The following is a 129,320-nucleotide window of genomic DNA, read 5'->3' as shown; positions in this document are numbered from 1 at the left end:
GGACGTGTAGTTCTGCAACAGCTGGAGGGCCGTAGTTTGGGGATCCCTGCTCCATGCTATGACCACATACCAATTGGCTGATTAGCTGCGGCCACTTTTTGTGCGGCCAGACCTCTGCAAAAAGCTGAACCTGGATGCAAACTGCCTGCGTCCAGTGTGGGCCGGAGACTCTGTTTGCATGTAACCACTCAGTTGAGCTGGTACGTGCGAACACCAGCAGTGCCAGACATTGATTTGTAGAGTACAGTCTTGACAGTCACTGAGAACAGCTTTTTCTGGTTGCACACAGTGTACAAGCAACGTTAACAACCACTTGCAAGCATCTAATGATTCCGGCTGGTGGCCATCCCTGGCCACTACTATTCAGCTGGGTGAATGTAGCCTAGGAGTTTCCTCAAATATGCAGATTTATGCCTGTTCAAGACTAGAGAACACATGCCAATGTGTGCATGGAATTACAGACTCCTAAAAGCACCAATTAATGACAAAACCTCCAAAAATAGAAAAGTTAATGAAATGAAATAACAAAAGACAACCATCCTTGAATATATTAGGTCACAGTTATGGTCATTAGGGTTAAACCGCACTGCACTGCATGTCACAATTGTAAAAACCCAAATTGAAATTGACTTTTCATCACATCAAAAGATAGGATATGACCCTCAGTCATGGTATGATGCAGATTCTTGATGCCATGCCTAGCCCACACATGCGGATCCGACACAGATCCAAGATGAGGTAATGTGGGCTTGCCCCATAATGGAGTAGGGGGAGAGATAGTATGGGCCTCACTCAGTGCCATAGTCACCTGTCTCCAGACGAATATGGTGGTCCTCATGGGGAGAGTGTCATTAGGATTAAATCAAGGACCCATAAGGCAAGATTGCCGAGCTCCAAATAGGAACCTAACAACGCCGCCTCTAGGTTGATCGCCAGATTAAATTCAACTTGCTCAAACCACCAATGTACAGTTACCAGAACCGTAGCCCAGTAATACCTCCTAAAACAAGGCAGGGCGAAGCCTCCCTCAGTCAAAGGACGTTGTAGAGTAGTTTTAGCTATCCCAGGGACATTACCCTCCCAGAGAAAAGAGGGGATGGCTTGCTCGAAATTTCAGGAAAAATGCACCAGGCACCATTACAGGGGTATGCCTGAAGATGTAAAAACATTTAGGAAGATAGGACATCTTGACCAGATATATCCTTCCTACCAAAGTAAGAGGCAAAGACTTCCAAATTACGCATTTTTGTGTACATTGATGCAAAGCGGGGTAAAAATTATTCACTAAATAGTTAGATAGGTCTCTTTGAATCTGCATACCCAGATACTTAACCTGGGATACCCACTCCAGGATTTAGAGGAAATAATACAGATTTATCACAGTTAATTCTAATGCTCAAGAAGAAAACCAAAAAAATGTTAAATCTCTAAGCCTGCGGCCAGAGATTGTTGAGCATCATTAAAAATATAGAAGCGTGTAGTCGGCAAAGAGGGACACTTTTTCCATCAGAGGTCCAACCTGTATACCCTGAATACTGGGAGATGCTCTCATAAGTATTGCAAGGGGCTCAATAGCTATGGTGAAGAGGCCCATTCCTTGGTGGAGTGGGATACTCAGACAGGGTATTATCACTAGTACAGTATTTAAACTGTGGCCTTAGAAATATAAGGGTTCCTCCACTCACAGCCTCAGCCTCTGATTGGCTGTCCACAGCCTTTTATTATTGATTGAATCTTAGATATTTCTTTGACTACAGTAGTCAGATTCAACCACTGATAAAAGGCTGCGGGCTGAGGGCAGCCAATCAGAGGCTCAAGGCTCAGGCTGTGAATAATATCAGTATCCCCCACCCCCCTAACATCAGTGACAGACAGGGGGAGGGTAGGGGGAGAGGGTGGGATGGAGGAGGTTGCGTTCCTTTAGGTACTACAGAGGTCTGTACTTGCTCTATACCTGGGATTATGATGTGTCTGATTTTTGTACATAGGTCTAGTCTGCACTACAGGAAGTTTACAGTAAGGGCTCGTTCACACTAATTGTTGGGGGGGGGGGGTGGTAAAACTATTACTCTTTTTAGCTAAAGAGGCAGCAATTGGAGGTGTACACACGCTGCAGAACTTTGCAGCAGGAATTAAACCCCCTGTGACTTTCAGTAGCGAATGGGGCCACTCTGCACAACCACATTCAAGGGGTTAAAGCAGGCAGTGAGGAGGTGATACAGCTCTTCCTCATCCCTTGTCAAATGCTCTTTGAAGAGCTAGGATTTAGCTGAGCCTGTCAGTGGTCAGAGGGGTACCTGTTCAATATTATGCGTTGCCAAGGAAGTGAGCAAGGAGTGAGCCCAGCACTGCACTAATACAGGAAGGTGACAGGCTGCAGAGACAAGACTACGCTCCTCGAAATGTTGCGCCTGCTTGGTTTTAAAGTACTCACATATGTTAAAAACAAGCAGTGCATATAAGAATCCAGCCAGTCACAGGAATGAAGAGGGCCGCTTCTGGATTCCGATTGCGTGATGACGCCATGAACATTGGCTTAGCCCATCAAGAAAAGGGCACCCCAAAAGTCCATAGAAGACCCAGAATTGGAACCAGTGCCTTTCTTTTTTTTTTTTCAGAAAATAAATCATTTTTATTAAGAAGAAAAAAAAGTTGAACATTGTACAGGCAGTAGAAATTGTGAGCATACGAAAAATCAAACAATACTACACAAGAGATAAGGCAGTACAATGCACAAGTAACATTCCATAAAGCAAACATACAAGCAACCCGCTGTCCAATCTGAAGTCAATGTTATCGGCCGGCCGAGAACACTCCACCGACCACCACATAACAAGCATTCTGAAAGGTAACCCCCCAGGAAACAAAAACAGAGAGAACCAATAAACATCAGCTGTAGGAGGTACCTAGGGACTCTAACCGGACAGGAGTACCCAATGAAGGATTGACGCTAAATGGAAGAACCAGTGCATTTCTTCTTGAACACTCAGAGGGCTGTAGAGAGGTTAAAAGCCATGGCCACAAATGGGAAATGTTGGTCCGCCGCTGCAGGAACCCCTGGAGAAGGGGAAAGACCGGGACATGTAGGTAGGCATCCTTTATGTCCACTAGCACTAGAAAATCCCCTGATTGAAGAGAGGCCACCACTGTATGCACCAATTCCATTCAAAATCTTCAAACTCCGAGAAGCCTCTTGAAATTTTTTGTAATCTAATATGGGATCGCTGTAAAGTTTCAGAATGGTAAAGAGGTTTGAATAGAAACCGTGGAACCCATTGTCCTCTGGGACCAAAATGAACATTCCCGGAGAAAGAAGATGATTAAGAGCTTTCAAAGGCAACAATCTTTTTTTGAAAATCTATAGAAACATTTGAAAGCATAAAGCGTGGAGTGGAGAAGCTTAGAAATACCAGCTTGTAGCCATGAACAAATGTACAGGGGACCCACTCATCTGCCATTTCCCCCTGCCAAATTTCTGCAAAGACCTGCAAACATCCACCCACCTGGATGACTGGTGGAGCTCCTTCATAGTGAAGGGGTCTTAGAATCAGATTTTGCTGGCTTAAATGCCCAGGACTTATCCAGAAGGTAAAATTGCTCCAATATACAGTATGTATTTCACCTGTTTACAAGCACTTCAGCTGCAAAGTGGACCTTGTATCTTCTTCATGAAATTCTCACTAAATACAGAATATTCAATAGCATCTTAGACCTCGCCAATAAACATTTTGTGCTCACAATCTGCTGTATTTGGCCTCTGTCCCTCAGCTCTACAATCTGCCAGCAGACCCATTTTGAAACTGCAGCGATATCTTATGCATAGTTTTTAGCTTTAAGTTGGCCCTATATGGATCGAAATTCGGCCAGTTCAGCAGGGACCTGCCACATTTCAATCCATGTATAGGCAAGGTGGTTGTACAGAAGTCAATCTACCAATTACCTTCTGTACAACCACCCTGTTGGATTTTGTGGGGAAATATCCCCACTTTTAGATAGAAAGGACTCAGAGGGGTTGAATAAAAAAATAAAAATAACAAATATTGATGTATAGGCTTTTTAAATCTGTACTTCGCAGTGCCCCAAAGATTACTTGGTGAGTTCGGGACATGCACCTGCACCCCCATCTAAGTCAAATTGGGTGTAGTGGTTGTGTCCATGTAGCCATATCCCAATTGATATAAATGGGAATGCCTGCACCCAGAAGCATGTAATGCCTCTGCATCCCATACAGGCTCACTAGAAGGGACACAGAGCCTGTCAGCAGGTGCGGGGGATATCTTCCTCTCCCTCCCCTCCTCACACTGTACAGTGAGCGAGCGGTGATTACAGGGACACGACCGCCTGTTCTGCTCCCTCCCCTGCTTTCTCATTGGCAGGAGGTGAGATCCTCTCATTGGGCAGAGTTGCAGCAGCGAAGGGTCTTGGGATTTGTAGTCCCCAACAGAGACAACCCCATTGTAATCCCTGGGGAAAAACTACACACCCCAACATGCCCACAGGGTGGAGGAGGAAGTGGACACTACAAGGCTGCCTGGGGGCAGGGCAGAGACCATGAGGTGAGGAGAAGACCGGACACAGGGAAAGAGGTGCTGCCATGCTGCATCCAGGGTCAGTGTGCTTATTTCCTGCCACAGTTCCATGGTCGGCCATGGACACCCCACCAGAGAGGGACCCAGGATGCATTTCCAGGCTCATTCCTGAAGGCAGGGGGCATTCCAGTTGTAGAGGAGCCAGTCGGGCAACCTGAAGAGCCTGCCTGCCAGGACATCTCCTTTGGGTCTTGGTAGCAGGATTGGGGAGAATGCACTTGCCCATCATACAGATACAGAGAGACAATGCATGCAGACAAATTTGCCTATCTTTGCCTACATCAGTGGAATACCTAAGTGTGTAGGGGGTCAGCCCCTTGAATGACTAAACTCCATTACACTGTACTTCTATGGAGAAAGTCCCACAGACTGTCATGCATCTTTCAGCCACAAGATGTTGTTGCTTTAAGAGAGGGGATCTTTCTGGAAAGGAAGAGGAGCAGGAAGTTCCTGTGTGGGTGTGGTGTGGCTCTCTCTATGGCTGTGCTGAGCCGAGAAAAGGGACTGTATGCTGTGGCCTTTAGAGGACATATATAGACTGTATAATCCAGGGACAGAGCAACAGGATCTTGCCAGAGGAGACAGAGCTGAACTGTGTACTATGGACTGCAGCTGAGAACAAGAGAAAGAGAGGAGAGAACATCCCAGAACACCTCAAGCAACTTACAGAGCAAGGGGCCAGACTGCAGTGACCTCCAAGCGACAGAACAAGATAAATAACCTGCAAAGAAACCCGGACAAGTGCATAAGAGACTGCAGTTACAGACAGCAAGGGACAGATCCAGAGACCTGACTGCATCCACCATCACAGAGACTGAGATAAAGCAGCTGTACCTACAGAACTGTGAGTGTGCACCGGTGCTAACCTGTGGCAAGGCATAGAGCAGGTTTCTGTAGTCAGAGTGTTGCAGCAACGTGTCCCGGTTAGCGGGAATCAGATAGGATCATATAGCAGAGTAGCCTGTATTTCTGTGTGTGCGTTGGCGGGAGCGCCATTTTATGTATCATGTTGCAGTTAACTGTACTGTGAACCTATGTAATCTGTTATTACTGTTAACATCATTCTCCGGCCATTATACTCTGTTGGTTAATAAAGCCGGTTTTTGCTTCAGCCTCATTGTCTGCTGTACCGTACTTGAATTCTGCATTGCGGTCCCCTACTCCTCTGACCGCTACAAGTGGCGCTGCGAGCAGGATACGGTTACAGAGATGGAGGCGGCTGAAGGAAGTGTACATGATGCTAATGTGAGTACCTCAGGCAATGGTGGAACCCCTGCAAGGGCCCTCCCTATGGGCATGCTGTTTAACTTGCTGCCAAAATTTGATGGCAAGAACATGTCACTGTCAGACTGGGTGACAAGATTACAGAGCGCTGCAAGAATTTACAATGTCAGCCCAGAGTTGCAGGTAGAAATTGCTTTGGCTGCCCTGGAGGGTGAGGCCCGAAAGAATGTGTTTCTACAATCAGAAGCCACACACAGCACCTTGCAAGAGATTGTGCGATTTCTAGAAGAAATATACGGTGAAACAGCTAGTGCGGGCAACCTCCGGGCGAAATTCTTCTACCGGGTTCAGCAAGAAAATGAAGGAGTCTCACAATATGCGATGGCTCTACAAGAAGTATTGGCTGAGGTACAGAAAAAGGAGGCAGATGGAGTATCTGGCATGGGATCTGCCGACCGAATATTGCGGGAACAGTTTATTCTGGGACTCTTCAGCTCTCCCCTGAGACAGGTTCTGCGGGAGCGAGTCAGGGTGGACCCTACTCTGAACTTTCGGCAAATTTTGCCGGAGGCTGTGGCACGCAGTAAAGAAGAAAGTTATGCCTCCGGAGTGATACGGACCCAGACAGCCACACCCTTTGGGGTTGTGAGGAAGGAAGAGGTCCTAGTTAAAGTGGTACAAGACCTGCAAAGCTCCCTGAGAGCTATCTGCTATGCATGAAAAATTGACACAAATGGAAAGGCGAATGGAGTCGAGCTATTCCCCTGGGGCTGCCTATCCGGCCCAACAACCGCCCTATCAGATTGCCCCACTGGTTCCTACACCACAGCATCCTTATCCGAGTTCACCGTCACACCAAGTTCCTCAATATCTTCCAACAAGGCCAGCCAGGGCACCTCCCGCACGCAGGCGGAGAGACTATCGTCCAGGGACACAGTGCTGGCGGTGCGGAGAAGAAGGACACTTCGCCAGAGAGTGTCAGAGTGATCTATCTAGACGCTCAGAGCCGGCGTTAAACTACTGACCCCCGCAGTAGTGGGGCGTACTGCGGGGGAGGTGGAGAGTCGAGACACCCAGCACAGCTCTGAACACCTGGTCGCAGGGTGCCCCATCATACAAGCTGAATTTGAAGGAATCCCAGTCAACTGCTTAGTAGATACCGGATCACAGGTGACGACCATGCCTGAGTCATACTTCAATCGTTACTTCCAAGCACTGGCTAAGCCAGAACGAGAGACATTGGTCTGAGTTACAGCTGCGAACCATCAGCAAATTCCGGTCACGGGAGTCGTGTGGATGAACGTACAGCTGTGTGGACAGGAGGTGGGAAGAAAAGGCATTCTGCTGGTCCCCGAGACGTTCAAGGAGGATGTACCGGTGATAATGGGCATGAATATTCTACGAGAGTTGGATCAGATCATGTTCACTAAACGGGGACCAGGCTATTGGAAGCAAGCCACCCCACACAAACCCACGCAAAAAGCTTTCCAACGGTTGATCCGGTTCTGTGGGACACAGAAGAGTGTCCCAGTACACCAGTCCGTGGGAACTATCCGAGTGCCGGGAAAGGCTACCCTCAGTCTTCCTCCTGGTCGGGAGACTATACTGACACTGCCTGTGGGAACCTTCCGCAACCTTGAAGGTATGGAGGTGATCATCGAACCAGGGGGTCTAGGAGAACTAGGTCAGGATGCCCTAGTGGCCCGGACACTGGCAGTGGTTCAGAATGGACGAGTACCCATACGAGCTGTGAATGTGGGACATTTGGAAGTCGCTTTGGCGCCTGGAGTAGAACTGGCCCGTGTGTACTTACATCGGGGAGAAGTGCTAAGTCGGGAAGAAGTGACTCTAGCTCCGATAGGCAATGCTGCATGGACACTGGCAGTTACTGCCAGACCCGAAGAGGCTCCGACCCCAGAATGGAATGGGAGAACCATTGTGGACCAAATGGAGATAGATGTGAAGAAGCTCGGTCCAGACCGTTTGCGGACAGTTGAAGCCATGCTGTGGGAGAATCAGCCTGCGTTTTGCCCGCCATGCCGATGACTTTGGCTGCACAGATGCTATCACACATGAGATACCGACCGGGGACGCTGCCCCAATCTGGGAGAGGTATCGACAGATTCCGCCCAAGTTGTACCAGGAAGTGAAGACATTGTTGAAACAGATGATAGATTCAGGAGTGGTACGAGGTAGTCAAAGTCCTTGGGCAGCCCCAGTGGTGCTTGCCAAGAAGAAGGACGGCACTATTCGATTTTGTGTGGATTATCGGCGGTTGAATGCATGCGCCACACGAGACTCATACCCTCTGCCACGCATTGAGGAGTCCCTGACAGCCCTAGGGCGGGCTAAATACTTCTCCACCCTGGATCTAGCAAGCGGGTACTGGCAAGTACCGGTGGCCGAGAAGGACCGGGCCAAGACTGCATTCATACTCCCCATGGGACTATTCGAAATTTAACAGAATGCCATTCGGGCTATCCAATGCCCCGAGCACCTTCCAGCGGCTGATGGAGAAGTGTCTGGGAGACCTGAATTTTGAAGCAACCTTGATATAGTTGGATGATATCATTGTATACTCCGCTACTTTTCAAGAACACCTAGACCGACTAGGACAGGTACTCAAGCGGTTGCGATCCCATGCACTGAAGATAAAGCCAAAGAAGTGTCATCTCTTCAAGAGGAAGATAGAGTACCTAGGCCATACGGTGTCCCAAGATGGGGTGCTGCCATCTCAAGACAAAGTGGCTGCAATACAACAATGGCCAGCGCCCAGAAAACTGCGGGAGTTGAAGGCTTTCCTCGGTCTGACCGGATATTACCGGCGATTCATCAAAGACTACGCAAAGATAGCGGGCCCTCTGAATGAGCTGCAGAGAGGAACAGCTGGGAGGCCCAAGGGTCAAAGTGTCCCCTGGGGACAGAAGCAGGAAGAGGCCTTCCAGGCCCTGAAAGAAACCCTGACATTGGCCCCCATTTTGGCTTATGCTGACTTTGACAAACCATTCCTCTTATCGACTGATGGCAGCCTCTATGGACTTGGTGCGGTACTGTCACAGGTACAAGAAGGACGTGAAAGAGTTATCGCTTATGCCAGTCGGTCGTTGCGGGATACAGAGCGAAACCCTCATAACTATAGTTCCTTCCGGCTGGAGCTCCTTGCCCTGGTGTGGGCCATGACAGAAAAATTTACGGGCTACCTGACAGGGGCTAAGATCTTTGTACAGACCGATAACAACCCCCTGGCCCATCTGGATACTGCCAAGCTGGGAGCCCTGGAGCAGCGTTGGGTAGCTCGCCTTGCCAAGTATGACTTCTCGATCCGCTACCGCTCTGCTACAGAGAACACTAATGCCGATGGTCTGTCGAGGGTTACTTTTGAGACTCCAGTAGGGGATCTGTATGAACAAAAAGAAGAGGATGAAACTCCAGACTTCCGCAGGTTCACACCTCCAGCAGTTGCAGCACAGACAAGTGGGGAGGCCCGAATGCTACCCAAGGCATTAGGAAGAACCAATGAAGAATGGGGCCGAATACAGGATGAAGATGACGGACTGCGGCAGATGAAAGGTTGGGTGTCCCAGCAAAGAAAACCTGACAGAGAAGAAAGGACTGAGCTTGATGCCGAGATGAAGTCCATTCTACACCAATGGATAGACTGGAAGTTCATGGAGCTGTTTTGTACCGCAAGTGGCAGCAGCCTGCTGATATAGAGGCAAGGTGGCAGGTAGTAATACCCAGAAGCATGGCACGAGAGGTAGCCAAGGAGGCTCATGAATTTGGAGCTCACTTCGGGCCAGTTAAGACCTTCCAGTGGCTGCATCGCTATGTATATTGTCCACGACTGGAGGCCACGGTTGAGGAAGTCTGCCGGCAGTGTCGAATGTGTGAACTCACCAAAAGCACCGAACAGAGGGCACCCATGCAGCCCATACAGACCAAAGAACCGCTGGAAGTATTGATGATAGATTATCTTCTCGTGGGACAATCCGCCAGAGGTCCACAATACTGCCTGGTCATGATTAACCACTTCTCTAAATTTGCAGTGGTCACCCCAACTCGAGACCAGGCGGCTGAGTCTGCAGCTCGGGCCATCTGTCAAGATTTCATCCGAGTCTACGGGTGTCCGAAGCGGATCCATTCAGATCAAGGAGCGTGCTTTCAAGGGAAAGTGATGGAGGAGCTACATCGACTGTATGGCATTGAAAAATCCAGGACAACTCCATATCATCCCCAAGGGAATGGGGCCTGCGAGTGCTTCAACCGGACCCTGCTTCAGATGTTGAGGACATTAGAGGAAGACAAAAGGATGCACTGGCCAGACTACCTCCATGAATTAGTCTGGGCTTACAATAATCGGGTTCACAACACAACCGGGTATACTCCGTACATGCTATTGTTCGGCAGAGCTGGCCGGGAAATTGTTGAACTGAATTTAGAACAACCAGAGGACTTAATAGAACGATCGACCACCTCATGGGTGAAAGAACACCGTCAGCGGCTCCAGACCATCCGCCGGTTAGCAGGCCAGCGTATGCAAGAGAGAATTCATACCGACCGTCCTCCCCTCCAGGAGGTTCCGCTGCAACCTGGAGACCGGGTACTGGTGCGGGAGAAACGTCCCAGAGGCAAGTTGAGTGAGCGTTGGGAGGTACAACCTTACAAAGCGATCAGGAGGGTGTACCCCAATGGGCCGGTCTACGAAGTACGGGTGGAAAATGAGGAGTTTGCCTCAAGGATCCTACATAGGAATATGTTACGGCCATGTCGGTCTGAAGATCCCAAACCTGCTGAAGTGACAACACTTGTCCTGTCCTCAGAACTCATTATCTCCAATGAAAACAATGATGAAGACTGGTGGATTGTTCCTGACACTACGGGAGGTCCCCAGGACACAGGGGATGAAGCTTATGCTACAGAACCAACACCGGCTCACAATGAGGAGGAACCCAGGTTGGCAGCTCCCAATGAGGAAAGTCAGTCCCTTAGAGATAGTCAAGACCTCCGGAGATCCAATAGGTCTACTGCAGGGGTTCCACCAAACAGGTACAATGCTGATCAGTTAGTTTGGTCCACCTGTATGTGCTGTGGACAATGTTGTGCTGCTGTTAGAGATTGTAATAATCACTTTCTTCCCCATGGACTATATAGGATGGCCGAGGACGACCATCGTTAAGTGGGGAGGCATGTAGGGGGTCAGCCCCTTGAATGACTAAACTCCATTACACTGTACTTCTATGGAGAAAGTCCCACAGACTGTCATGCATCTTTCAGCCACAAGATGTCACTGTTGTTGCTTTAAGAGAGGGGATCTTTCTGGAAAGGAAGAGGAGCAGGAAGTTCCTGTGTGGGTGTGGTGTGGCTCTCTCTATGGCTGTGCTGAGCCGAGAAAAGGGACTGTATGCTGTGGCCTTTAGAGGACATATATAGACTGGATAATCCAGGGACAGAGCAACAGGATCTTGCCAGAGGAGACAGAGCTGAACTGTGTACTATGGACTGCAGCTGAGAACCATAGAAAGAGAGGAGAGAACATCCCAGAACACCTCAAGCCACTTACAGAGCAAGGGGCCAGACTGCAGTGACCTCCAAGCGACAGAACAAGATAAATAACCTGCAAAGAAACCCGGACAAGTGCATAAGAGACTGCAGTTACAGACAGCAAGGGACAGATCCAGAGACCTGACTGCATCCACCATCACAGAGACTGAGATAAAGCAGCTGTACCTACAGAACTGTGAGTGTGCACCGGTGCTAACCTGTGGCAAGGCATAGAGCAGGTTTCTGTAGTCAGAGCGTTGCAGCAACGTGTCCCGGTTAGCGGGAATCAGATAGGATCATATAGCAGAGTAGCCTGTATTTCTGTGTGTGCGTTGGCGGGAGCGCCATTTTATGTATCACGTTGCAGTTAACTGTACTGTGAACCTATGTAATCTGTTATTACTGTTAACATCATTCTCCGGCCATTATACTCTGTTGGTTAATAAAGCCGGTTTTTGCTTCAGCCTCATTGTCTGCTGTACCGTACTTGAATTCTGCATTGCGGTCCCCTACTCCTCTGACCGCTACAAGTGCACCAACCAAGAGCTAGCTGAAGACTCAATATTTCCTTCCTTCAAAGGGACTACACCTTACTCTCCCTTCACAAAGGGGTTAACACTCAGGGTGTCATAAGGGCCCTATTTACACCCAGGACTCTAGTCACTATATGAACGAGTTTAAGACTTAAAGGTTGTCAGTTGCATTGAACTAAATACTGTGTTTGAACAGTTCTTTGAGATTGTGGTGTTGAGGTACAGAAGGGGGAGATCTGACATCAAACTGTCATTTCTCTGCCCTCCTTCTGCCTGGACTCATAGAGCCCAACTTAAGTAGAGTCGGTGGCTAATCTGTTCAAGTGTTCTTATAATACTGTAATTTATCTTGCTTTCAGGGTTATTTGCTTTAAGGAGACCACTGGAAGCACACTATATTACCAAAAGTATTGGGACACCTGCCTTTACATGCACATGAACTTTAATGGCATCCCAGTCCTAGGCTAGCCATACACTATACAATTTTCCTTTATATTTACCAAAATTATATAATATGAGGTCAAACCTAAACACTTTCAATTTGTATAGAATCAGGCCAGCCCTTGCACTACATGGTTGAAGGTAAATCTAAAGGCAATTGAACAAAAAAATTGTAGTGTATGGCCAGCCTTATGCTTCTTTCACACGGTCCGCCTCCGCAGGCGGATCCGTGTTGCTCAGCGGGGATCGATCCGCGATCCCCGCTGAGCCGGGCGGATGACAGCTCCGTCTCTACTTGCAGAGCGGAGAGGGAGGTGTCTCAGCACCCGCTGCCCTCTATGGGGGATCGGAGGAGAGCGGACCGCTTGTCCGCTCTCATCAGATCCGCTCCGCTCCGATTACTGAACGGATGGAAAAATAGGGTTTCCATCCGTCCAGATTTCAGCACAGGATCGGATGCAGATGGCAGCGGGTGTCAGCGGAGGTGACCTCCGCTGACACCCGCTGCCCCATAGAGCTGCATGGAGGATCCGATCAGATCCGCCTAAAAAACTGACAGGCGGATCTGATCGGACCGCCCGTGTGAAAGAGCCCTTAGTCTGTAGGGTTCAAAATTTAGTTGGCCCACCCTTTGCAGCTATAACAGCTTCAACTCTTCTGGGAAGGCTGTCCACAGGGTTTAGGAGTGTGTCTATGGGAATGTTTGACAATTCTTCCAGAAGCACATTTGTGAGGTTAGGCACTGATGTTGGATGAGAAAGCCTGGTTCGCAGTCTCCGCTGAAATGTATTCCAAAGGTGTTCTGTCGTGTTGAGGTCAGGGCTCTGTGCAGGCCAGTCAAGTTTCTCCACCCCAAACTTTCTCAGCCATGTCTTTATGGACCTTGCTTTGTGCACTGGCCCAAATCTTTTGGTAGAGGGAGGATTATTATGTTGGGTTCTTTTTCAGGGGTTGGGCTTGGCCCCTTAGTTCCAGTGAAGGGAACTCTTAAGGCGTCAGCATACCAAGACATTTTGAACAATTTCATGCTCTCAGCTTTGTGGGAACAGTTTGGGGATGGCCCTTCCTGTTCTAAACATGACTGTGCACCAGTGCACAAAGCGAGGTCCATAAAGACATGGATGAGTGAGTTTGGAGTAGGGGAACTTGACTGGCCCACCAGTGGCGGCCGGTGTATTGAGGGTGCAGGGGCGCCGCCCCCCCATCCATTCGTCCGGCCCCCTAATCTGCATGCAGGGCGCCCGACTCATGGAGCTTAATGGATTTTTTTTTAATCACCTGATTAGAGGCTCTAATAGGGTGATGCAAAGGGTGGAGCCGGGGCGCAGAGCAGTGCGCCCCAAGCCCACCCATTGTGTGACAATAGCGAATGAAAATTCGCTATTGTCACACCGATCCTCCTCCTCCTGGCCAATCAGGAAGCGCGTACGATACACGCTTCCTGATTGGCCGCAAGGCAAACCCCATGCTGAGGAGGAGGCGGGAGGACTGGAGGAGATGCGCCGTCGGGGGACACAGTGAGGAGAAGCCGCCGCCGGGACTGAAGAGAAGCCGCCGCCGCGGCTGCTCCAGGGCTCCAGGTAAGTGCACTGGTCTGGGGGGGGGGGGGGGCCCACAATGCATTGAAGGGGGCACGCATGCACGCTGGTCTCTTCATTGAAGGGGGCATGTACACTGGTCACTGCATTGATGGGGGCACGGCACGCTGGTCATTGCATTGATGGGGGCACGGCAAGCTGGTCACTGCATTGAAGGGGGCACGGCACGCTGGTCACTGCATTGATGAGGGCACGGCAAGCTGGTCACTGCATTGAAGGGGGCAGGGCACGCTGGTCACTGCATTGATGGGGGCACGGCACGCTGGTCACTGCATTGAAGGGGGCACGGCACGCTGGTCACTGCATTGAGGGGGCACGGCAAGCTGGTCACTGCATTAAAGGGGGCACGGCACGCTGGTCACTGCATTGATGGGGGCACGGCACACTGGTCACTGCATTGATGGGGGCACGGCACGCTGGTCACTGCATTGATGGGGGGCATGCTGGTCACTGCATTGAATGGGGTCATGCTGTGGTAACTCTGCATTGAATGGGGGCATGCTGTGGTAACTCTGCATTGAATGGGGGCATGCTGTGCTAACTCTGCATTGAATAGGGGCACGCTGTAGTAACTCTGTATTGAATGGAGGCACGATGTAGTAGCTCTGCATTGAATGGGGGCATGCTGTAGTAACTCTGCATTGATGGGGACACACTATACCTTGATTACTGAAGGCCCCTTTCACACTTTTGTGACCTCAAAGTCATGCAATTTTTTGACGCATTTCTTGACGCAAAGCAATGCCTATTCCATTTTTTCTGTTTGCGCCCCCCCCCCCCCCCCCAAAAAAATTTTTGAGCACCAGCCACCACTGTGGCCCGCACAGAGTCCTGACCATTCTTCCAGAAGCGCATTTGTGAGGTCAGGAACTGATTTTGGACGAGAAGGCCCGGCTTGCAGTCTCTGTTCTAAATCATCCCAAAAGTGTTCTGTCAGGTTGAACATCTGGCCAGATCCTGGTTTATTAACAGAACAAGCTTTCTTGCGGATGTACCAGTTAGAGGAATGAGACAAACCATTTACCACTAACAGGGTGGCTTACAATGGTCAGATTTAATTTATCCTTGTTAAACCTTTATCTAAAGAAAAACAGCTGTTGCTGTAATTATTTGTGTAACTGCAATTTGAGCTGGAGTTTGGTTCAATTTGTTAGTGTATCTAAATCTGCTGGTACATCTAACACTCCCCTCCTCCCAGAATGACAATGCTGCTGTCCAAAGGTGCCCTTGTGCTCCTTCATTCAGAGTGGGGGCACATTAATACAGGAGGTGTGTTACTGGCCATATCAACAGGTTTAAACAGAGGGCAAAAAGCCTAATAAAAGAAGACCAATGCAGCCACAAGATCTAAGGATTGGTAAAGTCCAATACATTACTTTTTTGGTTTTGAGTTTAATACCACTTTAATTAACATTATGGTAACCAAAATTGTTCTTCGATCTGGGAGGTAGATTATAAAGTATCCATAGTGTGAATTTTATTTTGCAATTTTTCATTTTTATATAGACACTAATATGATGTTTTTAATATAAAATAAATGCAGTGCTACAAAAACAAAGGGCTTGTTTACATTTGTGTTAGCCGTCTGTAGTGCAATCCACTGTAGACCACTTTTCAGAGGGTGTTTGACACGGGGTGAGGAGGTGTTATGTCACAACCACACTGCCTGTTTTAGCCTTCAAAAGATCAAACCACTATGCCGCAACTACATGCATTTTACAAGGTTGTGGCATGGCCCTATTCACTTGGGTGGGTGGTACTGCCTGCCAAATGCAACGATGTGGCTAATTTTTGCTGCGATGTATGTGCATAACCCCATGTTGCTGCCTTTGCAGCAAACGGGGAGCAGTTGGTGTAAGTTAAAAAACCTTGCAACTGCGCATGTCCCCCCCTTCCCCCCAAGTATAGACTACAAACACTAATTTTATTAGTTTGATATAAATTATAAAATATTAATTTCTAAGTTTAACCTAAATTACAAATATAAACATCAGCACAAGGGACATAAATTAGATTTGGTATAATGTGTCCCTTGTGCTGCTTCTTTTTGGTTTAGGCCACCTGCGATAATATTCAGATGCAGCGGGGGTTAATACAACTGAATGGCTGTCAGGAGCTCTCAAGAGAGCTTGACTAAGCCCACCCTTTCTGCCCTGCCTTGTCATTCATAGAGGCTGTACAATAGCTTCTACGGATGACACAGGATCTCTGAATGGGGGGAAAGGCATGTAATTGAGATCTCTGCCCCTTCCAATAAAAGATACTTTGTCATCCATAGGAGTTGAAGTTCGGCATCTATGAATGGCAGAAGGAAAGGGGGGCATAATCAAGCCCTTTTGATGAGAGTTCCTGACAGGCCCTCAGTTGTATTAACCCCTGCTGGCTGCCGCACAGAAATATTACAGCAGCGGTGGTGGGTAGGAAAGTGGAACATTTCTCCTAAATCAAGAAGAATCAGCACATGGGACACATTATACTAAATACAGGTTATGTCCATTGTTCTGCAGTTTATATTTGTAATTTAGGCTAAAAATAGGCTATAAAACAATCAAAAAAGAAAGCTTAGGTTATAAATCTATAAGGATATGACTAAAACACCTTCACTGTTAATTGATGGCAAATAAAATTTGTGAATGATGGCTGCAGCTGTGCCCCCTGACCACAGTGTCCAGCCCTGGTGTGCATTTAACAATTATTGGCACCCAAGTCTCTATTCTTTTACAATAATAAAGAAAACATATTTTATTGGTTATGATCTTTATTGCATTTCTTTATAAAATGCTGGCAAATAGTTAAATCAATATTTTCATGAAAATGATCGCACTTGTCTTTAGATGGGTTGCAGTAGTTGTATTCCAATCTAATAGACGATTATCTTTCAGTTTTTTTGTGTGACTCTTTTGGATTTGGCTTCACTTTTTTCACCTCAGTCTCATAGTTTGTCATTGTCTGACTGATCCAGTCGAGGTAATAATGAACTTTAGTGTAGACTCCAAAATTATCCAGCCGTCCACAACCCTCTCCCCAACTCACCAGTCCAACAAGGAACCAGGTATCACCAAATCTAGTCACCATGGGCCCCCCACTGTCCCCAGAGCATGCATCCTGATCATCTCCTAGAATTCCTGCACATAGCATATTATCTGTTATTCTGCCACGCATAACTTCCGAACAGTTGTTTTGGGAGACTATAGGGACCTGTATGTAGCTAAGGATTATCGTGCGGTTGCGAAAGGATTGATCCTGGTACCCCCAGCCAGTTACAATTGTCTCTGTGCCTTCTGCTGTCAGGTTTGTTTCAGCAAGTCCATAGCTTGGTAAACAGATGGGCAGCACATATTTGTCATACACAGCTGGCTGGTTAAGACGCATAAGAGCAATGTCATTATTGACTGTCGCAGGGTCAAATTTGGGATGAAGGATGATCTTGGTGACTGCAATTTGCTGTTCTGTGTCTTCCAGAATCCGGCGGTCATATTCACCTGTAATATAATGTGTTTCAAGAGTAAGAGAGGGAAAGTTTTAGAAATTACTTTTTAAGCTAGTATACAGTGGTGATATATGATACAGTAATAATGACTACAACAAATCAAATACAGAAATAGATATTTTTCTTTCCAGTCTTTAAAACAGGAGCGGGGAACCTGCGGCCCATAAAATCATTTGGTCTGGCCCCCGTGCCGCTGAGTCTGTGCCTGACTCAGCTGAGCTGTCAGAACGGAGCCGTTGTTTCCTGTATAGTTCCAGCTCCATCCTGACAGTCTGAGTGAGTCACAGGCGGAGTGATATCAAATGCACTCTGCCTATGAGGAGACTGACCAATACAGGAAGCATCGCCTCTATCTTTGTCCAGCGCTGCACCGCTCCTGAGTCTCTAGCCAGCATTTCCCACCAGCAGTACCCACAGCAGTAAAAGCCAGCACTACCAGCTTGAGCCAGCAGTTCCACCCATCAGTACCAGCCTGAGCCAGCAGTACCCACAGCAGTACCAGCCAGCAGTGCTACCCTGAGCCAGCAGTACTCACAGCAGTACCAGCCTGAGTCAGCAGTACCCACAGCAGTACCAGCCAGCACTACCAGCCTGAGCCAGCAGTACCAGCCAGCAGTACCAACCTGAGCCAGCAGTACCCACAGCAGTACCAGCCTGATCCAGCAGTACTCACAGCAGTACCAGCCAGCACTACCAGCCTAAACCAGCAGTTCCCACAGCAGTACCAGCAAGCACTACCAGCCTGGGCCAGCAGTACCCACAGCAGTACCAGCCTGAGCCAGCAGCACCAGTCAGCAGTACCAGCCAGCGGTGTACCAGCCTGAGCCAGCAGTACCCACAGCAGTACCAGCCTGAGCCAGCAGTATCCACAGCAGTACCAGCCAGCAGTACCCACAACATTACCAGCCAGCAGTACCCACAACAGTACCAGCCTGAGCCAGCAGTAACCACAGCAGTACCAGCCAGCAGTACCCACAGCACAGTACCAGCCTGAGCCAGCAGTACCCACAGCAGCACCAGCCAGCAGTAATGCAAAAAAAAAGGGGAGAAATAAATGGACTTTAAGGGCACCGTAATAAAAAACATAACACTTTATTTGGGATAAGTATTAAAACCACAGAAGTGTGTATCGACCGATCAACATGGACAATTTCATTGATCAGAGGATGCAAGTGATAGGTGAGTGAGGGGAACCTCACCACCTGGGACATACAGTGCAACAAACAATACAAGATTGCATTTGAATAATATACAAAAGAGAAATAGGGCGCTATACGCTGCACACAGACCGCACCACGGTGCAGGCAACGCAGAGCGTCCTGTACAATATGATGACAACTTCCCAAAGGAAATAAAACAATATATCCAATTGCTCTACATGTTTCGTCTGGTGTTCAGACTTCATCCGGAGCGGTTTGGAATATAGATTCCATAGGAAGATGTTGTTGGAGCCAACCAATAGGCACCAAAATTATAGACCAATCTTGTAATACGTAATCACGAGGGGTGACCTGTTGAGGTAGCCGGAGGAGCACGCGCTGCTTAAGGTCAGATAAAAAGGTAATCAGGTAGTCACAATATAGGGTATGCCTGTCCCATACATAACCGGACATGAGGCATATAGTAAAATAGCAGGCAGTTCCTCCAGAGCGAGAAAAGCATGACCTATGGCGGTCATTCCCCATCCGGGGGTCACTGATCTGGGTTCCTGAGGAGCATTTGGAGGACGCGCTGCATGCTTTTCTCGCTCTGGAGGAACTGCCTGCTATTTTACTATATGCCTCATGTCCGGTTATGTATGGGACAGGCATACCCTATATTGTGACTACCTGATTACCTTTTTATCTGACCTTAAGCAGCGCGTGCTCCTCCAGCTACCTCAACAGGTCACCCCTCGTGATTACGTATTACAAGATTGGTCTATAATTTTGGTGCCTATTGGTTGGCTCCAACAACATCTTCCTATGGAATCTATATTCCAAACCGCTCCGGATGAAGTCTGAACACCAGACGAAACATGTAGAGCAATTGGATATATTGTTTTATTTCCTTTGGGAAGTTGTCATCATATTGTACAGGACGCTCTGCGTTGCCTGCACCGTGGTGCGGTCTGTGTGCAGCGTATAGCGCCCTATTTCTCTTTTGTATATTATTCAAATGCAATCTTGTATTGTTTGTTGCACTGTATGTCCCAGGTGGTGAGGTTCCCCTCACTCACCTATCACTTGCATCCTCTGATCAATGAAATTGTCCATGTTGATCGGTCGATACACACTTCTGTGGTTTTAATACTTATCCCAAATAAAGTGTTATGTTTTTCATTACGGTGCCCTTAAAGTCCATTTATTTCTCCCCTTTTTTTTTGCATTTCTGACATTCAGGACGTGGCACATGTCTTTTTATTTTATTTCGCCCCTGTTTTTTGCTGCACCAGGGATAGGCGTAGATATCCTATTTAGTTAACCAGCCAGCAGTACCCACAGCAGCACCAGCCAGCAGTACTAGCCAGTGGTACCAGCCTGAGCCAGCAGTACCAGCCAGTAGTATCCACAACAGTACCAGCTAGCAGTACCAGCCTGAGCCAGCAGTACCAGACAACAGTCCCCACAGCAGTACCAGCCTGAGCCAGCGGTACCCACAGCAGTACCAGCCAGCAGTACCAACCTAAGCCAGCAGTACCCACAGCAGTAGTAAAGCAAATCTTCTGCGCTCAAGTAGAATATGACAGAGGGAAGAGAGATGAACTTCAGACTCAGGTGTAAAAAAGCCAATGGTCTTGCTGCCCCCTCAGGATCAAGGGTATCCAGAACCAACTGAGAGAAAAGACAAAAGAAAAAGGGGCACACCGACCTAGTGCATCACCACTAAAACCATTTATTAAAATATTAAAAAGTATACAATATACTCACAAGGCAGGTGTGATAATACACACATCAACATTGCATATACAATCTCCAAGGTAGCCAAGGTCCCATAGGTAGCTGAATGGCATGCAGAGTGCCGTATGGGGATGCTGTGGCTGGGCTGACGCGTTTCAGGGGCGAACCCCCTTGCAGCAACTTTTCTGGCTCTGAGGAAGGGGGTTCGCCTCTGAAACGCGTCAGACCAGCCACAGCAGCCCCATGCGGCACTCTGCATGCCATTCGGCTTCGTATGGGACCTTGGCTGCCTTGGAGATTGTATATGCAATGTTGATGTGTGTATTATCACACCTGCCTTGTGAGTATATTGTATACTTTTTAATATTTTAATAAATGGTTTTAGTGGTGATGCACTAGGTCGGTGCGCCCCTTTTTCTTTTGTCTGTACCCACAGCAGTACCAGCCAGCAATACCCACAGCAGTACCAGCCAGCAGTAACAGCCTGAGCCAGCAGTACCCACTGCAGTACCAGCCAACAATACCCACAGCAGTACCAGACAGCATTTCCCATCAGCAGTACCAGCCAGCAGTAGCCACCAGTAGTACCAGACAGCTGTAGCAGTCAGCAGTACCAGCCAGCAGTCCCACCGCCAGTACCCACCAGCAGTACTTTTCAAAACTTACCACCGCAAAGGCAACTGTGCTCCAGGACTGATCAACGCAAACCTGGAAAACCAGTTGCGAGTAGCAACATCGCCAACACCACCTAACATCACACACCTCCCCAAAGAGAAGCAGTTCCAGCCATCACATAACGGGTGAGTTAATTAAATGTTTGACCAAATATAACAGGCTAATTTTTAAGTTGATAATTTTGTACGGCCCCCGAATAATGTTAAAAATATCCAAATGGCCCTTGGCAGAAAAAAGTTTTCCCACCCCTAATTTAAAGGAAGGCCACAGTTTTATTAAAAAGTGCCCACAAATAAATTATGTAAATCCTTCCAAGATTTAAATTATTTTAGCTGATACGTTTGGAATGGGGAGTGCACATTTGAATGGAGAGTCCACTAGCAAAAAACTGAAGTATAACAGTTTTAACAACATCTCTGGGTCATTTTCTATTCAATATGCACTAAATTTGTAAAAAATTAGGGAGGTGGTTTAACGACAATTTTTTCTGGGGTGCTGCACTGGTGCGAAGTCACATTGGAACAGGAAGGGGTCATCCCCAAACTGTTCCCACAAAGCTGGGAGCATGAAATTGTCCAAAATGTCTTGGTATGTTCACGCCTTAAGCGTTCCCTTCACTGAACCTAAGAGGCAAAGCCCAACCCCTGAAAAAGAATCCCACCCCATAATCCCCCTCTACCAAAAGATTTGGACCAGTGCACAAAGCTAGGTCTATAAAGACATGGCTGAGCAAGTTTAGAGTGGAGAAACTTGACTGGCCTGCACAGAGCCCTGACCTCAACACAACAGAACACCTTTTCAGCAGAGACCGGGAGCCAGGGCTTCTCGTCCAACATCAGTGCCTGACCTCACAAATGCGCTTCTGGAAGAATGGTCAAACATTCCCATAGATACACTTCTAAACCTTGTGGACAGCCTTTCCAGAAGAGTTGAAGCGGTTATAGCTGCAAAGGGTGGGCCAACTTAGTATTGAAACCTATGGACTAAGGCTGGCCATACACCATACAATTTTCTTGTTCAATTTTCCTTCAGATTTACCAAAACCATATAATATAAAGTTAAACCTAAACACTTTCAATTTGTATCCAATCAGGCAGGTCCTAGCACTACATTCAGTCAGATATGATTAACCACTTGCCGACTGCCTAACGCAGATCTACGTCGGCAGTCAGCCCCTCACAGGCAAAGTGACGTAGGGCTACGTCACTAGCTTGTGAGGGTCTAGGGAGCGAGCGCGCGCCCCCGGAGGCGCGCTCCCGCTCCCGCGTGGTCACGGACCCCCCCGCGTGTGACCAGCGGACCCGATGTCCGCCGGTCACTCGGCGATCGGCAGGGGAGAGGGAGAATGTCAGGCAGCTTGTGTAAACGCTAGTATGTAGATCCGTTGATCAGTGTCCTTACAGCTCAAGCCACAGCCAATCACAGTAGAAAGCACGCCCCTAGGGACACACACAGCCCCTCCCTCCCAAATAAAGTTAACCCCTTCACTACCAGTGTATTTTTACAGTAACAGTGCATATGTATAGCACTGATTACTGTAGAAATGTCACTGGTAACCCCAAAAGTGTCACAAATGTCAGTCAAGGGTCCGATCTGTCCGCCCCAATGTCGCAGTACCGCAAAAAAAAATCGCAGATCGCCGCCATTACGCGTTAAAAAAAAAAACAACAAAAATGACAAAAATCTTTCCCTTTGTTAGTAAAATAACTTTTGCGCAAACCAATCAAAATACGCTTTTTGCGATTTTTTTTTACCAAACATAGGTAGCATAAAACAAATTGGCCGAAAATGTTAAAAAATTTTGATTTTTACATTTTTTTGGGGGGGAATTTCATATAAAAACATGTGAAAAATATTGCTATTTTTGCAAAATTGACGCTCTTTTTTTGTTTATAGCGCGTGATCAAAAAATCGCACAGGTGATCAAATACCACCAAAAGAAAGCTCTGTTTGTGGGAAAAAAAGGACGCCAAATTTGTTTAGGTACAGCGTCGCACGACCGCGCAATTGTCCGTTAAAGTCACGCAGTGCCGAATCGCAAAATACCCCCTGGTCGGAATGGGGGTAAAATCTTCCGGGGCTTAAGTGGTTAAGTGCCAGTGAAGGGTGTGAAACGCGTTAGCTGTTTGCTGTTAGTGTCTCCTATGCTTTTATGCTGTATGGACTTAACACGTCGATAAAGGTGTTTGCATTAGAATGCAGGCCATTTAGAACTTTTATTTTCCCTAGCACTACATAGTTGAAGGTAAATCTAAAGGAAATTGAATAAGAAAATTGTGCAGTGTATGGCCAGCCTAAGACTGGTATGAATTAAAGTTCATGTGAGTGTAAAGGCAAGCATCCCAATACTTTTGAGTCTGTCTGTCTTTCCTGGAGCGGTCCTATTTCCACCCTGCATTATATAAAATAAGTTACATTTCTTTTGTATTGAGTTTCTGAGATCTATAAAAATTTGCAAATTGACTAAACTCTCCAGCAGTACCAAAACAAATAGCTTTGGATGGAGTGTTGCTTTAACCACTTCTGGACCGGAAGGTTTTACCCCCTTTAATGACTAGGTCATTTTTTGCGATACGGCACTGCGTTACTTTAACTGACGATTGAGCAGTCGTGTTTTTTCCCACAAATAGAGCTTTCTTTTGGTAGTATTTGACCACCTCTGCCATTTTTATTTTTTTGCGCTTTAAACAAAAAAAAAAGAGAGACAATTCTGAAAGAAAAAAAAACAGTATTTTTTACTTTCTGTTATAAAACATAATAGGAAAAAATGGTGTTAACCAAAAAATGAACTGCGCAAATGGGTGCTTGTGCACAAATTATAGTGCATTAATCGTGAATACAAAAATTGAATAAATATATAAATATAAAACTGTGAAAATATAAATATGAATATCTTCCACACTGCGAGCAGCAACCAAACAACGTGTTAACATGATAAATGTGAAATTTTGAAAGTATATATTGCGCTCAACAAAAAAAGTGCATAAGTGCATATAAATAAATGAATAAATAAAAGAAGTTATCCAAAGTGCTTAATGTCATTGGTTGATAAACCACAAACTCTGCATAAAGAATTATACTGTGTACAAAAAGTCCTTATAGTGCTTAAAATAAGATGATGATAAGGTAATCCGCAGCAGTATTAAAGCACAGACTTGATAGAAGTGGTGTTAAACCTTCACCTCCACACCTTCACCCAGTGCTCTAAATAGATACTCCGTACCAGAAGGATATGACCCCTTGATTATAGGGGGTCACAACAAGCATTGATATCCACACCGAATCCGGATCATCCACATAACCTTTCCTCTCAACATCAAAGATGTGTGGCCAGATAGTAGTGGAACTCCAAATTAAAGGACCGGTATATGCCCATTGTCCATGAGAGGCTGCCTGTGCAGCAGATAGGGTCAGCAAGGAGAGGATCAGTCTGTACATCAGTGAGAAATTAAGTAACAGGACAGGAGCTCTGATTCACCTCTGTTCCTCGAGGAACAGAGGCATATACCGGTCCTTTAATTTGGAGTTCCACTACTATCTGGCCACACATCTTTGATGTTGAGAGGAAAGGTTATGTGGATGATCCGGATTCGGTGTGGATATCAATGCTTGTTGTGACCCCCTATAATCAAGGGGTCATATCCTTCTGGTACGGAGTATCTATTTAGAGCACTGGGTGAAGGTGTGGAGGTGAAGGTTTAACACCACTTCTATCAAGTCTGTGCTTTAATACTGCTGCGGATTACCTTATCATCATCCTATTTTAAGCACTATAAGGACTTTTTGTACACAGTATAATTCTTTATGCTGTGAATAGCGGTCTGCCGTGTTTACAACGGCAGACCACCATTCTGTCTCCACGGGCCCCCACTAGCTGTCCCGCGAAACGATGTACAGGTACGCCCTTTCGCAGGACACAGCCCACCTTCCACAGTATAAGTACTGCGGCTGGTCGGCAAGTGGTTAAAAAACAAGCAGCAATACACAAAATGCATTGACCCACAACAATCAGAGCAGAACATATTCACTTTCAAAATAAATTTTCCCTTACCTCAGTGATTGAGGTGAAGACAAAAAAATATTATTTCACAAACAATAACCAATCATGTTTAAGGGAAATGAGAAAAAACAAAACCGGATTTTTGCTTTCTTATGATTGGATGCTTGAAAACATAACAGCTTTACTTAATTCACAAGTTAAGAGAATCTTTTCTACTCTGAAAAATGAATTTATACTTAGCATAGCGATTGAGGTAAAGATCTGCTTATTTCAGTCATCTAAGTCTCTTAACAAAAATCCTATATTTTCCTAGAACATGACTGGATATTCTTTTTAAAGTTAGTTTTTAATTAGCTTAGTGAATGAGGTGAATGTAAGTAAGTTCACTTTGCAAATAAAAATTGACAAGCGAGTATGTGCTATTCTTTTAGTAAATTAACTTCAATGCACTCTAAAGCAATTACAGGGAAAAATTGGATTTTTGGAGTAGGACTAGGCAGAACAAAAACACCTGGCCATGCCCATAGGCCCTCCTCAGCTGGAATATAACTCCCTCTCTGCTCTAGGTGATCAGTTTTGTTGCAAGCAGTATTAGAATTATGCAAACTCCATAAAGGGGTGGGTGCTGTGTCTGTCGATGAACTCAGAGAAATGGATTTTACGATAAGTCCGAAAATCACATTTTCTCTTTCGTTGATCGACAGACACATCGCTCCATAAATCATAACTAGTGGGACATCTAAAAGCAGTGCCAAAAGGAAAATGAGGGGTGGGGAAAATAAGGCTAAACATAAGAGCCTTTAACCAGGATATAGGAGCCTTAACTGGGTCACAGGAGCCCCGTCTGAAAAATAAAGTTTTAAAGAAAAAACACCCCTCAAGAGGGAACAGCCCCTCTTAATTAGCAGCCTGCAAATCTTTGCGACCAAAAGAAGCATCCGCAGATGCCAAAGTATCTACCTTACAGAGTTTTGTAAAGGTATGCATGGACGACCAAGTACCTGCCTTGCAAACTTGCGATATTGATGCCTGATGACGGAAGGCCCAGGAAGCACTCACCGCCCGAGTAGAATGCACCGTGACAGGGAAAGGTGGAACCCAATCTTTAATGGATTAGGCCTGAGTCACCATGTGTTTGATCCATCTGGAAATGGTAGCCGAAGAAGCGGCCAGCCCTTTTCTTGGTCCGTCCGTAACCACAAAAAGCAAGTCGGACTTCCGAAGGACTAGCTGCCCAATACAGCCGAATCGCACGAACCACATCCAAGGTATGCAAGGCAAATTCCTTGGGATGAGCTGGCTTGGGACACAAGGAAGGCAACATAATGTCCTCATTCAAATAGAAGTCAGAGACAACTTTGGGCAGGAATGATGGACAGGGATGAAGAACCACTTTATCCCTATGGACCACTAAATGGGGACTGAGACAGGATAATAACGCCAATTCCAATAACCTGCGGGCCGAGGTAATAGCCACCAAGAATGTCACCTTCTGGGATAAAGTAGGCAAGGGAATCTCCCGAATATTCTCAAATGGAGGTTTCCGGAAAACCGAAAGTACTAAATTTAAATCCCATGGCGGCAAAAGAGACGGTGCAGGTGAAGCCACATGTCAAACCCCCTGAATGAAGGCACGAACTAAAGAGGGTGTGCCTAGAGGTCGCTGAAATAAGATTGCCAGGGCAGACACCTGGCCCTTGATGGTACTGAAGGCCAACTTCTGGTCAACGCCCTGTTGAAGAAAGGTTAAGATATGAGCCACAGAAAAGGATTGAGGATGAGCGTCAATCGACTCACACCAAAAAATGTACACTTTTCACGTATGATGGTACATCTTGCTGGAAGACGACTTTCTCGCCTTAACCATAGTAGGGATCACTAATCCAGATATACCTCTATCCCTCTGTACCTGGCTTTCAATAGCTAAGCCATTAAAACCAGTGACTTTATAGCAGGATAGATCAGCCCTTGGGACAACTGTTCTTCTCTGAGAGGAAGCCCCCAGGGGACGTTTACTGCCACCAGGATGACTGGAAGATCCTCGCTCTTGATTCCTCGCAGTAACTGCGTAAGAAGCCTTAGCTGAGCATGATACTGGCCTTACCGTGGCCCTTGGACGCCTGTGGTGTCTGTCAGAGGACCACGTGACCTCATCACAAACTTAGCCTTACCCGACCAAGGTTGCTTGGAACCTCCCGGGGAAGATTTAAAAGATCTATTTCCCTTATTCTTCGTCCCAGAAGCACAAAATAATTTTCTATGGGCTGAGAAGGAGGGCCACCATCTCCAGCACAGCTCCTTCCCTTTCCCTGTGGAGCCGAACCTGCTAAAGGGGCTGCATATAAGACTGTGCAAACAGAACTGTCTTGAAGATGGAGCCTGTATGCAAAATGGTAGAGAGAACTATCTGTGTGACAGCAGCCGGGGAATCACGGCCTGTGGTCCCTAAAGTTTGTGCAGAGGAAGGGCCACCCTGGTCAGAAATAGAATCAGACCTAGGTAAATCAATTCTCTGGACAGGGATAGGGGTGACCTTAGGTAGTCCGCACAAGGAGACTCGGGACCTAAAAAACCTGAAAAGGACAAGCTTTGTCCCCCTTTCTGGGTACACCCAAAAGAAACATTTTGTGGATCTCCTTGATGCTCACCAAAGAAGTCCCCGGGGCCGGAAACCAGCGAAGATGTCCCTCCACTTCAATAATGGGTGAGGGCAGACCTTCATGCTGAAGGAGTCTTGTCTGCTGGTCCGGGGAAGCTAGCTTTAGGCTTACCCAACCAAGGTTGCTTGGAACCTTCCAAGGAAGATTGAAAAGATCTATTTCCCTTATTCTCTGTCCCAGAAGCACAAAATAATTTTCTATGGGCTGAGAAGGAGGGCCCCACGACTGCAGCAACACTCCTTCCCTTTCCTTGACTGTGGCAGGAAAGTACTCTTCCCCCACGTGATACCCTTAATGATGTCATCCAGGGTAGCCCCAAACAAACGATTGCCTTGAAAGGGCAGATCAATGAGAGCTTTCTTAGAGGCTTGGTCTGCAGACCAATTCTTAAGCCACAGCATGCGCCTAATCACCACAGCTGAAACAGAGAGTTTGGACAGCACAGGAGCTATATCCAAAGCTGCATCACAAATAAACTGAAGCCCATAGATCAACTGGTCTGCTAAATTAACATAAGCAGCGGGGACCTGCTCACGCCCCCAGGCCCTGGCGCAAAAGTTTGGCCCGGTCAGTTAGGGTCTGATACACCAGGGCTGAGGCAAAGACTGGCTGCAATGCCGAACCAGCCATAGTAAACATGCTGCGTGCCACAGCCTCTGCTTTCTTGTCAGCCGGGTCCTTAAAGGACGGGGATTCCTTTACTGGGATCATGGTTGCTTTATTCAACCTGGAAACAGGAGGGTCCACCACTGGTGGACTAGCCCACTTTTTTAAAAGTGACCACTCACGGGCTAATGTACAGCAAAACATTTGGGCCCACATAGGGTAATTTTGGTTGTTCCCATTACAGGAAATAAGGCACATAAGGAAACACCTTTGGAGTATGATTCGACTTGTCCGTACCAAACTACACAGCCACGTCCGTGGCTACATCACCCCTATCCTCCATTTTTAAAGTCTCACGCACTGCAGTGATAAATGTGTCTACCAGCGCTTTTTCATTCGCTGCTGCAACCATGGAGGAATCATTCTCACTATCGAATGGATCAGGGGGTTTGATATTAAATCCCCCTGGATGGGCCCCATCCACAGCGGCATCAAACTCAGAATCAGATGAGACAGTCTGAGCAGGGGAAGGCGGGGGATGCTTCCTTCCTCCTTGGCCTTTGCCCACACACCACTTCCACCCGGGACACTAAGGACTGCAGGACCACCATCAGTGCAACCATGGGAAGTTGGGGTTCCGGGGGACCTGCCACCTCCATGAGAGGGTCAGTGGGGGAGATGTGATCCTGAGGCTCCATAAGGAAAGGAAGACCTTGCAGTACAACAACGATCTTTTGGCACCACTAAAGGATCCCCTCTAGACTCAGGGCACCTATCAGCAGAGAGAGAGATAACAGGGACCCCCCAAGACCCACCCTACCAACCGGAGGAGAGCCGAGAATTCGAACCCAGCATCATCATGGATGCTATCCCTGTTCATATGTCCCGGGCCCAGGAAGAGGAACCTGAGGAAGAAGAAGAGTTTTGGCATCCCCACGAGGCTTCAGCTGTTTCCAGCATCAAACAGGCTCAGGGAAAATGGCCCCCGGGACATCATCTGGCTACACAAACATGGCCGCCACCTGGAGACCAGCCAGACTAAGGAAAAATGGCCCCCGTGACATCATCTGACCACACAAACATGGCTGACCAGCCAGGCTAAGAGAAATTGGCCATCATCAGCTACAAACACTGAAGCATGCTGCCAAGATCTTTCCTGCGCTCTTTGCAACGCTGCACCCTCTGTAAGAGGACCCCCCCTGAAGGTAGGACACACGTTTAGGGGACATTCTGCTGTGCACTCTGCACTGGTCTCTGCACTGGGACCCCCCACTGGGGAGTCTCTGCACTGAGATGGGAGTGGGGGAAGCCCAGCTCAGTAAGGGATTTAAGGATGGGAGGAGGGAACCTGCAGGCAGGTCCAACCATTCCCAGAGGTTACCCCGTGTCCACCCCAAAGAAAACCACCAAAAGGGGAGAGGGGGGACTGTATTTATCCTTCCATGGTGCGAGTAACGCTCGAGACAGAACTCCTCGCCACCAAAGTAGGGGAGCTGTTGGCCAAGGGACCGCTGCGACTCAGACCCAAGCCCGGTTGTATGCGACCCTGTGAGACATTTAACTCGCAGGCCTGCCTCTGTCTGTGAGGCTATGTCGTGGCCGACCTAGCGCATAGCTGTGGTCTGCACATGCTCGCTGGTTGGGCTGGGGGGACCAATGGATCTAGATTATCCAGCCCATCACCCAACCGGGCTGTTGATTGTAGATTTCCCAAGAGAAAACAAAAAAGATGTAATGAAGGAGAAAATTGCTAGGACCAGAGATCCCAGCCAGGAGCCTAGGTCCTTACTGCTGACTAGACAAAATAAATCTGATTACCCAGAGCAGAGAGGGGGTTATATACCAGCTAAGGACAGTCCGTGGGCGTAGCCAGGTGTTTTTTGTTCTGCCTAGTCCTACACCTGGAGGAGGCAATATAACCCATTACTGTAGTTATGATTTATGGAGCGATGTGTCCGTCGATGAACGAAAGGGAAAACTTTTTTTTTTCTCTTTTTATTATTTAAAGAAAGGCATAGTTTGACAAACCCAACCTTGAATCAAGACACCTCAAAAGCAGCTGAGTGAAATATTTGTAAATAAACACAAACAACTGTTAGGCCGGCCATACATGGTTCCAATCTTAGTTCAGCAGAAACCAGCCGAGATTCGAATTGTTAATGGGCAGGCTGAATGTACCATGTTTATCGATCAACCAATCAATTTGGGTTCAACAAACCTCTTGTGATTTTTGCTAGCCGCTAGTGATAATTACTGTCTTCTCCTGGCGGGGTTTGCTTCCCCCACTGGCCCTCACCACCTCCCCCGCCGGGAGAAGACAATTGTTGATTCCCCTGTCAGCACTGCCCTTGTTGATGGGGGAATCGTGTGACTTTCTTTCCTGCAACCCGTGGTGTATGGCCTCCATTACAATAGTATTGTGAAGGCCAGCGTCCTCTCGTTTGATATACAGAACACAATGCAAGGGAATTGAACAAAAGTAAAGAATAAGACTCGCAGCCAAATATGTGTAAAAGACCTCTAAGGCCTGCTGCCAACCAGAGTCTGTTTCCCAATGCCTTCTAATTTTTTGAATGGATTGAATCAAAAGAAGGGGTGAAGACGGAAGAGAAAAAAAGGGGGGGGATGGGGCGAGAGGGGAAATGTGTTGAGGGGAGGGACAAATCAGCAGAGGCCTAACCAAGGCGTGTGGTATTGGTACCATGGCCGCTGATAGGGGGGGACCACCAGCCCTCTTGTAGGGGGCCCGAGCACACAGGGGGGCCCACACAGAGAGGGGGATTAGTGATGGACAACAAATACAGAAATCTTCCTCCAGCACCTGAATCTGATCTGTCCCTCTCACTGCTATCAGCTTTTATCTGTTGAGAAAGAGACAGTTGTCCCTCACTAATCCCCCTCCCTTTTGTGCCCCCCCCCCCCCCCCACCAGCACTTATCTCTGCTCAGGAGTTTATTTGTAAATTGTAACTTTGTTGCTCTCTCTCTCTGTCTCTCTGATCACTGAGCTCCAACTTGCCCAGACTGTATATTTTTTTTAGATTTAGCAGGAATTATGCGAGTTATGTTATATTTGTGTCTGCTAATAGTGATTTTGTTGTAATTTTAGCTAAATATATCTTTAATATTTTCTTGGGGGGGGCCCTGCCAGGTAGTCTGTACGGGGCCCTGCAATTTCTAACAGAAGGAACAATAACACTCCAGTATCTAGCCAGCGAGGTAAAATCTTCTAAAGCATTTCTTCTGTCTGTCAAATTGGTCTAAACAGAGGCTGTTCTAATAAAAATTAGTTTTAGGAGGGTAAGTTAAATTTCTACAGGGTGTCATCAGATCAAAGCTGCCATGTTGCCATAATTCTTAGACAAGTATTAAGCAAAACACAAATAAGTAGTATAAACAGGTACATACCGAGCCGTACATAGTACTTTGCATTATTTTGAGCCTGTTTGAAGCAATGTGCTGCAGTGAGGACCCAGAATGGGTGAATAAGAACTCCGCCACAGAAAAACTTTTTAGCATGGACAAGTAACGCCTGAAATCACAAGAAAAGGCAGACAGTGGTTCTTAGTTGCAAATTTCAACCGTAGTGCTAAATCAATGTAGATGTTAGCACAAACTCCCTGTTAAAGAAAATAAGAAGCATCACTATCAATGTACCAATGCATACATCTAGAGCTGCACAATTAATCATTAAAAAAATTGCAATCTCGATTCAACCCTCCCCTCTCTTATAATAAATGCCGGGGACCACTGTATGTGTTTTCTAAAAAATCCGCCGATAAATACCTTATTTTATAGCAGCGATGGACAGTCACGTGACCGGCTGTCTCTCTCCTCTCCAGGTCTGACAGGAAAGCGGGCGGGGCTGAGAATCCCCAGCTGGCCTCAGCCGGGAGGAGGAGAGAGATGACCAGTCACGTGACCACCGAGCGGCGCAACAAAATAAGGTATTTGTCGGTGGATTTTTTAGAAAACACATACAGTGGGGCACAGCATTTATTATAACAGGGGACTTTAGTAACAACAAGTAGTTATGATACCAGCAGAATTGGGGTGGTGGGGGGGTGGGGCAACTGGTACGAGCTAGGGAGGGAGGGGGGAGCAGGACACAGGAGCAGAGCGGAGAGCAGAGCTACGGATGACGGAGGCACGTACACTGACCACACAGGGCTCAGCGGCCATGATATACTGTGGTCAGTTTACAGACTGTACAATAAAAAAGTTGTGAAGATTGCAGAATGTCAAAGGTCAAAAAATAAAAAATTGTGAAGATTGCAGGATGTACACATGCACATGCACAGCTCCGTTTGTGTGCTGGGATGACTGCACTTCTATCCATGCATGGAAGTGATGTCATCCCCCACTGGCCAATCAAGGTGGCTGAAGACTGGCAGCAGGAAGAATCCAGGGAGAAGATGCTGGTGAAGGGAATGGACTTTGCGTGCTTTGGACCATTGGAACTTATGTAAGCATTTTTACCTTTTGTTCTGCTTTAAATCTGTCTGCATTATTTACACACTTTGTTCTCTTTCACCATGCTTTTGAACCTTTAGCATTAGAGATGAAGCATCTAATGAACTATCAGTCTGACACTGGTAGAGTTGCTATCTTTTCTGGAAAATATGCCAGCCTTACCATATTTTTAAGTATTATTTTCCTAATAATATTGCCAGCAAGTCATATTTTTGTCAGTTTACAGAGGGGAGGGTATAGCTAGGCAGGATCAGCCAGGTATTCCCAGTGTTTCAGGGGACCAAATGACACAGCATAAGCACAGTGCTGTATTTAATGCTTTAACAACTTCTGGATTGGAAGATTTTCCCCCTTAATGAACAGGCCATTTTTTTGCGATTCGGCACTGATTAACGGACAATTGCACGGTCGTGCGACACTGTGCCTAAATAAAAATTATGCCTTTTTTTCCCCCACAAATAGAGCTTTCTTTTGGTGGTATTTGATCACCTGTGTGATTTTTATTTTTTGTGCTATAAACAAAAAAAACGCAAAAATTCTGAAAAAAAAACAATATTTTTCATTTTCTGCTATATAACATTCCCAAAAAAAAAAATCAAAATTTTCCATCCTTTTAGGCCAATTTGTATTCTGCTACATATTTTTGGTAAAAAAAATCCCAATAAGCGTATTTTGATTGGTTTGCGCAAAAGTTATCGCGTCTACAAACTAGGGAAAAGATTTATGTAATTTTTATAAATATATATATGCCAGCAGAGGTGACAGCCACCAGAAAGGCAACTTTTTGGGACAACACAGGCAGAGGTATTTCTCTGATGTTCTCAAAGGGAGGCCGTTGCAAAATTCCTTCCTCGGGGGAGCCAAATGACGCACCGCTTGAATAAGGGTTCAAATCAAGGAATTAGTTGCCAAGGGACGCTGGAAGAAAATGTCTAAGGCCGACAACTGACTTTTTATCATGGCCAACGCCAAGCGCCAATCCACACCTTCCTGCGGGAAGGCCAAAATCCTCACCACCGAGAAGGAGCGTGTATGAAACCCTTGCGATTCACACCATGCAATATACGCCTTCCAGGTACAATAGTAAATCTTCCTGGAGGTGGCTTTCCATGCCGTCAGTAAGGTAAGAATGACAGCATTCGAGATACCCTTGTTTCTCAAAACTTGGCTTTCAACAGCCACGCCGTTAAAGCCAGAGACTCTAAAGCAGGATGGAAGATTGGCCCTTGAGACAGTAGATCGTCTCTCAGCAGAAGCTGCCAGGGAGGCTCGACGACCATCTGCACGATGTCTGTGTACCACGACCGATGCGGCCAGTCGTTCGCGGGTTCTGGCCACAAACCTTCCCACCTATTGGTTGAGACGGGACGCGAACAGATCCCTGTCCGGAGTCCCCCCACAGGGCACACAGGAGGCTAAACACCTCTGGATGCAGGGACCACTCCCCCTGGTCCAGGGACTGGCGACTCAGATAGTCCACCTGCCAGTTTTCCACACCCGGAATGTGAACAGCCGAAATCGCTGGAATGTGCGTCTCGGCCCAAGACAGGATCTCGGCCACTTCCTTGGCCGCCCAGGCACTCTTGGTGCCCCCTTGGTGATTGATGTAAGCCATTGCCGTGGCGTTGTCCGACTGAACACAAACCAGGCAACCCTATAGCCGAGTCATCTGATGGAACAAGCAGAGCTTGATTGCCCAGAGCTCCAAGATGTTTATCGGTAAGGAGGATTCCTCCACCGACCATGTCCCCTGGGCACAAAGTGCATCCAGAACTCCACCCCACACCCCAGCTCGACAGGCTGGCATCCGTGGTCATCACCGTCCACAGTAGAGGCCGAAAAGATTTGCCATGTGTCAGAGCTGGTGACAGGAGCCACCGCGAAATGTTCGTCCTTGTGAGGTGGCTCAGAGATATCCTCCTGTCCAACGACTGAGGTTTTCTGTCCCACCTGGCAAGAATCTCTGCTTGCAGAGTTCTCTTGTGAAACTGAGCGAACGGGATGGCTTCGAAGGCCGAAACCATCAGACCCAGAGACCGCATGCAGGCCCGCAGCAAGGAGAGATTGTTGTCCCTGTGAGACTTGATCTCGCACGGTAAGGCCCGAAGTTTTTCCTTTGGGAGAAAAACCTTCACTTGAGCGGAGTCCAAGACCATCCCCAGGTAATTAAGGTGAACTGACGGGGTCAGAGCCGACTTCTGAAAGTTGATGGTCCACCCGAACTCCTGGAGTGTCTGAACCGTGACTGTCAGAAATACCCCCAAGAATGCACTAAGCCCCCACGCCAACCATCCATAGCAGTGTATACCACAGTGCACCTCCAGTGGGGGCAGGGAGGTAGGGGCCACACAAAATGGCTAGGAGGAGGGATACCACAGAGACCACCTTTTCCTGCCATCCCCCAGGAGTGGGCCCACATAACACCCCACAGACAACTGTCCCAGGGACACGGGGGTAGCATCACTCACCATTCCACGGTTAGTGAGCTCCGCTCCAATACGGAACACCTCCCACCCTGAGTGGGGGTGCCATCAGCCAGGAAGGGATGCTAGCAACACACGGGCGTTCCGAAGTTGAGACATCCCAGGGAAGATGGATCTCCACAGGCTCGTCCCCGTCCTCATGGGCACTGTCATTGCGAGGCCTGGGCGCACCAATGACCTGCGACGCTCATTGGCAGGCTGGGACTCCATAAGGATCTAGATTATCCAGTGCGAGGCCCAGCTCTGCTGTCGCTTGTAGTTCTCCAGGGATCCCCCTGACTAACTAGCGATAGTGAGTGAAAGAGAAATAAAAGACTATTTTCAAAGAAAAAAATTGTTTTTTAAAATAAAAAAACAAAAGAACTGAGACATAAGTCCCAGCTGGTAAGACCTAGACCTACTCCTGACGCTATGCAGCACTAAACTGGAGAACAGTGCTCACTGTGTCAGGATAATGGCTGAGGGAAGGCCCCTAGAGGTGTGTCTCAGTGTGAAGTTTTTTTATTAACCTTTCTCTGCCTAGCTTACTCCTGCAGAGGGCGCCATTACCCACTCGTAAAGGTATACCGAACAGGCTGCGACTGTCAGAGAACGTAGGAGATATATATATATATATATATATATATATATATATACACAGTGCCTTGCGAAAGTATTCGGCCCCCTTGAACTTTGCAACATTTTGCCACATTTCAGGCTTCAAACATAAAGATATAAAACTGTAATTTTTTGTGAAGAATCAACAACAAGTGGGACACAATCATGAAGTGGAACGAAATGTATTGGATATTTCAAACTTTGTTAACAAATAAAAAACTGAAAAATTGGGCGCGCAAAATTATTCAGCCCCTTTACTTTCAGTGCAGCAAACTCTCTCCAGAAGTTCAGTAAGGATCTCTGAATGATCCAATGTTGACCTAAATGACTAATGATGATAAATAGAATCCACCTGTGTATAATCAAGTCTCCGTATAAATGCACCTGCACTGTGATAGTCTCAGAGGTCCGTTTAAAGCGCAGAGAGCATCATGAAGAACAAGGAACACACCAGGCAGGTCCGAGATACTGTTGTGGAGAAGTTTAAAGCCGGATTTCCCAAGCTTTAAACATTCCAAGGAGCACTGTGCAAGCGATAATATTGAAATGGAAGGAGTATCAGACCACTGCAAATCTACGAAGACCTGGCCGTTCCTCTAAACTTTCAGCTCATACAAGGAGAAGACTGATCAGAGATGCAGCCAAGAGGCCCATGATCACTCTGGATGAACTGCAGAGATCTACAGCTGAGTTGGGAGACTCTGTCCATAGGACAACAATCAGTCGTATGCTGCACAAAACTGGCCTTTATGGAAGAGTGGCAAGAAGAAAGCCATTTCTTAAAGATATCCATAAAAAGTGTCGTTTAAAGTTTGCCACAAGCCACCTGGGAGACACACCAAACATGTGGAAGAAGGTGCTCTGGTCAGATGAAACCAAAATCAAACTTTTTGGCAACAATGCAAAACGTTATGTTTGGCGTAAAAGCAACACAGCTCATCACCCTGAACACACCATCCCCAACTGTCAAACATGGTGGTGGCAGCATCATGGTTTGGGCCTGCTTTTCTTCAGCAGGGACAGGGAAGATGGTTAAAATTGATGGGAAGATGGATGGAGGCAAATACAGGACCATTCTGGAAGAAAACCTGATGGAGTCTGCAAAAGACCTGAGACTGGGACGGAGATTTGTCTTCCAACAAGACAATGATCCAAAACATAAAGCAAAATCTACAATGGAATGGTTCACAAATAAACATATCCAGGTGTTAGAATGACCAAGTCAAAGTCCAGACCTGAATCCAATCGAGAATCTGTGGAAAGAACTGAAAACTGCTGTTCACAAATTGTTGATTCTTCACAAAATATTACAGTTTTATATCTTTATGTTTGAAGCCTGAAATGTGGCAAAAGGTCGCAAAGTTCAAGGGGGCCGAATACTTTCGCAAGGCACTGTATATATATATATATATATATATATATATATATATGTATGTATACACACACACACACACAGTATATCATAGAAGTGAGTACACCCCTCACATTTTTGTAAATATTTTATTATATCTTTTCATGTGACAACACTGAGGAAATTACACTTTTGAGGGGACAGCAAATTTACACTGCTATACAAGTAGTGAGTGTAAAGCTTGTATAGCAGTGTAAATTTGCTGTCCCCTCAAAATAATTCAACACACAGCCATTAATGTCTAAGCCGCTGCCAACAAAAGTGAGTACACCCCTAAAAGAAAATTTGGGCCCAAAGTGTCAATATTTTGTGTGGCCACCATTATTTTCCAGCATTGCCTTAACCCTGTTGGGCATGGAGTTTACCAGAGCTTCATAGGTTGTCACTGGAGTCCTCTCTCTGAAGATCTGAAAAAAAGAATTGTTGCTCTACATAAAGATAGCCTAGGCTATAAGAAGATTGCCAAGACCCTGAAACTGAGCTGCAGAATGGTGTCCAAGACTATACAGTGGTTTAACAGGACAGGTTCCACTCAGAACAGGCCTCGCCATGGTCGAAGTTGAGTGCACGTGCTCATGGTCATATCCAGAGGTTGTCGTTGGGAAGTAGACAAATGAGTGCTGCCAGCATTGCTGCAGAGGTTGAAGGGTTGGGGGATCATCCTGTCAGTGCTCAGACCATACGCTGCACACTGCATCAAACTGGTCTGCATGGCTGTCATCCCAGAAGGAAGCCTCTTCTAAAGATGATGCACAAGAAAGCCTGAAAACAGTTTGCTGAAGACAAGCAGACTAAGGGCATGGATTACTGGAACCATGTCCTGAGGTCTGATGAGACCAAGATAACGTATTTGGTTCAGATGGTGTCAAGTGTGTGTGGCGGCAACCAGGTGAGGAATACAAAGACAAGTGTGTCCTACCTACAGTCAAGCATGGTGGTGGCAGTGTCATGGTCTGGGGCTGCATGAGTGCTGACGGCACTGGGGAGCTACAGTTCATTGAGGGAACCATGAATTTGAACATATACTGTGACATACTGAAGCAGAGCATGATCCCCTCCCTTCGGAGACTGGGCAGCAGGGCAGTATTCCAACATGATAACGACCCCAAATACACCTCCAAGATGACCACTGCCTTGCTAAAGAAGCTGAGGGTAAAGGTGATGGACTGGCCAAGCATGTTTCTAGACCTAAACCCTACTTAGCATCTGTGGGTCATCCTCACAGGGAAGGTGGAAGAGCACAAGGTCTCTAACATCCACCAGCTCCGTGATGTCATCATTAAAAAGTAAAGGAGGACTCCAGTGGCAACCTGTGAAGCTTTGGTGAACTCCATGCCCAAGAGGGTTAAGGCAGTGCTGAAAAATAATGGTGGCCACACAATGGGGCCCAAATTGGACATGGATGTACTCACTTTTGTTGCCAGCAGTTTACACATTAATGTGTATTGAGATATTTTGAGGGGACAGCAAATCTACACTGTTATACAAGCTGTACACTCACTACTTTACACTGTAGCAAAGTGTCACTTCTTCAGTGTTGTCACATGAAAAGATATAATAAAAAATGGAAACAAATGTTAGGGGTGTATTTTCTTTTGTAAGACACTGTATATATATATATATATATATATATATATATATATATATATATATAATTATAATTATTTATTTATTTATTTTGAGCAGAGACCCTAGAGAATAAATTGGCGGTCGGGGCAAAATTTTATGTCATTCCGTGTTTGCGCAGCGGTCTTTCAAATGCATTTTTTGGGGAAAAAATACACAGATAGCCCAATTCTTTTGTATAATGTAAAAGATGATGTTACGCCGATAATCGTGATCTTTATTCGAAGCAAAAAAATAGTGATTCTCATTTTATCCAGAATCGTGCAGCTCTACATACATCTCAACTTTCTGAGATTAGAAAGAGGGACACTATTTAATACACAATAACTAGTCAAAGGGGCACACCCCCGTTAAGCTCCCTGGTACTCAAAAATGATTGGGTAAACTTACAAGTGATATTTTCACCATTACCTTCTGTCACTATTGCAACAATCAGTGCATTAATAGGTAGGATGGATGAAAAGTCTAGCATAGTAACATTTTTTAAAAAGGTCTATACATCAGCCCACAAAGAGGGGCAACTGAGGAGTAAAGGGGGGAAGGGGACATTCTTTCCTAATAAGAGACATTTGTGAGCTATGTTAATAAAACAGGGGATATTCCAGCAGAGGTGACATAACTAGTTTTCTAGTGATAGAACAGAGTACAGTGCAGTCAAGCCTATCCATCAAATCTGGAATTCTGATAAAGACACATCAGCCATGGGCATGTGCAGCACATTGGGGGTGTGTCCTAGGCTGACCATCTTTTATTCAGAAATATTACTAGAGATCAAGTAACAAAAAGCCAGCTTTTTCTCTTCTCCCATGTCTTCTCTTGTTCTTTCTTTTGTCTCTCTTTGGTCTTCTATGTTGGCATCCTTCCCTTAAAGCTAAACGAAGGTCAAAAAATAAAAAAATTGTGAAGATTGAAGAATGCACACTGAGCTGCACATGCACAGCTCAGTTTACATTCTGGCACACTGCCTTGGTGCTGGGATGACTGCACTTCTGTCCATGCATGGAAGTGATGTCATCCCCCACTGGCCAATCACGGGGGCCGAAGATTGGCAGCTGGAAGAAGCCTGGGAGAAGATGCTGACCGTTGGAACTTATGTAAGCGTTTTTACCTTTTCTTCTGCTTTAAATCTGTCTACACTCTTCACACACTTTGTTCTCTTTCACCATGCTTTTGAGCCTTTAGTATTAGAGATGAAGCATCAAATTAACTATCAGTCTGACACTGGTAGATTTGCTATCCTTTCTGGAAAATATACCAGCCTTAATATATTTTTAAGTATTATTTTCCTAATAATATTGCCAACAAGTCATGTTTTTACTGTCTAAGGTGGTAAAATACTGGTCAGGCACAAGAGGTTAAATGGGAAATAATGGGAGGAATTAAATGAAAAAGACTCTCAGACAAGATCAATCTTAACTGGTGCCGTTTCCCTTATAAACCAATCAGCTTCTGACTTACATTTTTGCCAGACAGCCTAGAAAATGAAAATTCTGCATGCCGGTTAAAACAAAATATAGACAAATGTGTCACCGTTCTTGCAGTGCGGCTTAACACCCCTAGATAAAAGCAACTGGTTATCAGTCCTCCCAATGGCACTGCTGAGAGGCAAAGGAAACCCAGGCAGTCTGCAGGACATGCAAGGCAGATGCCGAATATACAAAAAATTGTAATATGAAAAGCAATAAAGTGCTAGTACAAAAAAGTGTAATGTTCCTTTAAATCAACTGTGTATAAGTATAACATACTCCTACAATTGATCTGAAAAATCATCTGAAACTATCCTACAAAAAGCAATAAAGTGCTAGTGTAAAAAAATGTGTACTGTTCCTTTAAATCTAAATGTATATGACATACACCTGTAAAAGGTAAAAAAATAACAAAATATCATATGCAAAACCCAATACAGTCACGTGCTAATAGTGCAAAGTGCAATAAATTTAGGAGCACCTGTGGAGTGATTTTGTGTTGTGAAGCACTGGGCACTTTGTGAAATTGGCACCTCTTTAATAGACTTTATATTAATTTAATGATATGTTCATATGTGGATTTTGAATTTCTGCACTCTGCTTGAATCCGGGTTGAAGATTTTTAAGAGGAGTACTGAGGCAGGGTGCTGTTCTGTTTTCTCGAAGCTATGCACCCTATAGGCCCCTCCCACCAGCCATGATCTGGCTGCATTGCACAGAAATAAACAGAGACACAGGTATGGCATCACTGTGTCTAAAATACGGTATGCAATTACTAAGAAAGGTTTTAGTTAAACATTTAATGAGCATGTTGATGAGGGGGCGGTGGGAGAAACCAGGGAAGGCAAAATGCAAGGAGATTAAACTTCAGCTTTAGGGGGGCAGTGCATAATACAATGTTGGGAATGGTAAATGTATGGTAAGTGGATACAACATAATTAAGCTCTGTTGATTGAAGCAAAATGGTTTATTGTTTACTGTTTACCTTGTTGTGACATATCCACAGGGTGCAGAATAAGCCATTTTGTTTTATAGGCAATGCCAATTTTTCTGTAGAATGTAACTATTTTTACTTTTTCCATGTTGTACCAGGTCATTTTAAAATGATTCTATTGTTCACTAGTGAATGGTTTCCATTTGTTATAATAAAAATGAAGATTACAAACCTGCCATGGACTGTCTCCTTTGCGCCCTTTCTTTGCTCCCGTGAGACGGGCTGAATAGTCATAGTCAATGATTTTACTTCTGCCGCAAGGAAAATCCCCTGTAAGATATCAGACATATGTATTCTTTTCATCACAACGTGCACCTAATGTATAACATTTTTTTCCCTTCTTTATAGTTCCATCATATGTATTTCTGCTCTGATTGCTGCAGTTTAAGGAGTTATTGTGTTAGCACTGGGAAATCTGGTCTGGGACCAGGACAGGTCAAAATATCAGATTTTTTGATTCTGGTGCCTGGCAATATGAGTGTATAGCAGAAAAGGTGGTCTTAGGCCTGTTGCAGGTTGCAGTTGATTCATATTCCAAGTGCATTTTGCGTTTTTCAATACACATTTTTGATCCTTTGACGTCTATGAAACCAAAAACACAACCTGCGGGTCCCTGGCCCCTTCCATAAAATGCATAGATGTGAATGTGACCCATAGAAAACCATGTTAAATGGACTGTAGTGTGTTTCTGCAAAACTGAAAATGCACTAAAAATGCATAGGTGTGAACCAGGTCTTAAAGTATAACAAAAAAACAAAACTTTTTTATTTTTGGATAGAGTGGAGGGGGATTAGAACACCTGTCAGTTTTTTTGCTGTCTGTGCCCCCTTTAAAGCAGAGTTCCGGGCACAGAAACATTTTTTCAATTAACATACCCCCGGGACAGTCAGGGCTAGTACATTCCACAATGGCTAGCCTCTGATCTGTCCCGGTTCGCACTTACCTGCAAGAAGAAATACTCACTTATAAAATTTCTTCTACAGCGTTGCCATCTCTGTTGTGGGCAGCTGAAGCCAGCGCGATCCTCTTCTGCATCCTCTTCCGCGTCTTCTTCTCCCAGAATGCGCCTTCACTGGCCCCTCTCGTCACTTCCGGTGCGGCGCCGCATTCCTACACAGCTTCTGGGCATGCCCAGAAGCTGTTTAGCAGGGAATGCGGCGTCGCACCGGAAGTGATGAGCGGGGCCGGTGCCGTCGCATTGATTCCTGGGAGCAATGACGTTCAGCTCCCAGGAATCATTGCAAACCGGAAGTGACGGCGCGGGCCGCGGCCACAGAGGGAGGAAGTGAAAAATAGGTATTTCTTTCTACAATTACAAGGCAAGTAAAAAAAAATAATCCTAACTATCCAATTCCTTTTCAGGTGAAGCAAAGCAAGCGGATGGCCACAAAATCGATTAGGTAGATTTTGTGCCCGGAACTCCGCTTTAAGGAAATGTACCCTCTCTAATTGTCCTGTTTACCATTATCATTGAAAGTGAAAGTAAAAGAAAATCCCTAATTTTGGGTTATCCCCAGAAAAGTAATAGAGGGGAAATCTTTCAATGGGGACACTAGTTATGGTGACCTGGGGGTCCCCAAGAGATTCCCTTAATTTGCAGGAATTTCTACTCACTTCCTGTTTGCCTATGGGACAGGAAGTGAAGGTAAATATCCCCAGTGGGACAAAGACGGCAAAATAAACCTTACAGGAGGTTATAACCCTTCATTACTCTATTAAAAATTAAAAAAAAAAAAACATTTTGCCTATAGTTCTACTTTAAGTTTAAAAGTTAGACTCGGTTTAGGGGCTGTTATTATGCTGGTGGTGAACTGTGGAAGCTGCACCTAAAAAAGGCAAGCAGAGGGCAAAGGAGTAGTCACCAGTTTTGTCTATAGCACTAGTCTCCAAACTGTGGCCCTTTGCTTGCCTTTATTCAGCCCTTGGGTTACTATTGCTTCTACTGATACGTGGCACTGTTCCTCCCAATGACACCAATGATGAAATATAACCCTTTTGAGACTTTAACACCTCCCACCTCACACCTGCTTATTTGTACACATTTTACGGCAAGCACAAACATTCTGTTTTCTCTATCATCCCTTTAGGGACAAAGTTTGATAGCAAGAACTGAAACTAGCATCTGCAGCAGCAGACACATCGACCTTGTAAAAAGTATGTACACGAGACCAAGTTGCAGCTATACAAATCTGTGACACAGAAGCCTGGTAATGAAATCTCAAGAAACTCTCACTACCATAGTGTAGTGTGATATAACTGAAAAGGAGGCATTTAACCGGTTGCCGACCGCCGCACGACTATACACTGCGGCGGTCAGCCCCGGCCAGGCAGAGTGACGTATGGGTACGTCACTCGCCTGTCACTGACTTGAGAGCCAATTGCGCACCCGCCGCGGCTCATTCACTGACAAGTCAGTGTGTGTGACCAGCGGACCCGATGTCCGCCGGTCACACTACGATCGCTCCGGTGAAGGGAGAAAGGCGGAGCGGCTTATGTAAACAAGCCGCCCGTCATTCTCCCTGGTATAAAAATGAAGATCAGACGGTTCTACTATGTCCCTATACAGTTAGAATCACGCCCCTAGGACACACTTAACCCCTCCCTCTCCAATACAGTTAACCCCTTCCCTGCCAGTGTCATTTTTGCAGTAACAGTGCATATGTATAGCACTGATTACTGCAGTAATGTCACTGGTAACCCCAAAAGTGTCAAAAATGTCAGTCAAGGGTCCGATCTGTCCGCTGCAATATCGCAGTACCGAAAAGAAAATCACAGATCGCTGCCATTACGCGTTAAAAAAAAAACACCAAAAATGACAAAAATCTTTCCCTTTGTTAGTAAACGCGATAACTTTTGCGCAAACCAATCAAAATACGCTTTTTGCAATTTTTTTTTTACCAAACATATGTAGCATAAAACAAATTGGCCGAAAATGTTAAAAAATTTTGATTTTTACATTTTTTTGGGGGGGAATTTCATATTAAAAAAATGTGAAAAATATTGTTATTTTTGCAAAATTGACGCTCTTTTTTTGTTTATAGCGCATGATCAAAAAATCGCACAGGTGATCAAATACCACCAAAAGAAAGCTCTGTTTGTGGGAAAAAAAGGACGTCAAATTCGTTTAGGTACAGCGTCGCACGACCGCGCAATTGTCCGTTAAATTCACGCAGTAAAAAATCGCAAAAAAAAACCCTGGTCTTTTAGCAGCCAAATCCTCCGGGGCTTAAGTGGTTAAATCTGCAATTAAGCCTGCACAACAACTTATTGAAGCCATTCAGAAAAAAGTAGATTAGAAGACCAGAGAACCTGTTTTAGAACTTTCTGGAATGAGAAAATGAGAATCAGTCTAAAATAGGGTGACCAGACTAGGGATAGACCGATTATTGGCAAGGCTGATATATCGGGGGCTGATATGCACTTTCCCCGATATATCGGTATCGCCCCCAGAACTGGCCGATATTGCCGATATTTTTATGACGTCATTCTGCCTTATTAGGCCACCTCCCTCGCCTTGGACAGCCTCGTCTGGAGTCGGGACTAGTCTCGCTGAGTGTATCACCCACAGGGCATACACCCACAGCAGCCCAGTGCCAGCCAGCCACCCACATCCACAGGCCCTATACCAGCCAGCCAGCTAGCCACAGACACTGTACCAGTGAGCAAGCCAGTCACCCACAGGCCCTGTACCAGCTAGCCAGCCACCCACAGGCCCTGTACCTGCCAGCCACAGGCACTGTACCAGCCAGCTAGCCACCTACAGCCCTGTGTCAGTCACCCACTCCCACCCACCACAGGGTGCCAGCCAGCCACCCACCCACCACAGGGTGCCAGCCAGCCACCCACCACAGGGTGCCAGCCAGCCAGCCACCACAGGGTGCCAGCCACCCACCCACCCACCACAGGGTGCCAGCAAGCCAGCCATTAAGCATTAAACAAAAATTAACATGTTCAGTACCAGATTTGTGTCATAAATTGTCTTTATTTTTCAAAATTTTAAATGTACAAAAATAGTTTGTCTACCACTAGATGGCTCTGTTCCCAGACAGTATGGTAAAGGAAAGTTGTAATTAGATGTTAACTTCTCTTTTAGAAAAATCCCTCTTTAGTGTTGTCATGGGTATAGTTAGTGCCCAATTCCCAGTGTGGGAAAAACTCAAGTAGATGAGGCATGGGAGCCAGGCACCCCAGAGCTGCTAAGATGTATTCGCCTACACTACAGTATTGATCTAAAGGGCCCTGCTGCAGGTCTAAATCCTAGGCAAGGTATTACAGACCTGGACAGAATCCTATTATGTGATTAGTGGTGCCCAGGAATGAATGTGCCATCTGGGAGCATGCCTGGCTGGGCAGAGCTATAAAAGGGACAAGGAGAGAGACTGGTATACTAGCGGAAGTGCATTGTATTTGTAAGAAAGTCCTTTTTTTCTCAAATAATAGGGTCCCAGGCCAGGGATGCTGTGAGCAGGCCTATAGCCAGGAATATGACACATTATGGTGGAATGTAATCAAGCTACAGGTCGATAGCTGTCCTATCCAATAAGAAGCAGGGAGGGGACTTGTACAGTTTGGCACCAACACCTGCCCGGTCACAATCCCCCCTTACTCTTGTATAAAAGTATGAATCTGGGGGGCGTGGTCTGGTCATGGCCGGCTGGGGTCGTTTTTCTGCGGAGCTCCGTGTCCACTATCACCCAACCCGACTTACCTGCTCAGTGACGGCGAGATATGAGGACATCCAAGAAGCGAAAGACGAAGGGACCATCCGGGGGAGCTGGAGTGACAAGCAAACCGCGATCCTCGGGAGAAATCCAGAGCTTTTTCCCCACGTCGCAGACCTCGTCCCCAGCGGGCAATATGGCGGCGGTGGAGCAGCCGGGGCCTTCTGGCGGGAACTCCCCGGGCATCTTCTACGGACACTGTTATACGTACTCCGGCGGCCTTCCGCCCTGTATCTGCCAGTGTGACCCCCTCAGTGGGGATGGACGAGGAGTTGCGGAGTATCCTGCGGGCTTTACCCAGCACGAGTGACATTGAAGCCATAGTGAGCCGTCTGGAGGCGACCCACCGGCGTGAAGTACAACAGGTGCGTGGGGAAGTACAGCAGGTGGCTGACAGAGTGACTACGGGAGAGGAGACTTTGGCTGCTATGGACGTCCGCCTGGTGGCTCTGGAGCGGGAACAGTCGGCTCAGAGGGATGCGGCCCTGGCAATGCAATTACACATGGAGGACATGGAGGATCGCAGCCGGCGCAATAATGTCCGCATTAAAGGCCTGCCGGAAGCTACGGGCACGGAGGATTTATCCGCGTCTGTGACTGCGATCCTGGGTGACCTGCTGGGGGACTGCATGCCACCCAACATTGAATTTGATCGGATCCACCGGGCTCTGGGTCCCCGCTCCCCGGATCCTTCCCGCCCACGGGATGTGGTGTGCCGCTTCCATCGTTACTCACACCGGGAGCTGGTAATTCGGAAGGCGTGGGAGACCAATACAATTGACTTTGATGGAGCACACCTACGGATCTTGCCGGATCTTTCCCGGGCCACATTATATCGTCGGGCATTGCTGCACCCGATCCTGGACATGGTACGCAGGGAGGGTGTGACCTATCGGTGGGGCTACCCTCTGGCCTTGACTGTTCGGAAACCCAACTCCTCATTTACCCTGCACTCTACAACGGACCTACCGGCCCTCTTCGCCTTCATGGGGGTTCAACCCATACAGGTTCCGGACTGGTTGATGCTTCTTCCCCGCCCAGGGGACCGCAGGAATACCGGCATCGGCAGAAGCGGGGGTGACGCTCCTCTAGCCCCTCGTCCACAACGGGCACGCAGGCGATCCCGATCCGGGGTGCCGGAGGCTGCGAGAGAGGACTAATCGGAGACTATCTGGACCCGTGAGTATTGGGGTGCCCTATCCACAGACCCCCCGAGGTTACTCTTTTCACTGACTGTTCCAGCTGCTAGCCGCGGATGGATGGATGTTGGCGGCCTCCCCCTATCTCAACCCCCCCTGATCGGCAAGTTCCTTGATTTCCCCTGCTCTTCGGGATACCCATGCTGTACGCTACAGACTTTGCTGTGACTGGGGAATCCTGTCTGGGATATAGCAGTGCCCTGATTCGGCGAAGACTCTATACCCTGGGGGTCCCGTGCTCTGATGGAGTGTCCATCGTCCTCTCCCCTGCCCACTTCCCTCAGGTGCAGAGAATCCCTTATGGGAGGCAGCGGGGAGGGCGTCAGGGGAACTCTGGGGGTCCCCATCCCCGTTCCGGAAGCATTGAGACTTTGGTGGGGGAGATGGGGGGATCTCGAGGTGCTGATGCTGGCGATGGACAACTGTGGTCGTTCTGTGACTTTATACAAATGCTGGGAAGTCTGTATCTGACGAGACCGCCATCTATACTCCTCGGGTACAAGTGCCCCTACGGGGGGGAATTGGGGGGTGGGGGGGTTCTAGAACTGCAATGTTTACATGGTACATATGATGGGGGCTGACTAGGACTGTACATGAGGGATGGCTTTTGTTTTTCCTTATTGGGTGTAGGGGGTGGGTCTGTGGATGGGAATGGGCGCTCCATTAGTTTGGGCGAGCTCACATGTTCTGTGGTCCTGCGTAGAGATATGTGCCTTACTGCTGCGGGGGGGGGGGTCCCTTTGGCAAATGAGGGTGCGCGGTGGGGTGGTTTGTAGTCTACTGCGCACTCTGGACATATGGCGGCCGCCTGTTGAGATGTCCGGCGCTCCCCTCTGGGGGCGTCCTTGCCGGTGGGATCTCTCTCCCCCAACGCGGGTCTGGGACTTGGTGGGGACCGGGTCCTATTATGTTAACTGTTTACTGTTTGATGTTTGCAATTGATGTCGGATTGATCGGGTTCTACTGGGGGCATTCCGTTGAATGTGGTTCATTCAGGGATGTTGGGGATTCCTCACATAGGGTTTTTCTATCTCTATCTCCTTCACACTTCTAGTTTTTATATGGTTGGGTTGGGTGGGTGGCCGGGACCTGCGGCTCTAGCTGTGCCTGTTCTGCCCGTGTCCCCATTTAGGCCTGCACTTGCTTACCCTTAGGGGTCTTCGGGTGCCTGGTGGCAGTGCTGCCCCTTAGTTGGTACAGGGCGGATTCCGTGCCTACTTCTATTTCTCCCCCTCCCCCTTTTTTCCTACCTTCTCGTTTTTCCTCTTTCTCCCCCCCCCTTTTTTTTTTTTTCTCTTCTTCTCCTCCCTACCCCCCCAGACATGGATGAGCTTACGGTGGTCTCCCTCAACGCCAAGGGGCTTAATGTCCCAGAGAAGCGCAAGGTTCTTCTCAATGCTTTACACCGCAAAAGGGCGGATGTGGCATTCGTTCAGGAAACACACTTCCGGACGGACCGCTTGCAGAGATTGACAAACAGGTTCTACCCCACTTCCTTCCATTCTACGAATGCTGCTGCCAAGTCTAGGGGAGTCTCCGTCCTTATAGCTGCGCGGGTGCCCTGGTCCTGCAAGGGCTCTCTGATAGACCCCAACGGCCGCTTTGTGTTTGTAAAGGGCGTCATAGGTACGAACTTGGTGACGTTGGCGAGCATATATGCCCCCAATGAAGGGCAGGATGCGTTCCTGATCAGGGTTCTTAGAAAATTGGCGTCCTTCCAGGCGGGCCAATTGATCCTGGGGGGGGATTTTAATGTGCCCCTGTCCCCGACGGTAGACACTTCCTCCGGTGGCTCATCGGTACCCCTTGGCTCACGGAGAAGGATCCTTCAGGCCCTCCACGACGCTCAACTTGTCGATGTTTGGCGGATGCTTCACGACAATGAACGGGACTATACCTTTTTCTCTCCTCCCCATAGAGTATACTCTCGTATCGACTACTTCTTGGTCCCACACAACCAATTACATGCGATCTTAGATGCCTCGATTGACGTGGCGACTTTTTCAGACCATGCACCAATCTCGTTGGTGTATAAACTGTCAGATGGATTACAGGGGAAGACGCGTTTCTGGCGTTTGAGTGATGCCCTTCTTTCCAACGGGGAAGTGCAGGCGGATGTACTGCGGGAACTCACAGAATACTTCAGAGTCAATACCACTGAAGACTGCGATCCAGGGATGATCTGGGAGGCTCATAAAGCCGTCATCCGGGGGGTTTTTTTGAAGCACTGCGCCCGGCTCAAGAAACTGAGGTCCCAGCAATTGGAGAAACTCCTAGAGGACATTCACAAGTTGGAGACCTCCCACAAGCAACGTCTCGATAGACTGGAGGAACAAGAACTTTTTGTCTTGCGCAGACAGGTTCGGGAACTTTTGTTTGCGAGGGCTAAATCGGATCTGCAGTGGGCCCGACATGCCTTCTATATGGAAGGGGACAAGTGTGGGAGGCTGCTGGCGGCCGCGGTTAAAGCCCAACGACTTGCCAATTATGTTCCTCGCGTCACAGCCCCGACAGGGGGACTTGTCTCACTGCCCAAACAGATCTCTGGCGCGTTTCGGGGTTTTTACGAGTCCTTGTACAATATACCAGACTCTGGAATATCGCAATCTGCCATTGACGATTATCTGAATTCAGTGACATTGCCTTCACTGGATGACGCGGTCCGGGAGGAGCTGGAAGCCCCCATTACGTTGTTGGAGATTCAGGCGGCAGTGGGCGCTTTTCAGGCGGGGAAGGCGCCCGGTCCTGACGGCTTTACTCTCCCGTACTACTCGACCTACATGGGGGTGCTTGGCCCTCATTTGGTGGAGTGGTTCAACATGCTGGGAAAGGGGGAATCGTCTTTCCCGCCTGACGCGCTGCGGGCCCACATCTCCGTGATTCCCAAGGAGGGCAAGGACCCATCCAGCTGCGGGAGTTATAGGCCCATCTCCCTGCTTAATATGGACCTCAAGATTTTTACGAAGGTGCTGGCCACCCGCTTGAGCCTGCACATGCCGAGTTTGATACATCTTGATCAAGTGGGATTTATTCCTTCCAGGGAGGCCGGTTATAATACCCTGAATGCCCTTAATATTGTACATGTGGCTCGGGCTACCCGAACGCCTTGCGTGCTGATAAATACGGACGCGGAGAAAGCGTTCGACCGTGTCAATTGGCGCTTTATGCTCTCGACGCTCCGTATGATGGGCTTTGGAGACACTCTACTCTCCTGGATAGGCCAAATTTACTCCCATCCGTCCGCCCAGGTAAAATGTAATGGAGTGCTTTCAGATCCGTTTGGCATCTCTAACGGTACCCGTCAGGGGTGTCCTCTGTCGCCTTTGCTCTACGCTCTCTCCTTAGAGCCGTTCTTGAGCAGAGTGAGGGCTAACCCCGATGTCTTGGGTGTCAAGGTCGGCTCAGTGGAATGTAAGGTCTCGGCATATGCCGATGATATGCTTTTCTCTCTGACCAACCCTATGATCTCAGCCCCGAATTTAATGAAGGAGCTGGAGCGATACGGGCGCTGTTCCAACCTTAAGATTAACTTCCACAAGTCTGAGGCATTGGGGGTGGAGGTTCCTGCCCCCCTTTTGACGCACTTGTCGTCAATACTACCTTTTAAGTGGACTACGCGGGCCTTGACTTACCTGGGCACCCAGATACCAGCGGACCTGAACCGGCTGTATGATCTGAATTTCCCTCCCCTATTAACGAAAGTTCGCCGCCTTCTGGAGTCTTGGCACTCGGGGGTTGCACTCCTGGTTTGGGAGGTGCAACTTGCTTAAAATGTCGATCCTTCCCAAATTCCTGTACCTTTTGCAGACCTTGCCGGTGAAGATTCCGCCTGCCTTCTTTGCCCAAACCCACAGTGTATTTTTGAAGTTTGTTTGGGCTCACGGGAGAGCTAGGATTGCGCGGGCTCATTTAACGTTGCCTAAGCAATATGGCGGACTTGCCCTACCAGATATGGCAAAATATCACCGGGCTGTCCATCTGGGCAGGCTCCTTGATTGGCGGCGGCACGGGGCCGACAAGCTGTGGGTGCTGATGGAGAAGAGTCAAACATCGACCTCGTTGGAGGGCTTGCCGTGGATTACCGGGGGAATCCCCCCCGAGGTTCGGACACATCCCACTATAGGAGAAACGATTGCAGTCGTCCGTCGACTCTTGTCGCACCCCTCCATCTCTTCACTGACGTCCCCCTTGTACCCTATTTTGGGGAACCCGGGCTTTACCCCTGGTGTGGATGATGTGGGATTTCGGGGGCTGGTGGACCGGGGGGTTTCCCAGGCAAGGCACTTTCTCCGTGGGTCTCGTTGGCCATCGATGATGGAACTGATGGCCGATGAAGGCCCTTTTCAGCTGGACTTCTGGCGTACGGCTCGAGTGCACCACTTTCTCCACTCACTGCCAGATCCTTCCTCGTTTGTTCGGGACCTCACCCCTTTTGAGGAGTACTTTGTGGGGAGTGGGAGGCTACCGGGCTCCCTGTCCAAGTCGTACAGCTTACTGGTCACCCCAGCTGAGGATTTTGTACTGCCGGGTCTAGGGAAATGGGAACGGGACCTACGGCTGGACCTCACCCCGGCAAAGCGATTGAAGATTTGCACGTTGGCACTGAAAACGCCAACGTGCACAAAATTGCAGGAACTAAACTACAAGATCCTGACCCGATGGTATCGGGTACCCTCCACGTTACATAAAATTTTCCCAGACACGACGGACGTCTGCTGGAGGTGTCAGGAGGAGGAGGGCACGATGCTTCACGTCTTCTGGTCTTGTCCCCGGCTTCGGACCTTCTGGACCGATGTGCGGGCTCTTTTGGGGGAACTTTCAGACCGGGTTATTCCGGACACTCCGGAATTCTTCCTTCTTCAGATATCTCCTATGCCGATTTCCAAATGCAAGAAATCAATTATTCCTCACGTGCTGTGTGCGGCGAAAGCTTGTATTCCGATGCTATGGAAGTCCACTAGGGCGCCAACGATTAAAGACTGTATGCGCAAGATGGAAGATATAAATCGTATGGAGGATCTCACCCTTACGAAGCAGCATCGCAGGGACCGCTATGAGAGGATTTGGGGATTCTGGAACACCTTTGTGCTTTCTGACAAGGGGAAATCGTTGATGTGTGACTAACCCCGGAACGGACACCACTGGGGGGTTGCTCCATGCGGGGGGACTTTTCCCCTTTCCTCACCCCTTTCCCCCCCCCTTTTTTTTTTTTTGTCATGTATGTCCCTCTCTTTACCCTCTTCTCTATCTTGCACCTATCTGCATCTTCTCTGTGTTCTTCCTATCTCACCTCTGGTTGAAATTGGGGAGTGACGGTCAGGTGGGCTCTCCTCTCCAGTTACGAGTTGTCCTGTATTCCGCAATGAGCTTAGTCGTTGAAGGGTATTGGGACCGAAGGTGGTCCCTCCCCTGGTTGTAGGGGAGGGCGAGCTAGTTCTGCTGAGTACTGCAATGTTAACTGTATGGTTGTGCTGTTTTGTCGCCCAGCTCTCTTGGCTGTAATGTCCCGTGTTGTACATTAAGGACAAATGTATATTGTGGTTGTCTTGCCTACCGTTTCTCCTTCTCTAATAAAATAATATATTTGAAAAAAAAAAAAGTATGAATCTGTGAATGATTAGCATAAGGACATTGAATAAAGAACAGACAAATAAGCTTTTACCATGGTTAAAACTGGTGAATCCAAAACGCCCCCGTCTTTTAAAACCTGGGTTTTAACAACCAGGCTGTAAAAGCTAGTAGCAAGAAACAGGGTGGAAGACTGGTCCATGAGATAATAGTTCTGGCCAATGTAGTAGATGTGCAGTACATTGGCTAACAGGTAATTGATGGTAAGTGTTGATTCCTCCAAGGACCAACAACCCCGAACCCACAGAGGGTTCGGAACTCTGCCCCAACCTAGAAGACTGGCATTCATCATGAAAATCTTTCTTTGTAGAGGAAGAAAAAAATTACCTTTGTCCAGAGACAGAGTGCATCAGTCCAATGCCATGATAAAATGACATGATAATGTTCTGTAACATATCTTTTGAGTGGAATTGAGCCAGGTGAACCATTGTGAAGGTGAATATCAACAATTCTAACATTGACAAGCAGCTTTGGGCTATGTTCACACTGCTGTGATACCATTTTGATTCAACTTTTAGTGCAATTATGTAGTGCTACTTTCATGCAACTTGGAGAAGGTTTGTATATTCTGTGGGGCCAAAATCACACTGGAATCCCACCCAAAGTAGTACAGGAACCTTTTCCAAAATCGCTCTGTGCTTTGATGTGAATGGGCACCATTGAAAAAAAAATGTAATTCTGCTTGTCAAGCGATTCTCTGCCACTCAAGTCGCATCTGAAAATAGCACTAGTGTGAACCAAGCCCTACAGGAAGGACTGACACCAGGATTAAAGTTGCTGAAGCTGACTCTGCATTTTATCATCTTCTGGGGCAAGAAGAGGTTGGGTTGAAGGATATCCAGGAGAAAGCCCAAAGAAAGCTCTATGATGGATTTATAAAGGACTGCTCAATGTTCAGGGTTCATCCAAAGTCCTCCAAGATCTGCAGTGCGAATAACACATTGGAGTTCAAGGCCAAAAAGGTTTGCTCTCAAAGCAACAGATCTTCTAAGAATCCAATAATTGGAAAACTCCTGAGGCAGAGAAGGCCCAGGATTGGAGCTAGAACCTTTGTAAAGGATTTTGAAGTCAAAATAGGACTGTCAAGGCAGCATTAGATGTTTATGTGTTTTTGCACCAATGCACAAAACAAGGATAATCTCAAGCCACATTTGTGCGAAAATGCTATGGATCTACAATAGAGGACATTATTTTATAATTTTTTTATAAAGGGATTGTCAAAAACTGGCTCCTGTCTTTTTTCACTTTTACGCTTTTTTGGTGAATGGTTGAATGGGTACCCCATACTTGGTCACATGGGGGGTGGGATCTGGGATCTGATAAGCCCCCCCCCCCACCCACAGACCCCCACAGCCCAGGGTTGTGGGGAAGAGGTCCTTGTTCCCATCAACATGTGGACAAGGGGCTTTGGGATGGGGGGCCTCTGCCACGAAGCACCCCCACAAGTTGAGGGCATGCAGCCTTGTATGGTTCAGGGGGGCACTCGCTCATCCCAACCCTTTCCTGACCTGCCAGGCTGCATGGTTGGTTAAGGGTCTGATATGGATTTGGGGGGACCCAACACCATTTTTTTTTATTTTGGCGTGGGGCTCCACTCTAAATCCATACCAGACCCTAAGGGCCTGGTATGGATTTGGGGGGGGGGAGACGCCATTTTTTTCTCAAATATTTTAGCAGGCAATTCTTTTTTTTTATACTGTATTTATCTATCAGCAGGAAACCCGCTGACAGCTGATGATTTATCTGTTGTTAAGGACCCAGCGGCCACCCTTCGAGCCCACTGCTTAGAAACCAGCTATATACAGTGTTTGTAAAGGGGGAAAAAAAAAGCAAAACAAATTAAAAAATGCATCAGAAACACAACACTTGCATTTCTGGTGCGACCTCTTTGAAGTCTATTACACGCAAAACAAAATCTGTTGGGGAAAAAAAAGCCCCCGACCCTTTCAAAAAATGCACTGGCTGAAAAAGGCAAACACTAGTATGGAACACTAGTATGCAGAAGACTGTCATTAGATTACAGTGATTAAAAATAGCCTATCTCCCCTAATATCAGATGTCCATATATCAGATTTCCCTATTAGAGTTCCCCTTTAGGAGTTCTTATGAGATTCCCTCTTTACATCTTGAGTACTTGTCAGAGCCCCCTTTATGTCCGTTTCCCATTAGGGTGTCCCCTTACACCAAGGTTTCTATCAGAGTGCCCTCTTACATCATGGTTCCCATCAGACTGTCTCTTTACATCAGCTTTCCTCATCAGAGTGCCTCTTTACATCAGGGTCTTCATCAGAGTGCCCCTTTTTCATCAGGCTCCCCATTAGGGTGCACCCTTACTTCAGATTCCCCATCAGAGTGCCCCCATCAGAGCACCCCCTTACATCAGTGTCCCCTTCAGAGTGCCCTCTCACTTCAGATTTCCCCATCTGGGTGCCTCTTACATCAGTGTCCCCATCAGAAAACCCTTCTTATATGATCAGCTTTCCCCATCAAAGTGCCCCTTTACATCAGGTGTCCTGAACAAAGTGCCCTCTTACATCAGGTGTCCTCATTGGAGTGCCCCCTTACATCAGGTGTCCCCATCAACGTGTTTCCTTACAGCAGGTGTCCCATCAGAGTGCCCCCTTACATGGATTGTCCCCATCAGTGTGCCTCCTTACATCAACTATCTGCATCAGACTGGATCATGGATCAGTGGATGCACTCTCAGAGACTTGGAGGGGGGCACAACTAACAACTAAAATCTGGGGGGTGGCACAGTCTGCCCCAGCACCCCCCTAGATCCGGCCCTGTAGCATAAGAGAAAGAAACATCTGTTCTCCTAAGGACACTAAAGAAATTTGAGCAGATATGATGACTTATAGCCTCTAGGGCATGGCCTTCTGTTTTGAATTGAGTGCCTTGATACTGTGGGCTGCAGAAAAACCATAGGTTTCTTGCTATCAAGCTGCATCATCCATTGTATTTTCCAGTGGACAATAGAGAAAAAGGTTTTTGCTGGACATACACTTTAAGTGTTGGGAAGAGGTGTAGGGTTATGTCTTAGCAGGTTGCTTACAATTTCACAATAAGATAGCATGCTGTTTATACAGACATTGACACAACAACCATATATCCATCCAATAACCATCTCATATATTATATTGTTGATTAGTAGTTTTGTCTGTGGATGTCAATATTATGTTTAATGTATTGTTCTTTTTTGTAGTACTACCAGTGCTTTAAGTGGCCCAAAAGAGGTGACGGTACTCTATTATAGCCTATATATATTTTTTTTTATTACTCCCCTCATCCCCTGAGGTAACATCAACTATATTGAAGGGGTTTTATATACAGCAGTCAACAGACAGACGACCTTATAAAAAATAATAAATCCTTTTATTAGTTTGTGGATTTGCTTGAGCTAGAAAGAGCTACTGGACATAAATAAAATGTGCAAAAGGATTTTGAGAAAATACCCTTAGAAAGAGCTACTGAACATAAAATGTGCAAAAGGGTATTGAATTTTTAACAAAATGTACATAAAATAAATTAAAACATAACATAACCATAAAACAGTATAACATAAACATTGTCTTGAGTGTCGGTTCACACTGCTCCTTCATTACATGCGATCTCCTGTGCGGATGGAAGTTCAGCCATACACTTTGTATGGCTGAATTCTCAGCGCATCCGCAGCAAACTTGCACATGAGGCATTTTTCGAGCCGCCTCAAAATCGGATCGCACAGTGGTTCACACTTCATGTTGATTCTGTGCGAACTTGCAGATCGCACTGCGATATGCGGTCAAACTGGGGGTGTCGTTAACATTTAATTGACACCCCCTGCGTATCGCATATGGCAGTGTGAACTGCCAGATGTGCGGATGCGATGTGGTATCACTCTGCATATTCGCAGCGTTCCCGCATCGCATAAATGTGAACCGAGCCTGAAGTCTTGAAGATGGTTCATTTCTTTACCCCTGAAAAATAAACAAAAGCAGATTCAGCAAAATACAATCACAGTACATCAAATGAAAAATAAGAAGTACTGTACAAATAATTTTACCTTGAAAAGGCTCCAGCACGTTTTGGGTTCCACTTTCCTTGCACTTTGGGCTTCACAGTTTGTGGATGCTGCACTTCTCCTCCCTAGTGCCAGCCATGTCTGCACATATGTTTGTGCATTAAACTGATCCAAGGGTGGTCCATTGCATTTCAGGAAGATCAGATTTGAAAGCCTTTTGATGTCGAGAGAGTTTCTTTTACCTGTCAAAGTATTATTCATTGCGCTGAAAGCGCGCTCGCATTCACTTGTTGATACTGCAATGGTGTGGACAGCTTTAAGAAGAGGCTTCGGGGCTTCTGGTGTCTTGGAAGCTTTTAGGTCTTTATACTCCCTAAATCCTAGGGCACTTTCCCTCTCCCCAACTCTGAATCTCTGACATAAACGTCTGACCGCTGCATCCCCATATTGAATATCTAGAGATGCAGGCCATGTGTCAGATTGGAGGACCTTGATGTCTGAGAGGAGGTGACTATCTGTCTTTTCAGATAAGGTTCTACTGACATGTGAGGAAGTTGTTGGAGTCATTTCAGCCAGGCTACGGAAAAATGGCCCAAGGTTGATTTTTATAACCCTCTCATTTTCATGCAGGCATACATTTCTGAAGATTTTCTTCTTTTCAGCTTCAATGGCAGTTTGTGTGTAGGGACCAGGTGTGGATACCATTGACTCAAACACCCGGATTTGTCTGTCCAGCTGCCTGTCGGCTTGATCCAAAGTCATGTCCCGTCTCTGGAGCATCCTTGAGAGGTCACTGCGTTCTGTGAGAGTGTCATACATGATGCCAAGATCGACCACAAAAGAAACAGTAGTGAGAACATCATTGAGTTTTTTGTATTTTTCTCTCTCTCTTGAATCCCTGCTGGTATCAGCAGCAGCACCTGTAAAGTGTACCTGCAGAGCTTGGTAGTTCTCCCATACTGCTTTCACTTGAAGCAACACAATGCACTGATAAAACACGGCCTATCACAAGGAGACGCTGTTCAACATTGTGAGCACTCTTGGTTAACTCCCTTTGGTTTTTTGGGGATGCGTGGTAGAGGGAGTAAAGCTGATCTAAAAATATTTTAAAGTGGTTGATTCCTCCTACCTCCTTCAAAACATCACAAACTGCCAGTTCCAGTCTGTGATTGGAACAATGCCAGACAAACAGGTAAGGGGATTTGGAGCAAAGCTGCGCAGAAATTCCTGCTTTCCTCCCAAGCATCACTGAGGCTCCATCACAAGCAAATGCCAACAAATATTCCTGTAGGTAGTGAGGGTCAAAGCCATTGTTATGAAGACATCCTAACAGTGCTTCAATGATGTCCTTTGTGGTCCCCTGCAGCTCAATCAGTTCAAAAAATATTGTGTCTGGCTGTTAACTAGAAATAGCTGACCGCAGGCACACGACAAGCACAGACTTTCCACTTATTGTAGTGGATTCATCAATGAGCACATGCAATTTTCTTTCATTCATCACTATGTCATTGACTACTTTCTTTTTTATTTCAGCTGCAATGTGATCCAGTATATTTGCACATGAGTTATTAGAGTGCAAAACTTTGCCCATCTTGACCCCATTTAAGACTTGCAACTGGACATCTATAGGCATGTCTGTAAAGGGACGCCCATTAGGGCTGCGGAATATAATCGAAAGATCGATGCATCGCGATTCGACCCTTCGCGATTCTGCATCGATGCGGGCTGCCGGCATAATCGATTAGGAAATTACGTCATCAGCCGCGGCCACGCCCTATCGCGCAAGGGAGAAAAAATCACAAGATCGGCAGCTGATTGGTGGGTTAGTGGCGGGAGCTTAATAAAAAGTCTCCGCCCCTCCCCTTCCGTCTCTTTGACCCGGGCCGAGGCGCAGCAAGACATCCCCCGCGTGTATCGGCGTCCCACCTGCGGCCTTGCAGCCAAGAAGCCAGCCAGCCAAGCCAGAAGACAGTCCACACTCCACACACAGGAGCGAGGATCCCCAAGTGCGTCCCAATCGCAGCCAGCCAGCACCGCCAGCCTCACCTCACCGTAGCCGACAGGCCCTGGAGGCCCAGCCGCCACGCCACTGCCAGTGATGCCAGCCGCCCGCTACAGAGCCCAGAGAGCAGCACAGCACCTGTCCTCCTCTGCAATGCAGTGCACAACAACCCACACAGTCACACAGCAGGTATGTCCAAACAAATAATTGTGTAATCATTCATGGGGGTCTCGTCTGTATCTCTGGGGGATGTCTGTGATGGGGGGGTGGGCTGGGACAGGGGACGGTCGGTCGGGGCCCGGGGGTACTGTTCTGCTGTGGCAGTCTGGCAGCCAGGGGGCTCTCTCTGAGTGTCAGTGGGGGCCTGGGGGTCTCTGTCAGTGGCTATGGGGGTCTGGGCAAGGGGGGGACTCACTCAGTGTTTGTCAGTGCTGTGGGGGATTGGGGAAGGTGTGGGAAATCCAGGTCTCTGTGAGTGTCAGCTGTGGGGGTCTGGGCAAGGGGGGGGACTCACTCTCAGTGTTTGTCAGTGCTGTGGGGGATTGGGGAAGGTGTGGGACATCCAGGTCTCTGTCAGTGTGTCAGGCTGCAGTGTCAGCTCAGCTGTGGGGGGAGGGGGGTCTCTGTCAGTGTCACTGTCACTGTCACAGGCAGCTGTGGGGTAAGGGGGGGCCCCGGGGGTTTTGGTCAGTGCATGCATAAGGGAGTCTGACAGACAGACAGACAGACAGTCATATTTTATGAAAGATGTTGCTTGGTTGACTTGTTGCGGCTTAGTTTACAAGTTTTTTTTTTTTTTAAACACTGACAGAGTTTGGCAACTTACGTCATCCGTCTCCATCACATACGTGGTAGTATGGTGGTAATGGCAGAAGGAGAAAAAGATCGAGAGATAAAAAATGCACCTAGCGTTTTAAGAGCAAACATCTGGGCACATTTCGGATTTTACGAACACACAGGGAAGCGTGAGTTGGACAAGACACACGCCGTATGTAAAGCCTGTCACACAAAAATTAAATACCTAGGGAATACTACGAACTTGAGAAACCATGTTAGCCGTTTTCACTCTGAGTTAGTAACACCTGTCGCCACCAGCAGTGCCACCACTGCCAAGGAAAGACTGCTAGACCCAGATCAGCAAAGAATTGATGACATACTGTCAACTTATCCACCCAACTCAGAAAAAGGGAAGAAACTAACCAAAGCTGTGGCAGCTTTCATCGCCAAGGACCTACGGCCTTACTCAGTTGTGGACAACGCCGGATTTCGCTACCTTGTGAAGACGCTAAAGCCACGTTATAAGATCCCATCACGCAGGCACTTTACAGAAAACATTATACCTGCACTCTACCAAGACACCAAAGCTCAGGTACTTGCGTCAATGAACCAAGCCAGTCGAGTCGCAATAACGTGTGATTCATGGACTTCAGTCACAACTGAGTCCTATGTTACAATAACAGCACATTACGTTACTAAGGACTGGCAGGTCTTGTCACATGTGTTGCAAACAAGAGCCATTTATGAGTCTCACACAGGTGCTCATCTGGCAGAGCTACTGTCTCATGTCGTGGAAGAATGGCAGCTGTCTGATAAATCTGTAGTGCTTGTGACCGACAACGCGGCGAACATGATAGTTGCAGCTCAAGTTGGTAAATTTCCTCATGTTAAATGTTTTGCCCATACACTCAATCTGGCATGTCAGCGGGCACTGAAAGGGGCCACGCTCTCCAGGCTTCTCGCCAGAGTGCGACGAATATCCACATTCTTCCATCGCAGCACTAGAGCAAGCCACTGTCTAAAAGAGAAACAGAAATGTCTGGGCCTGAAGAATCATAAGCTAATAACTGATGTGCCAACAAGATGGAACAGCGCATATGACATGGTCGAGAGGTTCTTAGAACAACAACCTGCAGTTTGTGCCACCTTGCTGTCTCCAGTAGTCAGAAAAGGAGAGTCTGATCTCTGCACTCTCAATGAAACAGATGTGTCAAATGCAGAGGACGCTGTGAGTGCATTAAAGCCAATGAAGGATGCAACCTTGCTGATGTCAGAAGAGCGCAACCCAACAGTGTCTCTCATTGCCCCTCTAAATGCACAACTGCTCCAGAGCATGACAGACACCATGGGAGACACAGCCATGACCCATGAGATCAAGAATGCCATCAAAACAGATCTCCTGAAGAGATACAGCAGTGAGGCAGAGAAGAAGATCCTCCATACAGCCTCTGCTCTGGATCCTCGCTTTAAAGGACTGCCTTTTATTCTCACAGAGGAGGAGAGATCGGAGATATACAGAGGAGTGACTGAGGAGGCTGCATCTTTGGAGGTAATTAGAATTTCATCATGTTTCCTGCCAGACAGCTAGAAGCTCAGCTACATTGTGTTGTGTAATAACATGCCCTGATTCACTGATGCGGTGTGGGAAGTGGAACTGTATGGTATGGATTACCGTGCAGTTTCCCACACCTCATCAATGAATCACACTCTTAGTCAGTTCAGCTCTTCTTATACTATTATCTTTTGTTCAAACACACAGATTACATCTAATAGAAGGACAAATGTGGATGAAGTGCCTAGGGAAAAGCAACTGTGGAAGAAGAAACAACACCCATTGAGGAGGACAGCCATTCTCCTCCCAAAAAAAAGGCCACAACATCGCTGCTCATGACTTTGCTGGGGCAGTCTTTCACTGATGGTGCAATAGAACCTAAGACCCCCTATGCCAAGGCAGAAGACGAAATGGAAAAATATTGTAAAGCCCCACCTCTGCCTCTCACTGAGGACCCTTTAAAATGGTAGCGTGAGCATGAGGTCATATTCCCCCTCCTCTCTCAGCTGTCAAAGCACTACTTGTGTATCCCAGGTACAAGTGTATCTGCAGAGCGGGTTTTCTCTACTGCAGGAGATGTTATAACAGCGAAAAGAAGCAGTCTTAAACCTGAGCATGTGGATCATCTAGTGTTCTTACAGAAAAACCTACATGTTCCCAAATGCTAAGCACTGAAATAATTACTAATTCATGTTTTTAATGAATTAGTAATTACTAATTCAGTCTCCCGCCAGTCACCAGTCAGTCACATCACCAGTCTTGTTTTATAGCTTTATAGCACTGATGGTTTGTTTTTGAAGATTGTCCTGTCCAATGTGTCCATTTCCAATCCATAATCCGTTCCGTTGCTTCACACTAAAAGTGTCTAGGCAAGTAGGCAGGGGTTCATTTAACCCTCAACCAAATAAATAATATTAAAGTGTATTTTCTTCTAGACAACTGACTGACACCAAGCCAGCCACGGTGCAGCATTATAGGAAGGAAAATCATTGAGAGAAATAACTTGTACATTTCAAGCTTAACCTCGAGTAAATCTTATCTTATTGGATCACAAATAAATACACCAATTGTGGATTCTTGTGTAATATACTATATTTGTGAGTTTGTGAATGGGACCCCCATAGGATTTTCTCAAGGTTAAGCTTCAGTTTACAATTTATTCTCTCAAGGATTTTCCTTCCTCTAATGGTGGCTTGTTGGCTAGCTTGGCTTCAGTTACAGATGTAATCGACATGGTAGAGTGCTGCTCAGTACAGTGCAGGTAAAGTTTTCTTTCTGTAACGTGACTGACTGACTGACTGTCGTGGCTTTTGAGTTGTCACGAGTCACGACACACACACACTGTGTTTAGTTGACTGGCAATGGCAGGGGCAAACACAATCGCAGTGAACCTGGAACATTTTATATTTTTTACAGCTTTTCTGGCACTGGAGAGATGGAGAATGGCTTGTTTTCAAAAATGGTCCATTCACATAAGTGAATTGATAATTATTTAAGCTTATATTTGTATAACTCCCCTCTAGCAGCCATCAACTCACTTCACTTGAGTTGACTGGCAGTTGCAGGGGGAAACAAACATCACGGTGAACATGGAAGTTATGCAGCAGTGCACTATTGCCAGGTTCACCTTTGATATTTGCTACTAGTCAGGAAGTGCTCTGTTTTGTAGAGGACAGGTTATGGCACACACCTGGAATTTATTGCAACGCATGTCTGTCTGCTTGTCTGTTGTACTCTGTAGCAATAGCAAGTGTAGGGGGTTCCCTCAACCAAACAAATACTAAAGGTAAAAGTGTATCTAGACAACTGAAGGCAAGCCAGGCAGCCACGGTACAGGAAAGGACATCCTTGAAAGATTAAATCAATCATACATTGAAGCGTAAAACCTTGATTAAATCTTTACTGGATCACAAATACACACAAACCTGACCTAACCTATATGCCTTGAGTTGTACCAGTGTGGCAATGCCAAACCTTTCTTCAGTTCTCATGATTCTGATGCAGACTGTTGTGTGTTTTTTGGTGATCCCATGAAGATTTACTCAAGGTTTAAGCTTCAGTTGATGATTTACTCTGTCAAGGGTTTTCCTTCCTCTAATGGTGGCTTTGGCTTGGCTTCAGTTGGGTTTAATCGTGGTAGAGACAGAGACTGTCTGCAGGACAGGTAACGTTTTCTGTAAAGTAAGTGACATAAAAGTGACATAAGTGAATTGATAAGCTTAAAGCTTATATTTGTAACTCCCCTCTAGCAGCCAATCCATCAACTCACTTGAGTTGACTGGCAGTTGCAGAGGGAAACAAACATCACGGTGAACATGGAAGTTATGCAGCAGTGCACTATTGCCAGGTTCACCCTTGATGTTTTGCTACTAGTCAGGAAGTGCTCTGTTTTGTAGAGGACAGGTTATGGCACACCTGGAATTTATTGCAATGCATATTAACATAAAAGGATTTATAGATAATGTTTTTTGGGAATTTATGATGACCATTTTCACAAGAATATTAGCTTGGCTGGCTGGCTGGCTTCTTCTATCTTGGCTTGCCTTTAAAGTACAACTATAGGCCAAACTTTATCCAAAATCCAAAAAGTTTTGCCTTTAGTTGTACTTTAAATGGTGGTAGGCCTGGCTTATATTAATATTTTCTTTTATGAAGCAGTAAACTGCACTACTACAGTTTTTTACCAATTTTACTGTTACTTCTAGTAAAATACTAGTGTTGTTGTCTGTCTCTGCTATGCTGTTTGCATTTTCAGACCTTCCTATATGTTTGCAGTGCAAGTGCACTAAAGTATGCAGGGCTTGCAGGCCATGACAGGGTCCAGGAAAGTGTCATTTGAAGCAAATGAAAATAAAAAGGATTCTTTTATTTGTGACTGCTTGATTGTTTGTTTTTTTTTATAAAGTTTTGAAAACCATTGGGCAGTGGGCTGGGCATGGGCATTGGGCAGTAATCGTGATGCATCGTGATGCATCGCGGAATCGAATCGTATCGAATCGCGACCCTAATAATCGTAATCGCATCGAATCGTGAGGTAAGTGAAGATGCACAGCCCTAACACCCATGCTTGCCAATCTTATAAGCTGTTCTAAACACATTGCAAGTTGAAGCGTATTCAGCCTTTCTCATATCTTCAATGTATTTTTGCATGCATTTTGTGTTGTCTTCTCTTTTATTTCAACTGCTTTCTTGTGAAAAATTGAGTCTCTGTGCTCATTTATTTTCTTGCGTAGTGAGTTTTGTTGTGCAGCCTTGTCCCTTCCAAAAGACGAGATTATGCACCCACTCCACTCCTGCGACACTCTCTGCCCTTGCTGCATGTCCACACGAGCACAAACTTGACTACACACACTACAACCCAACTTTTGATTTCTGCTCATCAGCTACTTGTAATTTGTGGAGAAATACTGGACTTGTGCTTGGGACCAACATTCTGGCCACTCATGATCGCTAACGTGGCTGTTGTCGGTAGAAGAAGTGATGTCATTCTCATCCTCGTTCTCGACAGCGGCACAAGTGCTGCTTTCATTAGCTTGCGTCTGACCTGCAGCGATATCATTCTGGCTTGGTGGGGTGTCAGCCAGCGAGTCATCTGATTCTGACCGTTTTCTTTTAGTACTCAGAGTCTGAAGCCAGGAGAGCATATTAAGTGTTGTTCACATTTTATTTGTATTACCGAGCCAAGTGTGCACGTTTCACACACCCTCTCCAATTCTCCGGCCGCGTTGAGTTGTTGACACTAACAGCGGCAAAAGCGATGCATGCGCTTTTCACTTGTAAAACTCAAGGGTGTACTATGGGTAATGTAGTCTCTGCTCTCGGTGGGATTAATTAGGAAGCCTGCATTGTGAAGGACGCTCTGAAAAGCGGCAGATGTCCAAATGAGTGTACCGGTATGCTAAAAGTATGTTCTGGGCGCACGGAGAGATGGCGGTACGCTCAAGGGCTATATTTGGAAGTGGCGGTACTTTGTACCGATGCGTACCGGCCCACTTAAAGCACTGAGTACTACATGGTTATGATGTAATTTCCTGTTTCCGTTGTATCTAATAAAAGCAAAAGGGGCTCCCTCCATGTGACCACCAACATCTAACTAGTATAAAACATATATGCAGCGGCTTCGCTGCAATGTCTCCAGGTCCTGGTGCAGCTTGTTACATTACAGCAAATCAATCAGAAAAAAAAATAATCACTGCACTAATGTTTTTTACAAATTAGATAGTATAAGGGACAGAGAAGGATTGGGCCAGGGGGCAATTGCCCCTGGGCTGCTCTGATGCCCCTTAAAAAGGCTGCACCGCTTCTGCCACAGACATGCCTAATAGATTCCAGGTAAAGAAAAGTTAAAAGTCCCCACTGCTAACTTTCTGAATGCGTGATGAAGACAAGGACAGAGCGCAGGCCTCCCCCCAGCATGGATGGTGTGAACTGTGTCTGAGCAGAGGCCTGTTCCATGCCCCACTGGAGACTCTCCTCCCCTAGCCCCTAGCTAGCCCCGACTGAGCTGTCCCAGCTCCCCAAAACCACCCCCTACTAGCCAGGTCGGGAACCTGGATTCGGCCAGTGAGTAGAGAGTACCTGGAGCAGAGCTTTTAGCCTGGAATGGGGGTCAGGAGGAGGCCGGGAAGAGGGGGTGTGGGAGGGGGGCCAAGTCACTGCACCATGGGCCTCTGGTTTGTACTTGCCTCCTGGGCCAAAAGTTGCCAGTCAGCCCCTGAGAAGGGGTCACCTATAATGCATATAACTCTGAAAAGTACTTTTTCAAAGACAGAAATGCCTGAGGTGAACCCTTGCTGCTAACCAATAAATAAGAAAAGACACTGCAGCCCGCAGTGCAGTGATTCATTTATTTTTCTAAATGAAGTTGCTTTAGGGGTTAGTTAGGTGTAGAGGTAAAGTGTTAAAGGCTTGGCTTTGCGGATGGATATGTGTTACTTGTTCAGAAAAGGAAAAGTTAATTGTTACAAGAGGCTTTATTGTAGGGGATAGAAACTGGCAAGCTACACTATTCACAATTGGTTCTCTGCAATGAAAAATACCAATGCCAGGCTGCAGACATTAAAAACAAGAGTATTTTCAAAACCAGAATGCAAATTTCTGAAGGCAGTCATTTAAGCTTGCATGCACGATCCAACCACCCAAAGGCCAAATGAATAGTGCACTGTAGAGCAACTAAAAATTCAACTTGAAAAATCTGCTGACATTATTGAAAAAAAAGTAGGTTTGGATGGGCTACCTGGGAAGGAGGGGACAGACAGTAACATTCAGGACAGTTTAGAACTTGTCTCAATAACCCTCCCCCCCAAAAAAATTATGGCCATCCTATTGACAAAAGGCAGAAGTCATAGATTCATGCACACATTTTCTAATTCATGGTTACCATATTGCTAAAAAATTGTAAATTGTATTCCAAGAGGCCTGCACTTTATCACAGCCCCAGAACCATCTTACCTTTAGCTCCAGTGTCAAATACTGCCATCTTGCCAAGGGGCAGAAGTTTACAAGTCTTTTAAAAGGAAACTACTGGTGTGCAGATCATTTTTCTATATATGCACTCTGTAAAACGGCTGTAGATTGGGCACCCGAGAGCTCTTTCATCAGTATGTTGTATGGGTAGCAGCACTGTTGCTTCTGTTTGCAAGTTTACAAGCCTACATACCCCCACCACCGTCTGCTACTATATTTCTTATAGTGATTACCTTGTTAAAGAGGTTGTAAACCCTCTTGTATAACTTTTACCTATAGGTAAGCCTATATTAAGGCTTACCTATAGGTGCTATAAATATCTCCCAAACTTGCACCGTTTAGGAGATATTTACAGCGCAAACTGCCGATGACGTCATCGGCGCAGGCGCTCTGAGGGAACGGCCACCCGTGCCGTTCCTTCAGAGCTCAGTGCCGTGAACGGCGGCTCCTGCGCGCACGCGCGGGAGTGATGTAATCGCGCCTCCGGCCAATCAGATGGCCGGAGGACGCGAACCCGGAAGCGGGACGGCAGGACATGTCGCCGTCCTGTCGCTGAGGTGGCGGCACGGCGGGGGCTTCGTTTTAAGGTAAGTACTACATAATGAGCTAGTATGCGATGCATACTAGCTCATTATGCCTTTCTCTTTACAGGGCTTTTTTTTTCTCGGATTTTTTTTTTGGACTTTACTTCCTCTTTAACAGTCCGTGTAAGTTGTATGAGCTGCTTATTGGAGGGGGGGCAGCTGCTGCATCCCCATTACTCACTGAGTGTGCCATCAATCTGAGTCATTGTACTTCAGTTGGTGCACATAACCTCAACTTATGAATCATATGATAAGGGATTACATTCCTTTCATGAAGCAGTCACATTTTTTACTTCATTAGTGAAAATGGAACATGTAAATGTAACATACCAACTTCTGTGTTTGGTGTGATGGAAACTTACCATATGGCTTACAGCTGCGACCATCATCCTGCAGCTGGTACCCAGTGGCACAGCTGCATGTCCTAGATGTGTTGTTCACAATCTCTGTACAGAAGTGTGTGCAGTCTCCATTATTCAATGAGCAGTTGTGATGGGTCACCTCTAAGAATGGGAAGAATAGGTTGTGCTGTTAGTAAATACTGATAATTTAGTTCAATCCCTCTTAATGCTGCTGATATCTGAGACTTTAAACAGCCTTGAACTCTACTGTGCAGGTCAAAAGTTGAGGGCTGTTAATCACTAAATGACTTCAGCCTGAACCTGTGATTAAGTGGAATGCAGTCATTTAAGAATGCTTTCAGAAATATAAATGTTAATGGTTTATTTTTATCAATTAACAAAATGGAAAGTAAATGAACAGAAGAAAAATCCAAATCAAAATTAATATTTGGCGTGAGTGGCGTGACCACCCTTTGCCTTCAAAACACCATCAATTCTTTTTGGTACATTTGCACACAGTTTTTGAAGGAACTCGGCAGGTAGGTTTTCCAAAAATCTTGGAGAACTAACTACAGATATTTTGTGGATGTAGGCTGCCTCAGATCCTTCTGTCTCTTCATGTAATCCTAGACAGATTCGATGATGTTGAGATCAGGGCTTGGTGGAGGTCAGGCCATCACTTCCAGGACTTCTTGTTCTTTATGCTGAAGATGGTTCCTAATGACATTAGATAAATGTTTGAGGTTGTTGTCTTGCTGCAGAATAAATTTGGATCAAACACCTCCCTGATGGTATGGCATGATAGTTAAGTATCTGCCTGTAATTCTCAGCATTGAGGACACCATTGATCAGGAAAAGTTGAGGAGCATAGATGCAGTGGTTGACCAAGGAAACTTAAAGCAGCAGATGAAAGACATATTATGCCTACTTCCGTTCAACAACAGAAGATCTCTCAGCAGTGCCATCAGCATAGAACTGGTGGGACCCAGGTACACCCATCTACTGTCCGGAGAAGTCTGGCCAGAAGTGGTCTTCATGAAAGAATTGCAGCCAAAAACCCATACTTCCTACATGGAAACAAGGCAAAGCAACTCAACTATCCACAAAAACACAGGAAATGGGGCGCAGAAAAATGTCAGCAAGAGGAGTCAAAATTTAAAATATTTGTCTGTAGCAAAAGGCAGTTTTATTGCCGAAGGGCTGGATAGCAGTACAATAATGATTGTCTGCAGGCAACAGTGAAGCATGGAGGAGGTTCCTTGCAAGTTGAGGGCTGAATTTCTGCAAATGGTGTTGGCTATTTGGCCAGGGTCAATGGTGTTCTCAATGCTGAGAAATACAGGCAGATACCGTACTTATCTATCATGCCATACCATCAGGGAGGCGTGTGATTGGTCCCAAATGTATTCTGCAGCAGGACAATGACCCCAAACGTACAACCAATGTCATTAAGAACTATCTTGAGATGAGCATGGAGTCCTGGAAGTGATGGTTTGGCCCCAAAGAGCCATAATCCCAACATCATCGATTCTGTCTGGGATTACATAAAGAGACAGGATGATTTGAGACAGCCTACAGTTCAACCATCTTCAATTCAGCATATTATATGTCAGAGTGGTAGTTTGTTTTTGAGCTAGTATGGAGACACAGTCAACTACAGGGAAATGTCGCTGAAGATTTAAAGTTGAAATGTGGCCTGGGATAATAACTCCTCACCTCAAAGAATATCCCCACCCTCTTTACCTTATCACTGCAGTAATTTAAATAATAAAACCTAATCTAAATGCCCCATTACATGCCTTGTCTAAAATCTCCTCTTTTCTGAACTTGTAGAGTGGGATGGTCCTTCTTTCTACCAGGACCTTTCCATTATCTGTCCATCGGCTGGGTAGTGACATAACTACAATGAGCAGCTAAAAGACTGATGCAGTGGTGGATCCCCAGTCTACACATGTGGAAGAGGTGCTACGATGAGTCACATGATGACGAGTAAAAACCCTACTAGAGGGTTTTTTGTTTTTTTTTATATTTATATTATGAATGGGCAGGAGTGGAGTTGGAAGGAGTGATGGAGGAATGGGGTGGGCAACAGATTTGTCCAGAGATGGGCTTAAACAAATATACTATAAGAATTCAGTAGGCTCACTCAGTGCTTTATACAGTATCAACCTATTGGTGTCATTCATCTTTGGTTGCTTTCTTATGAATGTCGGTTCATCTTCTACACAGTAGTTATTTATCAGCTAAATTAACAGTCATTCAGTAAGTTACTGCAAGCACTCACCATGAGCACAGAATTTTCCTTCCCAGCCCTCATTGCAAGTACAGTCAAATTTTCCTATGCCATCCTTACAGACAGCATTTACACATGGATTGGAGAGGCACTGATCCCCATCTAGAACAACAAGATGTTTAAACCTGTGATTCTTTGTAATTTCCTTTATAACATGCTTTATTTTAGCTAACTTCTTCATGCTGTAACTTACCAAAGTACTTTGACCAAAAGTTAAGCTAGAAATAAAGAGATAATTTTTTAAAGAAATGTTACCAATAAGTACGATGTATTAGCAATAAGTATTACGATAAGACCCAAATAAAAAAATCTCTTACAGTTTCATCCCGGGTCTCAAATATCTCATTAGCTTCTTCTAGGTCACATCTTTCTTCATAGCATTCCCTCTCCAGTGACCCAGGTTTCATCTCCTCAAAGAAGCTATTTGCTCTTTTCCGAACTTTGAGCACACGATTCGCATCCTGACTATTGTAAAAGACTGGAGATTAAAGTGAGTAAGAGTCAGTTAAATTACTCAACACTTCCATTTTAGGTAAAAAAAATATATATATACGTATATCTTTTAGAATCACTTTAATCAGTTAACTCCCCCCCCCCCCCACCCTAACTTAAAGGGTTACTTAATCCAAGAACAAAAATAATATACAGTGCATCCGGAAAGTTTTTACAGAGCTTCACGTTTTCCACATTTTTTTTATGTTACAGCCTTATTCCAAAATTGATTAAAATAATAATTTTTCTCAAAATTCCACAAACAATACCCCATAATGACAACGTGAAAGAAGTTTGTTTGAAATCTTTGCAAATTTATTTAAAATAAAAAACAAAAAAAAAATCACAGGAATATAAGTATTCACAGCCTTTGCTCAATACTTTGTTGAAGCACCTTTGGCACCAAATACAGCCTCAAGTCTTTTTGAGTATAATGCTACAAGCTTGGCACACCTATTATGGGGCAGTTTCCTCCATTCTTCCTTGTAGGACCTCTCAAGCTCCATCAGGTTGCACAGCCATTTTCAGATCTCTCTAGATATGTTCAATCAGGTTCAAGTCTGGGCTCTGGCTGGGCCACTCAAGGACATTCACAGAGTTGTCCCATAGCCACTCCTTTGTTATCTTGCCTGTGTGCTTAGGGTTGTTGTCCTGTTGGAAGATGAACCTTCACCCTAGTGTGAGGTCCAGAGCACTCTAGAGCATGTTTTCATCAAGGATGTCTCTGTACATTGCTGCATTTAGCTTTCCCTCAATCCTGACTAGTCCCCCAGTTATTTCTGCTTAAAAACCTCCCCACAGCATGATTCTGCCACCACCATGCCTCACTGTAGGGATGGTATTGGCCAGGTGATGAGCCGTGCCTGGTTTCCTCCAGACATGATGCTTGCCATTCAGGCCAAAGAGTTCAATCTTTGTTTTATCAGACCAGAGAATTTTGTTTCTCATGGTCTGAGAGTCCTTCAGATGCCTTTTGGCAAACTCCAGGTGGGCTGTCATGTGCCTTTTACTGAGGAGTGGCTTCTGTCTGGCCACTCTATCATACAGGCCTGATTGGTGGAGTGCTGCAGAGATGGTTGTTCTTCTGTAAGGTTCTCTTCTCTCCACAAAGAAATGCTGGAGCTCTGTCAGAGTGACCATCGGGTACTTGGTCACCTCCCTGACTAAGGTCCTTCTCCCCCGATCGCTAAGTTTGGCCGGGCGGCCCGCTCTAGGAAGAGTCCTGGTGGTTCCAAATTTCTTCCATTTTTAGATGGAGGCCACTTTGCTCATTGGGACCTTCAATGCTGCAGAAATGATTCTGTACCCTTCCCCAGATATGTAGTGAGGTAGGTGGCGCTGCCTGTATGTGGATGTAGGTATGGAATAAAAGGGAGGGGGGGTACCCTCACACCCAAATGGTATATAAATATGATTAAAAAATCTTAACGCACATAATCAATAATAAAACAATAACAATGCAATAAAAGTGGTCAGTGTAAGTGATATAGAAAGAATAAATATAAAGTGCCGAAGTGAACAATAAATGTCTGGTTTAAAATGGGAAAGTCCAGAACATGAAATAAATTCTACTAATAAAGATTATATAAATATAAATAAAAGGTGCTACAGTGCATATGTGCATATACAAGGGGCTAAAGTGTGGTATCTTAAAATGATTGATGAGTGATACCGTATATAAAATAAATAAATAATATAAGTGATGAGGTGAAACAGGTATAAATAAATAATCAATTTAATAAAAAATGACAATAAATAAATGATCAAGAGTACATAAAGTGGTGGTATGTAAAAAAAAAATGCTTCAGTAATTCTGATGGGTGGTAATCGGGGTGATCCGATGATGTAAACACTTATGTACATGTGATTTTTTTCATTTTTTATTTTTAATAAATTTGCAAGATTTCAAACAAACTTCTTTCACATTATCATTATGGGGTATTGTTTATAGAATTGTGAAGAAATTGATGAATTTAATTCATTTTGGAATAAGGCTGTAACATAACAAAATGTTGAAAAAGTGAAGTGCTATAAATACTTCTGAATGCACTGTATACCCACTTAAGGACCGCCCGCCGCAGATTTACTCCCCCCCTCCAGCCCCTCCTGCGCGAACTGATGTAGCTGTACGTCGGTCATGTGCTCCCACCCCCACTCGGCAGCGGGGACTCCGATGCACGGTGCCGGCGGCTCCGATTTACGCTGGGCACCTGCAATCATTCCCCGCTGAGAGAGAAGGACGGTCAGCTGTTGTAAACACAGCTGATCGTTCTTCTCTCTGGAATGATCAGTGCGCCTGTGATCCTTCTATGTAGGATCACAGGTCTCTGTTATCATTTCAAAAGCCCAATCCCCATACAGTTAGAAAAACTCCCCTAGGCTTACATTTAACCCCTTGATCACCCACTGTTTTAACCTCTTCCATGCCAGTGTCATTATTACAGTAACACTGCATATTTTTAGCACTGGTTACTGTAGTAATGTCACTGGTCCCCCCTAAAAGTGTCAAAAATGTCAGTTAGGGGTCCGATCTGTCCGCCGCAATGTCACAGTCCCACTAAAAATCGCAGATCACCGTCCATTACTAGTAAAAAAAAAAAAAAAAAAACATTTTTAAATTTTAATTTTTTTGGGGAATGTTATATAGCAGAATGTGAAAAATATTGTTTTGGATTTTTTTTCAGAATTGTCGCTCTTGTTTTGTGTTTTTTGAGGTGATCAAGTACCATCAAAAGAAAGCTCTATTTGTATGGAAAAAAAGGACATCAATTTTATTTAGGTACAGTGTCACACGAACGCGCAGTTATCCATTAAAGTAACGCACTGCCCAATCGCAAAAATAGCCTGGTCATTAAGGGGGCAAATCCTTCCGGTCCAGAACTGGATATTTATGTGGTGGTGGCTGCATTTGTTTTCTTTTTTTCCCAGGCTAAGAACATTTTCAGAAAGTACACAAAATGCCTGTTGATCTTGCTAGAAATGTAGTGTCCTTGTCACTCCCTGTAAGCTGAATTGAAAGCAAAAAACAATGGTATTTTTCTTCTGTAACCTAGGAATCTTTTCTTCTCCCCCATCTAAATGAAACGAATGAAGATAAATTTGTAGTACAGCCCAGTTCTGAATCTTGGCCTAGGCCTACAAGGCCCAGGCCTAGGGCAGCACTTTGCAAGGGGGCAGCAAAAAACAAAACAGCCTTCTCCCAGCTCCCACACGAAAAGGGTCCCCGCCGGCTTGCGCTACACTTTTAGTAAAGTGTCGGTCTTATGGGACGAATTAGGTCAGAGTGCAAATCAGTCTGGCAGCCCCTTAAGGCAGTCACACTGCTACCTGCCAGTACGATAATACCGACCAATGAGGACATTCAGACAGACCACAGGCTGCCGACCACACCTAATATAACTGGCCCGACGGCCACCAATGCTACTAAGTGTGGCACTGCAGCCTAATGCTTCACCTGCCCTCCGCCCCAGGTATGGCAGACATCTTGTCAATAATATTTAACCACTTAAGCCCCGGAAGATTTTACCCCCATTCCGACCAGGGGGTATTTTGCGATTCGGCACTGCGTGACTTTAACGGAGAATTTCGCGGTCGTGCGACGCTGTACCTAAACGAATTTGGCGTCCTTTTTTTCCCACAAACAGAGCTTTCTTTTGGCGGTATTTGATCACCTGTGCGATTTTTTGATCACGCGCTATAAACAAAAAAAGAGCGTCCATTTTGCAAAAATAGCAATATTTTTCCCTTTTTTTTTATATGAAATTCCCCCAAAAAAAAATGTAAAAATCAAAATTTTTTTAAATTTTCGGCCAATTTGTTTTATGCTACCTATGTTTGGTAAAAAAAATCGCAAAAAGCGTATTTTGATTTGTTTGCGCAAAAGTTATTGCGTTTACTAACTAAGGGAAAGATTTTTGTCATTTTTGTTGTTTTTTTTTTTAACGCGTAATGGCGGCGATCTGCGATTTTTTTTGCGGTACTGCGACATTGCGGCGGACAGATCGGACCCTTGACTGACATTTTTGACACTTTTGGGGTTACCAGTGACATTTCTACAGTAATCAGTGCTATACATATGCACTGTTACTGTAAAAATACACTGGTAGTGAAGGGGTTAACTTTATTTGAGAGGGAGGGGCTGTGTGTGTCTCTAGGGGCGTGATTCTAACTGTGATTGGCTGGGGCTTCAGCTGTATGCAGAGTGATCAACGGATCTACATAGTAGATCCAGATGATCAGCTCTCATACAGCGAGGAGAATGACAGGCAGCTTGTTTACACAAGCTGCCTGACTTTCTCCCTCTCCCCCGCCGATCGCAGAGTGGCCGGCGGACATCGGGTCCGCCGGTCACACGCGCGGGGGGGTCCGTGACCACTCGGGAGCGGGAGCGCGCCTCCGGGGGCGCGCGCTCGCTCCCTAGACCCTCACAAGCTAGTGACGTAGACCTACGTCACTTTGCCTGTGAGGGGCTGACCGCCGACGTAGATAGTCGTGCGGCGGTCGGCAAGTGGTTAATTTCTTTAAACATCCTTGTCCTTGAGCGAGCATATTGATTTGCATCATATACAATTAAGACTTTTAATTGCATATGATGGCAATAATATTTTGGACCGGCTCCCCTCATATGTGCTATCACAATCATCACATGTCACTGGGTTAGTAAGATTACTCCAATCTTATAAGATATTTGGAATTGTGTTTGCTGCCACTGATTATTTCACTTATTTGTATAATGACTATGGATTAATGACCTAGACATTATACAAATAGGTTAGATAATCCTATGATTACAATCAGTGGCAGCAAACACTAAGTCCAAATATCCTAAAAGAAAGGAGTAATCTTACTAATCCAGTGACAGAAGGCTGAACTAATGGGCACTGATGGCAACTGATGAGGTGGCAGTGATAAACTGCACTGATGGGCACTGGTATGCTGCACTGATGGGCGCTTATAGGCTGCTCTGATGGTCACTGATGATGTAGCAATGGTGGGTACTGATAAACTGAACTGATGGGCACTAATGAGGCTTCACTGATAAGCTGCACAATGGGCACTGGTATGCTGCACTGATGGGCGCTAATAGGCTGCACTGATGGGCACTAATATACTGCTCTGATGGCCACTGATGATGTAGCAATGGTGGATACTGATGAACTGCACTGATGGGCACTAATGAGGCTGTACTGATATGCTGCACTGAGTGGCACCGATGAGGCTGCACTGATGGGCACAAGGTGGCACTGATAAGCTTCACTGATGGGGCTGCACTGATATACTGCCCTGATGGGCGTTGATTTGTTACACTAATGGGCACTAATAGGCTGCACTGATGTCCACTGATGAGGCAGCACTGATAAGCCACACTGATGGACACTGATGGGGCTGTACTGGTGGCCACTGATGGGGCTGTACTGATGGCCACTGATGGGGCTGCACCGATGAGGCTGAACTTATGGGAACTGATGAGGCTGCACTGATGGGTACTGATAGACTGTGGTTGTGGTCTGTGGTTTACAGATGACAGGACGTGTCATAAACAAGAAAGGGTGTGGCCTTTATAGGAAGGGGTGGGTCATATTTAAATTAGGGGGTGCCCAATTTAGTTAGGCCTAGGGCTGCACAAAACCTAAATACACCACTGCCGATGGGCACTGATATGCTGCACTGATGGGCACTGATTTGCTGCACTGATGAGCGCTAATAGGCTGCATTGATGGGCGCTAATAGGCTGCACTGATGGGCACTAATATGCTGCACTGATGGCCACTGACGGGGTAGCAATGGTGGGTACTGATAAACTGCACTGATGGGCACTAATGAGGCTGCACTGGTAAGGCAGCACTTATATGCTGCACTGATGGGCATGAGGCAGCACTGATAAGCTTCACTGATATGCTGGCTTGATGGCCACTGATGGCCATTGATGAGGCTGAGCTGATGGCCACTGATGAGGCTGCGCTGATGGCCACCGATGGGGCTGCGCTGGTCGCCACTGATGGCCACTGATGAGGCTGCACTGATAAGGCTGCACAGAAAAGGCTGAACCTATGGGAACTGATGAGGCTACGCTGATGGGCCCTGATAGACTGTGGTTGTGGTCTGTGGTTTACAGATGACAGGGCAGGTCATAAACAGGAAGGGGTGGGTCATATTTAAATTAGGGGGTGCACAATTTTAGTCAGGCCTAGGGCAGCACAAAACCTAAATACACCACTGTCCCTCCTATACAGGTATACAGGGGGCTGCATGGACCCCCTGAAGCATGGCTGGGTCACAACCACGACCCCTGTAGTTACACCCCTGGAAGGGATAAGTGGCAGTGGTCTGGTGGTGGTGGGGGAAGAATGGGATCAGTGGCAGTGGTGATGGTGGTGAACAGAATCAGTTGCAGGGGGGGCGATGGTGGCAGCTGTGGTGGTGGGATAGGATCAGTGGCAATGATGATGGTGGTGGGGGGGTGGGATCAGTGGCAATGCTGATTGTGGCGGGCCGAAATGGGATCAGTGGCAGTGGTGATGGTGGAGGGTGGATGGGATCAGTGGTGGTGGGGGGGTGGAATCAGTTGCAGCGATGGTGGTGGTGGTAGGATGGGATTAGTGGCGGCAGTGATGGTGTTGATGGGATGGGATGGGATCAGTGACAATGGTGATTGTGGTGGGGGGGTGGGAACAGTTGCAGTGGTGTTAAGGATCAGTGGCAGTGGTGATGATGGTAGGGAGGATGGGATCACTGGCAGCAGTGATGGTGGTAGGGGAAATGTGATCAGTGGCAGTGGTAATGGGGGGGGGTGGAATCAGTTACAGTGATGGTGGTTGTGGTAGGATGGGATCAGTGGCAGTGTGATGGTGGTGATGGGATGGAATCAGTGACAGTGGTGATTGTGGTGGGGGGGATGGGTTCAGTTGCAATGGTGGCAGTGGTGTTATGGATCAGTGGTAGCAGTGATGGTGGTAGGGAGGATGGGATCAGTGGCAGCGGTGATGGTGGTGGGGAGGAGCGGATCAGTGGCAGCGGCGATGGTGGAGGGGGGATGGGATCGGTGGCAGCGGTGATGGTGGTGGGGGGATGGGATCAGTGGTAGTGTTGATGGTAGTAGGGAGGATGGGATCAGTGGCAGTGGTGATGGTGGTAGGGAAGATGGGATCAGTGGTGATGGTGGTGGGGAAGATGGGATCAGTGGTAGCGGTGATGGCGGTGGGGGGGGGGGGATGGGATCAGTGGCAGCGGCGATGGTGGTGGGGGGATGGGATCAGTGGTAGTGTTGATGGTAGTAGGGAAGATGAGATCAGTGGCAGTGGTGATGGTGGTAGGGAAGATGGGATCAGTGGTGATGGTGGTGGGGAAGATGGGATCAGTGGTAGCGGTGATGGCGGTGGGGGGGGATGGGATCAGTGGCAGCGGCGATGGTGGTAGGGGGATGGGATCAGTGGTAGTGTTGATGGTAGTAGGGAAGATGGGATCAGTGGCAGTTGTGATGGTGGTAGGGAAGATGGGATCTGTGGTGGTGGGGAAGATGGGATCAGTGGTAGCGGTGATGGTGGTGGGGAGGATGGGATCAGTTGCAGCAGTGGCAATGGTGGCAGTGTGGGGGGGGTGTGATCAGTGGCAACAGTGGGTGGGGTGTTTGGGAGCAAGGGAGACAATTACTTAGACGGTACCATACAATGTTGCAAAGTAGCGAAGCCTGACAAGCATCTGCTGCTCTTCAGAGCATGCAGGACCTACTGCACCTGCGCACAGCTTATGACAAAGCCGGTGCTGGGTGGCTAGGATCCTGCGCACACACGCTGTTGGTGAAGACTTGCCTCTATCCCAGCATGCAAGACCCACTGCATATGCACCTGGCTGATGATAGAGCCCGGGCTGAACAGAGACCACACTAGAACTAGAAGAACCGGCAAGCAGCGCCCCCCTCCCCAACAGTTGCAGAATGCACCCGGGCCCCCTACAGGTGTATGGGCTGTCTCCCACTGATGGCAGCCCTGTCTGCGGGTAGGGGGCTTATTGGACTCTGAAAGCCCCCTTCAGTGCTGGGCACTTTTACCTCATTCCTGCCCAGGCCAATTTTCAGCTTTCAGCGCTGTCGCACTTTGAATGACAATTGCACGGTCATGCAACGCTGCACCCAAACAACATTTTTATCATTTTTTGAGAAAGATAGAGCTTTCTTGTGGTGGTGTTTAATCACCACTGTTTTTTTTTTATTTTTTTGCTTAAAATCATGAAAAGACCAAAAATGTTGAATATTATTTTGTAAACTCATTAAAGGTTTAGCTAATCACACAAAGCCATTTGACTTTTAACTGTGACCAGCTGTGGTCATTTTGATTAGCTCATCATGAAAAGACCTGCCTGGAGCATCTCAGTCCCTGGTAGTGCACTGTCACCGAGTTCTCTGAGATAACGCTGTGGACCGACAAGTTAGGAGATGAATACAAAAAAATTTCAAAGGCTTTATCAATGCCTTAAAGCACAGTGAAGTCTATTATAAAGAAGTGGAAGGCATTTGGTACAACACAGACCCTTCCTGGATCAGGACGTCGCTCCAAACTGGATGAAAGAGCCAGGAGGAAACTGGTCAGAGAGGCTACCAAGAGGCCTACAGCAACTCTGAAGCAGTTGCAGGAATTTATGACAAAGAGTGGTCATTGTGTGTCCGTGACAACAATATCACAAATTCTCCACAAATGTAGCTTGTTTGGGAGGGTTGAAAGGAAAAAGACCCTGCAGACAGGTCACATGCAGTCATGACTGAGCTTTGCCAAAATGCACCTTAAAGATTCTGAGGCCGGTGGCGTGGCCGAGCAGGGCATGTGAGCAGACGCGCATCACCGAGCTCCCGTACAGTTTCGCCTCCTGGCGAAACTTGTAAATGTGCGCCCTGCGGCTCCTGCTATAGGGGCCCTACGACTGCCCTCGGGCAGCCTGGTCAACTCTTCGGAGCTAATTATGCAAAGTTGGTTCGTTTTTATACCGAGCTATACTCCTCCAGAGTCGCCTATGGCGTTTCGGAGCTGGCTGAGTACCTGCAAGGGGCTGATCTCCCCGCTTTGTCGGCCGCGCATAGGGCTAAATTGGACGCTCCCATTACCCTGGAGGAGCTACAGGAGGCGGCCAGCTCTTTTCCTACCTTTAAGGCCCCATTAGATGACGGGTTACCTATGGAAGTATATTAGACCTTCCCTGACACTTTACTCCCACGACTGCTGCGGGTCTTTAATGAGGCTCTTCGCTGTGGTCGTTTGCCTCCATCTATGTCTGGGGCCAGTATCATTTTGCTACTGAAGCCAGATAAACCCCCACTGGACCCTAACTCCTATAGACCGATTTCCCTATTGCAATCCGACATTAAAATCCTGGCCAAAGTTCTTGCTCATCGGCTGAACATGGTGGTTGCCACCATTGTCCAAGACGACCAAGCAGGGTTCATGCCCAATAAATCCACAGCTGTAAATCTCCGCAGATTGTATGTTAATATGCAGACTAGAGCGGACAATGTGGGCTCTAGAGCCCTCTTGTCCCTCGATGCTAACAAAGCTTTTCATAGTTTGGAATGGGAATACCTCTGGGCGGTGTTAGAGAAATTTGGCTTTGGTCCCATGTTCATAGCGTGGGTTCGCCTCCTTTACCAGGCACCGCGGGCGGTGATTCGGGAGGGGGGCAGGCAGTCGGTACCATTTCACTTGGAGAGGGGGACTAGGCAGTGTTGCCCTTTGTCCCCTCTACTGTTTGCCCTGGCCATAGAGCCCCTGGCTTTCAGTACGGGACCTTGCATGGAAAGAGTTTATTGTATGCTGATGACATGCTGTTGCTCCTGGGGGACACGTGACCCTCTCTACGAGCTGTGATGCATATCATTACTGTTTTTGGTGGCTTCTCTGGGCTTACCATCAACTGGTCTAAGTCAGCCTTGTTGCCACTGGACCAGGGGCTGGATCCCCAGTTGGCCACATTTTGCCCGGTGCAGGTGGTACAGCAATTCAAATACCTTGGTGTAGTGATTTTGGTTACCATTACGGACTATTGTCGCTTGAATCTCTTCCCACTCCTGACGCGATTTAGAGACAAGGTGGCTATCTGGTCAAAATTACGGCTCTCGGTGGCTGGGTGGGCTAATTTGGTGAAAATGATTTTAATGCCCCAACTCCTGTATTTTCTCCATAATACTCCAGTGGTCATCCCGCTGAAACTATTTCGGCTGGTGAACTCCATCTTCCGCTCCTTGCTGTGGCGGTCGGGTGTCGCTAGAATTAGGTTGGAACAATTGTATAGGCCCAAGGACAGGGAAGGGGCTTGCCTTTCCTAATCCTTGGATCTACTATTTGGTGTAGCACCTATTAGGGGCCCTCAAGGTAGGGGACCGGGGAACCGGGGATTCTACGCTTGGGTTCATGCTTCATAAGGTTGCCGCAGACACTGTCCCTGGGGCCTTGGAGTCGCAGTTGTTTCTGAAGTCCAACAAAATGTTTACCACTTATAGATACATACATAAAATTTGGGCTAAGGTGAAGCAGCTAGAGGGGGTTACTGACTTTACAGACTACAGTCCGCTCTGGGCAGGGGCGTACCAGGGGGTTGGCGAGAACGGGGCGCAGGCCAGGGGGGGGGGGCGCAAAATCAATGTGTTAACAATTGGCAGTGTTAATTTTTGCTCCCCGCCCCGCGCTCAGCCTGCGCCCCCAGGCAGCCTGCCGTTCCTTGATAGAGCAGTACCAGTGCGGCAGCGCCACTCACCCTGCCTGTTTGCGGTGGCCCAAGTGTGCTGTGCTGCTGTGCTGCGGTGTCCTATTGGCTCCCCCTCCTATACAGCCGCTCCTCAATATCCCCCGCTGGTCCACAGGATACAGCGGCTGTGCCTGTGGACCAGCGGGGGATACTGAGGAGCGGCTGGGTGGCTGGAGGAGCCCGAAGATGGAGCCTGGAAGCCATGGACAGGTAAGGAGCAGTGGCGGCCGATGCGTTGGGGAAGCAGGGCCAGGGCGCCGCCCCCCCATCCATGCAGGTAAGTGCACTGGTCTCGGAGGGGGAGGGGGACGGCACGCTATGCTGGTCTGTCTGCATTGAAAGGGAGCACACTGATCTCGCGGCATTGAAGGGGGCACACGCTGGTCTCTCTGAATTGAAAGGGGGCACATGCTGGTCATTCTGCATTGAATGGGGGCATGCTGGTCTGTCTGCATTGAAAGGGGACACGCTGGTCTGTCTGCATTGAAAGGGGGCATGCTGGTCTGTCTGCATTGAATAGGGGCACGCTGGTCTGTCTGCATTGAATGGGGGGCACGCTGGTCTGTCTGCATTGAAAGGGGGCATGCTGGTCTGTCTGTATTGAATGGAGGCACGCTGGTCTGTCTACATTCAATGGGGACACGCTGGTCTGTCTGCATTGAAAGGGGGCATACTGGTCTGTCTGTATTGAATGGGGGGCACGCTGGTCTGTCTGCATTAAAAGGGGTACACTGGTCATTCTGCATTGAAAGGGGGCAAGCTGGTCATTGTGCATTGAAAGGAGGCACGCTGGTCATTGTGCATTGAATGGGGGCAAGCTGGTCATTGTGCATTTAGTGGGGGCACGCTGGTCATTGTGCATTGAAAGGGGGCACGCTGGTCATTGTGCATTGAATGGGGGCACGCTGGTCATTGTGCATTGAATGGGGGCACGCTGGTCATTGTGCATTGAAAGGGGGCACGCTGGTCATTGTGCATTGAATGGGGGCACACTGGTCATTGTGCATTGAAAGGGGGCACGCTGGTCATTGTGCATTGAATGGGGGCACACTGGTCATTGTGCATTGAAAGGGGGCACGCTGGTCTCTCTGCATTGAAAGGGGGGCACGCTGGTCACTCTGCATTGAAAGGGGGCATGCTGGTCATTGTGCATTGAATGGGGGCACGCTGGTCATTGTGCATTGAAAGGGGGCACGCTGGTCATTCTGCATTGAATGGGGGCACGCTGGTCATTCTGCATTGAAAGGGGAAACGCTGGTCATTGTGCATTGAATGGGGGCACGCTGGTCATTGTGCATTGAAAGGGGGCACACTGGTCATTGTGCATTAAATGGGGGCACGCTGGTCATTGTGCATTGAATGGGGGCACGCTGGTCTCTCTGCATTGAAAGGGGGCACACTGGTCACTCTGCATTGAAGGGGGCACACTATACCTTGATTACTGAAGTTCCCTTTCACACTTTTGTGACCTCAAAGTCACGCAATTTTTTACAGCGTTTTTTGCCGCAAAGCAATGCCTATTACATTTTTTTGTTTGCGCCCCCCCCCCAAAAAAAAATTTTGAGCACCAGCCGCCACTGGTAAGGAGGATCCATTGAAGTGCATTGTACTGGGGAATGGAGGGGAGAATGTTGTGTGTGAGGTCTGTTCATATAGTAGTCACTATAGTGGTCACTGTAGTGGTCAGTGTATTGGTTAGGGTGGTCACTGTAGTGGTCAGGGTGGTCACTGTAGTGGTCAGTGTAGTGGTTAGGGTGGTCACTGTAGTGGTCATGTAGTGGTTAGGGTGGTCACTGTAGTGGTCAGGGTGGTCACTGTAGTGGTCAGTGTAGTGGTTAGGGTGATCACTGTAGTGGTCACTGTAGTGGTTAGGGTGGTCACTGTAGTGGTTAGGGTGGTCACTGTATTGGTCAGTGTAGTAGTTAGGGTGGTCAGTGTAGTGGTTAGGGTGGTCACTGTAGTGGTCAGTGTAGTGGTTAGGGTGGTCACTGTAGTGGTCAGTGTAGTGGTTAGGGTGGTCACTGTAGTGGTTAGGGTGGTCACTGTAGTGGTCAGTGTAGTGGTTAGGGTGGCCAGTGTAGTGGTTAGGTAGGTTAGTGTAGTGGTCAGTGTAGTTGTTAGATAGGTTAGTGGTCAGTGTAGTGGTTAGATAGGTTAGTGCTTAGATAGGTTAGTCTTCAGTGTAGTGGTTAGGGTAGTGGTTAGGTAGGTTAGTGTAGTGGTTAGATAGGTTAGTGTAGTAGTCAGTGTAGTGGTTAGGTAGGTCAGTGTAGTGGTTAGGTAGGTGAAAGTGGGAACCAGGTAGGTCTGTGTAGTCTCCACTGTATACATGGGCAGGGCAAAGGTAGTGGAGTCAGGGGCAAGGCCAATTGGGGGGAAGGGGGGTGGCAAAATGAGGTTTGGCCTAGGGTGGCAAAAATCCTTGCACCAGCCCTGCACAGTACACAGGGGGAGCACCTCCCCCTCGAAGTCTGCGTAGGAGCGCCGGGGGTCACGTGACTACCCGGTACTCAGCATGACACAGACAGCACGCCAGACATCGGACGCCCCCCTCCGCTCCCCTACCATGACAAGCAAAACGGCAGGAAGGGAGGCAAGTAAGTATAGCCCTTTATTGGACAGCTGGCTCTGTGAGTGCTGCGTGGGACTAGGATTGCATAGGTAGATTTCCGAAAGGGTGGGAGGGTATATTGAGTAAGGGGGGAGGTTTAAAAGGGGGCTTGGCTAGAGATATTGAGGAAGGGGGGAGATGGCAAGGGGGGGAATATTTAGGAAGGGGGGAGGTTGGCATGGTCATGGGGGGGCGCCGATACAACTCCTCGCCAAGGGCACTGGAGACCCTAGGTGCGCCTCTGGCTCTGGGATAATTTAACATATCCAGAGTTGGCTAAGTTGCAATGTGCGGCTCGGTGGAAGGTGAGGGGGGTTACTCAGCTTAGACAGGTGTTTGACCGTGGCCGCCTGATGGACTTCGGCCAGCTCCGTGCCAGGTATAACCTACCCTTGGGCATGTTATTTTCCTATATGCAGTTGAGACATGCAGTCCGGGCCCAGCCCTCTTTGCTGTGCCCGGAACTGTCCCCGACTCCGGTCTTTGCTATGATGAAATGCTTTGACTCGACTAAAGGGTTCATTTCCGAATGCTATTCCATGCTACTAAGTGACTATTTAGAAAAATTTCCTAGCCCGGCTAAAAATCACTGGGAGACTAGAGTCGATGCGACACAGCTCTTTAAGCATTGCGCAACGGATCTTGCAACTGTACATACTCCTCAGGGTGCACCGCACACCCCTCCGACTTCATAGGATGGGTCTCAGGACGGACTCCTTGTGTACCAGGTATAGTAGGGATTGCGGGGACCTCATTCACCTCCTATGGCGTTGCCCCAAGCTCCACAGGTACTGCACAGCGGTGGTTCGGACTGTTAATGCTGCATTTCTCCTGTCCGTAATGGTAGATCCGAAGCCGTGCCTTCTTGGTATGGTAGAGGAATATTCGCCAGACGTCAACATTCGGTTGGCAATGTCTAGGGCACTGTTTCAGGCCCGGAAGCTTATCTTGCAGCACTGGACCTCCCCTCCCACGCTGGAGATGCGGGTGCACGCCATGGGGGTTACTCTACGCTGTGAACGCATGATATATCAACATAGAGGTGTACCGATAAGATATGAAAAAATATGGGAAGGGGGACTGGCACAGCCGGGCTAGGCCCCTGTAGCTGGCCAGCTAGAACCTGTCCTAGGTTGCTAATATGACCTACATGCATATACAGCTAGACCTGTTAATAACCTCAATACAGTGCATATGTTTATATGTGAGAGACAAAAGCAGAGTTATTTACTGTGATTTCATGTTTGGATGTCACATAACAGTTGTATGTTGTATTCACAGAAGCAAAAGGAAATTTGCCTGTAAGATTCATTTGTATGCATGTAAGGTAAGCTCAGACACAGCAGAGTTGAAACCAGAAAGCACAGAGTTAAACTTTATTACCCATAAGGAGTTTGTGGCCAATCACAGCCAATCTCACACTCAGCAACAGTCTTGGCCAATTACAGCCAGCCTTACACTCATTTTTTTTGTCTTAAGCCTCATGCTTAAGCCAGCCTTCTCATTCCACTACAGAGCAAGAGAACTGAATAGACATACAGATCCACAGAGCAGTTTTATGGAAGCAAGTGGCCAAAAATTGGTAATTAACAGTTATACATGTTCCTATTGTTAGTAATGTGATTAGAGCTGTATACTGAACTAGTTATGTGTTCACTTGTAGTTCCACCAAACTCGAACACAAACAAACTATCAAACTTCAAAAGTTATATCAAATTCAAACTATCGAACAAACCCAAACAACTCTAACAACTCAAAACCAAACCCAAGCAAACAAACTCAAACAGCAAACAGCAATAGAGAGAGAAATATATCCACCATTTGTTATACTGTATTCAGCACATGTTGTACATGGACTGTCTGCTGCAAAAGTGTGACTGTTATCTATGAAGAAAAGTTGAAGTTAATAAAGAAGATATCTTAAGCGTTTGGTGTGCTCTTTAAACCTACTGCTTTCCATAGAACGGTATTGGAGGAATTTATAGAGTAACAGACAGTCTGGTTAGACTGAAGTCAGAGAGATCCAATTCTTCTAATGCCACAGCGCATAAGGCACTTTGTAGTGCTGTGCCTGCCACAGTGGAACTATTAAGCCCTTTGAGGGCAAAGTAATAGTGCTCCTCAACTTGCAGAGTAAAGAGCGCATTTGAGCAGCGGAGCTACATAGAGGCCATAGAACGTGTGGTTTTAGTCAAACTGCAGCCGACTCTTAAAGTGTCAGAACGGCAAAGGCAAGATAGACACAGAAAGAGCGCCAACCCTCCTGCGAATCCTAGAGAGAAAAAGAGACGCATGGTGGGAGGCCAAAGTCCAGCGCAGAGCATCGCAAGTCTGCATAGAGCATCAGATCAAGAAAAGACAAGTCTCCTTTAAGACTGATATTTGTTCCAGCAACCTACAGATCGCAGTATCCTGCTCTTCAGAATAAGGTCAGAACTTTCCTTTATTACTTATCATTGCAATAGGCTTGACAAGAAAGAGACATTTTCGTGTTCAGGAATAAAAGGACTGTAAGTAAAAAACAAGGGGCAGTTGTAGTACACAGACTCTAAAGTATTTAAAGTGAATGTCATTTTTTACTGCCTGCACCTATTGCTATTGCACTTAAAGTGAAAGTCATTTTTATTGCCTGCACCTATTGCTATTGCATTTAAAGTGAAAGTCTTCTTAATATTCTTATTGAGTGTTATAGCATTTAGAGTAAAAATGTCTAAGTCTAGTATTGCTATGCCACTGTTAGAGGATACAAGGATAGATAAGTTAGAAAGTGAAGAGCAAGGGAACCTGTCTGAGGTAAAAGAGTCAGATGCAGCATTAGTCTTGCCCCAAACTGATATATCCCAATCAGACGAACTAAGACGTTCAGAACGTATCAGAAAACCGACCGCAAAGATGCTGGAAAATTTGGAACAAGAAGCAGCATTAAAAGGAAAAAAGTTCACCAGAATGTATGATAAGTGGAAATTATACATTAAAGATGTTCGTAGAAGGCTAAAGCAAGAAAGTATAAAAGGAAACTTGAGTGATATTGTAGAGACGATAGAAGAATCTGAATCAGAGCTCATGGCAGCATATGTCAATCTGCGGTCATCCACGACACCTTCCCAGGATATTGTAAGGAACATGGACACGTGTACTGCAGTCACTAAAGATTTAGTAAAGCTCATGAGAGAACTATCATCTGAAGCTAACTATGATGAAGTTAAGGCAAGAAAGAGAATGAACGAGCTCTTTATGAGAGACTATGCTAGGTCCTTAGGGGGAACCACAATCTCAAGTGGGACTTCCTTCACTAGCAGAAGTGCCAGTAACATATCAGAGTCCTCAAGTACCTTAATAGCCAAAAGAAAGGAACTGGTCGAACAACTTGCTGTCAAGAAAGCAGAAATTGAGATGGAATCTGCCATTGAGGCGCAGCTCCTACGAAAAGCTGAAATGGAAGCTAAAATGGAAAGTCTGGAAAGGCTGAAAGAAGTCAAGATTATAGAAGCCAGACTGAGAGTACACGAAGAGGACATGAATAGTAATCATAAGTCCAAATCTGTACTAAGTGAAGATGCAGACTCCTACTTCCTTTCATACGCCCAGGAGAATGAAAGGAAATCACCTGTATGTAGTGAAGAAAAAAGTCAGTGCCCTTCTATCCCTGCTCAGAAAGACAAAGAGAGAGACTTACCTAATTCAGAACTAGGTAAGAAAATAAAACTATATGATCCTATTCCTAGATGTCACTGCAATGATCAGGAAAATGTTGCAACTATTGTCCCAGCAAGACGACAGAGAACAGTCCCAGCAAGACTGCCCGTTCCAGAACCTGCTGTATTTTCAGGAGACATACTGAAGTTCATAGAGTGGAAGGCGAGTTTTGAAATGATCATTGAGCACTATTGCTCCAGGCCAGTTGACAAATTATTCTACCTTCAGAAATATGTTGGTGGAGAAGCAAAGAAAGCTCTTGAAGGTAACTTCTATAGAACAGACGAAGAAGCCTACAAGCAAGCTTGGGAAAAGTTAAATGCAAGATATGGTCATCCTTTCTTAGTACAAAGAGCCTTTAGGGAGAAATTGAATAACTGGCCTAAGATAGGTCCTAAAGAACATTTCAAACTCCAAGAGTATGGTGACTTCCTGCAAGCATGCAGCAATGCCATCCCACATGTACGAGGACTAGAAGTACTGAACGACTATCTGGAAAACCACAGGATGCTAGCTAAACTTCCTGAAGGAGTGGCTTCTAGGTGGAATCGCTATGTGACTGAACAGTTAGATCTAAATAAGGACTTCCCAAGTTTTGAAAAGTTCTCTGAGTTTGTCAATAAGGAAGCACGAATAGCATGTAAGGCAGTAAGAGCATCTTATGCCTTAAAATCCTTAGAAGAAAGGCCTGCGAGAGATTTAAGACGTTCAAGAGCAGCTAGCTTTGCAACCAACACAGCAGCTAAAGGTCTAGATACCTACGAGAGCAAGTTCAAAGTCACTACTGGGATCAGTAGAAAAACAGAACTGACAAATCCTCAGACTACCTTTAAGTGTATGTTCTGTGGAGAGAACCACTCCATACACAAGTGCCAACAATTGAAAGAGAAGTCCTCAAATGAAAAGAAAAAATTTGTACTTGATAATCAACTGTGTTTTGGATGCCCAAGAAAAGGACATATTACTAAGGAGTGTAAGAAAAGGGCCACATGTAGTGTTTGCAAAGGACGCCATCCTACACCACTACATGAAGAACGTCCAAAGAAGGATTAATCCTCAATACCTAAAGATGCTGAGGAAGAAAAGAAAGTATCAGTATTCTCTTGCAGAGTAAGGGAAGGAGAAAGCAACGGCACATCAATGGTCGTACCAGTGTGCATTTCAAATCCTAAAAGGAGGAATAAGAAGGTATATGCCTATGCACTATTGGATGCCCAAAGCGATGTTACCTTCATTGATCAAGAAATCTGCAAGAAATTACAAGTGGCTACAGAACCAGTGAAGCTCAAACTCACCACAATGACGGGGAGAGATACATTAGTGAACAGTCAAAGAGTCAAAGGATTGAGAGTTAGAGGACTTCATTCAAACCTCACATTAAATCTACCTCCAGCCTATACGAAAGACGATATACCTCTAGATCGAGATCGCATACCTGTGAAACAGCCAATAAATGGGAACACCTATCTGTCATATCACATGAAATGTCCCCGCTGAAGGAGTTTGGTGTTGGACTGTTGATAGGCTACGATTGTCCCGAAGCTTTGGTACCACGAGAGGTAATCACAGGAGGAAAGGGTGAACCCTACGCTGTTCGAACTGATCTAGGATGGGGTGTTGTTGGAGGAAAACAGCAGATTGCAAACTCAAGACAGGTGACAGGATTGTGTCATCGAATATCCGTCCAAGAGTTAATAACTGTAAGTTCAGCAAAAGTAATCAAGATCCTTGAGTCTGACTTTGCAGACATAAGTTCTGAAGAAAAGAGTGTATCTCAAGAAGACATAAAGTTCGTACACACTCTAGAAGAAAGTATTCAGCAGAATCAACAAGGTTATCTTGAAATGCCCTTACCCTTTAGAGAACGACCTTGTCTGCCAAATAACAGAAATCTTGCCGTAGCAAGATTGAAATGCCTGAAGAAAAAGATGAAAGAAGAAAACAGGCGCCACTGTAGTTAGCCAGAAAATTTATTGCACAAAATACATACTGACTTACATATAAGTAAGCTCCAATCCGTATCGCAGCGTCTCCAGCGCACAATCCGGCCGTCCACCGGTCCGGAGGTGACGTCACAGGAAGCTGGTCGGAGACTGGGTTAAACCGGAAGCCGCAAATGGAACGCAGGCTCCCGGAAATGACGCAACGCGTTTCGGAGCATGCTCACTCGGCTCCTTCCTCAAGCGTAAGTGACTGCCACCTGGTGCCAGGTTTAAATACAGCAGTCCACGATCAATTAACATTACAATCAACACAAGGGGCGGCGCAATACTCTGCAGGACCAGCTATAAAGCCAACACTTCTGGAGAGTCCGCACAACACTTTTAAATAATATAGTGGATTTCATACTGGGGCTTATCCATATACAAACAGCTTTAAAACAAAAAAACAATGTACATTACAAATATTATTACGTCCTCGACAATAGATGTACTGAAACATGACTTTCACTCAATATGCTAAAAATTAAAAATTAAAAATAAATTATATATACACATATGTCCCTCTGTATTGGGGTACACCGGAAAAGGGGGCTACCTTATAAATAAGAAAAAAACATAGGCTCCTGAATCCAGAAATCATGAACTCACCAAGGAATTCATTTTCCATGATCCGAAATGCATTATGAAAATATATATATATATATATAAGAAAAAGAATTAGAATGTGTAATTCTTTTTCTTATATATATATATATATATATTTTCATAATGCATTTCGGATCATGGAAAATGAATTCCTTGGTGAGTTCATGATTTCTGGATTTGGAAGTTGAGAACCTGATGGTAAATTCCCCAAATTCATGTTCAAATCCTACTATAGAGAACATAGAATTATAGGTAATTTTGGTGGGAGTGTAGCTGGCCAGCTATAACCTGTCCTAGGTTGCTAATATGACCTACATGTATATACAGCTAGACCTGTTAATAACCTCAATACAGTGCATATGTTTATATGTGAGAGACAAAAGCAGAGTTATTTACTGCGATTTCATGTTTGGATGTCACATAACAGTTGTATGTTGTGTTCACAGAAGCAAAAGGAAATTTGCCTGTAAGATTCATTTGTATGCATGTAAGGTAAGCTCAGACACAGCAGAGTTGAAACCAGAAAGCACAGAGTTAAACTTTATTACCCATAAGGAGTTTGTGGCCAATCACAGCCAATCTCACACTCAGCAACAGTCTTGGCCAATTACAGCCAGCCTTACACTCATTTTTTTGTCTTAAGCCTCATGCTTTAGCCAGCCTTCTCATTCCACTGCAGAGCAAGAGAACTGAATAGACACACAGATCCACAGAGCAGTTTTATGGAAGCAAGTGGCCAAAAATAGGTAATTAACAGTTATACATGTTCCTATTGTTAGTAATGTGATTAGAGCTGTATACTGAACTAGTTATGTGTTTACTTGTAGTTCCACCAAACTCGAACACAAACAAACAAACAATCAAACTTCAAAAGTTATATCAAATTCAAACTATCGAACAAACCCAAACAACTCTAACAACTCAAAACCAAACCCAAGCAAACAATCTCAAACAGCAAACAGCAATAGAGAGAGAAATATATCCACCATTTGTTATACTGTATTCAGCACATGTTGTACATGGACTGTCTGCTGCAAAAGTGTGACTGTTATCTATGAAGAAAAGTTGAAGTTAATAAAGAAGATATCTTAAGCGTTTGGTGTGCTCTTTAAACCTACTGCTTTCCATAGAACGGTATTGGAGGAATTTATAGAGTAACAAACAGTCTGGTTAGACTGAAGTCAGAGAGATCCAATTCTTCTAATGCCACAGCGCATAAGGCACTTTGTAGTGCTACGCCTGCCACAGCCCCCGCCTGATTCTCGACTGTCTGTTGCAGTAATGCCCTGCCTTTGTTGGTGCGGAGGGGAGGGGGATTGCATGATATGCCATGGGGATATAACGAGGTGACTGAATGTATTTTGCTGGGGATGTGTTCTTTTGGGAATGCCTTAATTATACTGTTTGATTGTCTATTCTCTCTTTACAAGGGAGTATGTTTTGTGAAGCCTGTAAGTTCTTGTTTTATTTAATAAACTTTGTTTCTGATTTAAAAAAAAAAAAAAAAAAAGATTCTGAGGCCACATGGAAAAGGGTGTTATGGTCAGATGAGACTAAAATGTAATTGTTTGGCTTCAACACCAAATGGTATGTCTGGCAGAAATCCAATACAGCTCACCATCCAAATAACACCATTCCTACAGTGAAGCATTGAGGTGGTAATATCCTGTTATGGGGGTGTTTCTCTGCAGCAGTTACTGGAGCACTTGTCAGGATAAAAGGAAAAATGGATGGGGCAAAATACCTTAAAATTCTTGAGGAAAATCTGCTGCTCTTTTCCATAAAGTTGTCAATGGGAAGAAAGTTTACCTTCCAACATGACAATGACCAGAAGTACAGCAAAAATTACCAGTAATTGCGCAAAGAAGAGTCGGCAAAGTATGCTTTTCAGTGTAAATGCAAATGAAACGGGACATGGGTAGTATTACGGATGAAAGGTGGGATGTACAATGCCTTGTAAAAGTATTTATACCCCTTGAAATTTTCCACATTTTATCATGTTACAACCAAAAATGTGAATGTATTTTATTGGGATTTTATGTGATAGACCAACACAAAGTAGCACATAATTGAGAAGTGGAAGGAAAATGATAAATGGTTTTCAACATTTTTTACAAATAAATATCTGAAAGGTGTGACGTGCATTTGTATTCAGCCCCCTTTTCTCTGATACCCCTAACTAAAATCTAGTGGAACCAATTGCCTTCAGAAGTCACCTAATTAGTAAATTGAGTCCACCTGTGTGTGATTTAAAGAGGTTGTAAAGCCACTTGTCATGTCTCAAGAATCCTTTCTGTTAGATAATAACATGTGCCTCATTGTATGTCCTTTATTAAAAAAAACTGATTTCTACCTTACATCAGAGAATACATATTATCTAACAGAGTTGATTGTAAAGACATTGCACTATTATTTTACCAGCAGGAGGGGAGGATCGTGGAGTGGACGGAACTGTCAGGCGGGGAGGGGGGGTGTCAGGGAAGAGAGGAGACACAGCGGTAATTGAAGGCATGTAAACTGATCACGTCAGGCGCTCAGCAGCCATGATAAACCGTGGTCAGTTTAGGGGGGGTGGGGGCACAACCAGGCAGGATCAACTAGGTTTTTTAGGTGATACAGGGGGCCAAATTACACAGCACAAGCACTGGTCTGTATAAAATGCTTAAAAAAAATGGATCCTGTTCTTTTAAGAGTTACAAACACTTTAATCTCAGTATTTATACAACTGTACTGTTAAAGGACAATGCAATGCCTTGCTGACATAAATGCTGTCTCCATGACTCTTTATACGCAGATTTTAATTTCGGAAATTTAGAAAAACCAGTTGACTTATTTGGGTATGAAATACTACTCCAAGATCCTTCATAGATTGAGAAGGGGTTAACTGCATTCCCTGTTTGTTCAGTAGTCAACTGAACTTGGAAAAGGACTTCTAGGACAAGGTTGCGATGCTTTGCCAGCTCCTGGCTTACATGTGCGACAATCAAAATGTCGCCCAAGTAGTGGTAGAGCCTTATCAAGCCAAATTACCGACACCGCTGGCAAAATAATGTTCGGAAAGATTTTTGGTGCTGTGCCAATTCTAAAAATGGCAAACACCTGAACTCAGATGTCTCTTGTATTAGGCACTGATTGGTACATGGAAGTATACATCAGCCAGGTCGATTGACACTAACCGGTCTTCATGCTGAACTATCGCCATGACTGTCTGCACAGACTCCATCTTTCACCTTTTGGTGTGTATGTCCCCATTCCATTTCTTCAAATCCAGACAGTGGAAAATGCTCCTGATGTCTTCTTGGGTACTAGAAAGAATGGGGAGAAACCCCAGATTCAGTTCTTCTGGTGGCACCAGCACTATTCTCTATTGTACTCCCACCTAACCGTCTTTGATGTTTGGACGTCTCTTCACTTGCTTAGTCCAGCGTTTTGCCAAACAGCAACCTCCCATAATGGGAAATGTTACAAAGGGCTTGTGTGGAAGCTTCATCCACTCTCTAGTGGTGCAACCACAAAGCTCCCATGGCTGTGACTGAATGCGCCAGCCCTTATACTAGGTTTATTGAAGCCTCCGCCAAAAGCCAGCTGCCATGTTCAACTCCTCCAGAACCATGCCCACTCCTGCAGGTTTCACTTTGAGTTAAAGGTCATTTCTTAATGCTTTAAAAATCGCAGTTAACGCTGTTTCTGGTCAACAGACAAAAACCTGCCACAGTATAGATTCTCTACAAGTCTGAGGGCCAGTTCACCAAAATTTCTGAGTTGAAGAAGTTTGTCTACATGCTCACTTTTGAAGTGTTCTGGTGTTTTGGAATGCGTTTTGCCATGTTAAAGGTGCGTTCCATCCAGAAAAAAATGCAACATGTTCCACTTTATTTGACTGTACTGAAACACACTGTACTAGTGTAAAGCAGACCATTGGAATCCTAGTAGACACTGTTCATGCGTTTTTGACTCAGAAAAAAAACACACTGGGCTGCACCAGGTGTGAACCAGCCTGAAGTCCACTTTTTAATCCATAGGGTCCCCAAAGGTATTGAAAGGGAAAGACACTTGTGTACCAGATGCTGGAGGGCCCCATCCACTCCTGGAAGTGCGTTGCTTGTGTTTTGCCATGGTTGAGTGGTGTCTTGCCTGTGGCATGAATATTAGCCACATAAGTTCCGATACAGCCTCCTAAATCTAAGCTTGGAAATTTGTGCATCTTCATCCATTGTCATTTGAGGAAATCCATGAAAATGAATTTCAGTCACTGCAGACTGCATGCAGGTCCAACATGCACCCAGGGCTGGGCAAGGCATTTCCTATTGCACTGAAATAAACACATTTGAGCCATTGCAACATGAGCTGCTTGAGGACCATAAAAGCCACCCTGTTCGGCAATCTGAGGAATGCAGATTGTCCTAGTCAGGAGATGGCCAGTGACGGGTCATATGTTTTCTGGAGGGTTTGTGTTTAGGGCTTCTGCACCTAAACTAATGCAAAACACCATACTTTGCATTGTTTGAGCACTCATGTCCCAACATGTCCGACGTTGCCAATTCATACCCTTTGCTAGTCTTCTGTGCCACTGACAGGTGTGGGGAGTGTGGGACTTGCATAATTCTTAAATGGGAAAGCAATTTTATTCTTCCCAACAGGGCCCTACTTATTATAGAGTCGGTCTACCCCAACTACCTAGTCTCTTAATTGACAGCAACCAAAGTACTTACCAACTGCAATCAACAGGTGGCCTGGAGCAAGACCAAAAAAGAAGAACACTTTAGTTGGGGAGGGGTTGTCTTTTATTTAGCTAGGGAGAGGTGGTCCTGTTGGTTTCAGAGGAGGCGTTAACCCATATTGTGCTGACGTGATGTAGGGCCAGGATAATTATTTGCAAGAAAGTGGGTAGCTCAAGTTCCACATCAAATACTGAATGGCTTGCAGAAATAAAGCTGGAGCTAGAGAAACTCACATATCAAGATAGAAGGTGAATAAATTGGTGGAAATCTGATCTTACTGAATAGAGAAGCATATTTTGAGATACTAATGGAATAAAATACGAGCAAGGTAAGAGTGTACAGTAGATGGGGTCTCCCTGGCTCCTCAAGGGATATATATGATATATGTTAGAGCAGTGGTATTTAACTTTCTTGTTATGGGGGGCCTCATATAAAGGCCCCCCATAAAATTCTGTGAATATTCCGTACGAGAGACAGCAAACACACAACAGAATATAGTCTATGAGCATGGCAACAGAGATGGTCAGAGACTGCGGACATAGTACACAAGATGGTCAGAGACTGCAGACATGATACACGAGATGGTCAGAGACTGCAGACATGATACATAGGATGGTCAAATACTGTGGACACGATCCAAAAGACGGTGGACATGGTACAAGAGATGATCAGAGACCGTGGACATGATGCAAGAAATAGTCAGAGACTGCAGAGTGAAGACATGATACAAGAGATGGTTAGAGACTGCAGACATAATACAAGAGATAGTCAGAGACTGTGGACATAATATAGGACAGTCAGGCCCGTCTTTAACATTGATTGGACCCTGGGCAAGCAATTTATTGGGTCCCCCCCAGCTCCCACCATGCCACCATGTAATTTTGCTCTCCATCTGCTCTGAGAGATACAATAAGTAGCAGCTAAACTCAAAATCAGTTTTCTGCAGCAGATAAGGCAGCGATTGCTCACTGATTGGTTGCTAGTGGTCCCTGCACATCATTACTGCAAAATGATTGGCTGCTAGAGATTACTGTATATTATTACCACTCACTGATTGGTTGCTAGAGGTTACTGCATATCCTTACCAGTATAATTATGTAGACAACCTGGGGCAATGTTACCATAATCCCAAGATAGATTTATACAAGAAAAACCCCCTGGGGTGGTTGGGACTTTAGAGGTAACAATATCAAAGAAATGGAAAAGGTACATTTTTTGTTATAGAAACATTTACTAAGGATTACTAGGAAATCTGCCTTACACGGTTCAGCTGGAGAGCTGACCCCACAAAATCTGTTGCTATTAATAATGTATTGTGGAGGTGAGTACTTTTCTACTCCCCCCCCCCCTTTTCTCTTTCCAATGATATTATTTTATTATTGGAATATTACTTATGGATACAATTATCCTAGGTGGAATAACCACAGAAATACCTTTACGTGGCTCCTGTTTCTGTTTGTGAGAGAGAGGTGTATACTTTATGAGGAATCAATCTGTTGAGAGGACACCAGGTATGTAATGGGACACTTGAGTCAACGGGGAGGAGAGACTATTAGGCCACATACTAAGAGGGGAAGACTTGTCGCATACGCATAAAATGTTTTCTGGAAATGTTTAAACCATGATAAAACTCATTCTATGTTATACTTTCCAGGAGTGGAGTAAACATCCCTGATGAAGATTTCTATGCTACAAATTTGTGTACTTATCGAAACACGTTGGATTACACACCACTCCAATAAGTAGTCCTATGAATGTATAGTTTCATAAAGTTTTCTTTACTAGCCAAAATGTATCTAGGCTATGTATCTGTAACAATGTTTTCTGATATTCAACAATGATCATTCATTTTGTAAATGTTAGTAATAAACTACGAGTGATTTTATCTATATATCACCTACAGCCTTTTGCATTTCTTTGATATTGTTACCTCTAAAGTCCCAACCACCCCAGGGGGTTTTTCTTGTATATAACTGCATATCATTACTGCTGATTGGTTGCTAGAGGTTACTGCACATCATTACTGCTCACTGGTTGCTAGCGGTTACTGCACATCATTACTGTAACCTGGTTGGCTGCTATAGATTACTGCATATTATTACCACTCACTGATTGGTTGCTAGAGGTTACTACATATCAGTACTGTGCTGATTGGTGGCTAGAGGTTACTATACATCATTACTGCTGATTGGTTGCTACAGGTTACTGCACATCATTACTGCTAACTACCTGGTTGCTAGATATAATATGCTACAAACACACAACAGTCCCCTTGCCAGAGTAGAAGTTTTCCCTTGCAGCAGAATGTATTATGTGGCAGAAAAGATGGGGTTAATGAAGCTGACAAGGAAAACATTCAAAACAGTACTGTCAATGAGCATAGCAAGCAGAGAGGCAGATAAGTGATAATTTAGTGGCTAAAGCAGTGAAAGTTCAAAACAGCAGGGCAAACTAGCTCATTCGGATTGGTAATCACAAAACATACCAGCTGTCCGCTCATCCGTGCCGGCCGACTGATCGGTGCTATGTACATGCAGGGCTGGTGATGTTAACAGCAAGCAGAGGGGCAGAGAAAGGTGATGAAAAGCCAAGCACACATTCTCATTCTGATATAACTCCTGCCGCCCATCAACTTTCTGCTCATCCATGCCGCCTATGTCATTGCCTCCTCATAGCGATCCTCTCTCACTCCTATGGCCGATTCCACTGCTTGTCAGTATGTCTCTCCACTCGGCCAGCTCCCGCTGTCAGCCAAAGACACTACCGCTTACTAATTCCCTTTCCCTGCAGCTGCACTATGTAACAGGGATGGATTGTTAGGATGTTGGGCCCCTCAACATTGACAGGGCCCTGGGCAGGTGCCCTCTTTTGCCCTGCCTTAAAGATGGCCATGAGGACAGTGTTTCTCAACTTCGGTCCTCGGGGCCCACTAACAGGCCAGATTGTAAGTATTACCTTAGGGAGATGCAGACTAAAATACTGAAATCACTGAGTAGCAAAATTATATCACCTGTGATGTATTTCAGTTTTCTTGCAAACCTGGCCTGTCAGTGTGCCCTGAGGATCAGAGTTGAGAAACACTGATATAGGAGATAGTCAGAGACTGCTAAGGGACACACAAAATTGCCAAGGCGTTACATGGGGCCCCTGGGCCACAGGTTGGGCACAAGGCCGGTAGCGTGTAGGAAACGGTGCTGACTATAGATTACACAGAGGTGTAAAGTGTAACTAAGTACTGTAATTATATGTACAGTGGGTGATTGGATAGAGAAACTCATGGTTTAGTTTAAACTGTTTTGTCAATCTGGCTTTTCCTGTTTTATTTCTTTCTTTTTGTAAATGTAAAATTATAAATGTGGACAAATGTGGTTCAGTGTTTGCATATGACTTCAAATTATGTCTTGGAATAAAGCCCTTACAAGATGTCTTAATTTTTTAGCAGACCTGCACAGTTCGATTGTGCAATTATGTGCCAAATGAGGTATAATGCTGATAAATTTAAAAGGTATGCATGTGGGAGGAGAGAAACAGAAAGATACATAAATGGTCAATATAGTGAACTTGGTCCAGTTAATCACTTTAAGGTTATTACAAAGGACTATTGCATAGTTGCCAACATTTAGAAAAAAATTCCAGGGACACTTTGCAGCACAGCTGTCAATTACCCACCACACCCACTTCCCTAAAGCTCCGCCCACTCAGCATAATGAATCTCCGCCTATTTATCATCAGATTATAGGGTCTACTCAATAATGAGAGAAGTACAGAAACTACTGCTGGGAATCGGTGCAAAGTTGCACAGATGCAGACGGTGCCATTGCATTGCATGTCAAATCAGACCAATGTGAAGGTGGGCTAATAGAGGGGTGCTCAACTATTTGAAAACAAGTTACATCTGGGTGAGCCAAGATGGTTTTTATAGAGAAAAAGCTATTTATTCAAAATTACCCCATTAAATACATGGCAGTTAGGGGGGATAGAATTGTTGCCAAACTTCACAACTTCATTACAAACTTTGCAGATGAAATGATTGTTTTAGTAAATAAATATCTGACCCGAATAAGAAGCTGTTTGAGAAAGCGGCTAATTTCAGCAGTCAAGTAAGAAGCTGGCCGAATAAGGAGCCAACTTCAGCATCCTAAACAAAACAGGAGGCCTCTGCATTGTAAGATCAGTGATGAGAGAGATGACTTACCTGAACTACTTACCCATCACCCCAACCCTGACCTGTGACCCCCACCAGTCACCCCAACCCTAACCCCCCCCCTCAATCACCCCAACCCTGACCTGTACCCCTCCATCGCCCATCCTTGACCTGTGACCCCTCCATCGCGCCAAACCCTAACCTATAACCTCTCCATCACCCCATCCTTTACCTGTGACCCCTCAATCACCCCAGCCCTGAACTACCCTTACCTAAACAGTGTGGGGTGATCTCTCTGAATCGCATATATACGGAATTTGGGACACTTTCCCACTGAACACCATTGACTGCATTTTGAACTGTACTTAAACTGTAAAGATGGCCCAAAACCAAAGTAATCCTATGGGCATAGTTCAGGAGGACATGATACAAGAGATGGTCAGAGACTGAGGACATAATACAAGAGATGGTAAGAGACTGAGGACATAATACAAGAGATGGTCAGAGACTGAGGACATGATACAGTAGATGGTCAGAGACTGAGGATGTGATACAAGAGATGGTCAGAGACTGATGACGTGATACAAGAGATGGTCAGAGACTGAGGACGTGATACAAGAGATGGTCAGAGACTGAGGACTTGATACAAGAGATGGTCAGAGACTGAGGACGTGATACAAGAGAAGGACACAGACTGCAGACGTGATACAGGAGACAGTCAGAGACTGCAGACATGATACAAGAGATGGTGCAAGACTGCGGACATGATACAAGAGATGGTCAGAGACTGAGGACATGATACAAGAGATGGTCAGAGACTGAGGACATGATACAGTAGATGGTCAGAGACTGAGGACATAATACAAGAGATGGTAAGAGACTGAGGACATGATACAGTATATGGTCAGAGACTGAGGACATGATACAGTAGATGGTCAGAGACTGAGGACATGATACAAGAGATGATCAGAGACTGCAGACATGATACAAGAGATGATCAGAGACTGCGGCGTGATACAAGAGATGATCAGAGACTGCGGACATGATACAAGAGATGATCGGAGACTGCGGACATGATACAAGAGAAGGACAGAGACTGCAGATGTGATAGAAGAGAAGGACAGAGACTGCAGACGTGATAGAAAAGAAGGACAGAGACTGCAGACGTGATAGAAGAGAAGGACAGAGACTGCAGACGTGATACAGGAGATGATGTGAGACTGCAGACATGATACAGTACATGGTCAGAGACTGAGGACACGATACAGTAGATGGTCAGAGACTGAGGACATGATACAAGAGATGATCAGAGACCGCGGACATGATACAAGAGATGATCAGAGACTGCGGACATAATACAGGAGATGATCAGAGACTGCGGACATGATACAAGAGAAGGACAGAGACTGCAGACGTGATAGAAGAGAAGGACAGAGGAAAAGCTGGGGGGCGTGGCCGGGATGTAGACGGCGCCGGACGTGTGTTAGCAGAGCTCTCCACCATCCTGATCTTATCCGGCTCCATCCACGGCCCCTGTGCCTCGGATCGCGGCGGTTTTGCCCTCCTCCGCATCGGGCACAGGTGGGGCACGGATGCCGGGGAGAAAATCCCGGGTTTCAGCACCGACCCCGCGGCCTAAACGAGCGGTCCCGCCGCGAGGCGCGAAAGCGGCCGCCGCCATCTTGCAGGTCCAGGCCTCATCTTCTTCCTCTGCAGCCACAGGCGCCCAGGCCTTCCTGAAGTCGGGAAAGATGTCCGCGGGGGCCGGGGACCCTCCTATGGCACAGCCTATGGACTCAGGTACCGGGGGGTCTCTGCTGGGGACCGCTGGTCAGAATGGGGGTCGCATGGAGGGGGGGATATTACTGCTCCCATACTGGCTGCTATAGACGCCTCAAAAACTGCCCTGATGCTCCGGATTGACCACCTGGCCTCTGAATGTACCCTAATCCGCCATGATCTGGATAAAATCAGGGGGCGCCTGACTGAGACTGAGGGCAGGGTGTCTGAGGTGGAGGATGTCACCGCTTCCCATTCGGCACAAATCATTGCCATGCAGGCCCAGGTGAATGCTTTGGCGGACAAGATGGAGGATGCTGAGAACCGACAGCGTCGCAACAATATCAGGGTGGTCGGCTTGCCAGAGAAGGCTGAGGGATCTAATTCTACATTGTTTGCTGAGAAGTTCTTTTGTGATCTACTCAAATTGCCTCCCCCTCCCCCGACATATGTGGTGGAGAGGGCCCACAGGGTCCCACGGGACCTCGGCCACCCGGGGCCCCCCCGCGCCCGTTTCTGGTCCGCTTTTTGAACTTCCGTGACAGGGATCGTATCCTCTCTGAGGCCAGGAAGCAGGAGGAATTGCAGTTTGAGAACAGCAAGATAATGTTATTTCCTGACTTCTCTGTGGAAATGCAGAAGAAACGCAGATCATTTACTGAAGTGCGCAAACTCCTGAGAACCAAGGGCCTGAAATATGGTATGATGTACCCGAGCCGCTTGCGTGTGGATTACAAGGGATCTGTCCTTTTCTTCAATTCGGCGGGGGAGGCTGCTGACTGGTTGGACTCCATTTAATTTCCTCTGATGCACCTGCTATCTTGGATGATATGGGGCTCTTGGGGCCCTGCTGCACTGTACTCCCTATTTGCAGCTCCTGTCTACGCACGGTCTGCCTCCTCAATTGCTGCTGGGGGGACATCTACGGTTCCTGTATTGTTGATCCTGCCCTGAAGTTTCCTGGGATGCCCTGGGCTGGATCCATGCTTCTATTCCTGGGGCTGTGGACTGGTCTACAGGTCATTGGAGCTCTGTGTGCTACACGTTGTTGAACTGACATTTTTCTCTTTTTTTGTTTTGACTCTATTTTTCCTCTCTTTAGGTTTTTTTCCTTTTTTTTGAGGAATGACTATCTAGCGGCCCCCCCTTTTTTGGGGCTGCCGTTGGTGGACAAGAGTAACGCCGGCTGCGGTTTTTATGTTGCAGCCATGCCTTTAAAATTTTTGCTGGGTTTTGGGATTAGGCTGGGTACCCTGTTGCACTTTTTTTTGTTCCGGGTTTGGGTATCACAGCAGGGATGTTTTTTTGTTTTTGGCTCCAGGCTCCATCCGGTGGTCACTGTTCTTTTTTACTTATGTGTCTGTATTGCTGAATGTCTGGATGGAGTTGGGGGATCGGGTTGGTCCTCGGGCTGTGCTTGGTCCTCCGGCTCCCTCCTGCTATATGTCCCTCTGCTGTTCTATGGCTGAGCTACTTAAAATCATGTCATGGAATGTGCGGGGTCTCAATGACAGGGTGAAACGCACAGCCATTTTTAGGTACATTAAATCTGTTCAACCGCATGTTATCCTCCTCCAGGAGACGCATTTGGATGGGAGCAGGGTGCTTGCCTTGAAGAGGCCTTGGATTCAGAGGATCTTCAATGCCACTTACTCCACGTATGCCCGTGGGGTGTCTATTTTGCTGGGTAGAAATGCACCCTGCTCGATTCAAAAGGTAATTACGGATCCTGGCGGACGGTATGTTATTGTTCTACTGGAGATTTTTCACCGGCAGGTGGTACTGGTGAGTGTCTACTTACCTCCCCCGTTCCACTCTCAGATTCTGGTGGATCTCCTGGTGACCTTGGCCCCTTATATGCATCTTCCTCTAATTATGGCGGGGGATTTCAATGCTGTTCTGGACGGCGGGCTGGACTCCTCTAACCCGGGTAGACTGTCGTCTCCTGAACTGGTGTCCTGGTCTTCCGCGGCTCAGCTTACGGAGCTGTGGCGCTGGAAAAACCCTGGGGTACGTGGCTACTCCTGTTGGTCTGGGGTGCACAGAACGGCGTCCAGGATAGATCTGGCTTTTGCTAATGGGCCTTGTCTTGCTTTGGTCCAGGATGCTACATATTTGGCGGGTGGCCTCTCTGATCACAACCCACTGCTGTTGACTCTGCGGGTGGGAACGGGTAGAACTAGGGGTGCATGGCGCCTTTCGCCGGGTTGGCTGCAAACTGACAAGGTGATGCAACAGGTGGAGCCCCAGATGCCTACATATTGGGAAGATAATGCCTCGTCCACGGTAGGGGTGGTCCTGTGGGATGCTTTCAAAGCGGTTATGCGGGGTCATTACATCTCTGCGATTAAGGCATCTCGTAGGGAGGCTAATGCTGACAGGGAAGCTGTTCTGCTGGAGGTCCGTAGGTTGGAAGATGAATACTCGGCCACTCCGGGACCGGCGGCCTATGCGGCCCTGGAGGAGGCCAGGAGGCGTTTGGCTTTGTTGGATACTGATTTTGCGCATGCCAACCTTAAACATAGAGCGGAGTCACTTTTTGAGAAGGGAGACAAGAATGGTAAGCTTTTGGCCTTTTTGGTGGCAGATCAGAGGGCTTCGGTAAGTGTTCCGTGCATCCAGTCTAGTTCAGGGGAACTGGTTAGGGACCCGGGGGAGATCTCCCGGGTCTTTATGGATTACTACTCTGACACCTATTCCCCCCTACCTGCATATGACCTGGAGGAGTTGGAGCGCCTTTTATCTGGCTTGCCGGTTCCGGTCTTGGAGGGTGAGGACAGTGCGTGGCTGGACAATGACATCACGTTGAAGGAAATAGAGAGAGCCATCTCATCCTTTCCCTCCAATAAATCGCCGGGCCCTGATGGGTTCCCGGTGGAATGGTATCGGCAGTACTCAGACTCCCTGGCTCCCAGGCTCCAGGCATTGTATGCTGCGTGTTTCGATCAGGGGGCCCTGCCGGGTTCCATGCTCGAGGCGTATGTTGTTCTCCTGCCCAAGCCGGGGAAGGATCGCACCCTGTGTTCCTCCTACCGCCCCATTGCCTTACTCAATGTGGATCTCAAGATACTCACGAAGGTCTTGGCTACTAGGCTGGCGGTGGTCTTGCCTTCCCTGGTGGACATTGATCGGACCGGGTTTATGCCGGGCAAGTCCACGGACACCAACCTTCGACGTCTGTTTACTCATTTGCAGGTGTCCCATGCCTCCGTTGGCACTAGGGTGGTGGTGTCCTTGGACATTGCCAAGGCCTTCGACACGGTGGATTGGGGGTACATGGGGGTGGTGCTGAGGCGCATGGGGTTTGGTCCTAAATTTTGCAAGTGGATTTCCCTTTTGTATTCCTCCCCGCGTATGGCGTTGAAGATTGGATCTTCCCTGTCTCCATTTTTTGCAGTAGGTAGGGGGACTAGGCAGGGCTGCCCTCTTTCGCCCTTTTTGTTCTCTCTGATGATTGAACCCTTGGCTATTGCGTTGCGTGCATCTCCGGAGGTGGGGGCTCTGGAAGTGGGCTCCATTAAGGAGTGCCTGGCACTTTATGCGGATGATATGCTTTTATTTTTGAAGGATCCCAATGCTTCTCTGCGGGCGGTGTTCAATATCCTAGACACTTTTGCAAAGTTTTCCGGCCTAAGGGTGAATTGGGATAAATCCACTATGCTCCCTATTGATCCTGGTGCCATTGCTGCAGCTGATGGGGCGCTACCATTGAAATGGGTGACGGAGTTCACCTACCTGGGAGTCAGGGTGTCGGCGAGGGTGGCGGATTATCTTACTCTGAATCTTAACCCACTGCTGGAGGTCTTTAAACGCAGGGCGGAGGTGTGGCGCGACTTACCTTTGTCGGTTCTGGGGCGCATTAACTTGGTGAAAATGAAACTTCTCCCTGTCTTTCTATACTTCCTTAGAAATTCCCCGGTGTGGGTCCCGCGTTCTTTCTTCCGCCGCGTTCATGGCCTGATAGGTTCCTTTATTTGGGGTACCTCTCCTCCTAGAATTGGTCTGCAGGTGTTGCAGGAGCCCTGGGGTCAGGGGGGATTGGCTTTACCTGATCTTTATAAATATTTCCTGGCTGGGCAGGGGGTGGTGGCGCGACGCTGGCTTGCAGGGGACGATGGGGACTCCGCCACGGTGCTGGAGGCGGCTGTTTTGGGCTCCTACGAGAGTCTTCGCCTTTTACTGCATCGAGGGTCCAGGGCTACATTTCAGCTGACAGGAACGATGCGTTCTACCATCAAAGCCTGGGAACAGATGCAGGTGCTGGTGGAGCCAGGAGCCACTGGTGTTTCCCCGGCCTCCCCATTGTGGTGGAACCCCAAGTTTCCTCATTTTGCCTCGATCCCTGATCCTACCATCTGGGCCGTTAAGGGGGTGAAGTTGCTGGGGGATATTGTCTCTGGTGAGGAGCTGTGCTCCTTTGATGCCCTGAAGGCGCGTTATGATCTTCCAAATGGGTATTTTTTTCGCTATCTCCAACTTCGCCATGCGTTTGTGGCACAATTCGGTTCCTCTCGGGTTGTGATTAAAGCTTCAGCTCTTGAAACAGCGATACAAGCGGCGGGTATGCGGAAGCCTCTCTCAGAATTGTACAGGGAATTGTTCGCTGTCACTCCGCCTGCTGTACGTAGATGTCGGGAACGCTGGGTGGAGGAGGTGCCTGACCTGGATGGTGATGACTGGGATGATATGTGGAGTTCACCCTTCGCCTACCTGGTCTCTGCGAGGGACCGTCTGATTCACTTTAAATTTCTGCATCGGATTTATTACACGCCGGCGAGGCTGGCACGTATTTATCAGACGGCCTCGGCGGAGTGCTGGCGTTGTTCCCATTCACCGGCGGACTTCAGTCACATCTTCTGGGGGTGCCCGGTGGTCAAGGACTATTGGGCATCCGTCTTAGCTTGTATTGTGGAGGTGGTTAAGATTCCGGTCCCCAGCTCCGTGGAGGTTTGCCTCTTGGGGTTGGTGGATGGCTTAGCCCCTGCGAGGGCCATTCGTACTCTGGTCAGCTTGCTGCTTTTCTATGCGCGCAAGGCTCTGCTCTTACACTGGAAGAGTCCCTTGGCTCCCACGATCCTTTTCTGGAAAGGCTTGGTTAATAAAGTGACTCCGCTCTATAAGGCCACGTATCTCAGTAGGGGGTGCCCCCGCAAGTTTGATAAAGTATGGAAAACATGGATAGACTCTCCGGCCTCGACCTCCGTAGATCAGCTTTAGTGTTTTATGTGCTACTGTTCGGGACTGTCTGGGGGGGGGGGATGGCCATGCCGGTCGGTGATATATTCCTGTTCATTGTGCTCTAACTGCATTTATAGAAGTCTCTCTATTTTTTTTTTTTTTTTTTATTGACTAAGCCATGGGGTTGCTGCTAGTGGGCTCTGTGCTGGACTAATCTATAATGTTCTATGACCTTGTTACTGGATAATTGGAGCAGTCTTGAGGGGTATCTTTATTACTGATGGATGCTTTGTTTTTCCACTGGACGTGCTGGATGGAGCCTGGGGTGGGGGGGGGGGTGGGTGGGGGGTGGTGTGGGAGGGGTTTGACCTGTTGTCACTGAGGGTGGTTGTTGCCCTGCGTGGCATTGTCTTGTCTGTTTTTTGTGTGCAAAAATTCAATAAAAACAAATTTTCAAAAAAAAAAAGAAGAGAAGGACAGAGACTGCAGACGTGATACAGGAGATGATGCGAGACTGCAGACATGATACAAGAGATGGTCAGAGACTGAGGACATGATACAAGAGATGGTCAGAGACTGAGGACATGATACAAGAGATGGTCAGAGACTGAGGACATGATACAAGAGATGGTCAGAGACTGCAGACATGATACAAGAGAAGGTCAGAGACTGTGGACATGATACAAGAGATGGTCAGAGACTGTGGACATGATACAGGGGATGGTCAGAGACTGTGGACATGATACAAGAGATGGTCAGAGACTGCGGACATGATACAGGGGATGGTCAGAGACTGTGGACATGATACAAGAGATGGTCAGAGACTGCGGACATGATACAGGGGATGGTCAGAGACTGTGGACATGATACAAGAGATGGTCAGAGACTGTGGACATGATACAGGAGATGGTCAGAGACTGTGGACATGATACAGGAGATGGTCAGAGACTGCGGACATGATGCAGGGGATGGTCAGAGACTGTGGACATGATACAAGAGATGGTCAGAGACTGCGGACATGATACAGGGGATGGTCAGAGACTGTGGACATGATACAAGAGATGGTCAGAGACTGCGGACATGATACAGGGGATGGTCAGAGACTGTGGACATGATACAATAGATGGTCAGAGACTGCGGACATGATACAAGAGATGGTAAGAGACTGAGGACGTGATACAAGAGATGGTCAGAGACTGAGGACATGATGCAAGAGATGGTCAGAGACTGAGGACATGATACAGTAGATGGTCAGAGACTGAGGACATAATACAAGAGATGGTCAGAGACTGAGGACATGATACAGTAGATGGTCAGAGACTGAGGACATGATACAGTAGATGGTCAGAGACTGAGGACATGATACAAGAGATGATCAGAGACTGCAGACATGATACAAGAGATGATCAGAGACTGTGGCGTGATACAAGAGATGATCAGAGACTGCGGACGTGATACAAGAGATGATCAGAGACTGCGGACGTGATACAAGAGATGATCAGAGACTGCAGACATGATACAAGAGATGATCAGAGACTGCGGACATGATACAAGAGAAGGACAGAGACTGCAAACATAATACAAGAGATGATCAGAGACTGCAGACATGATACAAGAGAAGGACAGAGACTGCAGACGTGATAGAAGAGAAGGACATGATACAGTAGATGGTCAGAGACTGAGGACATGATACAGTAGATGGTCAGAGACTGAGGACATGATACAAGAGATGATCAGAGACTGCGGACATGATACAAGAGATGATCAGAGACTGCGGACATAATACAAGAGATGATCAGAGACTGCGGACATGATACAAGAAAAGGACAGAGACTGCAGACGTGATAGAAGAGAAGGACAGAGACTGCAGACGTGATACAGGAGATAATGCGAGACTGCAGACATGATACAAGAGATGGTCAGAGACTGAGGACATGATACAAGAGATGGTGAGAGACTGAGGACATTATACAAGAGATGGTCAGAGACTGAGGACATGATACAAGAGATGGTCAGAGACTGCGGACATGATACAAGAGATGGTCAGAGACTAAGGACATGATACAAGAGATGGTCAGAGATTGCAGACATGATACAAGAGATGGTCAGAGACTGAGGACATGATACAAGAGATGGTCAGAGACTGCGGACATGATACAAGAGATGGTCAGAGACTGCAGACATGATACAAGAGATGGTCAGAGATTGCAGACATGATGATACAAGAGATGGTCAGAGACTGTGGACATGATACAAGAGATGGTCAGAGACTGTGGACATGATACAAGAGATGGTCAGAGAGTGTGGACATGATACAAGAGATGGTCAGAGACTGCGGACATGATACAGGAGATGGTCAGAGACTGCGGACATGATACAGGAGATGGTCAGAGACTGCGGACATGATACAAGGAGATGGTCAGAGACTGTGGACATGATACAAGAGATGGTCAGAGACTGCGGATATGATACAGGGGATGGTCAGAGACTGTGGACATGATACAAGAGATAGTCAGAGACTGCGGACATGATACAGGGGATGGTCAGAGACTGTGGACATGATACAAGAGATGGTCAGAGACTGTGGACATGATATAGGAGATGGTCAGAGACTGTGGACATGATACAGGAGATGGTCAGAGACTGAAGACATGATACAGGGGATGGTCAGAGACTGTGGACATGATACAAGAGATGGTCAGTGACTGCGGACATGATACAGGGGATGGTCAGAGACTGTGGACATGATACAAGAGATGGTCAGAGACTGTGGACATGATACAGGAGATGGTCAGAGACTGAGGACATGATGCAAGAGATGGTCAGAGACTGAGGACATGATACAGTAGATGGTCAGAGACTGAGGACATAATACAAGAGATGGTCAGAGACTGAGGACATGATACAGTAGATGGTCAGAGACTGAGGACATGATACAGTAGATGGTCAGAGACTGAGGACATGATACAAGAGATGATCAGAGACTGCAGACATGATACAAGAGATGATCAGAGACTGTGGCGTGATACAAGAGATGATCAGAGACTGTGGCGTGATACAAGAGATGATCAGAGACTGCGGACGTGATACAAGAGATGATCAGAGACTGCGGACGTGATACAAGAGATGATCAGAGACTGCGGACATGATACAAGAGATGATCAGAGACTGCGGACATGATACAAGAGAAGGACAAAGACTGCAAACATAATACAAGAGATGATCAGAGACTGCAGACGTGATACAAGAGAAGGACAGAGACTGCAGACGTGATAGAAGAGAAGGACGTGATACAAGAGATGGTCAGAGACTGAGGACATGATACAAGAGATGGTCAGAGACTGAGGACATGATACAAGAGATGGTCAGAGACTGCAGACATGATACAAGAGAAGGTCAGAGACTGTGGACATGATACAAGAGATGGTCAGAGACTGTGGACATGATACAGGGGATGGTCAGAGACTGTGGACATGATACAAGAGATGGTCAGAGACTGCGGACATGATACAGGGGATGGTCAGAGACTGTGGACATGATACAAGAGATGGTCAGAGACTGCGGACATGATACAGGGGATGGTCAGAGACTGTGGACATGATACAAGAGATGGTCAGAGACTGTGGACATGATACAGGAGATGGTCAGAGACTGTGGACATGATACAGGAGATGGTCAGAGACTGAGGACATGATACAAGAGATGGTCAGAGACTGAGGACATGATACAAGAGATGGTCAGAGACTGAGGACATGATACAAGAGATGGTCAGAGACTGCAGACATGATACAAGAGAAGGTCAGAGACTGTGGACATGATACAAGAGATGGTCAGAGACTGTGGACATGATACAGGGGATGGTCAGAGACTGTGGACATGATACAAGAGATGGTCAGAGACTGCGGACATGATACAGGGGATGGTCAGAGACTGTGGACATGATACAAGAGATGGTCAGAGACTGCGGACATGATACAGGGGATGGTCAGAGACTGTGGACATGATACAAGAGATGGTCAGAGACTTTGGACATGATACAGGAGATGGTCAGAGACTGTGGACATGATACAGGAGATGGTCAGAGACTGCGGACATGATGCAGGGGATGGTCAGAGACTGTGGACATGATACAAGAGATGGTCAGAGACTGCGGACATGATACAGGGGATGGTCAGAGACTGTGGACATGATACAAGAGATGGTCAGAGACTGCGGACATGATACAGGGGATGGTCAGAGACTGTGGACATGATACAATAGATGGTCAGAGACTGCGGACATGATACAAGAGATGGTAAGAGACTGAGGACGTGATACAAGAGATGGTCAGAGACTGAGGACATGATGCAAGAGATGGTCAGAGACTGAGGACATGATACAGTAGATGGTCAGAGACTGAGGACATAATACAAGAGATGGTCAGAGACTGAGGACATGATACAGTAGATGGTCAGAGACTGAGGACATGATACAGTAGATGGTCAGAGACTGAGGACATGATACAAGAGATGATCAGAGACTGCAGACATGATACAAGAGATGATCAGAGACTGTGGCGTGATACAAGAGATGATCAGAGACTGCGGACGTGATACAAGAGATGATCAGAGACTGCGGACGTGATACAAGAGATGATCAGAGACTGCGGACATGATACAAGAGATGATCAGAGACTGCGGACATGATACAAGAGAAGGACAGAGACTGCAAACATAATACAAGAGATGATCAGAGACTGCAGACATGATACAAGAGAAGGACAGAGACTGCAGACGTGATAGAAGAGAAGGACATGATACAGTAGATGGTCAGAGACTGAGGACATGATACAGTAGATGGTCAGAGACTGAGGACATGATACAAGAGATGATCAGAGACTGCGGACATGATACAAGAGATGATCAGAGACTGCGGACATAATACAAGAGATGATCAGAGACTGCGGACATGATACAAGAAAAGGACAGAGACTGCAGACGTGATAGAAGAGAAGGACAGAGACTGCAGACGTGATACAGGAGATAATGCGAGACTGCAGACATGATACAAGAGATGGTCAGAGACTGAGGACATGATACAAGAGATGGTCAGAGACTGAGGACATTATACAAGAGATGGTCAGAGACTGAGGACATGATACAAGAGATGGTCAGAGACTGCGGACATGATACAAGAGATGGTCAGAGACTAAGGACATGATACAAGAGATGGTCAGAGATTGCAGACATGATACAAGAGATGGTCAGAGACTGAGGACATGATACAAGAGATGGTCAGAGACTGCGGACATGATACAAGAGATGGTCAGAGACTGCAGACATGATACAAGAGATGGTCAGAGATTGCAGACATGATGATACAAGAGATGGTCAGAGACTGTGGACATGATACAAGAGATGGTCAGAGACTGTGGACATGATACAAGAGATGGTCAGAGAGTGTGGACATGATACAAGAGATGGTCAGAGACTGCGGACATGATACAGGAGATGGTCAGAGACTGCGGACATGATGCAGGAGATGGTCAGAGACTGCGGACATGATACAAGGAGATGGTCAGAGACTGTGGACATGATACAAGAGATGGTCAGAGACTGCGGATATGATACAGGGGATGGTCAGAGACTGTGGACATGATACAAGAGATAGTCAGAGACTGCGGACATGATACAGGGGATGGTCAGAGACTGTGGACATGATACAAGAGATGGTCAGAGACTGTGGACATGATATAGGAGATGGTCAGAGACTGTGGACATGATACAGGAGATGGTCAGAGACTGAAGACATGATACAGGGGATGGTCAGAGACTGTGGACATGATACAAGAGATGGTCAGTGACTGCGGACATGATACAGGGGATGGTCAGAGACTGTGGACATGATACAAGAGATGGTCAGAGACTGTGGACATGATACAGGAGATGGTCAGAGACTGAGGACATGATGCAAGAGATGGTCAGAGACTGAGGACATGATACAGTAGATGGTCAGAGACTGAGGACATAATACAAGAGATGGTCAGAGACTGAGGACATGATACAGTAGATGGTCAGAGACTGAGGACATGATACAGTAGATGGTCAGAGACTGAGGACATGATACAAGAGATGATCAGAGACTGCAGACATGATACAAGAGATGATCAGAGACTGTGGCGTGATACAAGAGATGATCAGAGACTGTGGCGTGATACAAGAGATGATCAGAGACTGCGGACGTGATACAAGAGATGATCAGAGACTGCGGACGTGATACAAGAGATGATCAGAGACTGCGGACATGATACAAGAGATGATCAGAGACTGCGGACATGATACAAGAGAAGGACAAAGACTGCAAACATAATACAAGAGATGATCAGAGACTGCAGACGTGATACAAGAGAAGGACAGAGACTGCAGACGTGATAGAAGAGAAGGACGTGATACAAGAGATGGTCAGAGACTGAGGACATGATACAAGAGATGGTCAGAGACTGAGGACATGATACAAGAGATGGTCAGAGACTGCAGACATGATACAAGAGAAGGTCAGAGACTGTGGACATGATACAAGAGATGGTCAGAGACTGTGGACATGATACAGGGGATGGTCAGAGACTGTGGACATGATACAAGAGATGGTCAGAGACTGCGGACATGATACAGGGGATGGTCAGAGACTGTGGACATGATACAAGAGATGGTCAGAGACTGCGGACATGATACAGGGGATGGTCAGAGACTGTGGACATGATACAAGAGATGGTCAGAGACTGTGGACATGATACAGGAGATGGTCAGAGACTGTGGACATGATACAGGAGATGGTCAGAGACTGAGGACATGATACAAGAGATGGTCAGAGACTGAGGACATGATACAAGAGATGGTCAGAGACTGAGGACATGATACAAGAGATGGTCAGAGACTGCAGACATGATACAGGGGATGGTCAGAGACTGTGGACATGATACAAGAGATGGTCAGAGACTGTGGACATGATATAGGAGATGGTCAGAGACTGTGGACATGATACAGGAGATGGTCAGAGACTGAAGACATGATACAGGGGATGGTCAGAGACTGTGGACATGATACAAGAGATGGTCAGTGACTGCGGACATGATACAGGGGATGGTCAGAGACTGTGGACATGATACAAGAGATGGTCAGAGACTGTGGACATGATACAGGAGATGGTCAGAGACTGAGGACATGATGCAAGAGATGGTCAGAGACTGAGGACATGATACAGTAGATGGTCAGAGACTGAGGACATAATACAAGAGATGGTCAGAGACTGAGGACATGATACAGTAGATGGTCAGAGACTGAGGACATGATACAGTAGATGGTCAGAGACTGAGGACATGATACAAGAGATGATCAGAGACTGCAGACATGATACAAGAGATGATCAGAGACTGTGGCGTGATACAAGAGATGATCAGAGACTGTGGCGTGATACAAGAGATGATCAGAGACTGCGGACGTGATACAAGAGATGATCAGAGACTGCGGACGTGATACAAGAGATGATCAGAGACTGCGGACATGATACAAGAGATGATCAGAGACTGCGGACATGATACAAGAGAAGGACAAAGACTGCAAACATAATACAAGAGATGATCAGAGACTGCAGACGTGATACAAGAGAAGGACAGAGACTGCAGACGTGATAGAAGAGAAGGACGTGATACAAGAGATGGTCAGAGACTGAGGACATGATACAAGAGATGGTCAGAGACTGAGGACATGATACAAGAGATGGTCAGAGACTGCAGACATGATACAAGAGAAGGTCAGAGACTGTGGACATGATACAAGAGATGGTCAGAGACTGTGGACATGATACAGGGGATGGTCAGAGACTGTGGACATGATACAAGAGATGGTCAGAGACTGCGGACATGATACAGGGGATGGTCAGAGACTGTGGACATGATACAAGAGATGGTCAGAGACTGCGGACATGATACAGGGGATGGTCAGAGACTGTGGACATGATACAAGAGATGGTCAGAGACTGTGGACATGATACAGGAGATGGTCAGAGACTGTGGACATGATACAGGAGATGGTCAGAGACTGAGGACATGATACAAGAGATGGTCAGAGACTGAGGACATGATACAAGAGATGGTCAGAGACTGAGGACATGATACAAGAGATGGTCAGAGACTGCAGACATGATACAAGAGAAGGTCAGAGACTGTGGACATGATACAAGAGATGGTCAGAGACTGTGGACATGATACAGGGGATGGTCAGAGACTGTGGACATGATACAAGAGATGGTCAGAGACTGCGGACATGATACAGGGGATGGTCAGAGACTGTGGACATGATACAAGAGATGGTCAGAGACTGCGGACATGATACAGGGGATGGTCAGAGACTGTGGACATGATACAAGAGATGGTCAGAGACTGTGGACATGATACAGGAGATGGTCAGAGACTGTGGACATGATACAGGAGATGGTCAGAGACTGCGGACATGATACAGGGGATGGTCAGAGACTGTGGACATGATACAAGAGATGGTCAGAGACTGCGGACATGATACAGGGGATGGTCAGAGACTGTGGACATGATACAAGAGATGGTCAGAGACTGCGGACATGATACAGGGGATGGTCAGAGACTGTGGACATGATACAATAGATGGTCAGAGACTGCGGACATGATACAAGAGATGGTAAGAGACTGAGGACGTGATACAAGAGATGGTCAGAGACTGAGGACATGATGCAAGAGATGGTCAGAGACTGAGGACATGATACAGTAGATGGTCAGAGACTGAGGACATAATACAAGAGATGGTCAGAGACTGAGGACATGATACAGTAGATGGTCAGAGACTGAGGACATGATACAGTAGATGGTCAGAGACTGAGGACATGATACAAGAGATGATCAGAGACTGCAGACATGATACAAGAGATGATCAGAGACTGTGGCGTGATACAAGAGATGATCAGAGACTGCGGACGTGATACAAGAGATGATCAGAGACTGCGGACGTGATACAAGAGATGATCAGAGACTGCGGACATGATACAAGAGATGATCAGAGACTGCGGACATGATACAAGAGAAGGACAGAGACTGCAAACATAATACAAGAGATGATCAGAGACTGCAGACATGATACAAGAGAAGGACAGAGACTGCAGACGTGATAGAAGAGAAGGACATGATACAGTAGATGGTCAGAGACTGAGGACATGATACAGTAGATGGTCAGAGACTGAGGACATGATACAAGAGATGATCAGAGACTGCGGACATGATACAAGAGATGATCAGAGACTGCGGACATAATACAAGAGATGATCAGAGACTGCGGACATGATACAAGAAAAGGACAGAGACTGCAGACGTGATAGAAGAGAAGGACAGAGACTGCAGACGTGATACAGGAGATAATGCGAGACTGCAGACATGATACAAGAGATGGTCAGAGACTGAGGACATGATACAAGAAATGGTCAGAGACTGAGGACATGATACAAGAGATGGTCAGAGACTGAGGACATGATACAAGAGATGGTCAGAGACTGCGGACATGATACAAGAGATGGTCAGAGACTAAGGACATGATACAAGAGATGGTCAGAGATTGCAGACATGATACAAGAGATGGTCAGAGACTGAGGACATGATACAAGAGATGGTCAGAGACTGCGGACATGATACAAGAGATGGTCAGAGACTGCAGACATGATACAAGAGATGGTCAGAGATTGCAGACATGATGATACAAGAGATGGTCAGAGACTGTGGACATGATACAAGAGATGGTCAGAGACTGTGGACATGATACAAGAGATGGTCAGAGAGTGTGGACATGATACAAGAGATGGTCAGAGACTGCGGACATGATACAGGAGATGGTCAGAGACTGCGGACATGATAGAGGAGATGGTCAGAGACTGCGGACATGATACAAGGAGATGGTCAGAGACTGTGGACATGATACAAGAGATGGTCAGAGACTGCGGATATGATACAGGGGATGGTCAGAGACTGTGGACATGATACAAGAGATGGTCAGAGACTGCGGACATGATACAGGGGATGGTCAGAGACTGTGGACATGATACAAGAGATGGTCAGAGACTGTGGACATGATACAGGAGATGGTCAGAGACTGTGGACATGATACAGGAGATGGTCAGAGACTGAAGACATGATACAGGGGATGGTCAGAGACTGTGGACATGATACAAGAGATGGTCAGTGACTGCGGACATGATACAGGGGATGGTCAGAGACTGTGGACATGATACAAGAGATGGTCAGAGACTGTGGACATGATACAGGAGATGGTCAGAGACTGAGGACATGATGCAAGAGATGGTCAGAGACTGAGGACATGATACAGTAGATGGTCAGAGACTGAGGACATAATACAAGAGATGGTCAGAGACTGAGGACATTATACAGTAGATGGTCAGAGACTGAGGACATGATACAGTAGATGGTCAGAGACTGAGGACATGATACAAGAGATGATCAGAGACTGCAGACATGATACAAGAGATGATCAGAGACTGTGGCGTGATACAAGAGATGATCAGAGACTGTGGCGTGATACAAGAGATGATCAGAGACTGCGGACGTGATACAAGAGATGATCAGAGACTGCGGACGTGATACAAGAGATGATCAGAGACTGCGGACATGATACAAGAGATGATCAGAGACTGCGGACATGATACAAGAGAAGGACAAAGACTGCAAACATAATACAAGAGATGATCAGAGACTGCAGACATGATACAAGAGAAGGACAGAGACTGCAGACGTGATAGAAGAGAAGGACGTGATACAGTAGATGGTCAGAGACTGAGGACATGATACAGTAGATGGTCAGAGACTGAGGACATGATACAAGAGATGATCAGAGACTGCGGACATGATACAAGAGATGATCAGAGACTGCGGACATAATACAAGAGATGATCAGAGACTGCGGACATGATACAAGAAAAGGACAGAGACTGCAGACATGATAGAAGAGAAGGACAGAGACTGCAGACGTGATACAGGAGATAATGCGAGACTGCAGACATGATACAAGAGATGGTCAGAGACTGAGGACATGATACAAGAGATGGTCAGAGACTGAGGACATGATACAAGAGATGGTCAGAGACTGAGGACAGGATACAAGAGATGGTCAGAGACTGCGGACATGATACAAGAGATGGTCAGAGACTGAGGACATGATACAAGAGATGGTCAGAGATTGCAGACATGATACAAGAGATGGTCAGAGACTGAGGACATGATACAAGAGATGGTCAGAGACTGCGGACATGATACAAGAGATGGTCAGAGACTGCAGACATGATACAAGAGATGGTTAGAGACTGCAGACATGATACAAGAGATGGTCAGAGATTGCTGACATGATACAAGAGATGGTCAGAGATTGCAGACATGATACAAGAGATGGTCAGAGACTGTGGACATGATACAAGAGATGGTCAGAGACTGTGGACATGATACAAGAGATGGTCAGAGACTGTGGACATGATAAAAGAAATGGTCAGAGACTGCGGACATGATACAGGAGATGGTCAGAGACTGCGGACATGATACAAGGAGATGGTCAGAGACTGTGGACATGACACAAGAGATGGTCAGAGACTGCGGATATGATACAGGGGATGGCCAGAGACTGTGGACATGATACAAGAGATGGTCAGAGACTGCGGACATGATACAGGGGATGGTCAGAGACTGTGGACATGATACAAGAGATGGTCAGAGACTGTGGACATGATACAAGAGATGGTCAGAGACTGTGGACATGATACAAGAGATGGTCAGAGACTGGACATGATACAAGAGATGGTCAGAGACTGTGGACATGATACAAGAGATGGTCAGAGACTGTGGACATGATACAAGAGATGGTCAGAGACTGTGGACATGATACAAGAGATGGTCAGAGACTGCGGACATGATACAGGGGATGGTCAGAGACTGTGGACATGATACAAGAGATGGTCAGAGACTGCGGACATGATACAGGGGATGGTCAGAGACTGTGGACATGATACAAGAGATGGTCAGAGACTGTGGACATGATACAGGAGATGGTCAGAGACTGTGGACATGATACAGGAGATGGTCAGAGACTGCGGACATGATACAGGGGATGGTCAGAGACTGTGGACATGATACAAGAGATGGTCAGAGACTGCGGACATGATACAGGGGATGGTCAGAGACTGTGGACATGATACAAGAGATGGTCAGAGACTGCGGACATGATACAGGGGATGGTCAGAGACTGTGGACATGATACAAGAGATGGTCAGAGACTGCGGACATGATACAAGAGATGGTAAGAGACTGAGGACGTGATACAAGAGAAGGACACAGACTGCAGACGTGATACAGGAGACAGTCAGAGACTGCAGACATGATACAAGAGATGATGCGAGACTGCGGACATGATACAAGAGATGGTCAGAGACTGAGGACATGATGCAAGAGATGGTCAGAGACTGAGGACATGATACAGTAGATGGTCAGAGACTGAGGACATAATACAAGAGATGGTCAGAGACTGAGGACATGATAAAGTAGATGGTCAGAGACTGAGGACATGATACAGTAGATGGTCAGAGACTGAGGACATGATACAAGAGATGATCAGAGACTGCAGACATGATACAAGAGATGATCAGAGACTGTGGCGTGATACAAGAGATGATCAGAGACTGCGGACGTGATACAAGAGATGATCAGAGACTGCGGACGTGATACAAGAGATGATCAGAGACTGCGGACGTGATACAAGAGATGATCAGAGACTGCGGACATGATGCAAGAGAAGGACAGAGACTGCAAACATAATACAAGAGATGATCAGAGACTGCAGACATGATACAAGAGAAGGACAGAGACTGCAGACGTGATAGAAGAGAAGGACATGATACAGTAGATGGTCAGAGACTGAGGACATGATACAGTAGATGGTCAGAGACTGAGGACATGATACAAGAGATGATCAGAGACTGCGGACATGATACAAAAGATGATCAGAGACTGCGGACATAATACAAGAGATGATCAGAGACTGCGGACATGATACAAGAAAAGGACAGAGACTGCAGACGTGATAGAAGAGAAGGACAGAGACTGCAGATGTGATACAGGAGATAATGCGAGACTGCAGACATGATACAAGAGATGGTCAGAGACTGAGGACATGATACAAGAGATGGTCAGAGACTGAGGACATGATACAAGAGATGGTCAGAGACTGAGGACATGATACAAGAGATGGTCAGAGACTGCGGACATGATACAAGAGATGGTCAGAGACTGAGGACATGATACAAGAGATGGTCAGAGATTGCAGACATGATACAAGAGATGGTCAGAGACTGAGGACATGATACAAGAGATGGTCAGAGACTGCGGACATGATACAAGAGATGGTCAGAGACTGCAGACATGATACAAGAGATGGTCAGAGATTGCAGACATGATGATACAAGAGATGGTCAGAGACTGTGGACATGATACAAGAGATGGTCAGAGACTGTGGACATGATACAAGAGATGGTCAGAGAGTGTGGACATGATACAAGAGATGGTCAGAGACTGCGGACATGATACAGGAGATGGTCAGAGACTGCGGACATGATACAGGAGATGGTCAGAGACTGCGGACATGATACAAGGAGATGGTCAGAGACTGTGGACATGATACAAGAGATGGTCAGAGACTGCGGATATGATACAGGGGATGGTCAGAGACTGTGGACATGATACAAGAGATGGTCAGAGACTGCGGACATGATACAGGGGATGGTCAGAGACTGTGGACATGATACAAGAGATGGTCAGAGACTGTGGACATGATACAGGAGATGGTCAGAGACTGTGGACATGATACAGGAGATGGTCAGAGACTGAAGACATGATACAGGGGATGGTCAGAGACTGTGGACATGATACAAGAGATGGTCAGTGACTGCGGACATGATACAGGGGATGGTCAGAGACTGTGGACATGATACAAGAGATGGTCAGAGACTGCGGACATGATACAGGAGATGGTCAGAGACTGAGGACATGATGCAAGAGATGGTCAGAGACTGAGGACATGATACAGTAGATGGTCAGAGACTGAGGACATAATACAAGAGATGGTCAGAGACTGAGGACATGATATAGTAGATGGTCAGAGACTGAGGACATGATACAGTAGATGGTCAGAGACTGAGGACATGATACAAGAGATGATCAGAGACTGCAGACATGATACAAGAGATGATCAGAGACTGTGGCGTGATACAAGAGATGATCAGAGACTGTGGCGTGATACAAGAGATGATCAGAGACTGCGGACGTGATACAAGAGATGATCAGAGACTGCGGACGTGATACAAGAGATGATCAGAGACTGCGGACATGATACAAGAGATGATCAGAGACTGCGGACATGACACAAGAGAAGGACAGAGACTGCAAACATAATACAAGAGATGATCAGAGACGGCAGACATGATACAAGAGAAGGACAGAGACTGCAGACGTGATAGAAGAGAAGGACGTGATACAGTAGATGGTCAGAGACTGAGGACATGATACAGTAGATGGTCAGAGACTGAGGACATGATACAAGAGATGATCAGAGACTGCGGACATGATACAAGAGATGATCAGAGACTGCGGACATAATACAAGAGATGATCAGAGACTGCAGACATGATACAAGTAAAGGACAGAGACAGCAGACGTGATAGAAGAGAAGGACAGAGACTGCAGACGTGATACAGGAGATAATGCGAGACTGCAGACATGATACAAGAGATGGTCAGAGACTGAGGACATGATACAAGAGATGGTCAGAGACTGAGGACATGATACAAGAGATGGTCAGAGACTGAGGACATGATACAAGAGATGGTCAGAGACTGCGGACATGATACAAGAGATGGTCAGAGACTGAGGACATGATACAAGAGATGGTCAGAGATTGCAGACATGATATAAGAGATGGTCAGAGACTGAGGACATGATACAAGAGATGGTCAGAGACTGCGGACATGATACAAGAGATGGTCAGAGACTGCAGACATGATACAAGAGATGGTCAGAGACTGCAGACATGATACAAGAGATGGTCAGACATTGCAGACATGATACAAGAGATGGTCAGAGATTGCAGACATGATACAAGAGATGGTCAGAGACTGTGGACATGATGCAAGAGATGGTCAGAGAGTGTGGACATGATAAAAGAAATGGTCAGAGACTGCGGACATGATACAGGAGATGGTCAGAGACTGCGGACATGATACAAGGAGATGGTCAGAGACGGTGGACATGACACAAGAGATGGTCAGAGACTGCGGATATGATACAGGGGATGGTCAGAGACTGTGGACATGATACAAGAGATGGTCAGAGACTGCGGACATGATACAGGGGATGGTCAGAGACTGTGGACATGATACAAGAGATGGTCAGAGACTGCGGACATGATACAGGAGATGGTCAGAGACCACGGACATGATACAGGGGATAGTCAGAGACTGTGGACATGATACAAGAGATGGTCAGAGACTGCGGACATGATACAAGAGATGGTCAGAGACTGCGGACATGATACAGGAGATGGTCAGAGACCGCGGACATGATACAGGGGATGGTCAGAGACTGTGGACATGATACAAGAGATGGTCAGAGACTGCGGACATGATACAGGAGATGGTTAGAGACTGTGGAAGAGCACTAGGGGGGCATGAAAGCACAGGGCAAGTAGAGAGCACTGGAGGAGCTGAAGGGAGCATGGGGGGACTGAAGAGAATTAAGGGGGGGTATGGAAAGCATTGCAGGGGGGTTGGAAGGCGCAGGAGATGGAGAGCACTGGGGGGGAGGGGGGAACAGGTAGCACTGGGGGGGGGCAGGCAGGGAAAACCAGGGGGATGAAGAGCACGGGGGAAACTAGAAATCACAGAGGGGGGAGCCAGGGAGCACAGGGGGGTGGAGAGCACTGGGGGAACCAGAGAGCTTGGGGGGGAGGTGAAAAGTACTTGGGGGGGCTATGGGGTACTGGGGGGGCTAAGGGCACTGAGGGGAGGTTAGGAGCACTGGAGGGGGGGAACGTTACACTGGAGGGGGGTTATGAGCATTGAGGGGGGCTGGAGAGCACTGGGGGGGGGCAGCAAAAGAAGTTGTATAGGAGGGGGATGGGGCAGCTGCATATGGAGGAATTGATCTTTCCCTATTCTTCCTGCAGCCACAGAATACTACAGGAACAATTGGGAAAGATCAATTCCTCCATATGCAGCTGCCCCATCCCCCTCCTATACAGCAGCACACACACTGACTCGGGCACTCACCTGGCTTCTTCTCACTGCGGCTCCGCCCATCCCCCACCCCCCCCACTGAAGGAGCTGTCACTGCAGCCGAGCTGCCTTCACAGTGAGAGATGCCGGGATCTGACAGCGCTCCCACCGCATTGGCCCTTACTATGGAGAGGGACAGATAGAGACAAACAGGACAGAGAATTCCTCACACAGCTCCTTACCCAGGGGGACAATAGCAGACTTCGGGCGGAAAGAAGGGGTGCATTCTCCACTCACAAACTTTCATTCAAATTAGACTGTAGCCTGAATCTCACGATACTACACTGCAGCACCGCCCCCACGAGAACTATGATTGGTTTTGATTAGTCCTGCCTTATGATGGGCATTTTCTGTGTCCAATGAGGTTTAGCAAATTACGGGCAGCCCGAGGCAACACTGATCTCCCGGGACTAGTCCCGGGCGACTAAATTACACGGGACAGGGTCCTACTTGCCGGGACTGTCCCGCCAAAAACGGGACAGTTGGCAAGTATGCTATTGGGCACTCTTTCAACTGAAGAAGAGATTTTACCTCCGCATACAGAAAGAGTTCTTCACAGTAAAAGATGTGAAAATGTGCAATAGACATCCTCAGCAACTAGCTCTAGCTAGCTCAGCTGATTCTTAAAAAAAAAAAAAAAAAGATCTTAATGCAATATTCTGGATTGATTTCAAACTTTGTCACTGATATTCTTTTTACGTCCCTCTAGAGATAACACCGCTGTTTAATTCCCTAGTACTCACTTGATGCCATAGAGAAGTCCTCAGTGCTGACTGGCAGGGAAGACTGTAGGAGGAGCAGCTGCTGTGAGGTCAGTGCAGCTGCCCTCCTCCTCTGTGTCCTATGGTGCAGGGCAGTGTAGGTACAAGGGATATCTCCTAAACATGCACTGTTTGGGTGATATTCAGTGTTGCTCCAGCCGTTGATGTCAATGCCAATGTCGTTCCTTCAGGGCTGTGCCATGGCCCTGACTCCCCTGCGTGGGAGTGACATCATCGCAGCTCGTCCATTCAAGTGGCCGCAGCCCACGAATCCCGAAGGATGACCAGGTGAAGATGGAAGCCTCCTCAGCGGTGACACCGCACAGCTGGAGGGCTTAGTTTTTAAGTGGATGTAAACCCCATTCATTCATTTTGACCTCGGCACAGTCAGGTCCATAAATATTGGGGCATCTACACAATTCTAACCTTTTATGGCTCTATACACCACCACAATGGATTTGAAATGAAACAAACAAGATGTGCGTTAACTGTAGACTTTCAGCTTTAATTTGAGGGTATTTACATCAAAATCAGGTGAAAGGTGTAGGAATTACAACCGTTTGTATAATGTGCCTCCCACTTTTTAAGGGATCAAAAGTAATGGGACAATTGGCTGCTCAGCTGTTGCATGGCCAGGTGTGTGTTATTCCCTCATTATCCCATATACAAGGAGCAGATAAAAGGTCCAGAGTTAATTTCAAGTGTGCTATTTGCATTTGGAATCTGTTGCTGTCAACTCTCAATATGAGATCCAAAGAGCTGTCACTATCAGTGAAGCAAGCCATCATTAGGCTGAAAAAAAAACAAAACAAACCCATCAGAAAGATAGCAAAAACATTAGGTGTGGCCAAATCAACTGTTTGGAACTTCCATAAAAAGAAAGAACGCACCGGTGAGCTCAGCAACACCAAAAGACCCGGAAGACTACGGAAAACAACTGTGGTGGATGACCGAAGAATTCTTTCCCTGGTGAAGAAAACACCCTTCACAACAGTTGGCCAGATCAAGAACACTCTCCAGGAGGTAGGTGTATGTGTGTCAAAGTCAACAATCAAGAGAAGACTTCACCAGAGTGAATACAGAGGGTTCACCACAAGATGTAAACCATTGGTGAGCCTCAAAAACAGGAAGGCCAGATTAGAGTTTGCCAAACAACATCTAAAAAAGCCTTCACAGTTCTAGAACAACATCCTATGGACAGATCAGACCAAGATCAACTTGTACCAGAGTGATGGGAAGAGAAGAATATGGAGAAGGAAAGGAACTGCTCATGATCTAAAGCATACCACCTCATCTGTGAAGCATGGTGGTGGTAGTGTCATGGTGTGGGCATGTATGGCTGCCAATGGAACTGGTTCTCTTGTATTTATTGATGATGTGACTGCTGACAAAAGCAGCAGGATGAATTTTGAAGTGTTTCGGGCAATATTATCTGCTCATATTCAGCCAAATGCTTCAGACCTCATTGGACGGCGAGAGAACATCCACACTGGTATTTGTTTACAACCAACATTTCATTTATTTTATGTTAACAGAAACGTGGAGAGCTATGCATTTGTTGTACAATATTTACAAAGTCATAATGTTCAATCACAAGACTTTTTAAATGAAAGAATTGGAAAGAAAAGCATATAAAATAAATAAAAAGACCAACAGGAATACCACCCACACCCAACTGTCCATAGCAGGTGCTTAAAACCAGTTTCTCACCAAGAAAACCCCTGATATATATTAGGATACATCACGAAATGTAATTCCCCTATATTTGCAAATACAACTAATGTCTGTTTTGGCTGGACAGACCCTTTAAATTAAATCATGACACAACTGACACTCCACACACTTACTTGAGCTGCTATAAGCAGGTAGGATGGTAAAGCTGGTGATGCCAAGGAGAAGAATCCACCACATTGTACACAGGAACCGATATCTCAAACCTGTGGTACATGTATGATAGATCATAAATACAGAATACCAGAGTAGGTAGAAAAAAGTCAGCCTAATCCTGTTCTAGGACAGTGGACATAGCTGTGCAATTTTATTTTTTATTATTACACTGTATATGTTTAGTATTAGTAAAGCAAATGGTATGCCAGTGATTTTCGTAGTAATGTTCTTTAATGAGGCGCCTTTCAGATGACTTTTTACGGGCTTGTTTTTAAGGGCTCTTTCACACAGGCAGCTGAGAGGGCAGTAAAAAAGCAGGCAGCTGTGCCGCAGTTCTACTGTCCCCAGACTCTCACCCAAATTCTAACAGCACACCGCAATTCTCACAGCAAAGACGGAGCTGTACACAAGCTGCAGCCATGATGCTTTGCACAACCTGTCAAAAGTGCCCATTGTCAGTGATCAGGGGTCAAACTGAAACTGCATTTTACTGCCCCCCAGCTTCCCCCCTAAATTCTAACATCGCTGCCTGAGGGGGCCGTACACATGCTATGGTCACAATGCTTTGCATCGCTTTTCAAACTTGTCAAGGAGCAATGGGTCAATGGGAGTGTGCCAAGCTTGCTTGTCTTGTAGTCATGTATTTTACTACAAAAAAAAACGGGCATTCAAGAGAAATTAGGATTGCCTCCTGAACAACTGGCAGCCACTGCTATAGGGCCCCATAAAACCCAATCCACCATGGGCTGCTTTCAAGAGGGTGGTAGGCATTGCCACCCTATAAGAGAGCTCTAAAAGTTTTCGGTAGTTTACTCGTCATCCTGCCACAGTGATTGGGTGCTATCGGCTAATTCAGCAACCCCCAGCTTGGCAAAAGGTGACTGTTCAATCGACTTTTGTCAAAGGAGCCAGGTAGAAAATTGTTGGTTGAATAGCACCTGCATCCAATCAGATGCTTCGATAAATTTCGATTTGTGAGATACAGTCTTGATTGCATTATACAGTATAATCACACAAAACACAACAAATAACTTACAAATCACTGCTGTGTGGATCCCTTGGATGTGCTGTCAGCTGGATTCCTTGTGTCTTACAAGCTTTTAGACACTTTGCTTGTGGACTTCAATTTCAGCCATAATAGGTAGATCACATTCTGGTTAATCCATAACCTCAAATATTGATTCTGTGTCCTGTCCTTCTCTGTGCAAACAAAACAGAGTCTCCAAAATCCTGCAGCCCTACGTGGGATGGGACGAGGACAAGTGTGTATAAAACACAAAATAAAATCCCTGATCATCCGAACATTATACAATAAAATATAATACACACTTGTTACCTACTGATCATTACCCAAGTCTTGAGTCAGAATATCATGTATTGCTTATATCAGTATTAGAATCTTTCTATTGTACTGAAAACTCCTGACTGAGCTGAGTGGCTGTTTAGAAATAAATAAAACACAACATGCAGCCATATTTATTTTTTGTACTCCTTTATATATGATTAACCACTTAAGCCCCGGAAGATTTTACCCCCATTCCGACCAGGGGGTTTTTGCGATTCGGCACTGCGTGACTTTAACGGACAATTGCGCGGTCGTGCGATGCTGTACCTAAACTAATTTGACGTCCTTTTTTTCCCACAGACAGAGCTTTCTTTTGGTGGTATTTGATCACCTGTTCGATTTTTACTTTTTGCGCTATAAACAAAAAAAGAGCGTCAATTTTGCAAAAATAACAATATTTTTCACATTTTTTTATATGAAATTCGCCAAAAAAAAATGTAAAAATCAAAATTTTTTAACATTTTAGGCCAATTTGTTTTATGCTACATATGTTTGGTAAAAAAAATCGCAAAAAGCGTATTTTGATTGGTTTGCGCAAAAGTTATTGCGTTTACTAACAAAGGGAAAGATTTTTGTCATTTTTGGTGTTTTTTTTTTAACGCGTAATGGCTGCGATCTGCGATTTTTTTGCGGTACTGCGACATTGCGGCGGACAGATCGGACCCTTGACTGACATTTTTGACACTTTTGGGGTTACCAGTGACATTACTGCAGTAATCAGTGCTATATATATGCACTGTTACTGCAAAATGACACTGGCAGGGAAGGGGTTAACTTTATTGGGGAAGGAGGGGTTAAGTGTGTCCCTAGGGGCGTGCTTCTAACTGTGATTGGACATGGCTACTGGTGTAAGAACAGTGATCAACGGTCCTACATAGTAGAACCGTATGATCACTATTCCTACACAGGGGAGAATGACAGGCGGCTTGTTTACATTAGCCGCCTGCCTTTCTCCCTCTCCACCGACGATCGCCGAGTGACCGGCGGACATCGGGTCCGCCAGTCACATGCACGGACTTCCTAGGGAACGAGCCGGGGCGGGCACGCACCTCCGTGAGCGCGCGCTCGCCCGCTATTGGCTCACAAGCAAGTGACAGGCAAGTGACGTACCCATACGTCACTTTGCCTGGCCGGGGCTAACCGCCGCAGTATATGTATTTGCGGCGGTCGGCAACCGGTTAACATACACTCACCTGCCACTTTATTAAGCACACCCGTTCAATTCAAAACAAACAGGTGCTGCGCCAGAAAAATGAATAGTGAATATGTCAAAAAAAATGTGTATAATGACAATATGTGTAAATAATAAGCAAACTCAATGACCTTAAATCATAAGTGCTTCCCAATATCACACAGAAAATATCAAAAAATAAATAAGTGTCAATAAATCAATATGTGCATACACTCAAAATCATGAAATTACTGTAAATGTCCATAAATAGGTGCATTCCAATCCTCAAAGTAATGGCCACCACGGAAGTGATTAATATATGATATTGTGCTTCACTCCACCGCTACCAGAGATCAAAGCCTCTCACCTTAAGATTTGACCCAGAACACTGAGTCAAAAACAGCTTTTTTACCCCTCTGGGGTCACAGGCAGATGTCACCAAATGGTAAGGAAGTCTCAGACGGATGCACAGGGACAAGGTAACAGCGATGGTGCCGCTTTCACACAGGGCTCATAGAGATCACCACATAAGCAAAGAAGCAAAAAGAAATCTAATGCTCTCCGTGCGGATAAGCTGGTAACAGCCATTTACTAAAATCAATATACTCACAAACAGCCACTTGGAGTCATACTTGTAACAATGAGATCGCACAGCTGAGAGGATACACCGAGCAGCAGGGAAGGCTCCGCCCCTATACGCGTTACGTCCACAGTTGTATAAAGTACTCGAAACCCATACTTGAGTAAAAGTACAAGTGCTCGATCAAAAAGTGACTTGAGTAGAAGTGGAAGTGCTCGATCAAAAAGTGACTTAAGTAGAAGTACTAAAGTATTCAACATTTTTTGTGCTTAAGTATTGCAAGTAGTTTTTTTTTTTTAATTTTGCTACTCAAGTACTGTAAGTAAAAGTACCAGTAGTTTTGAAAAAAAAATTGCTACTCAAGTACTGAAAGTAAAAGTACAAGTACTGTTATGTAGTTATTAAAGAAAGAAGTCAAAAGTTTGAACATCATATTGTTTTTTATTATTTCAAATGCAGCTTTTATTTATACATACAGTAGCTTTTATTTTCGTATGCACTAATACACATTTTTTGAGCTTCCTGAAACCTGCCATCTACTGTTCTGGCAGTGGTAATTTTTATAATTGTAACGAGTAACTATGCAGCACAAAAAAAAATATAGTAGAAGTATTGAAATCATCGAGAAAATGTAGTGATGTAAAAGTGGAAGTAGGAGAAAAAAATTCTACTCTAGGAAAGTATATGTAGTAATGTAAAAGTGGAAGTAGGAGAAAAAAATTCTACTCCAGGAAAGTACAGATACCGCCTTTCGGTACTTAAGTACAGTAGTGAAGTAGTTCTACTTAGTTACTATACATCTCTGGTTACGTCTAAGCCTATTGGGCGCTGACTTCAACAGTAGAGTAGCACCATCCTGCTAATTAGCCATGTGAAGTGGTCCTATTCTGTTTTGTAGCAACATAATAGTGTTTAAAGCTGAATTCCAGCTTCCATTTTAGTCAACGGTTGTTCTCTTCGTCCTCTTCTGTATTAACACTGATTTCACTGCACACTGTGAGCTTTTGACATGTGCATTTGAAGTTGCAGCAAGTCAGATACAGCCTGCCTCATTTCTGGGTTGGAGGATGTCCAGTATCACCTAGCCATTTCCTTCCCAGGTTTATTGTATCTGGCCCACCCCTTTCATTCATTGGATTTTAGTCCTTTTAATCACAAATGATCAGCAGCAAGTGGGCATTACCTAGGATGCCAAGCATGGTACACAGCATGTCTAGGAATGTCCACTATCTTGTGCCCTCTTTGAAATTTTCAGCTTAGTCCTAGAGTGGGCTGTTCGATATGTGTCTGGAATAAAGTTGACCTTCCATGATCTGACTGTTTTTCTGTGCTTTGGACCGACGGATTCCAGGACTTTGTGTGATTCTGCTGGGGACATTGCAGCATATTATGGACTGTTTTGGTATGCCTTTGG

General features: G+C 46.3%; 1 protein-coding gene across 1 annotated transcript; it reads right to left on the bottom strand.

Moving 5' to 3' along the window:
* Window positions 1-16,666: 16,666 nt before the first annotated feature.
* Window positions 16,667-125,864, bottom strand: PROC (protein C, inactivator of coagulation factors Va and VIIIa). Its single transcript, XM_082249423.1, has 9 exons — window positions 125,847-125,864; window positions 124,771-124,860; window positions 70,169-70,329; window positions 70,045-70,069; window positions 69,843-69,953; window positions 67,580-67,720; window positions 41,458-41,555; window positions 31,644-31,767; window positions 16,667-17,408 (listed from the first exon to the last, which is right to left on the bottom strand). The coding sequence occupies exons 2-9, from the start codon at window positions 124,832-124,834 to the stop codon at window positions 16,798-16,800; spliced, it is 1,335 nt and encodes a 444-aa protein (XP_082105549.1). The 5' UTR covers window positions 124,835-124,860; window positions 125,847-125,864; the 3' UTR covers window positions 16,667-16,797.
* Between the last annotated feature and the right edge of the window lie 3,456 nt (window positions 125,865-129,320).

The sequence above is a fragment of the Pelophylax lessonae genome (genome assembly GCF_965119305.1).
Source record: "Pelophylax lessonae genome assembly, chromosome: 3".
In the NCBI taxonomy this organism is placed as follows: Eukaryota; Metazoa; Chordata; class Amphibia; order Anura; family Ranidae; genus Pelophylax; species Pelophylax lessonae.
This window is presented reverse-complemented; position numbering and strand designations above follow the sequence as displayed.

What these genes read in the sequence shown, in the direction of transcription:
- PROC (XM_082249423.1), bottom strand. Translation starts at nt 124,834, where the DNA reads ATGTGGTGGATTCTTCTCCTTGGCATCACCAGCTTTACCATCCTACCT. An exon ending in CTTTTGGTCAAAGTACTTTG is followed by an intron (nt 69,954 to 70,044) that starts GTAAGTTACAGC and finishes TTGTTGTTCTAG; the next exon opens with ATGGGGATCAGTGCCTCTCC. An exon ending in AGGAAAATTCTGTGCTCATG is followed by an intron (nt 67,721 to 69,842) that starts GTGAGTGCTTGC and finishes TCCCATTCTTAG; the next exon opens with AGGTGACCCATCACAACTGC.